The sequence below is a fragment of the Gallinula chloropus genome (assembly GCF_964237585.1).
Source record: "Gallinula chloropus genome assembly, chromosome: 2".
Lineage (NCBI taxonomy): Eukaryota > Metazoa > Chordata > Aves > Gruiformes > Rallidae > Gallinula > Gallinula chloropus.
This window is the reverse complement of record NC_140086.1, coordinates 148,462,413-148,606,591: the sequence shown is the minus strand read 5'-3', so window position 1 is coordinate 148,606,591 and position 144,179 is coordinate 148,462,413. Positions and strand designations below refer to the sequence as shown.

The window sequence follows — 144,179 nt, the reverse complement described above, 5'->3', positions numbered from 1 at the left end:
GTAGCTTAATAGTTTTAATCAAGGTTTTCTTACCTCTGGTTCTTTATGAGAGCAGTTATGCTAAAAAAAAACCCCACTTTTCCCCCCTCTCCTTTCTTCATGGAGCAATGCATACCCTGTGCTGAGTACCTTGGAGTAATGGCTCTTTGCATTCTGTCAACTTAATGTAGTAATCTAAATATCACTGAGCAGGTTGGGGTTTGAGCCAGTCTTAATGAGATAATATCTCATAAGGGATTGATCCCAGATACATTTAAGGGGCCTTGCAGCTAGTGTTTTGCAATGCAGTGCAGATTCTGCAGCCTGGTAAAAGAAACAGAAAATCAGTAAGACGTATGAAGAAATGCAGAATACAGACTCCTAGTCCCCAAGACATTTCATGCTCTGTGGACTGCAGACTCTTGTACCAGGCTTATGCAGTCATTTATTTTTTTTTTGTCTGCCAAGCATGGGTGACATCATTTGACAGGCAGTATAGTTACTTATCTGTTTTTGCAAAGTAATGCTTTTGCACATTTTTCTTCATTATAAGCTCCGAACAAGTGAGGTGCAACGTTCCACTTAAATAGCTTTTGCATGCAAACAGCAGCATCACAAAGCCAGGTTGTAACAGAGAATACAATAGGAAATAGAATTTTTAAAACAGTACTGCAGAAGCAGGGCAAAATATATTTCCTTAAGTGTTATTTATCCTTTTCAAATAGTTCACTTTGTGCCGTGACAGGAATGAAATGCATTCCATGGTGCAAAATTGTTTCCTGGGAATGAAAAAGTGATTGACACCTAAGTTTGAATTATTGTGAATATGTGGAAAAAATGGGATTTTACACATTGACAAAGCCAATAAGAGGTTTGAAATGCATGTTTATATTGGGAGAATTTTAGTACAGAACAGCCTGGCATTTTAAAGCAAAATGGTCTTCCTGCAACAGGCTCTAGGTGTGAACGAAGTACCATTCAGCATGAAGGAACTGAATTAACAGGTCAGTTATTGATGATGCTGAGCCAAGTGTCCATGGATTCAAAGTCTCTGTTTGCTTTGTCACTGGCAGTAGGTTATCAGCCACAACAGACAAACCAAATATTTCTGATAAACCTCCATTGGAAATGATGCATTTCTGATTACGAGGAGATTTCCGTTAGGTAAATGATAGGCCAAGAACTGAAACCCTTCTTCAGCTATACTTCCTTGCTTAGCCAGGCCAGTACTGCTTCAATCCAGTCGAGCTTTGACCGACAAAAGAACTGTTGTCAGCTCCCCAGTCCTGGCATCTCTGGGAGACCTGTGTGCATCCCTCCTGTCCAGAGCTTTTCACTCACTGATGTTTTTAACTGACACCTCTGCAGTGTGTGGGAAAATATAATAAAATAACTGAATAGCAGAGAGTGCTGCCTCTACTTTTCTCAAATACAAATTGTAAGTACTTTATGTGCAGGATGAAAGAAAGTCTGCTCTCCAACAGAAACATCCAAAAGAATCCAGGAGCTCGTATCGGCAGAGCATTGTTTGGCCAGGAGATTGGCCTTTCACATTCGCAGCTCTCAGACTGAATTATGTATTCCCATTGCCTGTGTTGTCTGGACACCATGAAACAAATCATTCTATTCTACCTCTCTCCAGCAAAAAAAAAAGGTATAAGCCTTCATAGTCTGTAAGAATTCCCACCCCCTCCCAACCCGCTTAGATTTTTACTGGGCCATTCCTGGTACACCTTTTTACTTTACCTTCCAATCACTACAATACTGTACAATTTTCAAGAATAAAGTAACCATTAGGAGGCATTAGCCAAGAAGTGAGAACCCTAATTACTTCTTCAAGTAAGCAATAAATGAAAGCGGCTGAGTTTCTGGAGGGTCGACACCTTTGCAGTCATTTTCAATAGACCTTTGCTACCCTTGTCTACTTTTATACCAGATGAAGTGGAACACTAAATGTAATGCACTTAGTAGCATTAGTCCTACTGTTTTGTTTTCTTTAAAGAAAAACTTACTTGATCTCCCTGCAGCCTCACTCTTGCCCTGTAAAGAAGCATTGCAAGTGTAGACTTGTTACTCTAAAATATCTTTTGCATGTGCAATAAAACCTAGTTGTCCATATGGCCTCCAAATGGTCTGTGCCCAACTAAGAAACAATGGGGTTCTGTTGTTTCTTAGATAAAAGAGTATAAAAAACAGTCTGACCCGTAGAGATAGGTCTGGTTTCTTTTACATTGAAGATTATCCAGGTTTTTTGCCTCAGTAGAATAGATGGATGCTGTTTCCTTCAGAGTGAATAATGTCCCCCCTACTTAAGTATGACTTGATTTGTTGTACCATGCTGTGTTATGCGTCCTTTTTGGAGACGATGGCAATATTCCCCAAGAAGAGGCACTGTTCTGTTCTCAACAGGTCATCCATGACCAGATGGACATTCAGAGCATGTGATGCTGCATCTCTAGCATGTAGCACGCTCTGCATCTTGGCTGCTTTCTTACATGTATATATACATATATATGTATACACAAAAATATATTTGGTATATGTACAGATCGATCTCTTACCTACCAATTGCTTGCCTTGGTAAATCAGACAATTAAAAGTGTCTATATTCATGTACAATATGGGTGATGTTTTCTCTTCTTTCTCATGTAAGTATGGTCTATCCCAATTACAGCAAGGCTTTTGGGAATATTATGGGATTAGAAGCTCCTGAAAACTGATAGTTAAGTACTTATCATCAGGAATAAATGAATCAGACCAATTTTCTTTCATTTTTACTTTCAGGCAGATGATTTTGTAGGACAAGGCTCTTTAATTGGATGTCTCAGCACTGTGAGATAAACAAGTATTTTGTTGCTCTGCATAAAGAGGATATATAACAGCAAATATGGTAGAGTGCAGTAATAGTGTCCGTTACACAGATATCTCTTTCCAGCTCACACTGATTCTCTGTATCAGCTAGGGTTTTTAACACAAATGAAAGCATATTAGCCTCAGAAGCGACCAGTCAGGAGTACATGTTCCCTAATTAGCACTTTGATGTAGTTTTTTTCCAGGTAACATACATAGCTTTAATCATAGCAAGCTATTGTCTGTGATGGTCAGCAAATCCCTGGGTCATCTTTTCATCTTACGGTCTGATGGCTCAAAGATAAATGCCTACAAGGACTTTCTTTTAATACCTGCTTACAAGCAGGTGCATTATGGGAGGCTCACCTTGATCCCTAAGATGCAGAAATTGCTTGGAACAAAGATCCAATAATAATGTAAAATCTTCTCCGAAATGTACCTATTTCTCTGATCTTTTTTGGGTTATCAGCAAGTTTACTGACAGAAAAAGTAAAAGTGGGATTTTATTTAGAAAGAGTGTTTGTAGACTGGGCCCCAACTTCTTCTGAATGTATATCAAAAGCAAGGATATTATAAATTCATCATACACTAATCATATATACCTACATGGGAATTTGCTCTTTTCTGGCTTTATCTGTCATAGGCAAAGTCATAGGCAAACCCGAATTATTCCATTTATTTTAGTATTATTATTAATCAAATGTAGTGCGTGGCTCCATGGTTCATGATCCATTCAGACAAACTCAGAAAATGCTGGAAGGGAACAAAATGAGGCTGAACTCTGGTAAGGACTGGGACTCTCCATGTGCTCCCTTTTGCATTGCATAGGACACTGCTGGGTTTCTGAGACCTTCCTGCAAGCCTGTGGCAAGGCCTGATTTCACTGGGTTGGTTGTGGTGAGGAATTATTATCAATATTTGGGAAGCAAACTCAATCATGGAGTATCAGGTGAAGGATTTGAATCCAAAAGGTTGCAATGCAAAGAAGAAATGCAGGGTGATAGTGCAAGGTTGAATATTGTTAGCATGAATATGTTCTGACAAATGTGGTCAATGGTTTGCTTTTCACAGTTCAGTTAGCCTTTATTTCAAGACTGAGAGGAAAACACTGGAAATTGCCAACCCACTCAGGCACTGTGGGCTCTGGAAATTCTTCTGGGACTAAAAAATCATGAAATCTGTGTAGCAGGGTCTTTCTGTTTAGACACAGCAAATGAGGGAACATGGATATATTTACCCTCCTTGCCCACCTTACCCTGGGCCAGCAAACCAAATGACATGGCATTAATGAAGCAGCAGCTTTGGAGGCAGTTGGCAAAAGACATCAAGTGTAGCCCAAGTGCAATGAATATCAGAGATGGCCCATAACTTCCAGTTCAGAGACAGCGATTACTCAGAGGGGACCATGAGACCAGAGAAATGCCAGAAAATGGATGGTGGAGCAAAAAAGGTCAGGTTTGGCTGGGCTGCGCTCAGGCACCAGCAGAAGAGGTCAGTCAGGGACATGGCTTCTCCCACAGCAGTGGGGGACCTGGCAAGGGGAACACTGCCAGCAGCCAAGGGAGAAAGGAGTGAGACAACTTAATGGCTGTGACAAATGAGCAGCACACACAGATCACACAGAGAGGAATAGAAGGAGGAATGCTGGGGGTGGCTGGGCCACTAAGTTCCCAAAGGGAACTGCTTCAGGCAGCTCCCCCAGCCCTGGCACTGCAGAGCACTGGGAAAGGGGAACCAATGATCAAGCTAATTAGCGGCTGATGGAAGGACAGAGACACAGGACGCTACTCTCCACGTGGGATCCAATCCAGCCCTTACTGTGGTCAGCACAAAGATTCTCTTTCATCTCTGTGGGCTCCCAGTAAGGGCCAAAGAGTGTTAGTACAACTCTGTGGGAGAGAAGCTGCTTGAGAATGTGACTGACTCCCTTCGTGGGTTAGAGGTGTACCCCATCATTGGTCCTGCTCAATAAATACATGTTGAATAGCTTATAAAAACTGCCTATGCTTCTTGTCCCAGCCATTGACCTAGGTCTGCCAGGTGATTCATTCCCAGAGCAGAGAAATCCAACCTGGCATTGCTAGAGCCTGCCCTCCACTGACACCCATGCCTCCTGCCCTCTGCAGTGCCCTCAGCTCCGTATCATTTCTCTTCACTTTCCCCCTTTAGGATTGCATGCACCGCAGCAAGGCCTCCTTTCAATCTTCTATCCTCAGCCATACAAACCTGGATTTCATCTCCAGTCCCTGGATAATCAAGATATTTCAACAGCTGTCAGTTTCTGGCAGAGGCCTATTCTACCATTTCTTTTTCAACAACATATTTTTCATAGCTGGTTAGAAATATGCAATATTTTGTCATAAAACCAGCCTCATTTGCAGGATTTCAATGATTTTTTTCCTGCTTTACAGTTACCTTTCTCTATCTTACAGTTTAGAGATGCTTTTTTCTGGTTTCTTGCTGATCTTCAGCACTTTTGCTTATTATGTTAGAGCTTTATCTGCCACTAACCCCATCCATATACTGCACTTCTGTAATGTATGTAATGTGTGGCTATTGAGTGGATATTCTCTTTTCTTGTTTTTTGTTCCTGAACTCGTTACCTTACATACTTTGACACGCATAATCTACTTATCTGCCCCCAGCTCCAAGACCATATATTCTGAATTTTTTTACCCTCCTTCTCTGTTTTGGCTGCCCCTTCACTTTATATCATCAGCAAATGTAATCCACTTACTACATCTTCTTTCTTCCAGGTTATTGATATATAAAGTGAAGAAAATTGATCCTCACACTAATCCTTGTGACTCTCCTTTAGTCACATTCTTACATGTTAAGCTGTTCACATACATGGTTACCTCTTAAAAAAATATTTGAGCTAGTTCATACCATATTGAAATCATATATCCCAAGAAGGCTGAGACTGCAAACACTGAGAAACAGAATAGGAAGAAGGGGGGTACCTGGAAGCCATCAGACTTTCCCCATGGGGCAGGAATTGAATGGGGGTCTCCAGCCCTCCCACAGCTGTCAGTGCCTCCTCAGCCAAGGGCAAAGTGCCCGTTGGGCACTGTGGCTGATGCAGGATATGGTCTGGGACCGCCAGCAGCCACTGACAGGCTTGCATCTCTGTGGTGAGTCCCAACATGAATAGCCCCATGAGCAATTCCCGCTTTCTGATGTTCTTGAACATGTTCTGAAACTCCTGGAGGTTTAAAGCTGTCTTCTCATCCCTGTTTCTGTGATGTGAGAGAGAAGTCTTTGTAGTTTCTAATGGAAAGCTGTCATAGGCAGGTTTTGAAAGGGAATTTCTTTTGCATCCCTTCACTCCCTAAAGTCAGACATATAATGCTAAGAACCTGACTTTTCCATGTGAAAATCTAGTTAAACAGAATGCACAGATTCCTGTTACCAGGTATTTTTATTACCCACCTGAAAAAAAATTCCATTAGTCGATTGTTAAGCACTAGCTTGCTTTTTTTTCAATTCCTGCTGAGTTTTCATAATTAAATCATAATTTCCCCAAGCCTGACCCTGACTAATATTTAATTTTTTTCCTACAGCTGTAGTTACACAAGCATTGTAGGTCTCTTGCTTCAGAGACTTTCCAATCACCTTTCCAAAGCAGAAAGTTAGCCTGTGTAGTGCATTGAGCTGGAACTTGGGAGACCTGGCACTAAACCTTAGCTCAGACATATCTTCCCTGTGTGAATTTGGGCAATGCACCTAACCCTCTATATATCCTAGTACCAGTTTCTGAGCAGAGATAATTATTTCCTATCAATCTTGTGCAGATAAGTGTGAGGCACTGAGATGCACGAAAAAATAATTAAATGGCTTCCATGACAATATGTGATTTCATTATCAAATGGTATTTGTTGAACATGTAACTCCTCAAAGGTGGTGGTCATCTAACTACAACAGGAATTAGATATCTGAAAAAATAATTCTGAGGAACCAGGCCCAAGTTTACATCACAGGACTGGCTTTAGCAGGAGGTCCAGCCTTTTTAAACAGAGCTGGCTGAGTAACAGACTCTGCTTTAGCTGCATTATAACTGAAAATGTCTTTGCAGAGATGTGTCTGTGGCCACGGCATCTGAGTTAGGCAGGAGGCTGCTGGTGGGCACTGCACTCTGTTGGGGTGCGGTTCCGACACTACCTTGGTGCTGAATCTTTTTCTCTCCCCACCAGCCTCTCAAGGAGCACAGAGCAAGTGCCTTTCCTTTTCAAGCTGAGGACCCACATTACCTCCCTGGCTGATTCTCTGAAAGCTGCCCAACAGTGTCATAACAAAAAGTCTCTTGCTGTAGAAAAATAAAAAGGGGAAAGAAGAAGAAAAGACCTCATGCCTGTTGTTGTATCACATTCGCTCATCCACTCACCCCACAGCTAGCATTCCTCTGGCAGGACACCCTGTCTCCAGCTCCTCACTGAAAAAACCCCAACAAACTGCAAAACAAACAAAAAACCAACACCCCCCCCCCCCAATAAATTCAAGATTCCTTCACTAGCGATATATAACATTGTTATGTCTATTTTACAGATGGGCTGGAAGAATTGGGGTAAGATTTTGACTTTTTCAGAGGAGACCTGAAAGTGGTCTGTGCCGAGAATCCTGGATACTGTGTCTCTTCTCCAACTCAAAATTTCAACACGTACAACCAGAAGTGAATTTGTCACGTGTGGGCAGAAGACACCATTCCTTCCTTATCAGCATTGGCTAGCACAGTATGTATTTCTGACCCTATAATGGGGGAGCAGCTGCAAACTCCTCATCCTCATCCCATATCTTGGTTGAATTCAACACTGCATATGCTACACTGTACACATGAAGTTTCCTTTGGTTTATTCCATTGTAATTTTTAATGCCACAATTGTAACTTGTGTATTCTGCAAACCTGCTCTGAAGAGATCAGGCTTTTTACTGATACATGTGAAGGTGTTGTTCATCAAACAAATGGGTTAGGAAATTATTTAAGTGCTTAAGAACAAAGAATTAGTGTGGCTACCATGACAGACATTCTGAATGGGAACAATTTACCACGGAGGGCTGTGACTTGGGGAGGGGGATAATGGTAAGTGTTAGGATCAATTTTGTTCACTTTCTGTACCAACGAAGAAATAAAGAGGCAGTAAGTGGACTCATTTGCTGTTCAGTTGTGAAGTGGCAGTCAGGACAAAAGAGGAGGGCAACAAAGTTCAGACTGAAATGATGAGGAACTGAAAGAGGAAAAGCAACTTGAAAAAATCTGAATAATGTAAGTTTTTTGGCTGGAAACAAAAATAAAAGCAAAGTAGATTTGCTATGCACTCAGAAGTCATAAATGATGAAATGGATGCATACAGTACACAACCATACACAGGTGCTGCCATTATGGATGTACATTATAAATCTGCAGGGCACTAAAGTGATTACTCTTTCCCACATGTCTCTGAATGCCATATTTTTCTAGCATGCTGGATCCCATCTGGCCTCAAAGTTCCGTCATTCTTCAGACATTTCAATTTCTTGATTACCTGTCAGGTTATGACCCTCAATTGTTTTTCTTTTTTAATATCTTATCCTCCTCACTTGGGAGATGACCATGTATTTCTGACATCTGCCACCCAACCCCCTCCTTGAGACCCATGACAAAGCACTAATTAATGTGTTTATTTCGAGTGTCCTCACCTCCTATCAAGAAAAGACCCAGGCTTTATGTCAGAGCAGCCATATTGATCTTAGTTCTTACATTTGTACTATTCCATAGTTTATCATAACTGTCTCCAGGTTTTTCATTGAGAAAGTTTGGCCTTTGAATCCAGAAGGATTGCTTTTCAAGGTCACAGCTGAAGGTGTTTTGCAGAAACTATTTCCATTGCACTGTAATGGAAAAGCTCATTTTCAGCTCCTCTGTCAACCAGGACCATATCCCATCCCATGATCTTCCTATAAGGTTCTGAATACATTCAATTTACATACATTCTAAAAGCAAAGGCATGATTGATTACTTTGAAAAGTAAATGCTTTCATGTTACTGGAAGAATCCAAGTGCAAATTTTAAATCTGGATCTGGATTTCCACCTTTCTTCCCACATTCTTCTCATTCTAATGGCTTAATAGCATGAAAAACATATGAGGAAAATCTTGTCCTATGTAAATACACAACAGGTTTTGAAATTTTGATCTGGACTTGCATACTAGTCCTTAGTCTGGATTGTACTCACTTGTTTTGTGGGGATTTTTTGTGACCACAACTACCTTGGTTCTTTGTGTAGACTGCAAAGATCAAGTTGGACTTCTGTTGCTTTCAGGGAAGGGATGGGAGCCTTTCAGTGGAGCTCAAACCAGCTAGAAGCTGAGTGAAGGTTTACCTAGGAAAGTCAATGGAAAAAGCAAAGGAAAGGTGGTAGGGCTCAGGTGTGTAGTAGTGAAGTCCTGTTTCACCACTAAACGAACCTTTCTCTCACTAAAAGACCCATTCTTCTTCTTCCCCTCCCTACCCCGGTCTAAATGGGTCTTAATTTCAACCTATCTTAATCTTAACAGATGGCATCGATAGTCAGTGCCTACATAGTATGTGGAGAACACGGTTCTTGCAGTGTGTGATGAGTACACAGCAATGGGATCGCTCCCTTTTAGAACCCAGTTGGGGAATGCTTAATGGTAAACCTTGAACAAGTTTAAGCATGACCTTAGTTCCAGACTGCTTATGGTGGCCTAGGTGGAAGGGACTGTGAGCACCTGCAAATCCTTTGTCTCTTAAGGAACTTTATTGGCAGAAATGCAAGCAAATAATGTATTTTGAGAATCACATTTTTGGACTTCGATGTGGAAGTTCCACTGAAATCACCCTTTTGATATTTAAGTAATTTGGGAGGATTTGGGATGAATAGTGGTCTTATTTGTACAGCTGAAGAGCCAGTGTTGCCTAATACTATAAAGATTATAATGTAAAAATATATAAGGAAAAAAGATCACTTTCACTCATGCTTGTTTCCACCACTTCCACTGCAGTGATATTTTTCTTGATTCTTATCCTTCACTTATGTCATTACTATATAAAATCATATATTATGTTATACTAAAATCATTCAAATCTGTTCATTATTAAGGGCTTTAAAGAAGCAGATGAAAATGGAAGAGAGATGTCAGCTTTTTAGGAAATTAAAGAATTTACTTCATTTGTAAATGACCATGGTGCTTATAGAAGTAACCTCTGCATTAAAGTATTAGCATTACAAGCAAGAGCAGGTTACAGTGTCCTGGAAGTGAACTTGAATTGCAGGAGGGTCATGCCTGAATGAGAGCTACTTTTGGCCAAAATCGTGCCCTCAGAGGATTACATGTTCCTCTCAAGAGGCCAATCCAGACAGAATAAATCCACACATTGAAATGATGGTGCAGTTTGTATTGTTCATGAGTCAGATGGTTTTGCAAAAGATGGAACCATTTACATTATTCAATCTACATTTTATTTGATAGTCTGATTGTCAGGCAGCAGTTACAAGAGAAACAGGGCTGATGAGCAGTTGCTTGATGAGCAGTAGGCTTCAGACTGCATGCTTTAAGTGGGGATAATTTGGAAATACTGATATTTCTTTTGGCTGAAGCCTATAATAATGAAGTGTACAGGATACTGCTTTAGTTATCTCATTATCTTACAACCCCAAGCAACCTTTTGACATATTATATTGATTAAAGCGAGAGAAAGTTGGGCATTTCAGCATAATTTATGCAAACTCAAACCAATAATTAGAACAGCTAATTAGCTATTGGTATCTGATTTTATAATAATCTAGGAACTAAGATAACAGAAACAATACACGCAAGTCTTGTTTGGTAATAAGGAGTTTGGTTTCTCTAGCCTAGCAGTGATCATTAATTTTGCTGTGTTTTGATTTAGTGTTTGTGTTAATATATTCCAGTATGTCTGAGGATATGAAAGTAACACCTGGTGTGCTCTGTGCAAATGTTTCTCTGCTTCAGGAGAAAAGCCAAAGGGGACATGCAGCTAAACCTAGAGCATCATTATAAACAGTCTGGTGGGGATAAATGCCCACACTTTCTAAGGCTAAAAAAAAGCAAATGGAAGTACGTGGCTCTGCTTCTGTATTTGTACTTATGTAAAGAGAGTGCAGGGGGTAGTACACAAAGAGCATCTATGCTGAGAAGTTTTTTTGGTGTCTATTTGTACAGTACAAGGGGTTCTACATGCAGGTTTTTGTTTGGACCTACATTCAGACTATGTTTGCAATTTGTTAGTGGAGGTAGTAAGCCCAATTAAAAGAAAAACCCTCTGTGCTCAGTTTTAATTTTGCTGATATCCCAAGACTGTCGAAAGCAGATATTCCACCTAGATTTGAGTGTGCCAGCACTAAGCTTCTCTGGGCTAGAATGAAAATAAAGACACTTCGCTGCCTTTTATTTCCTCAGCTTCAAAACAGTCTCATCTCTCCCTGTGAACAATGTTCATCTCCTTATGCAGAACTGAGATCTTGTAACTCACATAGTTAGCTTATTACATAAAAAAAAAGGCTCCAAGAATGACAGGCAGGGCCACTGACCCTGAGACACCAAACCACAACTTTGTTCATACCAAGTCAAGCTGTTGGATTGCTGGAGAAATGTGTCATAAACTCAGTCAACTTTAGCACAGACAGAAGTATCTACTTTTTAATTTCAGTACATAAATACATCAATGTCCTTTGAAGATAGCTTTTATTCTATTATGCCTTTTCAAGAAAGGTTGGTAGCTGAATCAGACCCTTTATCAGATGACATTTCCCACTGGTATAATACCTACAGATGAAAACAAAATTAATCCAGCTCTATCGTTCACTTTATTAAACTCATCTTTAAAATGGGAAACTGGAGCCTACCTTTATGTGACAGAAAGCCAGAAAGATTTGTTCAGACTTCCCATATATCTTACATCTAATACGTAAACGCATCTTCTTTCTTATGTCCACCCAACCCAAGTGCATGTGTTTCTTGTTCTTTTATACTTATATATGTTATTATGTACCCTTACAAGAACTTCTAGCATTATTAGCACATGGAAACTGGAGCTTATTATGTCTGGTGTATCTATACATTAACATAGCATCTCTGGCTCAACAAGATGTGGCAGAGCTTCAAAAGGAATTTTCTATCCTGTGAGGTGAATGCAGTGGTCAGTGGAGCTGAAGGGTTAGCTACATCAGCTAATTTACACACTGCCAAATGTTTTTGGAGCTGTACTGGAAGAAAATGAAAATCCTACTCTCTAACAAGCCTTCCTGTAGGCAGTATGAGAAAATGATTACATGCACCATAAGCCCATGAAATCTCAAACCTCAGCTTTGGGCTGTTCAGACCTGTGATTTTCACTCATGCCCACCTCTATATAAAACCTGAAAATTTAAAAAGAGTTTGGCCTATAGCAGGAATATCTTCTACTTCTTAAATGGCAGCTTTTCAAAATGGATTCTAGCATGGTTCTATTTTATGACTTGGTCCCATTTTATGATTTGGTCCCACAGCCCAGCCTATTTGAAAGAGGCCCCTTTCCCATTGCTTCCCTACTGCAGTGTGTGTGTGTATATATATGTGTGTATATACATAGGGAGGGTGTGTGTGTGCAAAGCTAGTCAAAAGAGAAAGAATGTGAGAATGGCTAAAAAAAAAAAAAGAGGACAAATGTCTCTTTTGGCCACTTAGCATCTCCAACAGTGGCCAATTGCCGATGGTGAACAGAGATGAAAATTTTTGACAAAGGGGAGTAGTGACACTTCCCTAATATATTTTTTCCACTCTCCATCAGTCTGTCAGTCAGAGTACTCCTGAACCAAAGATTACTTCCTTTTTCGTGGGCCTTGATGATGACTTACAAGCTCTTTCCTAAAACTTTTTAAGCCCAGAAACGTCTGCTATATACAAGAACCTAGGACTCTGTGTTCTGTAGCTTTACTATGTATTATAAGAAGGATCTGATCTCACAGTGCTCATGCATTATCAAGTCACTTTGCATATCCACTGAAAGTCAGACTCTTGGTCTCCTCAGATATGAGGAGTGCAAAGAGCCCCATTCATTCTCAAGACACCCTGGCTAGGGGACTGGGTTGGTGAAGAGCTCACAGCCATCACTGCTGCTGCAGAAGGCTTTTTGAGGAACACATCCCCAATAATTAAAAGAAGGGATCCTTATGGTGATACTCATCTGATTACCAGACAGGTTACAATGACAGACGGATATCTGTGCTCCAAATTCACGTGATGCAAAAGCAGAAAGGTCCGTTTGGTATCTCTCTTTCGCTGTACCTACCACCTAAGCAGGACTTCATAAGGTCCAGGTGGCAGGGCCAGACAAAAGCCTGTTTAAAGCCCCCTACCCACATCAGTCCGAGTTCAAGTAGCTCTGGTAGAGGCACCTGGAGGACAGTAATGGAGGGCCAGCTTCTCCTGCAGAGTGTCCTAATGTCAGCCAGCACCACAGGAATGAGCCTAGGGAGAGTATTGCAACTACAGAGGCAACTAACTCATTTCCACAAAACCACTTCTACCCACACAACTTCTGCAGAGGCTGGGATGGGAAATGCTGCATGGAACCCCCCAAGGAAATGCATCAGTGGCATTTAGAAAGATTGTGGTTCATTTCCATACCCACAACTTCCAAAGTTTAAATTTCAGCTGCTGGGTCAGTGCTGAAGTATTTCTACAGGCTCATCTCAGTTTTTGGGTTCCACAGATGATTTTCAAGATGTCCCATACAGCCTTATAAAATAACAGACCACACTTTGAATTGTCTATATCTGCATGCTGAAGATTTTACATTTTGGATTGCATTTGGTGCCCTGGAGCTAATGGGCAGGATGGGAGAAAATTTCTACTACAGACTCACTCCAGCTCTGTAGCTCCAGGCACCTTTGCAGCAAGGATCATCGCCTGGACACCTGGTGGAATGTCATCAAGCAGCCGGCAACCCACAAATTTGTAAGAACTGCAACATACCAACCTTACTCTGAGGAAGCACAGGTCCATCATTGCAACTATGAGTTATGTAGTCCATGTGTGCTCAGCTCTGTCATCAGCTGTGCAAGACCTGGCTGCTATGAAAGTATCTCTCTCTTTTTTCTTTTCTTTTATTTGAGTGGGGGAAATACTTCCCATGACTGCTTGTGGAGGAGGACTACAAAGACGGTATTCAGTGTGATTGGGTATGTTTTCATTCCACTAAAATGTGTGTGCACTTTTATATCTTGCAGTATTTGCTCAGCATAGGAAACCGCCAAACCACAAATTTAGCTTTATTTTTAAAAGTGCAACCATAGCCATAAAGCCAAACAAGGCAGAATTACAAGTAAACCAGCCAGTTTCTCTCATCTGCTAAGGACCTTTGCAGCAAGCTGTTTTACAGTACCTATTCTTCCTCATAACTGTATCCTTTTTCTCCAGGGGATCATTTTAAGCTTTAGAAACTGCAGAAGTCATCCTAAAGCCATTTTTCCTGAAGGGAGTACTTAAATGGAAAAGAACCCTCTTTTCTTGATTTAGAGTGTGTAAAATGCTACCCTGATCCTACCAGACTGAAAGCTGCAGCCCTCATTCTTTCCCAAAACTCTTGCATCTGCAGAGAGACACACTGAATGCAGAAAGGCAGTGCATGAACTTAGCTGCATGCCCATGTGTTTTACATTATAGCAAGGGGCCTAAGAAGCCATTTTCCTTGCACTTTCCAGAGAAACCTCCCTTTTATTAAAGAGCACTTAATCTGTTGGGATGAAAATGACAACCAACTGAAAATCCACCCAGAATCTTGAGACAATCCCAAATTGAGCATTTTCAGGCACTGAATCTTTTCAGTTACTTTAAAAGATTATTTGGGGGTTTTGCCTGTGTATAATGCCCTGCCCTGTCTCTTGGTTCCTTCCCATAAAAAAAATTCAGGATTGCCAACATACCACAAGTGAGCCTGTTCTTCAAATATTTCCTGCCTGGTGGGAAGTAGTAAATATGATGAGAGAGAAAAATTGTTCCTGGGAGATTTTCAACCTAATTTTGTAGACTTAAGGTATCTGATTGTCCTGGGAACTCTACGCTTGCAGCTCCCACTAATTTCAGTAGCAGGTGTCTAAATAGTTCTCATGCCCAGAGGTTCACGTATTTGTATGTGGATGTAGATAAGGTTTGGATAAGCATATAGCAATTCTCAGGTTAAACAAAGCAAAATTCCTTGCTTCTTGCTGTTCACCTATTGCTACTTATTGTTGGATATTAAACGTGCAGGTGATGAAGATGTGCCAATATGAACTGAGAGACAGAGGATCGTTTCCATTTCCAGAAGCATATTGTCCTCTGCATAGGATGTGGGGTGCAATTTGTAAACGCACCTCAGTGGGTGCACTGAAATATCCTTACCCAGATTCTTAAATTTTGGGAATAAAGAAAAAGGGAACAAAGGTTATTGACCTCATCATCTGTTTTCAGAGATTTGTTCTTTTAATCTAAACCATTTCTTTCCTTCCCTTGCCCCTTTTGGTCCCTGTAGGGAGGGGTGGGCCCGATCCCACGATAAACTTGCTGTGATTCAGAAGGAAGGAAGCCCATGAATCTCAGAAAGTCTATGAGTCATGCTTCCAAGGCCACCTCTTGCTACTATTGTAGCACTGTGATTTTAGAACAACTAGGATGAGTAAGACGGTGGCACAAGTTTTCTGTGAAAGTTCAGTTGCTGCGTTGCTGCTGACACACATGCACACTTTTGCTTTGTTTGCATCTGGTGACTTTGACTGAGCAAACAGTTGCAAAGTGACAAATCAGCCTTACAGCCTTAGCCCAGCTGCAAGAAGATGCACAGATGCACCATTTCCCCAGCGCTCTTGAGGTCAGGGAGATCTGTCCCCACAGCTGGCTGTGGTCTTGCTCATGGACACAGCCGGTGGATCGCATACCCAAGTTGGAGAAATGATATTTAGCTGCAGCCGCAGCACAACAGACGTTAAATCTGAGATGACTGTATTTAACTTCTGGAGTTTTCAGTGGCAGTCTGACGGAGTGGGGCAATGAGGTCTTTTTTTGCTTTCTCTCCAGCAGTGAAGAACACATGATGTTCACGTCCATCTCCTCTATGACTTGTTCGGTTACAGCCTTTGGCATGCCAGGACTAAAGGGCATGTCCTTAACGTTTCTGAGAGCAAAACATTACAGCTTCTTTCCTACCAAGGATTAAATTGCAGCTTCAAAATTTGATTCATAAACTGAGCATTACAGCCCTGCCTATATACACAGATTAATCCAAGGGGACCCTGGTCATGTTGTAGCCATTTATTTCTGACATGTTAAATGATCTGAGAAGGACTTTTTTTTAATTGAGTTGGTTCCTTTCTATTTAGTTAGTTGTTTTCCTTATGTCACTTAAAGAAAAACTTAAGGATGTTTATCATTAAAATGCCCTTTCTAACAATACTGGAGTTGGTAAAGGGAGGTAGTGTGAGAAGACAGTTTTGATAGATGCAAAAGCTAATATTTCTGTGTCTTTGTATTAAAAAAAAATTATAATCCCTTGCAACTTGCCTGAGAGGTGCATATATCTGGGCCACATATTGACTCTTTGTTTTGACTATTTTTTCTGGTTATTTTCTTTCTCTTTTAAGTTCTTAAAAATGTTGCTACATTTTAGTGGTATATTACTGCAGAGACAGATAGGTCAATCAGAATGATAAAATAGGATAATGCTTATGAGGTAAAATGCCTCAAAAAGAGACATTATTTTAATATTTGTGGTTTGGATTTGGATCTAGGATAGTGTTTTTCCAGATTCTTTTTTTATCTATTCATTGCCTGATTTGCCTTCCCACTTCATTAAGACATTCTTTAAATTGCATTAAGTAGCTAGAATCAGGCATTAAGGATCATCTAATAAAGATTTCTTATGAGTTGGGCAGTTCATGCTCTTGCCTGTAAGTCTCACATTGCCATTTTTTTCTGAACTCTATGAGATAATCGTGAGATATTACTTAGTTTAAAATAAATAGAAAATCATAACATGGGCCATGCTTCTGTGACTCTGAAAGACATGGAAGAGATTTTTGTGCTTTTCTGATATAAAAATGTTCTTCTGATTTATTAGATTTTCTTGCCCTTTAACTTCAGATGTCTCTTGAATGTCAAGCTTGATTTTTTCGTGTTTTAGTCATGTGCATTCATTTAGTGAGCTCAAATAATTTTCCTGCCTTTCTGGTTAAATTATGCCATTTTAAAAGGTGTTCTTTAGACAAATAGCAGTCCTGTTAACAAGAACCAAAATTTTACAGATAGACTAGTATGTTTTTTTCTTGGCAATTTTATTGCTGTGCTCTTGAATCCTTTTGAGTTGGATTTCTATAGCTTTTAAAGAGGAAGTGTATATACTGATATGAACTTGTTTTTTTGCAGTGTTCCTATGTTTAGCTGACAGACTACAATTTGAAATCAATTGTTCCTACAGCAGGTTTTGAGCTCTAGCGTTTTTACCCAGTAGCTAGATCTGTTGCAGATACTCTGTTCTACATTTCAGAGCAAAACATATCATAATTCCCCTCTGTGAAGGATCAGTGAGAGTGAGTGCTCTTTCAAATACCAAGCTTGTGGTTTAGATACAAGACGCAAAATGGCTAAGGGATACAAAATTAAGAGCAAGCTGGAAAAGAATGTTTTAATTAGCCTGAAATGTTATTCTGATTTCATTCTACTTTGCTGAAAATAAGTACTAGTGATGACTGTGCCGTTATGAACAACACCAAGAATTTAGTGATCTGGGTTCCCCTTTGAAGATGGATCTCTGGATAACGCATATCAGTTGAACCCCCCCCCCCCCGCCACAGACCTGAGCTTGCTGGCTGGACCACTGCACTCGTTCATTTATATTAACTCAAGATCAAATATCACGGTGGTATAAAATGTTGGACCGAGAAACACCAAGTAAATGGGGTAAAGGCTGAGGGCAGGGCAAGAACAGTTGGTGATTCTTTATACAGCAGGTAAAGGAAATATTTCTTTCTAAACTTTCTATTCTTTCAGTTATTTCTGTCTATAGAAGTTGTATTTCCTTGCCTCGTGCCCTTGTTCTACCCCATAAACTGGATTTTTCACAAGACAGTATCTTCCGCAGTGCATATGTGTTGCCTTTTTGAGCCAATATTGGCATCAGGTTCACATGGCTACAGCATGTTTCTGAAAGAAAAAAATCCCTGGCTTTGCAACCCGTGCAGTAATTTACTATTGTCATCAAGAACAACAGAAATATAAGTCTGTGTTTGAATTAAATTCCACAAACACTATGGTTCTTTGATATTTTTTTCTGTATTTTTCTGAGGGTTGTAATTTTCAAGTTAGATTTAATATCAGTATTTTCAATACATTTAGAAAATAATATATAACAGCCACTGATAAGGAGAACAGCAACGAATCCTGGCATTAGAACCACTGGCACTACATTCATGCTTTTGCTGTACAATGTGTTACACCTCTTAGAAACACTCAGTTCTGCCCAAGGACAGTGCAGCAAATAGAATTAAAATTCAAGCACTAGAGGCAGTCTCTTTCTTTCCTGAATAAATGAAGGAAAACAGAGAAGGAGGAAAAACACAGAAAACAAAGCAATGGATGCTTCTGCCAGGATTCATACCAAATATTGCCATGCTTTGTCAATTCAGGTTTAACTACTGGTTTCCTATTTGAAAATCGGAATGTGTATGAAAATATATGGCACAATATTCTAGTGCAGACTGGCAATTACTCTTGGCTTCACTGGGATTGCAGATCGTGAGTCAGGGTGGAAGTGGGCACAGACTGCACATCCTAGACACACACACGCATTGGGGGAACTTGTTATAAGTGGGAACTACGTACACACTACCTACACACTAAGGAAAACACAGGCTTGCTAGTTTTTAGCCTTTGCATCATATTTGCAAAATAAATGTGGTTTGCTTAAGAATTTTCTCAAAAAAAAAGAGGGGAGAAACTATTTGCCTGCAATAAATGCAAGGCACAAGGAAACCTATGTGAGTACATATGACCAAAGCAGAGCAAATAAATCAATAGGTACAGAATTCTGCAAGGAAAGCAGAGTCAGCTGAAAGGTGACGTTACACAAGGGCTAAATCATTTCTCTCCACCCATGTGTGGGGATGCCGGAGGTGTCATGAGTAGGGAGAACACCCAGGGCAACTGTGGAGGAGGAAGGTGGAAGCCATCCCCCCCACATCCCCGCTGTGGGGAAGCAGGGGAGGGGGAAAGCATCCTGAAGATGAAGGTGGAGTTGCTGGAGAGGGCTGGGAGAGGCAGGGCTAGTGCAGCTGCCCCTCAGGACCCCTGTGCCTTGACAGTGCCCTGCCGCAGGGGTGCCACAGCTTTGGCAGGGGGGCCCCATGCTCCCCTCCCTGAAAGCACCTCTGTCTCCTGCAAGGTGTGAACTGTCCTCAGCTGTCCCGAGGTAGTGGTGTTTTCCTTGAAAAACACATCTTTATTGCTTTACAAATTCATTATAAGAAGGAACTCGTGTTCAGACTCAAGGACACACTTATTATCGTCCTGTGGTTTTCAATTAATAAGTTCACAGCTAACAGTTTTTAAGTACAGTGAATCATGCAAATTTCCATATCACAGCAGCTAATTTATTTGTTTGTTGGGGAATAGCAGGCGCCACATGAATCTGTTTTGAAATGAATTCCAAGAAAGGCAGATGATTTCGGTCCGAGCTGTAGGAGGGGGGAGCAGGAGGGACTGGCGGGGTAATGTAATGAAGCCTCTGCGCAGTGCAGGGTGTCTAATGTGGGGTATGAATGTGAAATGAGCAGCAGCACAGATCTAATATCCAGGGGGCTGATCCTGAAGCCCAGACCTCACTGACTGGGGGATTTCTGGCCAGAACTAACATGACTCTATCTCTAGGTCGGAATGATAAAATCCAGGTGCTTTCTGTATACGATTGCCAATGACTTCATTCTGTCTTCCACATACAGTTCCAGCTTTTGTTCCCCAGGCAGTTTTCACTGCTGGTTGCAAACACAAGGATCATTAAGTTACAAGCTGGATTTATTTACCGTTTGCAGCTAGATCTGAGAATAGTTGTCGGTTATACCAGATTTTAATTTCAAGCCTGTTTGATGGGTATATAAGATGTGTTCTTACCTGTTCTTGCAACTTCACACAATTATGATTTGGACTCAGTTCTGCCCATAAGAGCCATAACAGAGCTCAGAGGAAGACTCAGGCAAGAAAGGCAAAGCAGAGTGCTGTGCCAGGGGTTTCCAGGACACTGGAATGTTGTCACTTGAGGCATCCTTGCTGCAGAGCTCAGGCATGGGCACAACACCCACAGATCATTCTGCACTAGGCTGTGCCCATCGCTAGATGTTTGCTGGATTCCAGTGACGCAAAGACGCTGCTCTGCACGGACAAGCTTGACTCACCATTCATAGAAATAATCTGCAGCTCTCATATTGAACTGCTGCTATGGTTTTGGCCTGGCTTTTGTGAGGATGAAATCTGGTAGCTATTTTACTGACTTTTTCTGAAGAAAGGCAAGGGGCTGTGCTCCAGATCCAAATCACTGATTTTTAGGCACCTGAGACTTGTAAGTGGGCTATCCTAAACTATATCATTGGTGAAGGTGTCAACTCAGATTTGGTGCACTGATTTCTGTTTTGGCTATAGAGATGGGGTAGGAAGAATGAGCTTCAATTGGTAAGATGGTTTGGTGACATGTTGAAAGCAAGCGGAGATGGTTCTGCACTAGCAACACCCTTCCCGTGGGTGGCGGGTCCCTGACTCACCTTTCTGAGTTCTCTTCTGAGCAATTTTTCTTTTCTTTTCTTTTTTAAATCATGGTGAGATACGGGCTAAACAAGTCTGCAACCTGTGCACTTTGGCTGCTGTATAAAACTGAACAGCTCTGCCTTATTATAGTCATCTGTGCAAATGATAACACCAAAATGCTTACACAATAAGATTATAGTTTAAACTCTAATTTCAATGTAAAAGTGATAGGAGGCCTAAGCAGGCTATCCAAGGGAGAGACTGAATGATGTTCTGGATGTTTGAAAGGAGATGAAAGAGTCACTGATACGGAGAAGTCCATTCGAGATAACCACAGCGGAAGAGGAAATGGTTCCTGCAACACAAGAGATTAAAGTGGGAGAGGGAAACACTTATGTAGCTGTGAGAAGGAATTTTGGCTGGTTGCGGCTGAAAAAGAAAAGATGCTGGGAAGAAACAACATCGTGAAAGTAGCAAGTGGGAAAGATGATAAAGATTTTTTAATAGGGAAATAGAACACTGGTCAGAAATAGGCAGGGACTTAACCAGAGTGTGACAGCACTGAAACATTTCCTGGTGTATCTCTTCACGTAGGATGGATATTCACATCAAGTGCTGTTATTTAATTAAATACATATTAAACCGAGTAACTCCTCAGACTGTCCTACACATTTTTTTCATGTTTTTCATTTTGTTTAACCATCAAGAATGGGAAGAAGGCATAGTTCCTGCAGTTCAAGGAACCTGACTTGAGTTTGATGGTTCCTTTTACAACCTGTAAAACTCATATGGTTAATAAAGAGCATTTCTGACCTTTCACATTAAGATCACTCTGACTGCTTTCCACATATTCAGCCCATCTGTCTTCCTCTGGATCTCTACTTCTCTTCAGTAGAGAAAAAACCTTCAACATAAATGGGTAGCAAGAAATTAAACTATTTAAGCTGCAGAAGACAAGAAAATACTTAAATAGTGTCTTTAGAAGTGGTTTACATTTTTCTTTTCGATGGAAAATTCAGATGTCCCAGTGTGTTTACTCAATGCAGATGAAAGCAGAGCATCATGGCACACAGAATCTTGAATATCCCAAAATCTTACAGCAAATTTTTTTTCACATTGAGACCAGCTACTGATTCACAAGCAGAGAGTTGTTGTAGCATCACGTGTGTGAGGAAAGTCTGTTCCTTTAAAGCAGAAAAGATGTCTCATCTACTTCTCAACTTAGACCATTTTTCTCCAACATAATTTCACATGTTTTTAATAAGAAGTAAATAGGTAGCAGGAAAAAGATATTTGTTGTGATTTAAGTGATCCCTGTGTAGTATATTGAGTTCAAATTCTGGCCACAAACACTTTTAATATGTAAGGAGTTCTGTTTGCAATCAAAACCTTCAGAAATCCTGTTTCTGGAAGAAAACAAATCCTACAGGTTACAGCTCTCAACCAGACCCACTGAAGTCAGCAGAGATATCTTCTTTGTCAAGGTGGACTTTGAATCTTGGTCTTATAATAAGCAAAAATTATACACTGAAGTGTTGTTCAAATACCAAGAAGCTCTCTTGGGGAAAGGGGAACATGAAAAAGGGGGTGAAACAACCAGAAGGGAAGAAGGGGTGGGGGGGAAAGGAGAAAAAAAAAAACAAAACAAAACAAACAAAAAAAAGACTGGAATTGATCTAGAGGATAAATAAAGAGAAAGGGTGTGCTTAATGCAGGGGAGAAGAAAATGACAGAAAAAGAGACAGAGTAAGAATGACAGAGAGAAATGGGGCAGGGGGGAGCAATAATAGGAAAAGGAAGGCTTAAGATAAGAGTGAAAGCTGGGAATGCTGAGAAGACCGATAGAAACAACGCTAAAAGGGAAAGAGGAGAAAGAATGGCATACAGCCTCGGTGGCACTGCGAGGGGAGAAGCCTGAAAGAAGCCCCCACAGGACAATAGGGGATGCGAGTCAGGGGGGCGAAGGGGGCAGCGCAAATTAAATGAGAACCAAATGTAACCGTAACAAAAGCTCTGAGATACAGGCAATGAAAGCATTTTAACAGGGAAATGTTTTGTTTGAGTGTACATGTGTGTTTTCACCTACTAGAAACGATTCTGTTCCCCCCCCACCCCCACCCAAAAAACCCCACAGCAACCCAAGTCAGCTCAGTCTCAAAAACAAAAGCCAAGACCACTCAATGTCATTCCGGACTTCAATTACTATTTGGGGTTTTTCTTCCTTCCCTTTCTCAATTTTCAAACAAGCACCTCTGGGGTTGCTGCCCCTCCTTCAAATCCATTTAAAAAATTCTCTCTTGCTGTGATGGCTGCAAAAGATGTGACAATTGGCAGGCTGCTGCTGTGCTGAAACTAGTGTTTGTCATGCTGACCAGTTTTCTAGCTGTTTCCTTGTAATTCCTAGATGGCTCTTTGTACCTACTTATTGTCTTTTCTCTTGGAAAAGAAGCACTTTAGGATGGGGCTGTGTCTGTGCTTGTGCAGCAGCCAGTGAAGAGGAATATTAGCAAAGATTCTCCCATGATTGCTGTAAGTCACTTCTGAAAATTTCTGCCTGTGTCTGAGGGATTCAAAATTGGCCTTTTTCTTGGTTGCAAGGAAGTATTTAGCTACAACACTGCATTCTTGTTTGCACAGGCTAGATCAGAGCTCACTGAAAAAGGCTTCATATTGAACAGAGGTTGCAGCAGCACCTACGAGGACTGATGGCTGTAGGTCCCATTATGTTGCTGCAGCAGGGCTGGCCAAGACTGTGTGCCACAGACTTGTTGTGCCAACACTTCAGGTTCCTTGCTCCCTTTCCCAAGACCCGCTGTGGCAGGTGAGTGTGCACAGTCCCTTGGGGTGTGTTTGTGTTGTCTTAGTCTCCCACAGAGCACAGCAAGAGCCAAGAGAACGTGGGGAAGAAAGCTAGGTTTGCTCTGGGCCTGGAGCTGCAGTAAATCCTGTTCCCTTTGTGCCCATGGTGCTGTGAAGGGTGCAGAGTACAGGAGGGCTTCCCTGGACACAGACCATCTCTGCCTGCAGAGGGGTGGATTTAACAGACTAATGTCCTCCCAGACCCAGGTGGCTGTTGCACAACATCAACCTTGACCATGAACAGCTCTGCCTTGACCGTCATTTTGCTACCCTCTAAGCTTCCCTGGTGCAGCAGATTCACCGAGACCATAAGACAGCAATGTGTCTGTACTGTGCAGTCATCTGATGGGAAAGGAGGTAGTTGGTCCAATTGGGGAATATGTCCCTGGAGGGATCTCCTCTGAGCCACAGCCTCAGCTGCAACTCAGTGCATCCTTCCTCTGCCTTTATTAGCCTGCCTGTGGTGTTCTCTTCTGCAAAACAGCACAGAAATACAGCAACACCCACCACTACCTCCTGCTCAGACAGGCAGTATGAGACCCCCTAGATGGGATATTTGAAGAAGTTCCTTAAATACTGACTGTCCCTGATATTTTTTTTTTCTTTTTCAAGAGAGCTACTGCAAGAAATAGAACAAGTCACTTGGCATGAGAAAGGGAACATGGGAGAGAAATAAAATGCAATTATTTACAGTGTAACTGAGTGGGATTTTTTACAAAGACGGCGATAGAAGCAACAGAAATGAGAAACAGTAGCTAAATTGACAGAAGGGCAGCTTCCTGGTTCTTGGTTAGATTTTTATTTCAATATTCTTTTCTACCATGGCCAGGGAAAAGAAACTCTTGGAACTACTTAGTGCCACATGTGGTGCAAAGTGGGGAGTTACTGTGAGTACTATACAGTGCTTCAGAGAGACAGTGCCCCTAAAGGTACAGCTCAGGTACCGTTCAATACACAGATTAAAATAGGGTCAGGTTGTGAAGTTTGGATCCAGAACTGCAGAGTTTCATGCTTCCCTAAACCTTTGCAGATACATTACTGGAAGGTTGCACGGATGAAGCTCTGCAAGGGGATCTGATTTTTGCAAAGGTCTAAGCTGTACTTCCATGCCAAGAAATCCACATTATTGAGTTTTTAAACAAATGATCATTAATGATGATCTTAATAGTCATTGACATTGTTCTTGTAGAAGAGCCAGGGAAACGTCAACCAGTGCAATTCTTGCTGCTAAGGGGTTAAACACTTTCTTAGCTATGGGCTGCTTGCTGACCTAGCTGAAAGAGAGAAAAGCTACAGGTCAGCGGGTGAGATTGCCCTTCCTTTAGAAGTAGTGCCCAGGAAGATTACAGTAAGCACGTAGAGACTAAACGAGAAATTAGACTAGGGAGGCTTAGTTTCAGTTCTTCTATGTGCAATGAAATCCAGAGAGCTGCATTGGCATAAGCTATTCCAGTAACAGGATACATTGCTAAGGCCCACCTGGCCCAGGGGCATGAGCCTTGCTGTACCTCCTACTGCTGACACTTGGACAGGGAACTGACAGAAGAAAAGGTGGGTTGGTCTGACCAGACAAGCGGAGTCACAGCTCAATGATTGCATGGGATAAAAGGGGATCTAGGAAAGAAGGAATTATTAATAATCTTTAGATTGTCTCTCTTGTTCTCCAGCAATGAGAGAAAAGGAGGAGGCGGTGGCAATGTTGAACATACATTCACAGAAATGGTGGTGTAGTTCTGTCAATACACAGGACAGGAGGATCTATGAAAAAAAAATATGGCAAATGCAGGACACGATCCTACTGTTGGCCTATTAATGTGGTTTGGAGCCTTGGAAAATACCACAGAGAAGGTCCTCAATCTGCTGTTTCTCTGGGTGGAGCAGCAACAGAACAAAGAAAATGCAGATGCTTGGCAATTGTCAACAGTAGAGATCAGAACTGATTGCAATTAGAGATATATAATTTACCAACAGCATATAAATCTCCAATTTAGCATTCTGAGTGTCCAGCAATGCTGGTCAGCCAACGGCACCCAAGTTTACAACTGACAGCCAGTGTTTTAACAATATTTTAATAACCTGGCTGTTGGAGCTTGCAAGTACCCAACACCCTGTGTCAGTTGGCTGGCACCTGTTCTCACAAAAGTAATAGAGGAATATTACATTTTGGAACAACAGTTGGCTCTTGACAACATGACCACGATTAGCACCACATTCAGCTACAGCCATACTTCAGCATTTGGAATTTAATAGTGAGAAATACCAACAGTGAATTCATCAACGTAGATATGGGTAGGAGGAAAAGTGAGTAGCTGTGCTTTGATTCAAAACTCAAGTTGCAGTTGGAGATGGGTAAGGCAAAGGCTGTCTATAAGAACTGTCTATAAGAAACTAAATGGTGAACCTGAAAGGAATTCTTTAAAGCTGTGCCAGACAAAATAGAATACATGGCACTAAGTAGAAATCTGGTGGGAAATCTTTCTGGAGAAAACCACCTGGAGGCAGATTGCTTTCAAATGTGGCCTGGAAAATCACTCTGAAATTAAGGGAGCCTGCCATAGCCATGGCATATTGTCTTTAATGCATTGAGACAAGGACCATCTCCCCTCCATGCTGACCTGTGCTGCAATGCAATTACCTCTCCAGCTGATTGTACAAGCCTCTTCCTCACAACTGGGAGCTATTTTCATAGACCTCATTGTTTTAGACAGTTTTAGAAATGATGGTCTATTTCTAATGCAAGAGAGCCCTAACAGTGGCTTCCCTGCTAATGGACTGTAATTACAGGATTGATCCCACATCCCTGGCAATATGAACCCTTCTGTGCTTTCTAAGGCAACAACAACAGCATAAATCAATGGTCTGCCACAACAAGCTTCAGAGGATTCAGGGTGAACAGACCTTGGTACATACACAGTACGGCTTGCTAAATGGGGACAACACACACCTGATTAGCATAGTATCAGTAACTTATCTCCATGGACATGTGAAGGATTGTCCTTGTACTGCACTTCATTTAACAGCTGGCAAGGAACTGATCATTTTCAAAATGGGTCTTTACACTTGAGAGTGGCTCTATCTCTGTTAGAGGCAACAGCAGGAGCTGCAGAAGACATAGAACAGATGTTGAACAACACTCTCCCCTTGGGGAAGAATGATCTCTTTCTTCCGTGAAGATATGGCACTGGCATGATATTGGAGAGGAGCAGGGAAACTATCACAGCATGGACACTGACTTTACAGTCTCTCATGGATAAAGTGACTGCAAAATCACGTTCGTAAAGAGAAACACTTGTCTGCGGATCAGTAAAGAGGATGCCCTTCAGCATATTCATGAAAATGGATAGCTACTTCATATTTTTGTAATTGAAAGTGAGACATCTGTTATGTCACATTACCAAAAGTAAACTTGCAAAGTATAACAGATCTGATTCTTCTCACCTTATATGTTTTGGCAGGAACTGTTAAACCTGTCGCACAAAAGCCTTTGTCTTAGCCATTTTTCAGCTGTGTCTATATCTGGCCATACACCCTATTGATGGGAGTTCTGACTCTGACATGCAGACTTGCCCTCCTGGCTTGATTTCATACATGCCTCATCACTACGAACTTGTCTGGCAATCTGGACTCTAGGCTGAAGCCAACTCCTGTCCCTGGACCTGCCCTGATCATGTTGCTGGGCTGCTGTGGGGCTGCTCTGATGAGACCTGTGCCCTGCCTGTTTTGCTGCTGTGCTCAGCTCCTGGTTCACCTTTCCATACAGAGCAGTCCATTGCTTTTGTCCATAGGATCAGTTGTTTGTGTTAAGTAGAGCACCTAGATCCTGTCTCATTTCATTGATACTAGTGGCATGACAGAGGCAGACATTGTGATACCCCATGCCAAGCTTATGCAGAATACAAATATGCGTCTTTGACAGTCAGCCCCCTTACTCACCAACTTAGGTGGACCCAGTAGCATCCACTGTACCAAGAGTCTTTGCCAGATTCAATTGTTCTGAATGTCCTAGAGGGTAATTTCAAATTTAACAACAGAAAAGTGTTTACTTCTTATAAATCAAGAATCTGTGTACTCTGTCACATCAATCAAACTGGCGAGTTAGAGCAATGGTTCAATTAAAGCCTGAAAGAAATAATCCAGTGATTTATCTGAACCTATTGCTGCAACCAGAAGATATTGCTGCTTATTAACAGTGAGAGTAGTTTCATCAGGTTTTTCTCTTTTTGGCATCCTATATGGTCCACATCCAACAATAAAACATTGCCTGAGGGGACAGGAAAACAACGCCCCTGCCATCATGAAGTGTACCCAGGAACTAAAAGGTTGGCTAAGATTTTTATGTGACTTTCCACAACATCATGTCCATTGGGTCCAGACAGAGCAAGAACAAACAGACAGAAAAGGAGCCAGCTGAAGAAAATGTGAGTCTGGGACTGAGTATTGGTGTTAGTGTCCAGCTGGCCTCATTATTAGCCAGATGGCAGGTTCAATATCAAGCCCTTGGAAGGGTCAACCCAGCAAATTACAAGATCTGCCAACTGGATTTGGGAAAAGAGAAGAAAGGAGGGAAAAAAGAAAAAAAGCCAGATCTATCATGTCCATCTGCTGGGCAGATGGACAACCAGAGGATTTCTCATAGTCTCATGTAAGTATGATCCAGGGCTGGAGTTAAGTGGTAATTCCTCAGAGTACAGATTATACCAAGAAGATATCTAAACATTGCACAATACAAAACAATAACTTGTTTTGTAAACATGTTCAAGGCAATCTTTTTCTAGTTTTATTAGATTACATATCTCTTTTCTTCTAGTACTTGTTTCCATACTCCCATTCTGATGTCTGATTGTCTTTGTGAGGGCATGTGAGGAATGGCAAAAGAAGAACTGTAGACATGTGGAAGATGGGTGCCATTTGTTACAAAACATTTGGCATAGTCTCACTGATCTTAGCCCCAACCCAGATCATCCTGGAAAGTTCTGAAATGGCCTCTCCAAGATGTGCCTTTCAATTAACTTGTTACCCATGATGTGCATAGGAAAAGCATAGTATGTGCCATTAAATGTAATGAAATCTTTTGATAGATATCCATTCCTCGAGTCTTCCTCTAAAAAGGATTCCTCTGAGTCAGTAGGTCTTTAGGATATAGGGCTGTTGTTTTCCATTTTGCAAAACAAGTCAGCAATATTTCAATGAAAAAGTCTCACAGACATTGCATGAAACTTCAAGTGATGGGGCAAATTGGAAATGTAACCTGGAGAAGATATCCCATTTCCAATTGTCATTCAAAATTTTCCTCTAAGCAGTAGATACCTCAAATACATGACTAGAGGAAAGGTAGCTAAAGTGCCAACAATACCTTCTAGGACCATAAAATCATTGCAAGCTTGCCATGAAAGACTGACTGATATTTGTGGCTAAGTGAGAATTATGGTTCAGCTATTACATGATGTTTCATGCTGATCTTATTGCACCTTTTGCAGAAATAACCTAGCACAGGTTTTCCTTGTTGATATGTACCAAGGTGTTTTGAGCAGAAACACTTAGTACGTTGAGCTTTGACTCTTTAGTTGACCCCTTTACAATCTAGACTGTCTCACATAAGATGTACTGCTACAGAAGCATGACAAAACAATAATATCCCATGTCATATTCAAACCCCAAGGTCCAATGTGGTAGTGAAGATTGCCTCCAAGGTTCAAAGGTACATCAAGACCCTGAATTTTTTTTTTTTAACAGTAACATTAAAGAAGAAGAGCACTGGATTACTTCATTCACAGACATGTCACGCACTTTGTTAATAGTTGCATAATGATATGGCAGTATTTGGGACATGACCTCACCTTAGTTTACTGGTATAGTTGTAGGCACAGAGTCCTGGGAAGAGTTAAAGGAATGAGGATGGGGGAGGTAAACCAGATTCACTTACCAGCTCCAGTAGATGTGCTGCTGAAGCCTACATAGATGAGTGGTTTAGATTTCCTGGGGCTAGAGACAGTTAATCCTGTGATAGATTATAATCATCCTAGATTTGGCACCAAGGAGTAGAAAGAATAAGTGAGACCTAGAATAATAACTGAAAATTTGTGCATGAATATAATGGAGAGCCCGTGACAAACCTTTTTCTCACCTCTGCTCTTCCTGAGCTTCAAGAAGGAAAGCTGATGAAGACAGACTCCGAATGAGATACCTGGTATTCACTTAAAACTGCTTTCTCATCTGCACTGCATGTGCACTGCTGATATGCACTTGTAAGACACTCAAGGGTCAAAAATCTAACAAGAAGGAGATGGAGGGAAAAGGCCAGCTCTTGAAGGAAGCACTGATGAAGTGACAAGTTTTAAAATAGTGAAGCAAATATATGATTTTTACAAGACTCCTGTAGGTGCCATGAACATCGTGTCACAGCTTCCCACATTTCTTTCAGATTAACCATGATTTCTTGACTTCTCTGAGAATTTTTGGATTTGTCAAGAAGTGAATTAAAATGGGGACAGTGGCTGGGATTTAGCATGTCATGTAGTCTGCAAAAGAGTTTCTCAGCGAGGACAAGACATGCATGGGTTGATGTGCTAGCATCACAGCAAGCCGAGGTAGGCACCAACCAAATTAGGAGAAGTAGAGAGATGAGGCTGAGCAGGGGAAAAGTTGCAGTCTTTTAGACAAAAGCAGCATTTCTAGTAAATTAATCACAAAGTATCCTCCCAGTGCTGGAGACAGCAAGAGCAGTGTTAAGTTGTCTCACCCAGAAGAAATTTTCCTCACCCATAGCTTCTTAGATGCAGTTGACTCAGTGCAATCCTTCAGGAGGCAATATTTATCTAGGCAATATCTTACTGTCAGTAGGCAAAGCAGTAACACAGCAGCACCCATGTAATTGAAGCCACAGCATGCTATTGCATGTAATGACACCAGCTCTATACAAGGTTACCAAATCTCTGGAAGCGAGACGCATATGAGCTGTTGCGGTCATTAACTTTCTTTGTCTTTATCCTTTTCATTATGATTGGGAGCTTGGTTCCAGGCTAGCAGTCTGTGGCAGCAGGCAGCAAAGACAAAGTTTTGCAAGACATGATCCCTGGAGAGAAAATGTGTGACAAAATTGTACTCACTGGGTAATGTCCTGTTTATAGCTTGTGGTTGGGAATGGCCTTATCTGTGTTCCTTTATACACTGAGAGAGTGATCAAAGCCTCATTTTCATTTCCTTTTGTACCTTACTGTTATCATCCAGATAATTTCAATGTCCTTAATCAACATTTGCAGGAGTAAACAATGCTACACTAATAACAGTGTTGTGCCATAAATATTTCCTAAGTCATGAAAATTTACCACAAGGAGGTTTAATGTTAGATTGTCCCATTTTTATAGATAGCAAAATGGAAGAAGAGACTAGTAAAGTGAGTGGTCTGTGATTATATTAGTCTGTGTCAGACTGCATATTCCCAGCTGCCCTGTATTTAAGCACCAGACAGTGCTTTGTCTCAGATTTTGCAGCTCTACACAAACATCTCACATGTGAATTAGTCCATAGATTTTAACATGAAGAAACCCTCCCACACACACACACAAAACCCCAACCAAACACCCACTCCCCCAAAAAACCCACCAGACCCAACAACGAAAACACCCAACTTAAAGAAAGATTTACTCTTATCCAATGAAGGACAATTGTTTCTTGTGGATGACAAGAGAAAGAGATACACAAGTTAACACTCATTACCTGTTCCACAAGGAAAAAGCAAAGATGATGAACAAGCTTGTTAACAGATATGACACCCCAAGCAACCATGAAGCACTTGCTGAAACAGTTGGGATTTTAGTGCCAAACATCTTGATCTTATCACTATCACATTACATGGCTAAATAATACAGAAGTGAATGTGATGTGTTCTCTCCAGCGACGATGTTATCCCATAAATGGAAAAGTGTGGAAGATGGAATGGGCTATATAAGCATAAAATATAGATGTGGGCTTTAATTTCCACTAAAATCAATGAGCCTGGCTTGTGCTTTGCACTTGCATAGCACATTCCATCTTCCCTATGTTATTGCCTCACCAATTAGAAAAATTAAAAAGCCAAGATAGGGCCAGCAGCTGCAACGTCTAACAAGCAACATGCAGATTCCAGAACTTGAATAAAAAAATGCACATTTTTCATAAAAGGGTAAATAATAGTTAATTTAAAGACCTAAGACAAGTCCATCATCTTTTTTGCTATTCTTCCAGTTTACCTCTTGTTCAAGGATGATGGCACTCCTGTCAAATCCTCACTTTGGGTATCCTAGATAGAATTTTGCTCTGAGTGAAGATCTCATCTTAAGAAGTTTGGTGAGAACTATTTTTGACCTCCTGTATTGTAAAGATTTGCCCTTCAAAATTACATTCCTGTTTTGCCTGAAGTGGTAAACACATAGCATTTTTTTCTTTGTTTTTTTGTGGGGTTTTTTTGAGTGCCACTATGACTCAACTTGCCTGTAATCACTAAACAATGGGAACATGGCAGTTTCTGGCAGAGCATATGTGACATTTTATCTCTATAACAGACACTCACAGAATCACAGAATCGTAGGGGTTGGAAGGAACCTCGAGAGATCATCAAGTCCAACCCCCCTGCCAAAGCAGGTTCCCTAGGACATATCACACAGGGAGGCATCCAGACAGGTCTTGATTGTCTCCAGAGAAGGAGACTCCACAACCTCCCTGGGCAGCCTGTCCCAGGGCTCTGTCACCCTCACTGTGTAGAAGTTCTTCTGCATGCTGGTGAGGAACTTCCTGTGCTCCAACTTGTGGCCATTGCCCCTTGTCCTGTCTCCACAGACAACTGAAAAGAGGCTGGACATTTCCTTCTGTCTCCCACACTTCAGATATTTATAAATATTAATCAGATCCCCTCCTAGCCTTCTTTTCTCAAGGCTGAACAGCCCCAGTTCACTCAACCTTTCCTCACAGGGGAGATGCTACAGGCCCTTAATCATCTTTGTGGCCCTCAGCTGAACCCTTTCCAGAAAATGGTCTGATTGCAAGGGGGAAAATACACCCAGTCAATTTAATATATAGACCTGACAAGAAAAACTAACATCAAACCAATATTTCATATGCAATGCAATGAAGTTTTACTAAATGTATGTACATGAACAGGGTATCTTGAGACACAGGAGACAGAAAACAGCTCTTCTTCCACAAAGCCACATGCCCTCACAGAACCACAGAATCCCAGAGCAGCAGGGGTTGGAAGGAACCTCTGGATATCATCCAGTCCAACATCCCCTGCCAGATCACGATCACCTACAGCAGGTTGCATGGGATCAGGTCCAGAAGGTTTTGAATATCTCCAGAGAAGGAGACCCCACAACCTCTCTGGGCAGCCTGTCCCAGTACTCTGTCACCCTGAGTGAAGAAGTTTCTCCTCCACTGCCCAACTGCAGGAAAGATATTTTGGACAGTACCAGTGCCTAACCCGTTCTTCTTGTGCAGCTCCAAGCAGCACAGGGGAGCCTGTAGCAGTGAGTAGAGGGATAGTCACAGGCCAGGTCTTGATCTTATGCTCAGTGGCTATTAACTGGTCAGTGTAGGCACAGCCCTATGTCCACACTGTTATGCAGATGTCAGTCCCAGCTATCATCAATCCTGCCTATCCAGGCTGTCCTGCTGAGCTGCTGGGGCTGCTCTTGCAAAGCCCGGGCAGGTTTGGTGACTAGTGGGGTTCATACTCATGTTCATGTGCTGGGTGTGTTGGATATGGGCAGGGCTGGACATGTCCAGTGCAATCCAACAGCTGGGAGTCTGAACTCAGCTCAGTCACTGTGTAGCCCCATGGAGGCCAGTTGATAACCCAGGTAAAGCCAATGATCAGGAAGGAAAGAGTGCAACCGGGATGCTTGTATCTAGTTATCATTTTGTTGTTCTGCTAGAACAGACATCCACCACCACATCCCACCTGGTGTCTGGGATCTAGAAATATGGACATAGTAGTTCTATGCTCACCTGAACTTCTCTTAGAAATCCTTCTATCATAAGTGTCTCCCCTAACTTCCAGAGATCCTTGAGAATATGTGGTTGTAATGGTAGTAATAGATGAGGTAACACTGGGCCCAAACCATGAAATAAGTATTTTTGATGTGAATGCTTCTGAAAAACATACAGGTGAAATTTGTGTGAAAATGAAAATTATCTCTGTATATCCTGATTCTGGTTAGAATTAGGACTTCGCCAGTTGGAATATGTTTAGATGCTGTTTTAAGCTGGTGACCCACAAGAATTGTCAAAAAGCCTGTTCTTACAAGAAAAAAAATCATGTAAATATGGCAGCTAACTCACAAGTGGAGACTTCACAGAGCAAAAGAACTTCTGATTCAAAGTTCTGTTAAGACAAAACTCTCCTTGGCCTCTATGAACTTTGAATAAACTTGAAGGCAGATCAGGGATATCACATTACTTCAAATACTTTATTTTCTCTATAAATCCAGCCAATAATGTCAATAAAGGAAAGAGACCTAATTATTATCTGGGAAATGACTGCCTGATGCACTGGGGTGAAATGCCACACATTCCTCCTATTCTTTCCTACTTTGATTCTTAGGAGACAAAATATTTGGTTTCATTTTTCTTTCAGTAGATAATATGCCAACATTAGCTGATAGGAGGCTGTCACATGCTCACTTTTTATAGGTAAATTGCTACAGGCTCAGTGCTTAATCTTGCTGATTGGCAAGTCTAAGAAATATATATCTGAAAAGGGGCCTGCAGTGTTAATCAGTGCACCAGCATCAAATTAAAAAATGTTCTCTGTCATGCAGATGACTGGCTGGCTAAAGCAAATAAGACAGAAGCCCAAGAAGCTTCTGTGCCTTTCTCTGTGAAGCAAGCAAATGCTTTCATGTCAAGTATTTCTATGCAACAAAATCCAAGCAGAACACCCAGGGAAACCAGACAAGGCAGATGTTTGGACTGACTTCTACTCACTACAACTTGATTGACACATTGGTTGATTTTGCTTAGTTGCTGAGGAGACCTGCATGTGATGTGGGACTTTTCCCAAGGATTTCAAGGCCACCTGTGACTTTAACCCTTCCTTCCTCCTACAAGTTAAATGGTACCATGGGGATTCCTGTTCTGGAATGCTGGTATGTCTGATCACTCTGCTTGAGTTCAGGGAAATGGTGTTAAATGGGTTAGAGATTGAGCTTGTACAGTAAATCACAAGCAAGAGGTTCTTGAATTATTTCATACAAAAATTTACAGATCAATTACCCATATTCCTCCTTGTGTTCATAATTGGTCAATTTGAGTTGCTAGTGCTGGCCCAGGAGCTTACAATATATTGACCAGTATGCAGGAGCTGGAATATTTTGAATGAGTTTGGTCTAAAGAGAATAAAACATTGCAGACATCCCTAAAAGATATATTGAGGGAAGTTGCAATTCAAGAATAACTGAATAGGAAATTGCCCAATCAATGTAGTTTGATGTTTACATATAATTTCACAATATGCTATTATGCTTAACCGCTTGATTGGCATATATTTATATTGTTGTGGTTTCCTAGCACTCAGGAAACGTGGACCCAAGGAAGGGGTGATTTCTTTGGGAAATGGAATAGTTGTCAGATACAAAGAATACTGATTGCTGCTAACCTGTTCTTATCCATTTCTGTTGTCCTTAACAAGACAGATGAAATGGCAAAGTCCAGTGCAGCTGACAGGTCAAAGATGAAGAACAACATTTTCTGAATCCAAAGAGGTTCAGCACCTCTGTGTTTATGTTTTTTTTGACCAAAGTGCTTCCAAAATCTGTTGCAAAAACTCAGCCCTAACCTGCTTCCCACATCACCACAAACCATGGGTAGAACATATGCTGACTCTGGTAGGTCTGCACTTGTATTTAGCTTTCTTTAGGCCTGCACAATTGTGTTGTCTCCTCACAAAGGGTTTACACTCCAAATAAGCAAACATTTCATATTGGTCCTTGCTTATCACCGTTAGTCCTGTCCTTATAAATAACATTAATAGTTCAATAGCTTTTGTACTTTTGCCACACTACCACTTAGTCAGTTTCCATCAATCACATGCTGAAATAAATCTCTGATAGAATCAAATTAAGTGCTCTGTGAACAGTTTACATCACTTCCCGAGCTTGGTCCCTGAACAAGGACTCTCCAATGCTTATTGAATATTTACTTCATGCTACCCACTGCACAATACACTCTATTGCTCTTATCCAGAATCCCCATCCTTAATGAGTCTTTTAGCATGTGGAAAGGAGAGGTTTATAAATAACTGTGCTATCAGAAAATGCCCTCAAGCACTTCCTTTTACAGTATTTACTAACAGCTTTTCTATGTTATTTTTTATTATTTATCTTGAGATCAAAATCAGACTTTATTTTGTCATGTTCAATATTCTACAGGAAAATATATATAGCAGATCTTGTCTCACCAACTGCCATTCTCAAATTGCTTGCAAGATGCAAAGCAAAGTGACATGTGGCCCAGAAAGTCATTATGTGCCATGATAGATCCAATTGTGTCTGTCCTTAATGGATCCTTATATAAATTCTGCCCTTCAGGTTACTTCCACGAGAAGCAACATTCAAGAGGCTAGTCCCCATCCTGGAAATGGCTTCATGGACACTTCTCTCAACAGGTGGTTCCTGTGCTTTATTCCTGAATTTGAAGTAAGCCTGACAGAACAACACTTTGCAGAACATTGTGATAATTTGGAAAAGAGAATAATATCTCTGAACATATTCAGAATAAATGGATCTGAATAGAGCATAAATAAGTTTACCTAGAGGTGTTGCACCACTCTCCTTCTGCCTTTGATTATGAGCAGGACTTGGTGTTAAGGATCTCATGCCACCAAAAACTAGGGAACTGTCCATCATTCCAGAATAAATCCAAATCTGATTTAGAACAAAGTCTTATATCCTGCAGTCCCTCTTCACCCTCTGTTATGAAACCTATAGAATAAAGGTATCTGCTCAGCAAGAGTTGCTGTCGTTGTTGATGAATTTTTATGTCCATATTTCTGAAGTAATTATCAAAGTAAAAATAAACCTGCTTAGGTTCAGAACAAACACTCATATTTTCTTCTATTTTAAACAACATTAAATAGTCTTAATTAGAGAACAGTCTATTCTTTCATTCTTCTAACAGCATATACCCTGCAGATTTGTGTGCATATCTGTATTGGATTTCTATGTCGAGGTTTTTGTAGCAAGGGGGCTGCAGGAGTGACTTCTGTGAGAAGACACCAGAAGCTGCCACCGTGTCCAACAGAGCCAGCTACAGCTGGCCAAAGCTGAGCCAATCAGTGACATTGGTATTGCCTCTGTGATCACATATTTCAGAAAGGAAAGAGGATAGGCCCTGAAGGAAGCTTACAGAGAGCCTACGCAGGGGCAGGCTCTTGGCATGAACTGTGGCCCATAGAGAGAGGAACCCATATAGAGCTGGTTTTCTATCAGGACCTGTGACCTCACAGGGGACCTGTACTGGAGCAGTTTGCTCCTGAAGGACTGTACCCTAAAGAAGGAGGGAGGAAGGAGGTAGAAGAGTTGGGAGTGAAGTTGACCCTGGGAAAAAGAAAGGGTGTGATAAGATGATTTCAGATTTGTTCATATTTTACATTAGCCTACTCTATTTAATTGGCATTAAATTAAATTAATCTCCCTAAGCAGAGTCTTTTTTGTCCATGATGGTCATTGGTGAGTGATCTTTCCTTGCCCTTATGTCAACACAATCTCAATCCATAACCTTCTGGTCAGAATTTTCTCCCACTATCCTGTTGAGGAGGAGGAGTGATAGAGCAGCTTGGTGGGCACCAAGCAGCCAGTCAAGGTCATTCTGCCACAAAATCTGAACACATCAACTCATTCAAGAGGGAAAAAGATATGCTTCTGTTTGTTTTATATATATAATTATATATACATTTTTCTTCCCTTTATTCCTTTTCCACACATTTCCATTAGATCAGAGATGGAAGAATGACTATAGATTCACAGAATCCTCATATGACATTGTTACGTAAAACTCCATTTTCAGAGGAATTGAATTTTTTTTCTTCTATTGCAAATAATTTTCATAATAGCAAGAGATAGGAAAATATAAATCGGGAATCTTCCTCTTCATTAATAAATTCGTTGTCTCTTGCAAAACTTCAAATTAAAATCTGTTGTGACTATAGTAAAATTGTGTATAAATGCAACTTTTATTCATTTTTCAATTTTGTGGAGCACTATTTCACTTTTAAAACATATTCCTTAGAAAGAGGAAACCCTGAAAGAATTTCCAGAAAGAATCTGGATGTAGAAGTTTTATTTTTGACACAAAATGAAGAGGTTTCATGGCTTTCCATTTAGAAAGCTTCCTCTGTATCTCACCCTTATTTTTCTCAGAAAATGTCTTAATGTTAGAAGAACTTAATTGTTCACTTTTACAACAATTTCCAGGGAAACTGGTTAATTTAAAAACAGATACATTTTGTGGGGAAACTTGTAGCTGTAAAAAATTTTACACAATTAAAGATTTTTAAGGTTTTGTACAAATAAGGATTTTTTAATGAAATTGTGTGCTTACTTGATATAATTCTGCACATTTCTAACTAAGAATTTGCCAAAATTAGTTTCTATATTAATTTGGCTTGATACAATGCCAAATTAATACAGTGCCATGTATGTGTGATTCAGGTGTGCCTCTTTAATGCATACCTCAATACATCACAGGCATGTCACTGCCTTCACATCACTGCTTTTTCACAGTTAGGCCCAGGAAATGTAAATGTGATGAATGGGATAGGATGGTGGCACAAACTTTTTAAGGAAGTTCAGAGGCTGTGATGAAGGTGGATCTAAGAGCTAACAAACTCCTGTCAAAACCATTTGAATCACTGAAGAACTTCTGCCATGCTATCCCTCTGTAACTGCACTAAAGCCCCTAAGATATCAATTCAAAATGATGGGAAGGTCCTTATTCTCCATCCTAACAGCTCTGAAGAAGTTATAGATTTTTTTTTTTTTTAAATAATAAGTCCAGTTGCAGAAGAACAACAAAACATCATGTTGTTCCTTCCAAAAGTGCTACCATGTAACATCAATAGCTTTGGTTTTATTTAATTTTGTGATTAAAGTTTTTATTGATTTCTCTGCAGCGTAGAATATATCAATATCTTTGGTTTCAAAGGAGCATTCCGTAGCACAGAAATAGAGAAGGACTCAGCATAGAAGCAGGAACTTTATTTTAAATTTATGAAACCTCCATAGTGAGTCCCCAGAGCATACTGACAGCAAAACCTTTCAATTGTGCTACTCAACCTCTGTTGTCAAACCAATGCCCTTTGGTGCCTCCCAGTTCACACATTTGTGTTTTTTAACTGGAAAAAAGCTTGGTTAGGAGTCAGTAGGAACTAATATTACATAGAAAGCTTTTAAGCCATCAAGAGAATTCCATTAAAATTTACTGTAAATCATCCCTTCTCTGCCATTGGCAGGCTATGGCACACTGGCTGGGAGAGGAGGAGAGAGGTCCTTCCATCATAGCCCATGACTACAGGTATGCTTCACACCTCTGAAGAATTAAATCCTTGACAGGTTCAACATGGATGATGAAAGCAAAGTTCTGGTTACTGGTAGACACACCTGTGACTTCTATCATGTGTAGAAAGAGATGTACCTGTTAGAGCTAGTCCAGAGGAGGGACACAAAAATGCTCAGAGGGCTAAAACACCTTTCCTGTGAAGAAAGGCTGAAAGAGTTGGGGGTTTTTAGCTTGGAGAAGAGATGGTTCCAGTGACAACTTATTGTGGCTTTTAATACTTAGAGGATCTCATAAGAGCAACAGAGGGAGACTTTTTTTTCTGGGACCTATAATGATAGGACAAGGGGTAATGATTTTAAAGTAAAAGAGAGTAGATTTAGGTTAGATATAAGGAAGAAATTCTTTACTATGAGGGTGGTGAGGTCCTGGCACAGGTTGCACAGAGAATCTGTGGCTGCCTCTTCCATGCCAGTGTTCAAGGCCAGGCTGGATGGGGTTTTGGGCAACTTGATACGGTAAAAGATGACCCACCCATGGCAGGGGGTCTGGAAGTAAATGATCTACAAATGTCCCTTCCAGCCAAAACATTCTGTGCTTCTATGATTCTATATGTCCATAAAACAGACTCAACTGGTTTGTGGTTACAGGACTTCAAAGCCACACATCCAACTTACACGTTGGTCCCTCGGGGTTGTTGTATAGTAGCACATTTCAACAACAAACATATTGGCAGCCTTATGTGGGGAAATCAGTACAGTGCACTCACCCCTGAGTGCATGTGCATAATTTCTGGTATATCATAAGGAGACCAGGCTGTTTAGCTTTGGTGAATTAGCAAATTACATAGGTAGGAAAGCCTTTCATGGAAAATGCAACCCAAATCCCCTAGAGTACCTCAAATCTCTCTTGAGTAAACAGAGAAAGAGTCAAAGAAGAAATTGAATTCACAAAAGGAATGTCCAGACAAAAACAAACCAGTTTACCTACAGGTACATACTAGTTTATTAATGTGTTTTTTTCAGACAGGAAAGAGGCCTAATAATTAGCCTGTTTCACAAGCCCCGTCTGATCAGCTCCCTTTTCCACTTTAGAAAGAGATTCCACACCTAAGTGGTTTATAAAGGGTTAATCAATTATTAATAACATCTGAATACATAGTAAATGGAAAGGACTATGCCACAGCTGGATGTAAGCATATTGGTATGAGCTATTCTTGTCAGTGATGAACCATGGATAAAAGCAACCAGTTGAGCAACTGGACTGCTCACACCCTTCTTAAACATCTACGAACGTGTCAGCAAACCACTGCATGCATTTTTCAATTAAATTCTTAGTAGAAAGTATAATCCTTTTTCATGTTATCCCTCCATTGCTCTTGAACATTAAAATGGCATCACAGCATAAGACAAGGTTGCAAAGGTGTGAGGGCAGAAACGATCGACACTGAGTGCTTGCAGGAGACCCTAAACAAGCATGCTGTGTCCTGCAATGGGAGAGCAGACGGGGTGAGATGGCTTCTCCTCAGTAAAAAAAACATGCTGAAAGAATTCAATAAACACAGATGAGCTTCATTTTTGCTACAAGGGTGGCCATTCCTCTTGACCCTATGAGCCACGTGCCCAAATCTCTGTGTGGCTGGGAGCCATGAAACACACACCTCAGGGACCCTAAAGGAAAGGGACCTCCAGGAGAGTTTCAGAGGCAGGAAACACTAACTGCTCCCCAGGGCTCTGCCATCACAGCTGAGGCCGGGGTGGTCTGCAGTGGCTGCTGTGCTCAGCTCCCTTGTGATCCCCCCTCAATGGCAACTTCAGCCTCCTTGCCTGTGTCACTGACACATCTTTGCCTAGCACAGCAGACTGGAGCTCCCATACTGTCTTGCTTGCACAGCCCCACTGTCCTGCTTTGCCCAGGTTTAACCTCAGCCACATTTCAGCTGCTTGCAAGACTGGAGCCACTGTTCTTCTGCAAGAACAAAAAGGGAAAATAAATTGGAGAAAGGGAAAAGTGTGCTTAACCATAGCTGTTATCTCATGCCATCAGTGGCAATTTGTCCCATCTCTCTATTTCTTATTGTGTGTAGGTTAGGTGACCTCTTGGGCAGGAAACCTATTTTCACAATGTGGTCATTGTGATTCCTAAACAAACGTATAAAAAAAATAACATAAATCCTTGTATCTAAATAAATCTAGCAAGGAGACACATTCACCTTACTGAACTGTGCCCCAATCCTCTAGTCTTGGCAAATCCATCAAACTCTTTGGGAGTTTTTCCTCAGATGTTATGAGGTACTATTCCTATTACAGCTTTTGAACTGGGTTTCTTCTACTCTCAGTTCATGTTCAAACCACCAACGACTAGTTAATATTATTATTAAGGTCTTAAAACAGCATGTTTTAGTGTACAGATGCATGCTCTCTTTTTAAGCATGGGCAGAATCTTTCCATCCTGCCAGGCTTAGTTTCAGATATCTGAACCCCACAAAAACCTCACCACTCTTCACTGGAACACCACAAAAACCCCTAACAACCAGACAGGGAAACATTTGTTCCTCCTTTCCACTTCCAGAATGTCTGATCATTCAGGGCCCACCATAAATATTTCCTGGATGACTTTGCTTTGTACATGAACCATGTTTTGACATTTTTTCCCCCTTTCCTTTTTTCCCTTTTTTACAAGCATCGTTACAATTTGTCAGCAGGCAACTTGGGCCAATCTCACAAATAGTTTAGTTAACAGCTTATGAAATGAAATGATGTAAGGGACCACTCCAAACAGGGTCAATTTAAACAGGCTGTCAAGTCTGTAACCTCAAGGGACTTGGATTGGGTTGAGGGGAGGCACCAAGCAGTGTGGGCTTGCAAAGATTGCTGCCAGGTGGGCTACAGATGTTCGGCTTCAGTCCACTTGCATGGCATTCACCTAGGGAGATGCTAATTCAGTCCTGTGCACGTAGAAAATTAGCATGTGTATACACATTCACCCTGCAAAGGCCCCTTTCTGGCTCTGCTTCTGAAGCGTTAAGTTTTATAGGTAAAATGGCTTCATAGGAAGCTGCAGCACTGCTTGTATCAGCCCTGACTTTGAATTCGTTTAGTCAGCTATCTCAGAAAAACAAAAACACAGCATCCCTTGCTATACGTGGAAGCTGTGTTTCACGGCACATGCAGCTGTGGTCACTGTCTCGCAGCTGTTAAATGAAGAAATACCATGTGAACATTTGGTCTGGTTTCAAAAGACCTAAAAACCCTGGCCAAGAAAAATGGTACATCACGGTGCTGCCTGGCCATTTGCCAAGACAAAGAAAGTTGTAGATTTCTAGGGACAAGAGGCCATGTGAAAGGAATTTTTCTCCTTTCAAAGGCACATCAAAATATACTGGAGGGTTTATTTATTTATTTATTTTGTATGTGCTCTTGGCAAAGGTTTGATTGATCATTAATGTAGTATCAGCATTAAACTCACATTACTTAAAGAACAACCCAAAAAACAAGGCAAGGGGGATATTTTAAAACTGTAAAGCAAAGGTGCAACGTAAGAAGTTAGAGGTGAAAATATTTCACACAAAGAATAAAAGGTGAATGGATAAGAGTCCCAAAAAAGCAATTAAAGATAAAAGTTTATAGGGAGGAAAGGATTATTCTGTGGTGAAAGCTCAAGAAAAAAAGGTATCAGAGCAAAATCCTTTTTTTTTTCTCTCAGCTTTAGACATTGGCATGGGCTTGTTCACAGGGCAAAGTGCTGTGCTGTGGAGCAGAGGTTCACAAGTTCTCCTTTCAAGACCTACCTCAAATCCCCCAACAAGGTAGATGCAGTGCCCTGATAATGGCCAATATTAATTCGGAGATGACAGTGCTACGCACAGGGCTTTCCTCACTACCTGAGATAATGCATTTGTCCCCCAGAGGAGCTGCAACTACAACCTCCTTCCACTACCTGCAAAAGAGGGATAATTCCAGTTCATCTCATTTGCATCAGGAACAATGACATGCATCTCAGGAAATTGTATTTAGAGTCAACTGAAAATTTTATTAGAAACTCAGCATAAACCTGTAAGATTTCTCATTGCTTTTCTTTGGCTGTTTCTCCAGAAGGATGCAGAGAGATGTTTAAAAAGCCAGGCAGAGGGATATAGGACACCCAAAAAGAGATCAGATCCTTTGGGAAGAATTATATTTTCTTCATTCTGAAGCGTCCTCTGTAGCTAGCTGTGCAAAACGTCTGGCGTGGGCCAGCTCCTGGGCTTCTTTATGTTCTGGAGATTGAGTGCCAAATTCTCCTGACAGGAAATGCATGAGACTGCAAAGAAAGTATTTTAACAATATGAGAGAAACTCCTAAATTTCGGTAACCATTTTAGTTTATTAGTTTGTTTGTTTGTTTGTTTAATGTTGATACTATATTAAAGGTCAATGGTACATTAGATGTTAGGGGTAATAAATATACTGGCAAACTGACAAATGTTGTGGAACCACCAATAATTAACAAAGTCCATATGTATAGTTTGGTCATAAAGGAGCAAAGTTGTTTTTTTCCTCCAATCTGTAAAGACAAATCCCTTTTCTGCTAAATCTACATGCAGGGTTCATGAGCCAAATCTTGCCGCCCTTTCTCAAGGGAAGCTCCCATTGAGCTCAGGGGGAGTTTCCTCTGGATAAGACTTTAGCCTATTATTTTGGCTTTTTTTTATTTTGCCCTTGAAAATTCATGTCAGTTTAAGACACCATAAAAGTCAGTCCTGGAGTCACCCCACACTGACCACACTTCTGTAAGCAGAGGACATGCTCCCAGGCCCTCTGGGTGGTTCTTGGAAATTATATTTCCATTTCCACTTTATTTTCTTGCTCACATTTGTATACAAAGTTAATGGAGGAAGTTAAACTTCCTGTATGTGTCAGTATGAAATAGCATCCGAGAACTCAGAGAAGTGGTTGCATTATGGACTTAATCCAAAACTCAAGAAAGTCAAGGGAAAAAGTCTTGTGACATCATCATCTTTAGGATTACAGTCCTTTTGCAATAGAGAACTTGAGAATGACATTCATGCTGCTCAAGGTACACTAGCCAGATAGCTTTTTCCAAGTGTGGCCCACGGATCTTTGGTAGAAGAAAGCTTAAAATCAAAGCCATCAGAACACATAGTTAACTGCATTGCATCTCGTATGAAATATGCTTAGGAATCACCATCAGGAGATTATGATGGTAGCAAAATCCTATATGGAGTGGAAGCCAAATGCTGATTAAAGAAAGTGACTTCATGAAGTGACTCCTCCCACAAATATACCGTACATTTGCATTCCCTTTGTGCTCCAGCAGTCCTCTGTGGCTGCATCGTTATCCCATTTTCAATGTCCATCTCAGATACTGAAGAATCAGCACCAGTTGACGGTCTCATTTACTGCCCAGGATTCCCCAGAGCACAAGGGAGCAGAGCTGATATTCCAACCTTAAGCTGCTGACCCTCCAGAGCCCTCCTACCCATGGCTCTGAACTTGTCTTGGAGATTGTTCCACATCTGAACTTACAAAAATAACTTGAGTAATCAAAATCAAAATGACCCCAACGATGTCTAGAAAAGAATTTTATAGTCTCATAGCCCCAGTCTTCAGAGATAGTTATGGATTTTTTATAAAATCCTTCAGGGTTATCATGTTCTATGAAGAATTTTAGAAAGGTGGGGTTTGGATTACATTCTTTGGTTATGTAAGGTACAAGCACTCACCAGGAGCTTTATCAGGGTCCAAATGCTAATTCCCCCTCTCCCCTTGCCCCTTGACTGTGAGCAGTTGCATCAGAAAGGCCACTTCGATGCCTGGGATCAGGGCCTGGGAGGGAAAATGAAGGGGTGAGCTTTGATTCCCACGTTGAGAACTTTCTTTGAAGGGTTGCCAGTCTAGGTTCTTTCCCCAGTAATAACACTAGTTTCCTAAAAAAATCTAAAGGTAATAAATTACAGGGAGTACAAGGTATTTTATGCTTTGTGGTGTGATGATCAAAAGATGTTATCATTACATTTCACATGTTTGCAGACAGTCGTTACTCCGTGTAAGTTACAGGCAGCTTTTGTTTTCCTTGAATGCTGAAACTTTATCTTCTTGTTAAAGGGTGGTCTGCGGGTGAGTGCGCAAGGGAAAGGAAAAGAGGCTCTTCGTCTTTCTGATTCCCCTTTCTGTCTTGTCCAGGATCCAGCCTCCGGATCTCCAATGGGAATGCTGACACTGAGAGCAACACTGGGAATCAGAAAGATCAGAGGCAAAAATGCCACGTGCCTTTCTGGTTAGTATTTACAGCAACCACTCGAGAAATTACGCTGGAGTATCCCAAGGGCTTAGGATGAGACATACCTCTAACTACCCGGAAAATAACAAGTACTTGGAAAACATTTGTGCAGTGGAGCTCTGGCTCCATTATGGGGCTACCAGGGCAGTTCTCCTCCAAATCTTACATCCTGATGCTTCAAAATCACCATAAAAGATGTCAGACCTTTTTCTTAATCTAAAATAATCGAAAATCTTTAATTTCAGGGTGGTTTGCTCTAAAGTTTATGTTGTTCTGTATTTCCAGGTTCCATCTGTTACCTGATTTTAAAATGTTGTGAGAAGCAATTCTGGCAGTACAGTTGAAATGGCAAAGAACAAAGTTAAGTCCCAATAAAAAAGCCAGCCACATCTTAGATTGATGTCTAATCTTAATTAGATATTTAGTTCCACTTTGCATCTCAGGAAATAATTCCTGCACTTTGTGCTTTAAATGCAAAAGCATTGGATAAACTGAATCTTATAACAACAACAACAAAAAAAAAAACAACCAAAACCCAAAAAAACCAACAAAAAAACCCCAAAAAAGTAAAAGAAAAAAGGATATATTTGTAATGCAACATCAAGCAATTGTTCTATTGGCACACCTTCATAATGGTTTCTTTATGCAAACGTTATAGCTTTTGCACCGTTTCCTGATTCTGTTGTTTCCAGTACATTTATTTCAATGAAAGCAGCTGTAAACCTTTTAAACAATTCTGAAGATTGGTCCTTATTCACGTGCTTTAGGATATGCAGTTATACAGAGAGCCTGCATGAACTGCTAGTGGGTAGCATAAATGGAGCATCCTACTCTTCAAGTTATGCCATTTGCAAGCCCTGCATAAATACATACTCTTTATGATACACTCCAATGCTGCTTTTTATTTCCTACAGAGATCTTTATTTATGTGATTAGATGAAGAACAAAGCAAGTGCACTGGGTAAATTGCTTTGAATAAATAAGAACTGACCAGATCCTTTATTCAGACCTTGAACTGAATAAAGGGAATTTACGTGTTTACATAAAAGAGTTCACCTTCTTCTATTTTCTGGCTTATTCCAGTCCTGTGAAGATTAATCTGTTGGTATACTGATCCAGTCACAATCCAGCAGTACTGCATCTTTTCAGGAGGCTCTATTGTGGCAGGATTTCTAGCCTAGTTTCTACCCCATATGTTCTAAATTTGCAGAGATTTCTTTGGACCTCCAAATCTCAAGATATGAACAGAGGTAATCTCAGCTTTGGGCAAAATTGGCTGCTGAATCTCAGACTATGGCTCGAGTCCCATCTCTAGGTTTGAGTCTTGTTTGTCATCAAACTAGAATGGTGATAATATCATACAAAGTATTCTTCAACTTCTATCTCAGCAATTTCGGTACCATAATATTTGTATAATAGCAACATTTACATTGCTTTCTTGTCTTCTCTACATCTTCAAAGCATGTGCAGGATTTATTATTATCGTTATTCTTCGTTGGTATTTTATCTGTCTCCCCATCTTTGTTTGTTTTGCTGAGAACGAGAAAGTGAAGCAGACGCAATAAGTTTTGGTTCTGACTTTGAAAGTTATGAGATCTGCAATCACACTCACCTTTTTCAGAAGAGAACATTGTAATCTTTGGCCATATGTTAAGAGGATTCTGTGACTTGCTGAACTTTAACAGAAATGTCAGCTTCCCTAATCAAAGCATGTGTCAGGGTTGCTCTTTCAAATGCTGGAGATACCATCTTAAACACTTCATTTATGGTGTCAGACTGCTGAAAAGGATTTGCTTAAGTTTGCTAAGGCCATTGAGAATCATATTCTTAATGTTGTATGGTTGGTATTGTCCTATTTGTCTTAGTAACCTTATCTCTTAGCAAAGTAGTGAGATGACAAAGATATTTTCTCTAAGGATCTTTAACCTCTTGTGTTGCATGTAAACTGTGCACAGAGAGCTTGCAATGAATTAAAAGATGTACAGACATTAGTCTAATACTGCTGAATTCTACCACTGAGATTGGGCTACTCCATGAATAGCTGCTAAAAAGATTTTAAAGGTATCAGGATGGAGGCTTTATAGCTTTTTTTCCCCTAAAAAATGAACACTGGAGTTATCCTAGGGTCTCTTTGCATGATGTAGTTTAGCTCTACTAGCCAGGCCCATCAGTGGGAGGCTAGCAGCAGACTAAGTCACACTTCCACATCCCATATGAAATGTCCTGAGCTGTGCTCAGAAGATAAACTGAAGAAGTTTTAATACATGGTATTTAAGGGCATGATGGGGTTTTCCCCTCAGTATTTTGAATTTTTATTGAAATCAGTATGTGTGAAGGCTGCTCAGATTCTTAACAATTTCCTTTTGAATTGGTGCGTTTGCATACTGAAGGCAGTTTTACATATAACTTCCCTTTAATTCGCATGGGAAAGATATTCACTAAACTATTTTATTTCTTTTTCTCATGAGAGAGAGAGCAAGCTGCTGCATCCATCTATACCTGTGCTTTTGTTAACTCTTTTCAAAATATTAGGTGAACTTAGATCTTGCACCTTTCATTCAGGAAGAAATCCAAATGAAATATGTGTGAATTTAGCCTGACCAAAGAATGCAAGATTAGATTTAAGATTTAAGATTTTAATGGAAATGCAACTCTGTCCTTTGAGGGAGATTTTTCCCACTCACTACTAAAATAGAACTACAGTTTGCTAAGCACTTTTAAACAGAAGCATCTTTATTCAAATCTTCACCTGTTACAGATTTATGCCAGTTTCATTAAAACTGACATTAAGAAAATGCAAAATATTTCAATACCTTATTTTCAAAACTGTTCTTCCTCTTACATGTTTGGATTTTGCTTTATAACATTTATAGAAACAAAATATAAATAAATCTTTGGAATAGTGATTATGGGTAACATTTTGAACAAACTGTAAGAATTGTTAATGGTTTGCAATGCACCGAGCCAAATCCAAAGGTCTATTTTTGAAATATCATTCTGGAAAGGTTTTTCATACTTGAGCCCATTCTGCTTGTAAGCTAACTGGGCTCCTGATGGAGTCAATGGCTTTGGCCTGTCTATGACAGACTGAAGATCTTCCAGGATGTTTCTACACAAGAATCACTGAAGTCCATATAAGCATGGAAGAGCCAGCTCCTGGAAGATAAACAGGCAGGATATTCACTCAGCACACAGCAACGCTGCCCAGCACAGCCAGTTCAAAGACTCCTCAGATACTCTGCAGAGATTGCAGCGTTGTCTTGCTAGGTATGGACCAGATTGGATGTGCTCCTGAGAACCCTGGTCTTCATCTCCAAAGGTGCCTTCCCACTGTAGACAATTCCATGTTTTCACAGTATATCATTATTCTTTTCTCCTGTTTTTTTGAATATTTAATCTGCTTTGCCTTCTTTCACAAAGCAGATTAATCCAATATCACCATGTAAATCTTCCAGCTACTCTTCCTAGGACAACTTCCCCTCATCTCCATCCTTCTCTGCCCTTGGCTTGTGGCAAGGAGCCTTGGCAGACCTAATTTTATTGCCTGCCCCTCTTGGCAGTGACACCCCCCTTCACCTCATCCTGATGATGAGCAGAGAGATCTGTTTCCCAGTCTGCAATGTTGCTGATGTGAATTACAGGGCTGGGATGAACTGGGGAGCATCTGGGGTGAACAAGGGAACAGCCGGGGTGAAAAGGGGAAGAGCTGGAGCTGTCTGAGCAACACCCACAAATAGGCTGTCCCTGCTCACTCAGTCTTTTTCCAGGCTGCATAATGAGGAATAAATTGGGACCTGGGTGAATGCTCAATAGGAGAAGGGTGTAAGAAACCATCCCTCTCTCAGTGGTGCTTTGGCATGGCCCTCATTTCTATTGCCGAATCCATTTAAAGTTTATCTTTGCCCTGTGGTACTATAAGCAAGGCTGGCAATTCCCTCAGTCCAGCAGCCTCACTTTGCTGCCCTTTTCTTGGAGGCGAGCATTTCCTGTTAAAAGGATTCCATTTAATACCCTGCAAATTATCTAGGGTGGTGCAGAGCGATTTATTTTGTAAGCTTTCCGCTGGGGAATGAAATTGCTTTTCCTCATCTTGGCACGTGGCAGCGGGCAGCGCAGCCCCCTCCCCGTGCTGTGTATGGGGGTTGCAGCAGCCACTGCAGTAGCAGGCCACAGCGGCCTCAGGCTCTGTTGGCACCCCAATGAGGGCTGTTTGCCTGCAGGCAAACCTGCTCCTGGCTCCTTCCAAGGTGCAAGAGGCAAACAACCCTCCTAGTTGTGAGACTGCACACAGACGCAGCTGTTTGAAGACACCAGGTTCTTGAAAGAAAGCAAGACTTCAGTTTGCCTAACCCTGTCTGAGGGTGAGAAAAGGTTAGACCTGCTCCTCTCACTTGGGGTTTGTACCCAGAAAGATACAGTCCCAGGCACAGGGTGAGTGATTAGGGGTCCTGGCACCGGACCTAGGTGTTTGCCCAGACCAAATAGAGCGAAGTCACACAGGGTGACAGTGGTCTTGTATGCTTCATCCAACCTGTTTTATAAACCAAAAAATATTAAATGTGGAGGAAAGGAATCCCCAAACTTCCTGTTTTTCTGAAAGCAAAGCTGCCTCCGACTCATCCCAAATTAGAAAGAGGATACAAAAGAGCCAACTCATTTGTTTGATATAGTTTAGCAAAGAAGTCCACTGTGAAATGCACAACTCAACATTTTCTTTCATGAATAAATACTTGACAGCAAACAAAGGAAAGGACTCCCTCTTTTCCCTCCCCTGCCTATTTGTTTCCCTACCAATATTTATGTGAATAACCAAAAGTGCCAGCCACAATTATACCCCATAGCATAGATCTAATTCAAACAGACATTAAGAACCTTCCAGCGGAATGCATTCCCACATTATTTAGCAGCATTTAGAAGAGGATTTGGTATGGATATGAATAACGAGAGCGGCTTATAATAGCTAAAATAAATTTGTCCGGATAGAAAACTTCATGCTTCATGGTTTAGTTCAATCTCTAATTTCTAGGGATTAGAGTGAATCTTTCATAAGGATAGATTATGCTACCACTCCATTCCCTGGAGTATCTTTCACTGTCTTCTGAAGATGTGCTCTTAGACACTGCCAGAGGGAAGGTGCTGCATTTGATGTGTTTCATTCCATAAGACAGTTCCCACTTCTTGATGATTTATATTCATAATAGGCCAGAAAGGTTAAGAATGGGAGAAATAAAGTAATATCATTCCTACTTTACCAATGGAAGACCAAGGCTTGGACACTTTTGTGGCCTTGTTCAAGGGCATTTAAAGTATTTGTTGCAAAGTCAGACCTCTTCGTTGTCCTATGCACAAGAACAACCCTATTCTTGACCAGTATTTTTCTTTTGATTGTAGGAGATCCTTGGTTTTAGGTTAGTTACAAAATGAAAATTGCAAAAAAGATGCCTCACCTTGAGAATCACAGAATTAATCAGAGTTTGGTTTTCAATAGGGATGTAGTAAAGTTGGCTCACTTTTTAGTGATATCACTCCCAGAATGCGAAACAGTCATCAAAAACACAAAAGTGATGAAATCTGAGATTCATGTAATGGGCACAAGAGTGCTGAGGGATAAAAATATGTTTGTGACTAATTCATAAGAGAAACTCCTCGTGGAAGATGTAGTTGATCATGATTTCCCTGTAGTATTGTGAAAATTACTATCTGCCTGGGTTATAGCTACCCTGCAAATGAAAAGAACTCAGATGAAATGTTAGCTTCAGTCTTGATTTTAAGAATGTGTAAATTTAGGGAGTCTGAGTAGCATAACTTTCATTGATCCTCAAACTTTCTCAATGTCTCTGATCTTCAGGCATAATCTGAATGTTATTCCACACTGTGTGGGACGAGTATCTGCCCTTGGATTCATCACAGCAGGACAATAAATTCCACACTACCCATTTTAGTAAGATGGGCTTGCTATCAAGCTGATTTTTTTTCAAATTAAAGTAAAATTTTAAAAAAGTATTCCCTGGTTACTGTGTCAGCTTTCTTGGACTATAAAATGTAGTTAACAAAAAAAGCCTGGGAAGTTATGTGACTAAAATCCTTTCATAATATGACACAACAGCGCAATCCAGGTTGTACCAGGTATCCAGAATGGGAAAAATTGTCCCATTTTAATACTCAAGAAGAAAGATGAGCCCAGAAGAAGAATTTCTGTTTCTTTCCTTTGAATCTGAAGAATATTTAAAAATGAAGTTGAAGTTGCCACAATATTATTTTAACACTTGACCTATATAATGAATGTATCATAAAAGGAGGATTAAATACTTCCAGATAGTTGATAAATTTCAGTTTATATATTTTTTTTAATTTGAGTTTGAAAACAGGAAAAAAATTCCTAACTGATATGTTCTCCCAATAGATTCCATAGCTCTCTTTACTCAAATCTGCCTGGTTCAAGCATGGGATGTGACTATTCAATATTACTATACTGCAAAAACAGATGGTGTTTGATAGAAGGAGAACTTATAAATAGAGGAGTTTTCTAGCCCCTCCAATGTGTGAGAACGGATCATCAGTGAGCTTCCACCTTGCAAAATCCACATTTGTCAGTGAAACAAAGGCAAGGAAGTACATGTCCCCTCCCTAAATATGCACTGTGCCAGCCTTGAGGTTTCAAAAACAAATTAAATTCCATCCCTTCTGGTTTTACTGCTGGTGTCGGTGAAGGCTGCTCTGCAGCTGCCATTAACACCAACTCGCAAGCTCAGGAGTGACTGAAGGGTCTGTCTGGTTTAGTTCTTCAGCTAATGTTTTACCAGGGTGAAGACCTCACAAGGATTTTCCAAATTATATACAAGATATCTATTCACAAAAAATGAAATCCCTGTAAAGGGATAGATGCACAGGTGCAATGGCTTTTACCTGCATATATCCTGAGCTGAGGGTCAAACACGTGGGGAAGTTACAAGCTTATCCCTTTTCTCTGCTTTAAACCTCACAGCAGGATGACTTGAAAATTTCAGGGGCAAAATAAACAAATCAGCCTGACAGAATGGGAGAAAAGCAGCTTAAGAGGAGCCTGTCAGCACAACCTGCTCCCTTTTCTAACCTGGCAGCAATTCCCTCTGGGTTCCTGCCGTTCTCCTATGCATTTCCCTTCCAACCCTCATTTCCCTATGGAGCTCCCTCAGCCCATCTGGTTTTGAACATCTGCTGGCACTGAACTCCTGCAATTCTCAATCTGTTTCCCCTTGGCTTCCTTCTTCCTTCCACTTCATCTTTCTTATTTTTGCCTTGGTGAGACTTCCCTCCTTCTTCTCTCTCCTCCTGCTGTTATCACCATTTTCATCTTTCTGCCTATTTGGGTGACACCAGATTGACTCTTACTGGTGAGGAGACCTGTGTGAGTGAGTCCCACCCCAAGGCCGCCACATCTGTCTGCTAACCTCATACCACCCAAGGGTCCTACTCTTCTCCTCCAGGCTCCTAGCATCCCTCTGCTTCCTTTTACTATTCTAGTGCTCATTTGACCTGAAATAAGCTGGCTGAACAACCTTGACAGTGGTGGGAAATTAACCCAGCTGAAAATGCTGACTGGATTTCTGCCCATTCAGTGAGTTAAACTGGCTGACCAAAGTAGGATGTTGCTGTAGGACACTTAATCTTCTTGCTCTCTATACCTGTAGCCCATAGTGGCAGGGTCACATCATAGAGAAACAATGAGGTGTACAGATGAAGGGGGAGGTAAAGGAATTAAAACACGGGATCCAGGGGAACCACTGATTCCAGCATGTGGGATATATTCCACAGGCTGAGAAATACTGTGATCTTGTGCACCTCAAGACAGGCCTTTGGCACGACAGCGCAGCTGTTCCTGGGCATTCCTAGAAACAAGTCTCAACCCAGGAGCAGTATAGTAACCCAGTCGTCTGTCTAGAGGAATGGATTTGGGTTCCTCCACATTCAGCTGAGTGTTCTTGATTTATAATTTTGTGCTTCATATCATCAAAAGGCCACATAAACATAAAGCTGAAGAAGCCGACTCGACTGCAGAGGTTGTCATGTGTCTACAAAGGAAACAGCATGAGATCAGCTCCTGTCTCCACTCTTCATCAAGAACCAGAATTTTAACTCCTTAGTTGCGAAAAATGCTATTAAATTCAGTGGGGTAAGTAACTTCTAAATAGGTAACATTATTATTTTCTCCCTATTTCCTCAGGTTTTAAATTGCTGAAATTACAGTAAGCTATCCTTGATTCATGGAGTGTAAATAAGAGGAATTCAGCTCTGTTAGATGTCTGACCTGCGTGTTTCCAATGCAACAGTCTGCCTTATATGTTGTGTATTACCTTGTTGTACCAACAGGAAAGTAGGCAACTTGTCAGCAACAACAACAAACATACACAGATGTATTGTTAGTGTAAGGTAGTTGTGCTTAATTCCCTTTCTTTTTCCTTGATTTTTTTGAGGAATCTTTTGTAGTCATTGTTTTCCATTCCTGAATGTCTACGGTTGATAAATTATTTCTGTTCACTTTAATCCATTTTTTATTATTCTGCCAGATATTTTTATTTTTCTGGTGTTGCTGAAAATAAATCTTTTCAAGAACTCAGCAGTATATTCAGAGGGGTGTTTTGAAGAGTATGGGTACTTCTTCTAGGACTTAATGAATTACAAAACAAGGAAATAATTGCTTGAAATTAGTTAATTGTCTTAACTTAAAATAGCATGTATTAATGAAAGCTGTTAACTAAATTGTCATGTATTGGTTTTGACATTCCTCACTTGAGATTTCATGTGTGTCTCTGTTTCTAAACTGAGTGCACTAATGCCCCATGTATCTGCAGCCCCATTTCCTATGGACACAATGCTTCTGCAGTCAGCTCTTGGGCTTGTACTCCTCTAAATTTGGAACCTACTGACTGATTTTGTCAGAGAAGTCTCAAAGACAGCAAAGTACCTGCAAGATTCAATAAAACAAGTTTCCACATATAGAAAAAAATCTAGGTGACTTGATTGAAGGAAAGGAAGATTATATATGCACGTGTGGTCCGACTTCAGAGAATCCAAGCAGAAGAGAGACCATACAAAACATATCTAAGATAGAAAAAAGCTTTAGTCAAATCTCCTTAAAAACCAAAGTCAATGAACCGGGAAACATAAATCGTAGTAAATCAGACTTCATTAATTCTAGGGCTCACCAACGTAATTGTTTTCTTGTGCCAGCTCAACACAGTCTCATTTTGTTTCCTTAGATGACCTTACATCTATAGCCAGTGTTATTTTTATTACGGTTTATTCTCAAAGCAGATCCTCCTCCAGCTGCACTTTTTCCCAGGCTCCTGCTGGTTTCACCTCTACTGCTTTTCCAAGTATTTATTTTGCTTACAATGAATCAAGCTCTATCTAGATTTTAAAAGACGGGTAAGTCAACTGAATCAGCACTGTGTCCATGAATAGGACCTATGGCTATATCTGTATTAGTAAATTAAGCATGCCCAGGAACATTTGCTGGCATTGAGGCAAGCTGATGCAGAACAGCCTGCACCCGTACTATTGAATTAACTTACTCTCCAGAACAGGGTGGCTGAATGCAAACTGCCTATGGAGAAGGACTCCTTCCACGCGCTGTGCCTGGGAATTGCTTGGCAGTGTGTTAGCTGGGGCGTTTGTGCCTTTGCCAAAAACATGCCAGGCATCATCCTAACAATTTCGTATAAATAATCAAGCTTCAGTGCCTGGGAATGTCCCCTGGCCCTACCTAATTAACTGTGTAACATGAAACTCCTACATCCGTATCTATGGGCAGTTTGTCCATGGCCATCTCTGCTTCAAGTGTGCCAATTTACTCCTCATGTGATTTGGGCATAAACGATAAGCTGTGAATATGAGCTGAACATCCCTAACCTGTTTAATTGAAAAAAGAATAAGCTCAGAGTTTCCACTTAAATGAGTTTAAAAATACATCTCATATAATCACCTCACCTGAAGGCTATATAAGGGACAAAATTTCTGGTAAGGAGGCTGTAGAAGCAAGGCAAACCAAGGAAGACATGAATAAAACTGATCCCACATAGTTCTGAAGTTCAAAGTTCTCATTTTTTTTCTCATAGATGTGTAAATTTCCTGGATATTTTCCTGTGTAGTGACTTTTAATATAAGGCCAACAGGTGCTAAATTCTTTCTGCAATGTATTACATATCCTAATGTATTATGTATCCTAATTTTGCTTTGGTCTCAATCATAAGTCTTATCATCTAAAGTTTGGATATATTGTTTTCTAAACTAAGCCATCTTCCCTTCTTCCCTTCTTCCCTTCTTCCCTTCTTCCCTTCCCTTCCCTTCCCTTCCCTTCCCTTCCCTTCCCTTCCCTTCCCTTCCCTTCCCTTCCCTTCCCTTCCCTTCCCTTCCCTTCCCTTCCCTTCCCTTCCCTTCCCTTCCCTTCCCTTCCCTTCCCTTCCCTTCCCTTCCCTTCCCTTCCCTTCCCTTCCCTTCCCTTCCCTTCCCTTCCCTTCCCTTCCCTTCCCTTCCCTTCCCTTCCCTTCCCTTCCCTTCCCCTTCTTCACCTCTTTCCCACAATACAAAATCCATAATTAATCCTTACACACCTTTCAAAAGCCACAGTCCAGAAAAACACCCAAACCACATGCTAATCTCAAGTAAAGAGGCTACTCATATGCTTGAAGTTATGCAAGTACTTAAAGTGCTCTTGTAGATCAAAGTCTGGATTTACTGATGTGTATCTGAAGATCAGAGGCTGATCCATTACCCCAGAACACCTAGGAAATAGGTTTTATGTTTGCTCCTTCTTCTCTGGTTGCATTCCTCTGAGACTTCGGTAATGAAGAGAACTATTTATTTTCTCACTACTAACGTTCTTGACTGGAAAGGAGAAATCCTATTTTTAGTAGTACATTATTCTGTCTCAAAAGGGAGAAGAAGAGGGAAGGATGGAAATTGTTTATGAATATAATATACTTGAGATTAAGGTGTAAGGCTGCTTTATCAAGGCTTGCTTTTTTTACAGTGGTTAAAGGGACCTGCTAGGGATCAAAGGCTCCTGGCACTGCAGTGTCTGTGCCTGGATCAGGGCTTCCACCCTTCCAGGCACCTTTTCTTCTCAGTAGCAAAAGCCATTCACTCCTGAAACTGATGGAGCAAAGCTCAGCTCAAGGAAAAGGTTGGGTTTTTTCTTATTATTATTAATTTGTTTCCACAACTTCTTGTTTAATTTATTAACATTTTAGAAGAAGTTTACATGGTTTAAATACTAAATCATCTTTAATTTTATTCTTCAAAACCTGACTTAATTAAAAAGCAAACTCAACTAAAAAGCAAAGAATTATTTCACAATCACTCAAGCCCATATCTGTCCTCTCTTCTCTGAGCAGCAGCTCATAGAAAGAAGTAGAACAGGATGATCTTTCACCTCAAAGCAAGAAAACCTGCTCACTTAGAATCTTGCCTCTTACCTGGACACTGTGGGAAATCCTCAATGAATAAACCAGGGGTCTACAATTTTCCATGAATCTTGGATCCAGATCAAACCCCCCTCATAAACCTTCTGACTTTGTTGTTGCAAATCCACTGGGTAACAAATGGGGATGTACCCCCCAATGCTTGATTGTAAAAGAATGTCCCTATCTTTTCCCCAGCTATTCAGGAGATGGCATTCATTTCAGACCAGGATACCTTCTCTAGATGGATGCTGTGGTTCACCGTCTTAAAACAGGCTTCATAGTACTAACCTGCAAGTGATCTATCAATCTTCTTATTAATCTTCCTCCTGGCCTTCTTCCTTCAGTGGCCACTTTTGTTATGTATGCAAAGGCTCTTGCCAGTCAACTGGGAACATGGTAAGGTCATTCATCCAAAGGAAAAAAAAAAATCAATCATTTTTATGATCCCTTCATCCTGGGCCTTTGCTCTTGGCAGGCAACAGTCTTCTCTGTCCTCTAGATCTGCTCTTGTGTTTAGCTTGTGACTTCTTAGCACAGCAATTGCCATTTATTGGACTGCTGTAATGCCCACAACTCTTGATGAGATCTGCGTTTGCATAGATGTTGTATTTGAGGACAGGACGGTCTTGCCTACACTGGGATCTAAGCATGGCCAGATAAGAGACATGGCCAGATAAGGACTTTGTCCTCTTATTAGCCACCCATGCTGTAGCTTTCTTGGTGAGGTTTTAGTTCGTGCTGGGCTGGTGGGCAGCATGGATGCTCTTGATCCTTGGAGGGGACCTTGCTAGCTTGTGGCAAAAGAACAGCTCAAATCCAGCTTGAAGGGCATGCTGAAATCCTCCCTTAAAGCTTCCAAGAACTTTTCTCAGTAAGTGGGGGAAAAGTCTTTATATCAAGATATTTGATGTATGATGAAACAACTCAGTCTATGAGGCAAAATGCTTAATGAAATGGAAGCCAAAATAGCCTCGAGGAAGAAAGCTCAAGGAGAATCAATTAGCACTTTCCAGTCTTCAAAACCGAACATGCACTACCATAGCTGTTCATCACAGTTGAATCTATTCTCACACAAGCAAATACATGGGTGGTGAAAGTAAATAACTGGATTACTGTAAGTGCCTCATAATCATCCTTAATTATCAAGAACAACCACCATTACTATCATTATTACTATTAGACCTGTTACACGTAACACTGGCATCAGAAGGATTTGAATCAGGCCTTAAAGTATCCTGTGCTAATATGGCACTGGCCTATAATTTCCATCTGTTTTCTGATGCTTTCTTTAGCTGTGCTTTGCCATAGCAAAAATATAGCTATTCCAGTAGAAGAAATTTCATTTCTCATTTTCAAACTCTGCTTTTCCTCGATCACTAACAGAATTTCATTGTGTCTTATTTTGGTTTTTCATTTCGATGGTGCTCGCAACAGTCTACACATACGACCCTGACAGATACAAACAGTTTCTATAAGAGCAAAGATCTCTCCCTAACATCATTATGCTAATGCTTTGTGAGCATAGCACCTATGGGAATTTCATGTTGTCAGGGTTTTTTCTGAAAGGCATGTGTTATGCCAGTGTGTAATATACACTGTCTCTGCTGCAACATTAAACCAAGGGAGAGAAGAAAATTTAATCTAACTTGCAGAGCAATTATTCAAAACTAAATAGAGCAGTCACGTTCAGTAGAGATAAGAAGAAACCAAAACTCTGGTGCAAACCAAATTCCTGACATTTATTTCACTCCCTACACTTATTTTTCATCACTACACATGTCCAATTGTAGCAAATCTGGTCAGGTTGTCCCTTCCTCTCTGCAGAATCTGGTTGACAGACTTTGCCAAAAGGCCATAAATGGCTTTCTGTTATGGACTGGGAACATCTTAATTGCATCTCCCAGGTCCAATTTTCCTTGCATGCAACTGCCCATACTCCCAGTCTTCCTGAAGGTGATCCAAGTTACAAGTCCACTACTCCTTCAGAAGGAACTCCATGGGTTAAAACTCTAGTTGACAATTACTATGCAAAATCTCTGATTACAATGTGAGTTGCTGCCTTCCTGCAAGTGCAGTCCAGCTCTTTCATAATGGGGATTCTATGTCACAGAGTATTTTACTGGGAATATAAGCACTTTAATAAGAAAAGAATTGATTTTGCAACTGGCATGAGATTCTAATGATTGAAAATAATGTATTGATTTTTTTTTTTAAATTAAAGCCATCTTTCTATTCATAATGGAAGGTCCTGCCCTTCTGGAGATTTATCACCACAGGCCTTGGGTGAAGCATGCAATTTTGCTCTTACACAGTGAACATAAGGGAAGGAACAGCATATTAAGATGAATTACTTTTTTATTTTATTTATTTAAACCAGGTTAATGTTTTAATTAGCTTTTATTCAGACAGAGAAGTGCGGGCAAAAAAGTCTTGGAAATTAGGCGGGAATAAGGAAAACACAGGAAGTAGAAGCCTAGACTCTATCCTGCGGTGCACTGGGTACAGCAGGACTTGAAAGTAGTCCTTCAAGTCCTTCAAGACTGATACTCCAGGCCTGCTTGCCCACAGCTGTGAATGCATGGTTGGAAAAGTAGAAACTCCAGGCATAAACCTGAAATAAGTTACACAGATGCTGTGACGTGGCTGTGTATTTGAAACCACAAGAAAGAAGGAGGCAGAGTACAGAAACGCAGGTGTCTTTTTGCAGTTACAAATGTATGCTTGATCCCTCTGAGGTAAATTTGCTGAGCTAGACTGGTTTTAGGGGTTTCTCTGGGGTAATGGGTTTACGTGCACAACACCAAAGGCTTCTGGGACAAGTTTCCTAATTGTGATGATGTTTTCTGACTCAGAATAGTCAACAAGGACATGGTGTCCCTTTCCACCCTCCATTCTTATTGTTGATATACAGCATTGCTTTTTTTTTTTTTCAAGCCAGCATTTTGTCATTATTATTATTCCATTTTTATTGCTTGTTTTATTAATTTACAAGACCCACTGCTTAGCAACAAGTGGCTTTAATTTTTAAAAAATATAAATTAAAAATTCCCCATAAATTCACATGTCATCCCCAACAAGTGTTGGTACTAAAACCATCACTAAGTTATCACTTAGCTGATGATTAAAGGAAGGGACAAAATAATAATATGCGTAAAGCAATGCAGCAGCAAAATGCACATGCAAAGTATGCACTGAAGGAGTCCCCCTCCTCCCTGCAAGTGGCATCACATTGAATCTAGGAGACAGAAAACCAGCAATGAGAAGAGGAAATCTGTCTTTCTGGCTAAGAATCAGTGGTTTCAAGTTTGTCCAGCCTGTCTGTGTTATAAGGATGCTTTCCTTTATTCTGCATGCTGGCACAACTTCCCAAAAATATTTTATGCCTGACAAGTTATATAATGTACACGGTGAGCACCCTATGCCACATGCTAAAAGCACCTAGTCTGAAACCTTCCTTCCTGAAAAGCATGAGGCAGATTTTCCCAGTGGTGTACTGTAGCTCCACTGAGGCAGGGAAGGAATAAAATCCAGCCCCTGGACAGCAAAGCTGGTGAAGCCTCAGGTACTCTGAGGTTGCTTCTATTCTGATGGTATTCACAGTCACGCCGCCAAAACCTCACAGAAATCTCTTTGTGTTTATGTCTCTACAACTTAAAGGTTTGATCACTAAAGCAAATGGAAAGTTTTATGTTGGTTTCAATGGGGTTTGGCTCTCACAGCACTTGTGCAAATCAGAGTTGTTCAACCTACACTCTGTAAGCCACGTGCAGGTTGCTAGGATAATTTATCCAGGTCATGGCCTGCCCAAAACCTCCCTCTTCCCCTGGGAAAATGTTCCCTCTCTGTCATGCGATGTGATTTGGAAAGCAGCAGCCAGGAGCAGGCAGGCTGGATTGCTACAGAGGAAGATGTGCTGGCCTGACTTCCCACATTTTCAAGGGTGTCTGGTTCCTACCTGTGTTCTTCTACCCTACAATGTGTGCAAAGTCAGTCACGTAAGCATGAGCTTATTAAAGCCATGCGTGTAGCAGCAAGCCCACAGGAGCCCCGTGAATAGCCTCTGCTCCACAGAGCAAGGTATGTTCCCTTCCCAGCTGGAAGAGTTGGGTCCCACATGACCACAGTCATAGTATCACGTACCCAAAGTATAGAGACAGTGTGCTGGGTTTGTCTGCGGTCAGAGGGAAAGAGGTGTGTAGCTTTTGCTACTCCTGCTGTAACCGACTTTCCATTCTTTCATAATGTAAAATTCTCCCTGGGTTGCAGCCCAAGCCTTTCAGGAGGCAAAACCACTTGCTGAATGTCATGAAGAAAGCAAGTTGCTATGCTAAAATGCTGGCAGGAGTTCAAACCCAGCAGAAAGTTTAGAGCAGTATGAAAACACAACACAGAAAAACCGTGTGAGCAGCACTTTTTGTCTGCTGCAAATAGCCAGTGTGCATTTGGGCATTTTTTTTCTATTATACAACAACATGTTTTTTTAAGAAAAGGAGAAGGAAAGCGAAAGAACATTTTCTTAAAGGGAGACCACCTGGTATGAACATAGCCCTGGTTGTTAGCTTTGGCAGTAATTAAGAGGGGGCAGTTATTCAGTGGCCCCGACTTGTTGGCAGGCTCTGCACAGTGCCTATTGCTGTGGTGTTCACAACCACTGACCAAGGCCACGCAGTAGGAAAATTAAGGGTTTGAATAGGTTTGTAAAAGACTGACCTGTTTTGCTGTCTGTGGAGTGACTCTTTCTAACAAAGATACACTGGGTCTGCTCAACCCTGCAAAGTGCAGTTTACAGATACCTCCAACAAATTAGCCTGCTTAAATTAATTAAAGCAATGTTAACATGCACAGACTGCTTCTGAGGCTTGGCTAACTAGCTCGAAGCGAGCTCCTCGGTTTTATGCGGCATAGACATACTTTCACAGGGCTGCGTGGGACTTTGTCACTGTCACACACTGAGCACTTCTTCTGTCTTCCAGTGCTAACACTTGCTGTCTTGTGCCAACACTAGCTAGTCCCTCTATAAAAACACTTGGTTGCACATTTTGTAGCTTCTGTAAGCCATGTTCTTGGCTTAGTCTCCAGAGGCGGCAATCTTCCCTGTCTCTCTCCTGACGTGTCAATCTCCTGTTGATTTTTACTTCTTCAGTTGCCTGCTATGCCTCCTTTTTGCTCCTTCATGCCAGGGAGTTAATAAAGATTCAGTTTCCTTCCTCTTTATGCTGTTTTCTTGCTCGATTATGGAACTTGTAGGCTCACAAGTTGTATTTTCTTCTGGACTCCCCCATCTCCTCTTCATACTGTTTTGACTACATCTATTTCTTACGCCTTTTCTTCCCCCATATCAGAGTTTCAGTTTGACCCTGGGTTCTCCTTCTTTTCCTGCTTTCTGACATAGTTTCCTTTATGTTTTCAGGTCAAACTATGCACAAACCAAGCTTTGAAGTTCTGTCCAGGGTAGCAGTTATCACAAAAGGGAGAATTTATTTGGCCTTAAGTTGCCGAGAGGTTTAGTTTCTTCAAATGAGCTTTCCCTTTTGAGCAGGCGTGTGCTACTGAACAGAGACATCAGCCAGTCCCAGGGGCTCTGCCAACATTGACAGCATCGCATGTAACTGACTCCTGAGTGCAGCAATTTCCCGGATGCTGAATAAGGATGTTCTGGGATATACAGCTATATGTTTTGCATGCATAGTAAATACAAATTCCTTTCTGCAGCTCATCTTCTTTTGCCATGGTTGGCAAAAAGAGCCTTGATTCTCTCATTTTATCTTCTCCTGTGTAGTCTCTCAGAGGCACATCTCAGTTTTAGTGATGCTTTAATGGAAACAAGATAACCAGCCCATGTAATGGGCAGTTTCCTGGCAGATTCCCTTTTCTTAAAAGTACTGAGTTTAATGAGTTGAAACTCACAAGTATAATTAGCAAAAGGCTTAAGATACTACTTGCTGAACTTAATTGAATTTAATTTACAGTTTGAACAATTACATTTACATGTTCAAGCAAATGTTTGCCTTTATTTTAAAGTCTTCATCTCTTATCTGCCAGGCCTTAGCGAGGCAATAGTTCCCTCATTAAACTTTGTGGTACTAGGACATCTGACTTGACTTGGCTTGGAAACTGAATCTGTGAAACGTGATCCCTGAACATATCATTAAAGGACTTAAGCTCTCCTAATGGAAAAAAAATGTTATCAGCTTTTAAAATGTATGTGCTTAAGCCTGAAAGGAATGTTGTGTGGTATTAGCACAGCAACCTGCAAGTTCACCAGAAAAAAGAAGGGCTTACAGTAATTAAGCTGTGGACCATGTTTCAAAGAAGTAGGAGATTTTGTTGTGGATTATTTTTTTGTCGTTGTTATTTTTTTAAATTATTTATTTCAAGCAAATCTCTAAGCGTATTGCATGGAAGGCTGTGTTGGTTTAAGATATGCTTGTTTTACTCAGTCACTATGGGACTCAATTGAGAGAGTTTGTGAATTACTACTATGTAAGACACAGACAGTTTGTTTTCATATGGCATCTCCTAGCATGCAGGTATTGCAGTTAGCTGAGAACACCGTGCTTTACGGATCTGAGTGTCTTGGGCAGAAATTCTCCTTTGCCAGTCAGAAATCATGAAACCTAAGGTAGAAATGAGCATGAGTAGACCGGGCACCTGACTGTCTGCTCTGTTAGTGTTTGGAGCCCATTAAGGTAAATCAAGGCCCCTTCTGTTCTCTTCTGGACCTGGAAAGAAAATTCAGTAACAGTTGGGGACTTACTCCAAAGCAACAAGAAGCCAACTATTCATCAGAATATGAAGTGTTGGAAAGCCATAGATGGCTATATCCTGCAGTAGCAGGTGTAGAAGCTGAAGTGAGACCAAGTAAAGGAAGATGGAAGAGGTGAGAAAAACCTCAGCCTGTAAGCAGCAGAATGGCTCTTGGTGAAGTCTGGTGGAGAAGGACACAACGAACAGATTCTCTGCTGTCCTGCCTGCACTCCTGTATCAATATTTTTGGAGACAAACTGCTTCTTGAGAAAATCAATTAAGGAGAACTGAGTGCAAAAGCAATATATTTATGCAGTTGCAGGCTGTGCAAGGGCAAACAGAAGACAGGGTTTATTCTCAGATATTCCAATTTGGTCCTGCTTTGGTGAACAGCAGAAAATTGTGATCTAAGTTGAACAGTAAAGACTGTGCTGAGTTCTGACTTCTTTTGCCAAAGCTGTAAATGGAGTGTTTCAGCTCCTTGCAGCAAATACACTACTGTACCTCAACTGGACATATTTCTTGCTGTCCCTAAGTCTTCAGAACTAGGAAGGTGTCTCTGTCCTGAGTGTCATGGGTAGAAATATCAATATGCAGATTTCAAATCTGATAGTGGTCAGAAACCTCAATCATGGATCACTAAACTTTAAAACCAGACACTCTGCAAGGTACCTAGTGTTTGTCTCCAGTAATTTTAGGGCAAGGTGAAAGTGAGGTATGATTGTTTGAAGGAATATATCTGAGGGTTTCCACACTGCAGCACACCTGGAGGCATGCCAGGCACCTTTTGACTACCCAGGGCAACAGGCATGGTGCCTGCAGCAGCAGCACAGGGCCACCTCCTGCAGTGGACTCTTATGAGTGTAGGGCACTAGAGTACATTGAAATATCATCCAGGTATGTCTGCAGAACCTGCAGCAACACTGAAGTGTTGCCTGGAGCAAGTCCACACTGATTTACACGGTTACAACTGAAAAATCCAGATCCAAACTAAAGGCAGTTTGGTTTGTGATGGGAGAAGGTGTTGCAATTCTTGTCAGTGTCTGTGGGATTTGCTTGGCTGTGTCAGTAGCTGACCAGGCCTGCAGATGTTCATACATCAAGTTGTCTCTTTTGATCATTACACCTGTCCGAAAACCGGCTGGGGAGAAGCCACCAGACTCTCGCTCCATGGTTCCACAAGGCTCATGTCATAAATGCAGTTGTCTTTTATTACACTAACCATTAGCATCAATATACACAAAAGCGCTCATTTTAACTTGACAGCTTTCCAAATGGATGTGCATGGAGAAAGGCCTAGTTCACTGTGGGGGAGCGATGACAACATTGCCCTTTTGGGAAACCATTTGGTTTCTGGACCTTTGTGCAGTTCTTGTGCAAGTGCTGGTCTCACTGTGTGGGAGCACCTCTGCCCTCTTTTGCAGTCAGGGTGTTGCATGGTGGCACTTGCTCTGGGCTTTGTGCAGCCCTCCTTAGGGCTGGATGGCTCTTCCCTGTGCACATGGCTCCCTCCTCATTTCAAACTCAGGAACATATTTACAAGTTTTTCAAGCTTCCCAGCCCTATCAAAATGGAGGGAAAGCACACTGGCACAGTGCACAACAGCACACGGAATGCCGAGGAGAGGTGTTTGGATGCAAGGATAGAACCCTCGCGCCTTCTTTTCTCTCACACCCACACACCTGCTCATGTGCATAGGACGAAGCTCTGATCCCATGCCTGTGGCTACCCTGCTTCCTCTTGAATCACACCACCTACAAAGTAAACAGGCTTTAAAACTTGGCATTAAGAAAAACAGAAGTAGATTTTCCTGCCTGTAAATTAATCTGCCAAGGCAAACCCATCCCTTATAACATGAAACTTTAACAAGCTCTTACATTTAGATGCCCTAATTTGAACAAGGAAAAGTTTGCAGAGAACTGAAACCTGACTTTTCACTCAGAGATAAGGTTATATACTTCTCTGCCTGCAAGCCCACGGGTATTTAAAAAAACCCACAAAACAAAACAGAATGTCTTTACATATTTAAATGAATTAAAATGAACCTGCTCTAGATGAAGCATTCAATTCAGTTCCTTAACTGAGTTTCTAAAGGGTGAGTTCCACTACAAAAGAAACTTATTAAAGAATAATGAAGACTGTCAAAAACCATATGCTTAAAAGCTAGTAAATAACAAAGGAAGGCTTTTAGTCATCTTGACTGGACAAGGTGAGGTCAGAAAGAAACAACAGCATATCCAGCACCATGGCAATGGGCTTTACATGCTGCTTGTCTTCAGCTATTGCTTATTTAGAAAGAAGTTTTTGCTTTTCTTTGGTCATTCATTCTCTTCCTATGACTGTCTTTACCCTGACCCTCTGATGCAGAAATTCTCTTCTATGCAATATTTTTAGTTGAAGTGCTTTACTTCTTTTTTCTTTCTTTTTCTAACTGAAGCTGTGTTTCCCTCACTTGGAAGCACAGACATCAGAATAATAGAATGACATATTCTAGGCCATCAGTGAAATGCTTTCTCAAACAGCTATATGTTGGATGAATTCTGGGGCTGTCGTTACTTTCTTGACATTCACTTATACTGATCAGTTAATAAGTTAGATCCTGTGTCATGTTAAACATTTTCTTCTTGTTTATTTCCTCTACATTAATAGCTCATATTGTAATTGTACACAGTGCCCTGAGCAAAACTTAATTTACTGGCACTGATTTGCAACTATAGAACATGTTCTGATGGGGATAACTGTTGAAAAAATATAACTTTAAAATTGTATGCAGGCATAAAGAACTGATAACTTTACATCTAGTTTTTGCTGTGTGGGAACGAAGTAGTTGTTAATTATTTTACTTTTGTTGTTGTTGCTCATCCCTTAGCATACTGTCTTTTCTTGTTTATAAGTAGGCAAATCATCAATGGTGATCAGGTGCTGTTTCATCTTAAATGGTGTTTGACAGCCTCAGGGTTAACAGAAATCTCATGGCAAAATGTTCATAAACTTATGGTGACGAGAGCAGAGGCTTGGAGTGCTGTGCTCAGTCATGTAAGAGTGCATCTGAAATTGAGCTCAGAAGCCAATAGTGTCTAAATGATCAGCACTGCATTTGTTACCCTTTTTAAGTGAAGTGAATGATTCTCCAATATGATCTTGATATGGAAACATGGGGTAATTAATGAAGGCATTGGTGCAACTTCACGGAACATGAACTTCTCCCTCCAAAATATTAATACTGAAAATCAAAGTATATTTTGTGATTTTTGATGCCCATAGCATTAAAAAGAAAAGTCTCAAGTTGTAGAACCAGGGTTTGATGATAAGAGGATGCTGGAGGGATTATAAGGGGAGGTTGTTAATAACAGGTAATGCTAATTCCTGTCCCTAGGAATAACATGGTGATGCGTTTAGCAGCTTGTAACATCCATTTCTACTTCTTTCTTTTTCTGATTCCTTTTCAGCAGCCGTGCAAATAATAAAATACTTTATGTTTCCCTTAGTATCTAACAGCTAAACCGGTAAGCAGAATGTATCATTCACAATGAAAAGCTATTCTAAAACTAGAAAGTTTTGTTTGAGTCTAATTCTGACATAGCTGAAGATTTTTGATATAAACCTCATGCATAACAAAAAAGAGCATATTTAACATAGGCCATCTGTAATTTCTGTGTCAGTAGTGGGCTACATAATTGTTTTGAAAATATACATCATTCATTATATATGAATAATTATATAACCGAAAAAGACGTCACATAAATCATTTTAACAAAAGGGACCAACCCAGTCTTGACCCTAGTGAGTGTGTGAGGTACTAATTTCCAAAATATAAAAAATATTTTAAAATAGCCATGTGCATTTATTAAACGTTGTATAAAGCTGATTTAGTGTTGCTTACTTAGGGTGACAGAAGTGTTTAACTTTGCTTTCCAGTTGTCTTACCCTAAAAGCTTGTGAGGCATCCTGCTGTGAAAAAAAATATTTAGAAACAGAAAGAAAAAGGAAAAAAGACTAAGGGCAGGAGAGGGGGGAAGGGAGAGAAAGAAAAAACAGGGAGGGAGGGAGTGACACGTACAGACAAAACTTGCTCCTCAGTACCTGCCAGAGTATTTCACTTGTACCATCATTGTCAAAAATAAATTTGTACTTAATTGTCTCCTCCTGCAAATTCAAGTTTGAAAACTAATTGTTAAGCATCACAGGTAACATTGACAAGCAAGTGCAGTGATCTGTACCATTTACTTAGTCAGTGTCATTTGAAAGTCAAACTGCACTTGTGAAGTAGGACGCCGGTTTGAAGGTCTCCTGAGTACAGTTTAATCTCCCTTTGTTGTTAGTCTGGTGGTAGTTACCTTGCCTGCTGTAATCTTATTTGTCTCAAATTTTTGTACTGAAAAGATAACATAAATTATTAAAATTTTGTTTGTTTTTCCCAAAGATAATTGCTGTTTCTAATAGGATTTACACACTTTATCACTGGGCAATATTGAGATCCGGAAATCCACCTTTAATCGGTTTTTGAGATCTCAATTGTTTCTCATTTCAAATCAGAAATATCAAATCAGAAATAACAATTCCAAAATGATTGTATTCTGAAAAAAAATTATTTTATCTTAATATTCTTTGATAGTATTCACTTATGCTTATGGTTCTATAGTATGGCATATCATCATTTCTTAGAACGTTATTTTAAAAATAAGGCAGACCTGTACTCACATTCATTACACTTAAACATCTTTTCCAGATAAGAATCTCCTGCTTATTCTATAATGAAATCCAGTTTCATTTACAGAATAAAGCAAATAGTTTACAAATTAGGGATTCCATTATATTTTCAATATCCTTTTACTGCGTTTTTTAATATTAACACTGCTACTCTAATTCATACATTGAATACCTTATCTGTTAGATCAGAGTGAGTGCTGTAATGAAAATTTGAATGTCAAATATTTCTATTACAACACACACGGGTGACACTGTGCTCCTGAAAAGTTGATGTATATCAATTAGAACCAATTGAGGGCTGTTTATAACTTTTTAAAACTTAAGTGAAATTTTATCTTTTGGTTTGCTTTCATATGATTTACCATAATTCTACACTGCCACTGCTAACATTTCATGCAAACTTGTGAACAAATAAAAATGAAGACAAGCAAAAATCATGTCAAATTCATGCTGACCTGCCAGGGAAGTCTGCATGTCAATAGGATGGTGGTTGCTGTCAATTCAGGCTTCAGCATTCACTTTGTTTACATGTCTGTCTAAGTGGCTGGACCACCTTGGCCTATTCAATGTACTGCACAAGTTAGGATGCCCATTTATGGAAAACTATGATCAGCATTAAAAAGAGTCAATAATGGGAAATTGCAGTTGGTAAAACTATGGTTCAGTGCACGTAGGCACTTATGTTTAGCTTAGAGATGAGCAGAAGACATCAAGTGAGGAATAACGGTCCTGAAATCTCAGTCCAAATTGGAATGAAACATTCTGTAATTCTGAATTTTTTAAGTGTTTTAGCACTTAGACTTACTGGCCAAGCATAGAAGGTAGGCATGCCAGCAGGCTGCAAAGAAGGCTATTCTTGCAGTATTTATGACTGCAACTAGAGAGGAAAACATTTTCATGTGAGATTCTCATCTGAGGGTTGCAAACTCAGAGACAAGCACCCTGACTCAATTAAAAATCTGAGCCTGATATGGATGCACGAATAATGGAAACCTCAGTAGCAGAAAGACATATTATCTATTACTTGGCAAAAAGAAGCTACTTTCTATGGGCTCTCTCAATATTCATTTGTTATTTCTTTCTTCGTTTACTGCACTGCTGTAGATCATTTCACTTGTTCTGTCTCACATTGTTCTTGGTTAGTGGCATTTGCCTGAAATTAGTTTCTAATTGGGATAAATGAACTGCATGTATTCATGGGGCCTGGGCAGTTGTTTTTGGCTTCCAGCAAAAAGCAGTGAACAAGCAGATTCTGGTGGCTGCTGACAGCTGTTTCACATAGGCTTGTGTTATCAGGGCAAACACATGTAAACGATATGAATAAATAACATGCAAATGTTTATAAATTGAGTGAATTTAACTTTATCAGATTATCCCCGAGCTAGTTTTAGACTGAATTTAGTGGCACTAAATCCTTAGCAAGTACCACAGAGTGATGCTTCCTATTAACACAATGGAAGTATGGCACCTTTTTTCTTTTTAACTTTCCACTTGATACTTACGAAGCAGGAATTTCTAGTTCAAGACAAAGCAAGGGCAACAATCAGTGTGCGCCAACCATCCTGGGTGCGTACTCATAGGAGCAGTTCACCATCCCATCTTGCCAACAAGCTCACCAAACCCAACACATACAGAGGGATGTTCTTATTTTCTGGCCAAAAACATTGCTGGTTCTGGCTTTCAAATGTTGGCATCTACAAAATACTGTACAAAGCAACATCTAAAGGGAACTGTAAATCATAGTGGGTGTTAAACAGTGGCTTGGTTTACCTGCATATTGGAGGTAGGATCTTTCACTCATTTTCTTTTTCTTTTTTTTTTTTTTAATTAAGAAATTCACTGCAAAAGAATGATTTATCCAGAGGAAGTGATCTCAGTCCCCCGTGTCCTAAACAGAAATCACTGCAAGAAGCAACCAAACATAGAAAACACTCAAAGTCTAAGCTAATGTTCCCGTGGCATCTACCCCCACTGAAGTATGGTGAACATTTACCTTTCTCTGGATCATGTCCACTCTGACAATTCTCCACAACTTTTCTGTAAAATTACTTAACTCCACTGCAATGGATTTCCAAATTTTACAATATTCTTTTTAGGTCTGACATTTACACTGTGACACCTTCAACTGATATCTAAGTTGGCAATGTCTAATGTTGTTGCATAGCAATAGTCTTGTTGAACTAGACAGTTTACTTAAAAATTTGCACTTTCTGCTTCTGCCGGAGTCTCCTTTTGTCTTTCTTTTGTTTATGTCAAATTGCTAATTGCCCTTTAATATGTTAAATTGTCACTTTATTGCTTCTGCTAAATACCTTTTTATCCATAATCCTATAGTGGGTAAATTCATCTGTACAGTTAATAGTATTGATTCAATTACTCTCTGAATGAATATTGCATATTGAATCCCAGACTTCTTTTTTTGTTTAATATACATGGGAACAAAGCACATGGGATTTTGATGTAAATCAAGAACTAAAATATTAGAGAAGTGTAAATATTTTTACCTCCAAAAGTCCTTGGAGATTCACTAAAGATGTAATGCTTGTAGCAGAATTGAGTTACAATGAGATTCAGATCTGAATCCAAAACATGCCTGAATTTAAATTCAAATCAACAAAACTTCCTTTAAGTCCTTAGTAAAAAAAAAAAAATGTGGTCACCTGACTATTTTTTTAATAAAGATTTTCGATTCTGGTAGTTGTTGACCATTACAGTAGCTGTTTACATCACATATTAAAAATGTGTTCCATCTCCAGCTATCTCCCAGCCTTTGGTCTTTTCTTATTGGGACTTTGTCTGCCGAATTTAAGAATTTGCTGTAAGAGAAGCTCTCCCTTTTAGACCAAAATCCCTCTTAACTTTTTACTTGATCAACAGAATAGACTGTTCTTTCTGGGTTTGAAACCAATCCAATGCAGTATCTGTTCACATAATGCCTTGCCTACGGACTGAAGCCTGGTTGGTCTCTGCCTCCTATGAAATTAGGGGGAATGCAGATATTAGCACGCTGTGTTCTTCACATACTTCTTCCTTCAACCTTTTGTTTTCCTGTTTGCTTTCTTTCTGCTTTTATAAAATTCTGATTACACCTGCTTTGAGAATAATGGTGTCATTGGTTGCTCCTTCTGAGAGGGCTTTTTCTTACCAGAAGTGCAGTTTGATTCTTAAATGACCTTGGGAGTTAATCACTTCTTCCCCACTGGGCCTTAGAGTTGGACCAGTGTAATTCTGGGAAAAAGATCTGGCAGATAAATTTTCTTTCTTTTCTCTGGCATATTGTCAAGGTACATTTACCTGTGATAAAAGCACCGAGAAACTTAAAAAACAGAGTCTGCTAGAGTAAAGCTTTTTTCTTGCAGTTCAGCGTCCTAAGGGTTTTGTACAGCTACATGTTCATTTATGTGCTTAGAGATTAAAAATATTTATAATCCTCACTCTTGAGGAAAATATTATAAATAAATTATCCCAGTCAGAATAACCTATATTTGACAATTTTTGCCAAGGACATCTTGAAGAAAACCAAGAAAATCAGGTCATGGGAGAAGACTGGTACACCCTCCAACATGCTATTAGATTAAAAATAGATAATTACTGTTTTCATGAAAAGAACTTTTTTGTTGGCCACACTGAGGCACAGATATGATTTCTGTGTGCTGCCATGGCGTACCAATGATGAGGAGGCAGGCATTGCATTCCTGTGGAGCACCTGTGAGTGAGTTCTGTACCCAAATCACATTGGCACAGCCCTTGTGCCTAAAGCCCTGAGCCTGCAGTGCAAGCACCAGTGGATCCTGTCTTCTGCTTCTACAGTCCTTATCAACAGTCTGGAGAAACAGGCTGAGCGTAGGTGCTATATTAGTCATATTGAAGTCAAAATGCCATTACGGAGACACCAGAACTTTGGGTTACATCGTCACAAATATCAGTGTGTATGACTCAAAGTAGAGATTTCACTCCAGCTAAAAAACACCGTGTAACAGAGGTAGCAGATGTTTAATGGCTGCACCACTGACAATGTGTTTAACTGTTATTAATATTTATAATTCAGTAATGATAACCGTGGCTCCAAAGTGCACTAAATGCACTATCGTTATTGCTTTAAGTTAAACCTTTGTCTCAGTTAATTGGCTATGTGTCCCACTCCTGTGTAGCCCATATGGCAAGACCAGGAAATAATAATATTGTTATACTGAAAAAAATGAATGACTGCTCTCAAGTGACTCTTTGGTCTCCAGACAATTATTGAACTGGCTTAAGCAGTGGTCATGCTAAACAACCATCACTCAGCCTTAAGGAAAGGAGTAATTAAACTACATTCAGTGAGATTTCTAGAAACAGCAGAAGCCATTGCCCAAGGCAGAGGGGTCATGTGGTGAGGTTTAATCAAAAGCTGCTACCTGTGGCCAGAGAGGCTGACTTGTTATAACTATAGGGATATAAGGCTGGCACAACAAGTTATGGATGGGTATCACAGCAGAAGCCATCAGAATGAGAGAAGTAGTCATGGACATTGCCAAAGAAAATACAGAAAGCATTGCTTTGTCGTGGAACCCACTAGAAAGAAAGGTGAGGGGTTCCTTAGCAGTAGCTAATGAGCTTCAGGAAAGACCCTGCAATGCACTGACATTTAAAATTAAGAAGATGATGCACCAAAGAATATAGCCAAGAAGTTTCCATTCCCTTTCTCCATGTAATAGAAAACAAGGTTACTGGCGTTTGACTAAGTGGTTGTGCCAGAAGGGGTAACAACCATGAAACTTTGATCTTCTACAGTCTTTTTATCTGACAACCTCAAACTGATAACCAGATCAGGACAGTAATACTCCATACTTAAGTACAAATATTTTTTTTTTAATGTTTGTAACTTTAGTTAGGCTCTATGCTTTTCTTTCATATGATTAGAGAAAATATTTTTCTCCCACACAAGATTGGATCTGACCATAGGGAAATGAAGTCCCAAACATTGAGGGATTGAAATAGCATGCTGTAGTTTTGTTTATATCTGTATTACATACACAACATCCAATTATACTTAGCATAGAGACACCTTTTCACTCACCTCCTGGGAATCTCAAGAAAGGAGACTGATTTTGCTGAAGTTACCCATGGCAGTTTCCCTTACTAAGATCTCCTCCTCTCCCCACCACCCCCCTTCACCCATCCAAAAAAATCTTTCTAGCTACAAACTGCTCCTAGCCATCTCTTGATGTCACAAAGCCTATTTTCATTCCTGTTAACTTTGTGGGCTAGACTTGGCATACATTAATTCACTGGAACCTTTTGGTTTTGAGGGTATCATTGCCCTTATTCTGCATAAAAATGAATTTTAGCTGCTACTAGCAGGAAAAAAAGCACAAGAAATAAAAACGGGTTGAAAAGGACAATGCTACAGCTCCTACAGAACTTGTATCTTGGCTGTTCCAAATATCAATGGCAGGATGCCCCAATTACTTTTTGCTTTAGTAAGCAGGTTAGATGGCACCTACTTCTTGCAGGTCTGGCTGGCTGATCCTCAGAAGGACTAAAAGGGTTTATAAGCCCAAGTCACTTCCTACCTTTGCCTATGCCCAAGAATCCATCTCCTTGATGAGGTGTATGTGCATGAGGAAGTTAGAGGCAATGATGCAGGGGGATGCACAAGAGGTGGAGGAGCAGTCCAGGTGCTGTGTCTGGACCAGCTAAAACATCCACTGGGCCAAGATATTAAGTACATTGACATTCTGGATCCAAATCATGGAGAATTGTTAGATAATTAACTAATCATCACTGGTTTTCCTTAATAACTAACTTTTCTCCTACAAAATGAATACTGGTAGCATTAATAATGCTGGTTCAAGTAATATCAGTTACTAACTCTTACTGTTCCAGAGTGTATTTATAAATAAGAACAACATAATGTCTAAAGACATAAAAAAGAAATTAACAACAACTCAGACATTTTAATATTTTAATAAAAAATAATCAAGACATTAAAAACCAAACACAAGAAGTTAAAATGAAAACAAGAATTTAGAAACAATATTAATGTAGCGTGTTAGCTGAAAAATCTTCTTGAAAAAGATTTTGAAAAGCTCCTGCAATATGGAACTGTTTTCTTCTGTGTCATCAAATCTCAATTTAAAACATGTTCCCTGTCCCTGCTCATTTCCTCCATTCCATTTTGGTATATAAGAAGTATGCCTTGTTATTGGTTAAAAAGTCACATACTGGTTCATACATTTGTACTTTAACAATATTTTTAGAATATTGTCCTTTGAGCAACCTGGGCTAGTGGATGGTGTCCCTGCCCATGGCAGGGGTTAGGACTAGATGAACTTTAATGTCCTTTTCACCCCAAACCACTCTGGGATTCTGTGATTCGATGAATATTGGTGGAAAGTAATAATGAATCACATCTACACTTTCATAAATGCACTCCTGCCAGATTGTTCAACATTTTTTACCCACGGAAGTCCTGATTCTTGAATATTATGCTAATAAAATGGAGAGTATAATTGCTGATATTTCTGACATATATTAATCATAGTTCCAGGATCTTCTGGAAGCTGCCAGGTATTCAGGGAAATGTTTGAGTCCTAAAAGATACATGAATTATGTATTTCTTGTATGAAATTTCAAGCGATCCAATATTTGTTATACCCTATTTGCTATTCATCATTTGCTATTCATTATACTTGTATTTATAAGTTTCAGTTACCCAATCAGGGAGCGCAGACAATAGTAAGTGATTTGGTTGACCAGTCAAACACTTCAAATAGTGTATAGATGACACTAACCATTTGAGAACAAAAAAATAGTCTGAAATCTGTTCACATAAAACTGTTCAGTGAATACTTACAAATAACAAATGTGTTTGTAAGAATCAGGATTGTTTCCAGAATGATTCATGAACTGCAAAACGGCCAAATTAGCAACAAACACTGTTTGCAATGGATAATTCAATCAGTCATAGATAAAAGAGAATTCAGCAGAATCTGTGATTCTCCTCTGAGGAAATGTTGAGTAGCGGTTTCTTTCTTTGCTCTACCATCAGAGCTGACTGGAAAGCATGCTCTTTTCCTGCAAAATTCAGTTTGGATGAGAAGCTAAGCAATGCTTTTAATCTTAACAGCATTTTGCAAACTGTTGTCCTCTCTTTCTTGAGTCCCCAGGTATTTTTTAGCTATATTGATTGGCAATAAATTGAGGCATGACTGCATTTATTAAACCTGAAAATCCATGCCTGCTTAAGTACCTAAATAATCAATCAATTTTGATACTTAACTTTAGAATGCTGGCTTAGCTGCTCTTGGGCAGCCCGAGAAAGATGGTGTCGGGACTGGATCTTTCCCTTATCAAGGTTAGTTTAGATTATCTGTTAGAGTTACAAAGAGACCACACAAGTCTGTGACTGTCCCTTGTCTGTTCAGACAGTTAGACTAGTGAAATAATTATGATCCAGTGGGATGACTAATGTCTGAGCTATATTTTATAGATACAAACTATTGTATAGATTTGGCAATTCTTTTAAAATAATATTCTAGCACAGGGAGTGGGATTGGCATTCACTAACTTTATTCATGTCAAGGACTACTATACTTGGTCATCTAGGTTCCTTCAGTGGAAAGAGGGATAATTTATCTAGACTGAATCACCTGGGATGGGAGAGATGACTGACAGTGGTAGGAGAGTGAATGATGAGCCTACAGCAGAAACACGAGGGCAAAGTCATAGGGTGATGTTAGAAACTACCAGTAATACATATGGCCTCCAGAGACCTCTCCAGAAAATTGTGGGTCTCTCCTAGGTCCTGTGCCATAGCTGCACTGGTGTGCCGAGTACTCTGAGTTGCATAAAAGTGCGGTAGATGTCTCGACACAGGGCAGTGAATTCTTCACTTTTACATTGCATAGGAAGCATTTACCAATATTATGGAATGATTACTTTTAAATACCTGCTCTTGCCTGTGTTTTGGTCAGATGTTCAATGCCACTTATATGTCGTGTTCTAGATTTCCCTCGGTTTTGTTTAAAACACACATCGCAGGAAATGTTAAAGATTGCATTTATTTGTTATACACTATAATAAATAGCCCAGGATAATATGGAAGAATCACATTTTCAGAGTACGAGAGGGTGAATTTTCTTCTTTTGCTTTGATGACATTCACACTGTTGCCTCTTTACGTGTGTGCACCACCTGGTTCACAAAGTCTGTGAACAGAGGCTGGCAGAAAAGTCACGGGAAAATGCATTTGCATCCTGCACAAGAGTTGTGAATCAAACACATGGTCCCACCCTGGCTCCCTGCCTGCATAGTCCTCTCTGAAGAGCAGGAAAACCAAGGATGTGAGGCTACCTGTCTCCGACCTGACCACAACTTTTGGGGCATGCAAGTTATGGGAGACACTCAGGTTACTTATTACTTCTCCTCTCTCACCCTTTTTTCTACATGGATTTTTTGTTTTTCTCACCAGCTCCCTGTGCCAAGCTACAATGCAACCAGCAGCAAAGCAGCTATGCAAAGTGGGGAAAAGTGTCACAGCAAAGTGACCGATCAGATATGTCTCAATTCATTCAGATGCTGTGTACAGTACCTACTTCCATTTTCTCATGAAATAGTGCTACATCATCACTTTTATATATTGCATCAAGCTGAATAAGCTGTATTAATTGTCCTGTTTCTTAAACCATGAGAATGGTTTCTTCTGCTACCTACAGTTTAGACATATAGGAATATAAGAAAAATCTGCTGTACATTCCTACATGTTCTCTTTGATGTGTAAAACCATGTTTGTTAAGTAACAAACCCATGAAAATAGAAGGCAACAGAATGAAGTACATCAGGACAATACTGAAAAATTGTTCATTTTAGCTTACAGCACTTGTCACAATGATATCTCATATTGAAATTCACATTTACATTTGTTTACTTATTATTTTAATCCTAGGAGGCTTTAATCTTCTGTCCTGGAAATGGGGATAAATTTGACGCAAATGAGTTCCTCACCTACTTTACTGTTTGTTTTTATTTTTTAATATATCTGTGGTCTACATCCTAGCTGTGCAGCTATCTTTTTCTCTTTCTCTTTTTTTTTTCTTAACCAGGAACATGTTGCTGTTTTACAAGCCTTAAAGGATTTTTTTTCCAGATTAATTAAAAAAGGCTTACCAGTCTTGTACTAGAGAAAAACAGATGGGATGACTCTGTAAGCAGAGTCATTCATTTACATCAGAGCTTGAAATGAGTTGGGCTACTCAAGTGCGTCAAGTTACATAAGTAAAGCACAGTTTGGACAGTAAAATAGACTATTACAGCTAATCAAATGTTAATACTGGGAGTCCAAGAATGACCTAGGTTACCGAATCTGCAAGATGCTTCTACCCACCTCGAGTTGAAAAGTGTCACAGAGGAAAGCCTGAATGCTCACTGGAGAAACTCTTTAAAATAGAAACATCATAACGTCTCTGAGTCACAGAGCTTTACAGAATGCAAAGAGGTCACAGTGTGGTCATCCCCTTGAGGAAATCTGAGTAATATAAAAATTTTCTGCCCTCTGACTTGACTGCATGGGTGGCTGAGCTATTTTACCACTCAGGAAGTCTTGAACAGCAAATATGCTGATCAGAGGACAGAAGCTGCAGTACTGTTTTCCTTCCCCATTCTGTTCCTTGCACGTTTATTTTGATATTGGGTGTTTTAAATTGCATGGAATGATTTGGCTGATTATTTTTCCCAAAATGTCCTGGAAAGAAAATCCTATAAGACTTGTAAAACAGAAAAGTTGGTGGGGTTTTTTGCTTTAAAAAAAAACCCAACTGTGTGAAGGAAGCAGAAGGTAAATTAATTTTTAGGGAAAGGAAAGAAAATAGAAAATAGGATAACTCAGCCATATGTAGGAAGACATGAGTGCTCTCACATGTACATTCTTTGTCAGTGTAAAAATAATACCCAAATATATGCAAACAGATCATGCAGACATCTGCATAGTCATACAGGGATAGTAGCACAGGCACATGTTTTTGCATTCCTTTTTCATCATATGAAATTACATATAATCTGGGACATCCTATATCATATCCATATTCTTATTCATTGATCTTATAAATTATAAATAATTCCCGCGGTTTATTTCTGCCAGAATATAATGTATCTGAGAATAATTTAGAAAGAGTCTTACTGGTTAATGGGAGGTAGTGGATTTCCGGAAAGCCACCATATTTGCTTTTGGAGTGCTTTTCCATCTCATTGCATTCCCAAACTTATCAACAAATTTATGGAAGTATGAAATCCTTTAAAGGGATGTTTAAGAATGAAATAAAAACTTAGAAGTGATAAATTCATCCAAAGCTCCTCAAACAAACACAGCTATAGATACACTCTAACACTTAATTATCTTCTGGCTCCTGTTCATATGTTTATACGTGGTAAAGGCAGAGGGTGGAAAAACTTGCTGACCTGGTTCCTTGGTTAAGTTTCTTCCCATCTACCTGTACACAGGTTATATCTTGCCATTAAGATAAGATTTTTGTGATAAAGTCTATCTATCTCTTGACTCTGTATTTGTAAGACAGCCAGCATGGTGAGTACTGTAAAACATGGCAAATGGGAAAATTTCTACTCACAAGGACACAGTTAGATGAATGCAAAAACAACTGTTCTGTCTTACGCCAACAGTCGACCTAGCTGAGCATCTTGTGTCCATCACATCCACAGGTAACAATCCAAGAGCAAGCATATGTAATGCCTTGCATATTGAGACTGAAACTATTTTCAGCTCAAGGATTTCCTCATCTTGATGAGATTTTCCTATTTAGTAATCTTGAGGTGATTACTGAAAGTATTTGTCCAACTGCCTATTGATATCGTGCCAATTTTATACAAAATGCCCTCTGGCCAGCTGTCCCACAGGTCCATCACCCACCACATGAAGAACCATCCTCTTTCATTTGTTCTGAACCTGGCCCTTATGCGTGCACATGATGGCCCCAATTCATTGCCATTTTTTTGGCAAAGAAAGTAAGCTCTCACTCTTTGTGTCACTCATAATTATACTGAGCTCTACCAAATCCTCCCTAAGTTTCTTTTCCAGGCTGAGGAGCTCCAGCTTCCAGTGTGCAGAAACAATTTCAGAAAAAATAGGGATTGTTGCCCCTCTCTGTACCTTTTTAAGTCCTAATACACCTCAGAGACCATTTTATAAGTAGGTCTGCGACTGCTTTTCCTTATGTGCATTGCTTTGCATATATCTACATATCATTTCATCTACCATTTTATTGCCCAGTCACCTAGTCTTTGTAATACTTCACAGTCTTGTCCTACAAATCTGAATTACTTTGTATCACCAGCATATTTTCTTGCCTTGCAGCCTACTTTCTTTTTCAGGTCATTTTTGACATTTGTCTCTGAGGTAGTGCCGATTTAGCCAGCTTGTACCCACTGCACACCCTCAGCATGGCTGGTACAGCTGTCCATGACCTAGACTGGTGTAACACAGTGACTTGGATTGGGAGAGTGACCTGAATTTTTTTTTTCTGGGTTATTTTTTAACAGAGAGGTAGGAAAAGCATAAGATGATATTGCTGTCAAACATGGAAGCTTATTCTTCCACTGCCCCAATGGTGAGGTGAATAAGCAAGCTTAGCCTTGAAATCATCAACTTTGACTGCACCACTCTCACACTCAAACCTTTGGGGTCACTCTGTGTAGTCCCCCAGCTGACAAATAAAACAAAGGATAAGAAAAGAAGAACAGGGATAAAACATAGCATATGTCTATCATGAGAACCATTTGAAAACAGTGAACAGATCTGTTCAGTAATAAAGAAAAATTTAGGTTCTGGGGAGGTTTTTGTTTTAATTTCTTTCCCTTTTTCAGAATCGTAAGTGAAAGCTGTAGAAAGTTATGAACTACTGAAAACAAAGGATTGGAATGAAAAACATTATACAAAATTAATTATAGTGATCACTGTTGCCATGATTGTGATTTACAATGCGTATCTCCCCTTGCAGTAAAAAAGACATAAAACAGGATATGAAATTAGTTGGAGAGCATTACTTTTTCTCTGCATGTTTTTCTGAGTACCAGATTTCTAAAAATTTCCTGACTCTGTCGCAATCACATTTCGGGTAGCTTTATGTCCCAGTGTGAAAGTGTGTGAACATATAAGGGTAGCTAGCCTTCTTTAAGGCAAGCAATGGGAGCAGAATAGGATGCTGAAAAGTGGGACATCCTTAAAGCAGTGGGACATCTGGCTGCCCTGTACGAGACGGAATCGAGCAGCTGCTGAACTGTCACAGGAACGCTCCACAGCGGCACACAGGAATTGTCGTTCCAGATCAAACTAATGGTACCAGTACCAGATGCTTCAGAGGAAGACGTAAAATTTCCATAATGGGCAATTATGCAACAACATGTTGGTGAGGGAAGTTGGTCCTTTAAGTCTCAGACATTTAGCATATGATTTACGTCCTGATGAATGTGGATTGATTTATGTCCTGGAGAACCCACAGTTATCCTTATAATTCATATAATGGCTAATCCTTTCTTTTGAAACAGTTACATTCTTTTTCTACATGTTATGGTAATTGTGTATTATTAGGAACCAAATATGAAGAAATGCTGCAACCAACTGAAACTCAAGGAAGAATGCAGAGGGAAAATGCAGTGATCTAAATTAGGCTACTGCCAAGAGGCAGGAATAATCTCAAAAAAATGAGACACACATGTTTTCTCTTTTAACCACATGACAGTATTAAGAATGGCAAAGCACAGGTTGGGTGCATCCAGGTGTGAGGCAGTACAGATGGGGGAGGCGAAAATGAACCCTACCAGTTGGCTGGGTGAGACCCCCCTTTCCTTCCCCACGTCAGAGCTGCTAACAGCCATGCCACCACAGAGAAGAAGCACCAATAAAGAGGTTCTTGAATGGAGTTTCCTTAGTCATAAAAATAAATATATCATTCTATGATTAAAATATAGCCCTAAATCCCATTCTTCTCGGACACAGATTGCATACTCTCATTATATGGCATGCAGTTCAGTATTACCTTTGGACAGCTTGCAGTCCAAATTTTGAGCTGCTTCTGAGAGCTGTTAAATGATAGAGTAAGCTAGTAGAGTTGTGTCATTGAGATGGCTTCTCTAAAGAGGGCATTAAATCCCCATTGGTCAGGGTTGCTACAGTAGAATGAGCATTTTTTTTCTCTCTCTCAGAGCATGAGCATGTACTCTAAACTATTTATGTTAAGAAAATGCATGCCAGGATCTGAATGTTTGCTAGGGGTATGACATGACAGGCACACATGCTACAGCTGTGTACATCCTGCTGCTGCCAGAGACTGTATTTCATTTTGAACTACTTAAAGGAGTAGTTTAAGTTTTATGGCAACCCACAAAGTGCACCAGCATATAAACACATCCTCACATGAGAGAGGGGGTTTGGTCCATGCTACCACTTTTGAGCCAGCACAAAACAGTAGATACAAATGGCAGATAACCATTTAAACATAAGCAGACTGAATAGTTAAGTCACTGAAGTGTTTCTTAGATTATAAAACTGTGAGGAGCCACTGTGTTAATCTAATCCGATCTTTCTGAAAGACATCCTGTTCTGAGTTACAGATTTCCAGAGACAGAGGTTTCCCCATAATCCTTGTTAAATTGTTCCAGAGGTTAATCATCTTCTTTATAAAACTAATGCCTTTAAATCTGAATTTTTCCAGCCTCAATGTCCATCTACTGCATATTGTTATGTCTTTGTCTCTTGAACTGAAGAATGCCTAATTATCAAATGTATTTTCTCCATGGAGATACTTATAAACTGTGATTATGTCATCTCTTAACCTTTCCTTTGATAAACTAAACAGATTGAACTCATTGAGTTTACAATCTCTGTTTTCTTGTCCTTTAACCATTCCTGTACTTCTCCCCCAGATTGTTTCTCTCCCCTCTCCAGTTTGCAGATGACTTCATAAGACAGCAAATCCCAGAACTGGACCCATTAATGCAGTCACAGCCATACAGATACAAAATATAAAGAAGATACAACAGTCCGACTCCTCCTCATTCTTCCAAGGATCACAAAAGCCATATTTGTTCAGTTATGATTCCCTGTTTACATTTTGAGACCTACCAGTTAGCCAGTTCTAATAAACTCAATGTGTGCTGTGTTGATTTTTAGTCATTACAGTTTCTTAAAGAAATGTTTTCTGTGCACTCAGATGAATGCCTGACATAAATCTATGTATATCGTATCAATGCTATTTACCTTTATTAACCCAGCTTGTAATCCCATCAGAGAAAGACATCTGGTTGGTTTGACAAGAACTATTTTCATAAACTCATGTTGATTGACATTTAATATATTATGCTCTTTTGGAAGTTGCAGTATCCCAGTTGATATAATTTCATAAGGAATTATTCCGTCAGCTGCTGAAAGACTCTGCTGTGTCCCCGTGGAAATTCCGTGGGTCATTTTGTATTAAGTTGATTCTAACTTATATTAAATATATCTCAGATTTTTGTCGTATGCTGTAATGAAACCATTGCTGCAAAGAGGCCACCTTACACAAGTAAAATGACTGGGGTAAGAGTGCAAACACTTCACTACAAATAAAACTAAACAGGTAATCATATCTGAGCCTTAGGCTTCTAGAAAATCAATCTTCCCATATAAGAAAAACTCATCGATCTACAACCTACATGAGTCTGTTTGTTTAAAAAATATGTTAAATGCATTATGATAACATAGGTCAGTATATAAAAGGATACATTAAGCTCAAAATTGATTTATCTAAAGCCTGTGTCCCAGTGATAATACTATATTAGTAGATAACAAAAAATTTCCATCATTTATTATAGAACACTTTACCCCCAAAACCTCATAAAGGCAACAGAAATAATAATCAGTATTCCAGACCTGAACTTCAATGGGCAGTCTTATAACCTGAAATGTAATCAAAGCCCAGAGTTCATGTTGAATAAGTTTGGAAATCATTAGTGGACTCTAGGACACAACAACTTGGACCATATAAATTCAAAATGAACTGATAGAAAGTTACTGCCTAAATTTTCCTGGTGTTTTGTAATCCTAAAATTAGGTTAGTATGAGCATTGCACTTTAGAACACTGTAACACATACTCTTTAAGTTATGCATCCAGGTTTACTGTACACCCAAAGCATTGAGATGGATATTTCTGTAAGAAGTTCTACCTAAAACAAAATGGTCTGATGACCTGGGGTTTCTTAAATTAGGTAGTAAGGCAATCAACATGAGTTCCACATCCCCCTTGATCCCCAGGGGCTGGGCACACATAGCTCACATTTCTGCACTGATTTATCTTCAAAAACTAGGTACAAAAATGTTTCTATAATGGTTCTTTTAAAACCCAGCTAGACAAGAAATGATATTATCCTTTACCCCTATTCTCATAAATTCCAGGGGCTGGGACGCTCATCTAGAATACGGGGTTCTGGGTTCAGATGCCTTCTCTGTCTAATTTAAGCACTGTTCTCCCGAATCCCTAAGGCACCACAGTCATTAAAAAGAGCTTTAGGGGGGGTGTGAAGGGGTTGTTCTTGTTCCTGCATACTGAAGTTGTTCTACTTTATTTGACCCATTTAAACAATTAAATGGAAAGAGAGAGTTGACTCTAAATCCCAGGGTTTAAATGGCTCAGGAATGTGTGATAGTAAAACATTATAATAAATGAGAGAGTTCTCTTGCCTAACCTCTATTACTTTCTACTGGTTTCTCTCTCCCTTAGTGAACGTTCAAGTTGGCCATATGAATAAGAAGTCTCAATAAAAGAGAATAAGGGTGTCTACACCTGCCCACTCAGGTTAGTAGTGGTAAAGATACATTCCAGGAGATGGGAGATGAAGACTCAAATCCACCTAGAAGAAGCTGAATGCCTGTCCTGTATTGTTGTTCTATTCATTGATGAAAAAAGCAATTGGCTGCATTCCTGTCTTCTGGCTTTATTATAGGCAAATCAGCTGCTAGGTTTGCTCTAGAAAGCACTGATTTTTGCAGGAGAATCCATGTGAGTTATGGCAAGATTTAGGCCAGAGACAGGTGGTGAACTGTTTTGCAGCTCTGACTAGAGAGGGAATTTAAGACAACCCGGGAGGATTAATCTCACCAAACCTGAGGTGACTAACATTTAGTGCATGTCTAGATTCACCCTGTAATGGATGTAAAGAAAGAGATTCTGAGAGAGAGGAAGTCACTCCAGCTATCATATAAACTACACTTTACACACATATTTGTTTTGGTCCAATGACTGTAGGAGGAGGATAAATGATCCATTCAGATTAGATGTCTCATTTTTAATGGCTCAATTAAGGCAAAATGAACCCTACTTTTGAAATCATAGATATACTACAGGTTTAAGGGACTAAAAGAGGCTACTGAAAGAGTTGTGCAGCTGATTTGTGGATCTGAGTACCTGAGATGAGCAATCACACCTAATACTCAGTCTGGTTATGGCCCAATCTCTTATAGTTGTATTAAAGAAAAGAAAAAAAAATACCCTGCTTATTTCTTTTCCAGAAATTCAAAATCATCTCTTTGGAATTCACCTTGCAAATCCAGCAGTATGTATGAAGTGTGGCTCCTGTTTTCTGTCACATATAGCTTCCCTGTCCTTTTCCCTGTGACTGCACCAGCATAATCCAAAGAAAACATTCTTTTCAGGGCTTAACTCCACTGATGGGATGTGCTTATTTGAGCCAGACCCAATGTACTTTACTAAGCTCCAATTCATTTATCAGCACAGTTGACCCAAAGCTGACCTGAAGGCATAAGATAAGGTCCAAGACTACCTGGCTAGAAGCAATCAAAATTTCTTTGTATTAAAGATAGCCACTTATTAACTGAATTTCTGTATCCTTGTTTTATCTCAGTGATCATCAGAAATGTATCTGCTCTGACTCCTGGCCACTGACTGGTAAATTGATTCCTTCTCCTGACTTGTGACAAGTGACAGTAGAGAATGACTGCACAGATGATGAGAGATATCTGGAATTTCCATTCTTCAGATCTCCTGAGTTCTGAAAGAACTCCTGATCATTTTTTTTTTCTGGGGGGGGCACACACACCAAAATAAAATTTCATTTTCTATTTAATTAATTGTTCTGGCAAAATACTCCCAAACAATGTCTATCCTTTAATTCAAGAGATCACTTTTTTGTTCCTTAATAATGACCTAGTGTGGTCAAGGCTGTCAAAAGAGTAAAACCTGGGGCAGAAAGGGCTCATGCAAATATTCTACCCTGTTGCTAAGATTAGTTTTGAGATTATTAAAAAAAACAACCCTGTGTTTTCTGCAGTGACACTTGTATCATGCTCTCAATAGTTCTAAGACTGCCTACTGAACATCATTCATGCATGGCCAGAGGCAGTGATAAAGAGAAATAAATAGGGTGGGATCAAATGCTAGGAAACCTGAAATATTCTTCCAACACTTTTGTGTTTCTAAGTGTTGTTGCCAAGGCCCATAATCACAGGCATTTGATTCTTGCATCTGGGTTAATGGTGTAACCAAGTATGACAGCCAAGCCAAAATTGGCATGTAGCATAGACTTGGTTGAAAATCACAGATACCCTGAATCAAATAGTTTCAAGAACTTTCTTCGCAAAATATCCAAGAGCCTAGCTTGACCCCTATCAACCTTCTAGTATGTTTATAGCTAAAAAATGAAAAATGCAGAGCTTGAAATGAAATGTACAGAGAACTTATTCATCTGTCATTTTATGATGCTGATAAAAACAGATATAGTACATAAGAAATGCTTCATCTTCTTTCTTCCAGCCTCTACTTCAATTTTTAAGGAAAGTAAGTCATGCTTTCCCATATACAGAAAAAAAAGGCGACTCATTTTCCAACTAAAACAAATATTTTTCTTAAACCAACTTTTATTTTCCCAAATATTTGACAGGAGCAGACTGTACAGTTCTGAAGAAGTTTAGTCAGCTGTGCAGATTGACTTTTGAAGTGTAAAATAAACCTTTACTTAACAGATGTCAAGAATATGACTTTGTGAGATAATGACAGGTTTTGTAATAGGTTGGTGGTGGTTCTTTCTAAGTGGAATGAATGAAGTTTTGGTGCCAACTCTTTAAAAAAATGACAACATGATTATTAACAATTGACTGGAATCAGGAAAGAAAAATCAACAACAAAACTGACTGTACTTCTTTTTGTGTGTGTTTGGAAGGTACAAATCTCTCCCTAAATTGCATGGAAGTACCATTACCTTTAATGGATGCACTCTTTCTTCATTTGTGAGCTGCAATGGAACTGAAATCCAGTGCCCAAGAAGACAAACTTAGAGCCAGTTTTGAAACATCAGCTGAAGCTGACCTCTTCCTTAGCCCATGTTCCTCTGCAGAATCTGAATGTCATTATCCTACACTAATTTGATGACAATTTCAAGAGATGACTCATCCTTTATCCAATCAAAAAGGTTCACTGCCTGACCAGTTCACACGACTTCTACTTTTGGGGAGAGAAAGGGGGATCCACTGCAAGAATCATGACTTCCACTGTCTTCCCAGGAAGCTCCTGCTGTCATTAGTCAACAGTTTAAGAATAACACTAACGCCCCTCTAAATATTTCACACAGAGCCAACCCCTTGCTGTTCAAAACACAGCAGTGAAGCCTTGGAAAAGTTGGTGCACCTGAGGTGAGTGGCACTCACTTTCCCTCCTGGCTGAACCCATTGGTATTTGTTAGATATTCCAGCAAACTTTCTCATGCTCTGAAAATAGCCCTGTGGACTGTCACAGTGCTGCCTGGTTGGCTGCAATTGTTCTGTACTGTCAGCCAGACTATAACATCCTGAGCTGGAAGCAGAACTGTGGGCTTATTGCAAGATTTGGAGAAAAGATGAGGGGCACACTTATCTCTGGTGGCCTCACACTGAGGTTGCTTGACAGCAATCAGTATCTGCTCTAGGAACACCTGAGACTGTGAGTTTTCACAGAGGCTGGGTCCCCATTAGAAGGGAGTGCTAACATGGACACATGTACTGACTCTTTTCTCACTTGCTGGCCTTGTGCCTGAGAACCAGACCTGCTTCTATATATACATCAAAAATGTCAAAGTCCCGTGGGAACAGCTATCCCTTGCCAGTGAAACCACGTGTTGCTCATCCCCCTGTCAGTGCTGTATTGCCAACTCCCAGCACTGCCAGCTGACACACTGCTGAGGCCAGAAGTGGAAAGGATGGCCAGCCATCCCCACCTGCCTATTGGGCTACCCAGGGACCAGCATTCATCACCTATCCTGCCTTCTCATCAGCGTCTTTCAGACTGGCCCCTTCTGCTGATCCTGCTCATCTCTATTTCTGCCTATTTTTATTTGGGATCATCTTCTTCCTGTCAGGTCCTCACCACTTTGTTGAAATGGCATATATTCTTTCCTCTAATCTTCTCATTGCAATTTTCTCTGCTGTTTCTCAGACTGCGCACAGGTACCATGAATCCTTTGCAGCCAGTTTTACAGCTCTCCTCCACATAGTACTTCACCTTTCCTTCCATTCTATCAATACACACTTGACAGTCCTCTCCACTCCGTTGCTCCTGATTTCCCAGACTGCTATTTCCCTGAATATCCCAAAGGGGTGTGAGGAGGGGAGGGCTGAAATAGAATAGCCCAAAACATTCTTACATAAATTTTGCCCTTCAGGTTACTGCCATGAAAAGCAACATTCAAGAAGGTTGTCACTATTCTAAAAATAGCTGCATGGACACTTCTCTCAACAGGTGGATCTTGTTCTTTGTCCCTGAATTCAAAGTAAGCCCGACAGAGCAGCTCATTTCAGAATATTGCCATTGCAAGTGCAAGGCTTGAGAGGCAAGATTATTGAAAAGTGACCATTGATATCCAGGCCAAGTGTTATCTCATAACATCTTCCATCCCTCTCGTAATTGCTGTATTTACTTTCCAACAGAAGCTAATGAAGAAAAAGAAAATACTTTTCTCTGCATAGGGAATTAATGCAGCAGGCCTGCAGTGGCTCTTCTGGAGCCCTCCTCATCTACAATGAAAATCCATGTAAGTCCCCTGTAAATACACACCCTCACCATTCCTGCTAAATGCATGCTATTTACACAATAGCCCATTACAACAGCCCATCTGTCAACCCTCTTTCATGGTCACAGGTGGAGGATGAAAAATTCTTTTGAACAGAGCACTGAGAGTCTTTGGAGAAAAGCTTGTTTGCTGCTGTATAGCCGGGCCTCTCACAGAGCCAAGATCTGCAACCTTCTGGGGCTCCCAGCCATGGCTGGCCTTTAGTCAAACAGTGCCCAGGGCAAGACAGAATTTCATGCCTTTCCAAAACACTAATTGATTGGGGATAAACATTAACCTAGAATTTCAGTTGTGCACTCAAATCTTAAGCATGCTGGGCAGTTGCCCAGATAACCCACCCCTCAGGCTAACCCTACTTCAAGGGTCTTTGCATAAGGTCATGGAAGTTTAGTACATTTTATGGTACAGACAGCTACAAAGCATCTAAACTTTTTTATTTTTAAGAGCTTCCCTTTAGTTCAGACAATGATTGTGAAAATATGGTGGACAGAAGCAAGGCATGTCCCAGGCTCACAAGATGGACTCCCTGGTTCAGAGATCAGAGCAATGAAACGGCACCTCAGCCCAGACCGCAAACTGAAGCCAAGCAATTATTTAGATCACACACACACTTACAGTGACAGATAATCCACCCGTTCCCTGAACTCTGAGAGACATCTTGCCCTTCCGAAAATGTCATCACAGGTTCTCAGCAGATCTGGCAAAGGGTATGTGCAGTTTGAATACCACTGGCTGGAGTCCAACACAGAGCATGTAAGTCCTGGGCTCTCACCCCATCACCAGTGTGGGAATAAAGTTTCTAAGAGGCGGCTAGAAATCAAAGAAAGAATGACAGAGATTTTTGTGACACTCTAAAACTATTTGCTGAGAGCTGTAAGGTTGCTAGCCTCCCTATTTTTTTTTCCAGAATGATTCAATTACTCAATTAAAAAAGAAACAACCCACACTGACACACAATTCAATCTGAAAAAAAGCCAACATGCGGCAGACTGTCGTTAAAGCCAGGTTGCCCCTTGCCTTGGCCATATGGAAGGTATTTATTGTATTATTTTTTCCATTACCTTTTTCATTTTTTTTCCTTCTCTTTCTGCTCATTTCAATGTTTGTTTAGAATTCTGCAACATCCTTGCTCATCCCCTCTTTCATTTTCTTTCTTTTCTTTTTTTTTTTCTATTTTTCTGTTGGAAATTATTCTTTCTGAGTTTTCTACCCCAGTTTCATCCTGGTAGGACATGAAACCAGTAACACTGAAGGTAAACTTTTGAACCCAGCATGTTTGAATCAGTTCAAAATTAGATAAAACCACACAGAGACCAAAGGTCCTCCTTAAATTGAAAGAAGAAATGGGAAGATAAGGCGTGGAGAAAGTGGTGCAGATAAATCTCTCATGCTCTGTAGCATCACCAGATGAAGATATGTCCACACCTTCCAGGACAATCCTACAAGATTTGCTGTTGCCCATACCCACTCTAAGCAAAAACACCCTGACACTGACATCCCAGCTTAGGTCCTGGAAGCAGAACTACATTTACATAGCACAGGACCCTTACAAAAGAACTCTGCTTCTCAGCATGGTTAATTATCAAAGACACAACATTATCCTAAAGCCAGATGAAAAGCTGGCTTGGGAATATCTATAATATGCTGCATGGCACAATAAAGATATGCCAAATCAAAGCTACTGTTCAGTGCAATCCTTCCTGTGAATGCTACTCCCACAAATGTCAGTCAGCGTCATATTTCTGACATGAAGTGCCCAATGACAGCAACTGTGAAGCGTTTGGGAGCATGCTGCCTTCCAACTTTTAAGTCTTTTATGTATTTAAGATGTATAGCTGTCAAAAATAGAAGTTTTTTATTATTCTTTGTCCTTTCAATCTTTTATTTTGCAACTAGGCATATTCTCTCCCATCTGCTTTCTCTCCTAGTGATAGTTGAGTTTTCTGCCTGTGGTGCATAAATGCAAAGTAATGGGTTGTGTGGGCAGGGATGGAGGGTCCATTAGACAACAGAAGTTATATGAAAGCTCTGAAATATTCACTTTCATCAACCTAATTGCCCCATCAGAGTCCCGACTGTCCTGCCAGTGGCACTTTTCAAACTCCAGGAGTGCTGAGATCTCAGCAGCTGGAGAGAAAAGTGTTTTTTCTAAAATCTGCCCCAGTAATATCTTATAGGGGACATAACAGCAGATCCATGTGCTTTTCCCAGCTGATTTTCCTCTGTAACTTTTCTCAGATGAATAGAGTTATAACTTGTAGAAAATACATCCTGGCTATTTCATGTGGTCTTGACTATGTATCAGTTCTAAGTATAGATATAATTTTGCCTGGGTGCTGCTCAGAGCAGGCTGGTGAGCAGTGGTACAGAATGCTGTAATTCTTTTATTCTGGGCCTGTAGTGTCTGCCTGTCTTATTTGTAGCTGATGGCTAAATTTCTATCTGATACAATTGCTGAAATAGCCTTGAAATGGGAACTGCCTGTAACTGATGTAGTGATGTCTACCAGCATTTGCAGAATCTAAATGACAAGCTCCAAACACTAGCCTCATCTGGAGTAGCGTGTCCAGTTCTGTTTATCCCTGTTCCAAAAAGACATGTTAAAATTGGTGCAGGCCAGGAAAATTACTCCCAGTCTGGCATGGAGAATAGATTTCATTTTAGAAGAGACTGAGAACTGTGAGGATAGAGATAGACTCAAGCTCTCCTTAAGTATAGCCAGATCATGGTGCTCCTATTCCATACCACAGCTGGGTCACTTCTGGCCAGTTCAGAGCATGGCAAGGGTAATTTTGGTTTGTCTGCTTCCAAACAGAGATGCATCTGGCATGTTTAGCCTAAGAAAGCAGAAGGTGTATTTACATCAGTGTTTTGATTCAGATCAGTTTTGAAGCAGATCTCCTGATCTGATTGCTTCACCTTGAAGAATGGTTTTGGAGGGTACCAAATGGACTTCTTTCAGAATAAATCAATCTGGAGTATGTGATAAAAGTTCGTCTGGTGAGGTCCAGTCACTAGCAGGAGTTCAATTCACAGGGTGAGAATCAACCAAGAAGAGTAGGTAAAATCCCCAAAGTCCTTGTCATATGGGCATGGACTCCTCAGGACCAAGTTTATTTCCAGAGATTTGGTCATACAAAACCATGTTTCTTGCTAAAGTGGATACCGCTAAATAATATGTCTACTTGTAAAAAGCAAAATAAGAGAGTCCATGCTGAGCATTGCTGCCCAGCTAGATTGTTTCAAGGACTCCTTGTTTAAAATTAGCTCAAGCATTTTCACACTGCTCTAAGTTAACAACAGTGACTGCAGGAAAGAAATTAAAAAGAACCATTAGAGTTATGAAGTTCTGGATCATCTTTTTAGCAAGACCAAAAAAGGATAAGGAGTTTTTAAAAGGTTATAACTTTATGGAAAGGATTACACAATCTGTCTGCCTGTGTTAAACAGGGGATGGAGAGGACTTCGTCATCTCAAGAGGTTTCTCCCACTTCTGCCTACTTAGGAGGTGTTACTTGCTAGATTATTTTTAATATGTGCTAGCAAAGAACTAAAAAATAGTATTACGAATATCAATGAAACAAGTAAGGATTTATTTCAAAGATAATTTAAACTTTTTCCCTTCCCTGTAGTAGTCACCAAGGAGCCCAGACAAGGTCTCTAGCACGCAGGGAAAACCTGGGTCAAAATGCCCTGAAGTCACACCTTACTAAGGGAAACAAACTTTGGGAAACCCAAGAAATGCATATTTGTTCTGATACCTAAACTGAATTTCAAGAGAACCCAGAAAAATATAGGACTGTATGTGAAATGTCTTTGGAATAAAGATAAACATTGCCACATGTAGATGGACCTTCTTTCGTAGACAATGGACTTCCTTTTTCAATCAAGAGAGAGGAATAAGAGAGTTTCTTACGACCCCCTAATGCTCTGTCTTTGATTACAAACAAAATTAGAGCAGCTTGAAGGTAGCTGTAAATTCTCTCGTCTGGTTCCCAAGGGTTCATGTACTCTGTGGCTTGTCAAAACATACACAGGTCTGACACTTCTGTATACACTGAAGCACACAGAGTCTGGCTGGTACCTATGTGCAGCAAGAATCAGTACTAGTGCCCAGGTCCTTCAGCCTTAACAGATCTTCACCTGTCTCAGGTACATACCCTGGGCTGTTGTCAAAGGGAAGGAGACTGATGCTGCCACAAGTGTCTGTCAGGGATCCACCCAGCAGGAACTTACCTCTTTCATTTCCCAGCACTAAAACGGCAGAAACTCAATTCTGGCCCTTTCAGTCTTCATCTTACAGTCTTTGTTAGATTATACTTGCAGAAAGAACCAAGCACAGAGACACCTATGAGCAGACAGTTTCCCAGCAGCAACAGAAAAATCTCTGAGGTATGCAGAAGACATGTGGTTTTGTGATTAGTGAGCAGGACAGAGAGGTCAGGAACTCCACTCTTCTCATCTCTCTCACTGGCTTCCTCTGTGTCCTTGGGAATGTCACTTAACCTTCTGTGCCTCAGAAATGGAGATCATGAAGCCTACCTACTCATTGTGATCTGATCATATATAAGAATTATTTAAGGAAAGTGTGGGTGTAAGCCTAATGTAAGTCATGTTCAAGGAACACACGTTCTTTGTTTCATTTATTCATTTCCCACTTGGCATTCAAAATATTTAGAGACTAATTGTTTTTAACACTGGTGTATGATTTTGCTGGAACTGAGGATACAATAGTTCATAAAAGTTGGACAAGTTTTAAATAAGCAAAGTGAAAACCCATGAACTTTAGAAATTTGATCACAATATAATATATTCTTTAAGGGGGGATTTATTTTTACTTACTGGCTGTGCTTGTGATGAATTTAAAATAGCATGACAACTTATTTTTTCAAGAAATGAGGAACTCCAGAAATATCAGTATGATGATTGTTACTTAATTCTGTGCTTTTTTTTTCAAAAAGTGTTGTTTTGAATTACTTTCTTAAAGTGAATGACACTAAAACCCATATCAGTAACAGTCTTAGAGAATTACATCAAGCACCATGTGTTGGGTCTGCCTGCTGTGTCTGCCCATCTCTTTTAGTGCCACAGCTGTTTAGTGCTTGTTCATACTCAGAATGTCTATAAAATTCCAACAAGAAGTGGTAAATCAAGTCTCATAATCAGAGTTGTCTTGAAAGTCTAACAGCAGCCACCAAACCCTCTGAATGCTCTGCTACCCAGCATTTATGCTACAGGTATGAATGTCAAAGGCCAACATTAGATCAAATAATGGATGATCAGATCATGTCCAAACAGGAGTGAATATGAAGAAAAGACCTGAGACTGCAACTAGGACTTACCTAGTTCCAGGATTAGCATTTTGGGACAGGCCTGTAAAACATTCTATGTAAATTTTAATTTCGTAGAGATGTAATCTGTACAAGCAACAGTATGAGGAGAATTTAAGCCAACACAAAGATATGCAAATATAACTGTCATTTCATATGCACTGTATGGCAGTATCAGTCAGAACTCATGCCAACAAAAGTGATGTTGCACCTACCACTGTAGGCTGCCTCTTTCTGCCTTTATGTCACCATTATTTAAAAGATGCATAGATGTGCTGGTTGCAGACATGGTTTAGTGGTGGAGCTGGCAGTGTTAGGTTAATGGTTGGACTTGATGATCTTAAAGGTGTTTTCCAACCTAAACACCTCTATTATTCTATGATTTCTCTGATCAAGTTCATATGAGAGTTCAAATGAATGGTTTTGACAACACTACAGAAAAACCAGTCGGGGGATAATTATGAGCAGCAGATGCAGAAAGATGCTGGGACCTTTCAGTGCTATCCCTGACTTCATATTGCTGTAAAAATGCAGTGTATGTCTGCAGCAGAAAATAAACCTGTTTTCATGAAGGTGTAGTTTGTGTGACTTGTATGTATGTGACTTGACTACAAGACTCATGTTTTTATCTGTTCCTGTGCAGTTTGTGACCATGGAAAAAATCAGCAATGAGCTTCCAACAATCTTGATGCCAACTTACAGTGTTCAATGTGATTTTCATAAGACCTTATTTTTTTCCTCAAAAGGAACTGAAAAAATACACACTTTCACATTTTTTAAATCAGAGGAAGTTTCAGTTGCATTGACCTAGTAGAAATCTCATATGAAAGACAAAGTCAATTTATCATTTCAGATGTTCTTGTGGAAATTCAGCTATTCTTTACGGCACCTGATTTTGATCTGAAAAATGTGCTCCTTCTGGTTTGAATTCCACCCAAAGCAAAACCACAGGGACCACCGAGTTCCAGACCTTGGATTAAAATCCCACTAAAAGGGCACAAGTGCCATTGCTGAAGGATTTCTTCTACAAGTCACGTTTGGTTACATCTCAGTAAAGTGCCAGATCAGATGCCTGCCAGTCACTGTGCAAGTTAGATTCAAAACAATACTCTGGTCATTCCGGGGGAAGGACAAGTAAGGATAAATAAGGAAGTGTGCAGACCAGACAGGGGTCACACACTGAGAGTGAAAACTCCACCCCACCAAAATGTACACAGGCAAACAAACCGCTTCGGTCTCCACAGCACTCCAAAGCAACACTTCTGTTCAGTGACCCAAGTGCTAGACCCAGCTGCACAGCCCAATCTACCAGCATCTCTTTTCAGAACAAGGGTGGGATAGATGAGCAGAGGAGGTGAATTTCTCAGCTGAGCCCAACACCACAACATCTGGTTGACCACCCACAATACCTGAAGCTCTATAGCTCCACCACTGGGGGCGAAAATCCTGCAGAACTCTGTCTTAGAGTCCTTGTCTCATGAATGTGTCTGCAATGGCCCTTAAGTATTGTCCAAAAGGAGGCAACCCAGCCAAGACAGAGGCAAGGATGTAATCATGGAGAAACAATGATTTTTCTGAAAAAGTGCAGACTCCCCTGCTTGCCATGAAGCTGTGTGTGGTGGGTTGACCCAGGCTAGAGGTCAGGTGCCCACCAAAGCCTCTCTATGACTCCCCATCTTCGGCTGGACAGAGAAGAGAAGATGTAACAAAAGGGTCGGGATAAGGACAGGGAGAGATCACTCACCAATTACCATCACAGGCAAAACAGATTCAATTTGGGAAAATTAATTAAATTTATTAAATATCAAATCAGAGTAAGACAATGAGAAATAAAATATTTAAAACACCTCCTCACACACCTCCCTTCTCCCCAGGTTTTACTTAAGTCCTCATTGCTCTCCCTCCTCCCCCACATTGCCACAAGGGAACGTGGAATGAGAGTTGAGGTCAGTTCATCACGTGTTGTCTCTGCCACTCCTTCCTCCTCAGGTGGAGGACTCCTCACATTCTTCCCCTGCTTCAGCATGGTGTCCTTCCATGAATTTCTCCAACATGAGTTCTTCCCACAGGCTAAAGTTCTTCACAAACTGAACTGCTCCAGAGTGGGTCCCTTCCATGTGGTGCAGACCTTCACGTACAGACTGCTCCAGTGAGGGTCCCCTAAGGGTCCACAAGTCCTGCTAGGAGCCTGCCCTAGTATGGGCTTCGCCTGGGGTCACAGCCTCCTTCAGACACCCATTTGCTCCAGCATGGGGTCCTCCATGAGCTGCAGGTGGATATCTGCTCCAACATCATCCTCCACTGATTGCAGGGGGACAGTCTGCCTCACCATGGTCTTCTCCACGGGCTGCAGGGGAATCTTTGCCCTGGTGCCTGGAGTACCTCCTGCCCCCCTTTCTGCACTGACCTAGGTATCTGCAGAGTTCTTCCTCTCACATGATCTCTTTCTGGCTGCAGTTTTTCTTGATGTTGCACAGATTTCTTCCCCTCTTCTGCCTCACTGTCCCACTTCCCCCCACTGCCACTGACGGGCTCAGCCTTAGCCGGTAGTGGGTCCATCTTGGAGCCAGCTGTCTTGGCTCTGTTGGACATGGGGGAAGCTTCTAACAGCTTCTCACAGAAGCCACCCCTGTAGCGCCCCCTCCTACCAAAACCTCGCCATGTAAACCTAATACATGGTGAAAGGGATGGTGTCACCTTGGGCACAGTCGCTGCTTAGAGTGCTCCCAGTGTCTCTTCCTTCATTTTACAGAGACACTTGGTAAAGTTGTTGTCCATGCCAACGCATTCTTCTTGTTTTTTAGCAACATTTGTGAAATCTCCTCAAAGGATATCAGTGTATTCAGTCAGGATTTATGAATGGGCTGTATAGCAGAAAACCTGCTGTTGAATATCCATGCTCAGTCACACTTTGATAACCAGTCACTTAGATGGTTAAAATATAACTTCTGTGAGATGGGTTTCCTCCCACTTGGGCAATTACTACAAAAAGAGTTTGCAGACAGGGCTGTCTCACAACAGAGCCCTTCTTCCTGCTTCTCCATCCTATGGCTTCATAAATCTCTGCTTGTGACATCATAATCTGTTGCTGTGGGAATCCTGCTGGTATCACAAACAGGGGATTACGACCTCAAAGTAGGAGCAAACAGGAAGAAGAGAGTGGTTCCGTGAGAAACAAAACATCCTCAGGGAAGATGAATAGATCATCCTCCCAGACCTTTCAAGATCAGGCTTACCCACGTCCTGGAAACCTGAGATCAGATTCCAGATTGCTGTGTCTTAGTAACCTCATCTGCAGCGTCAAGAACCCAGTGAAGACTCCTTTCACTTCCCCCCTCCTCCCTAAAAAAAACGTTAGTTAGGGATGCAAGGCAGATAGGATTTTAGGACAATTTCTTAGGCAAAACATAGAGAAAGATCTCTTTGTGATGGCAATGTGAACCACATTCCTACCAGAAAGGGTAAAGTAGCTATAATCAAATGTGCATATAAACTGAGTTTATACAAAGAAATTTCAGTTTAATCTCTATCACCTACTGATTTAATGGATTAATTTTCATATTTTCATACCTGAAGAACACGCCACAAGGTGTGGACACCTATGAGGAGGGTCCCTATGGGAACAGCTGCAGGACACTGTCTGGGCAGGGCATGTAGCTCTGCAGCTCAGGCACCCAGAGGTCACAGGCAGATGTCAGTGGTATCATTCTCCTTATGCTTGCTTCTGTAAGAGGGAGGGCAATGCCTCGAGATGCTCAGTGCACCCATGGTTGATTGAGACTCAAGTCACTGCAGCTCTGGAGCTGACATCAAGGCTCTCGAGTACTGCAGCTGGAAAAGGAGAAGGGTTTGCTGGTCTCCTTCATAATTTCCACACAGGACTCTTCCAACATTTATCCTTTACTACTAATCTATTCGAATAGAATTTGAAGTAAATGCAAGATCAGTAAAGGCATATGCAAATATAACTTTTTTCTTGTAGGTCATTGCCATAGAAACTATTGCTACAGGATCTAGAGAGACATGGACAGATCATCAGGGCACAGAAATGAGGGTCTCCGACTCTTGGGTCCAGTAGCATTAATATTTATGAAGGTTTACTCAATTTTTTAAAGACAAATTATTTATGTTCTTTTTCTTAATTTTCCTACCTGCTAAATGGGAATAAAAACACCAATTCATCTCACCAGGCTCCTAGGAGCATGCCTCATTTTGTGTGGACAGGCAACTAGAGAAGACATCACAAGTGCTTTCAGGAGTGACTATTGAATGAGGTTCCATCTCTGTTCCAGACTCAGGCCTAAGGAGTCTTGGCACACCTCCAGCCTAGGGACCTTCGCCTGTTTGTGTCTCAGGGCAATAATGTAGTGCCACCCATCAGACCGTTACTCTTCATCAAGTGTTGGATCTGACTAGAGCCAGTCTGCAATACTCTGTATTGTACCCTACAGCACGTGCAGTACCTCTGCACGTTTGGCAGCACATAGGGCAAAGAGGGAGGTCCCTGCGAGCGCTCTTGCAGCAATGCCACTCTCAGCTGTGCATGACCTTACCTGCTCTAGGTGCAGATTGTCTATTTAGTAAAATTAAGGATGTATTCCTTCAAAATAAACCACTCTAGCTGAGGGTGTAGTTTCCCAGTAAGCAATCTTAGCCCGCACTGTAGCCTAAAGCAGTCTTTCCCCCATGCTTTCTGCCTCATGTTCTTGATGCATCTCTTGTGCCGGTAGTAGCAATTGCATAGCCTCACAACACAGAAAATGAATCTCTCTTTTTTTCCTATGTGTTTTTCAGACAAATCAACTTGTTCATGTGGTTGCTGATATGACAGGTAGTGCTGCCCCCAGGGAAGGGAATGTGTGGTCAGAGGCATGGGGGAAGAGCTGAACTGCTGCTTTTGGCAGATGCCCACATTCAGACTGGGCTAAACTGCTGAGGAAATAGTTGTCTTATTTATGTATTTTGTCATCATCCTCTTGCCTTCTTTTACTATCAGCCTCATCCCTCTGGGTAGGTACTAAAGGACTCCACTTAAACTTTGCTTCATTAGAGTCGCTTCCCAAATTTTCCTGGTCAGGTGAACATACCTTGGAAGTCTATATTACATCTTGAGAGACTACTGGAGTGGAGGGTACTTGGGAAGGCTGAAATAGTTGTTGAAAGCTATTTGCTGTCTGGTTTCTAGGAGACAGCATGACTCATTGCATCTCTCCTTGTAGTCTGCACCTCTCAACCATTTATCAACTAACACACTTGATCAAGACTGATAAAAAATCTTTTAGAAAAATTATAGAGAGCTGCACTATAGAATGGGAACATTAAAGTGTGGAAATAAAATGATTGCTGAAGATAAGGTCTGTTCCTGAATGTAGGCTCACATTCATCCCAAGGGATTTATTGGTGGAACTCCCACAAGTGCAAGTAATAAATGCATGCATAAATCCCTTTGTATCTTGACAATTTTCCCCTAACCATGCTTTGACCAAACTTCACAGTCAGCAGTCTTTCAGAGGTGGGGGGACCACGTGTTTCTTTAAATTATTATTGCCACTATTTCATTCAGCACTATATTGATATATCAAAACTAGCAACGAGTCTTAATTTTAGTTGAAAAGTATCATTTACACACGCACCATTATAGGAACAATAAATAACAACAGTAGCAGCAATAGCAGTAATGGTTTAGAACACGATTTCAGAACCACAGAAAAGCAGGCGTGGATTTGGTGCAGTAATCATAAATAAGTAATAGCTGGCAATTAACACATTGCATTTCAAGTTCTGAAAGGAAAATGACACTAGCGTGAGAAGGCTGTTCTCTGCAGCTCATTTAGAATAAAGGTGTAAATGGCATATATGACATTTTGTAGCGGTGTATGCTCAGAGATTAGAAAGCAGGAAGGCAGGCAGAAACACCATACGTAGGTTACAAAGGAAAGTCAGCTACTACTATAGAATGTACAGATTTGGTCTTATATAAACAGTGTTCTGAGTGCCTTTTCTGACAAGCAAGAAAATATTGTCAAACATGTGATTCATAAAATGTTATCTTCACTTTGCAAGAAAAGTATTCTAAGCCCTGACAAAGCTCAAAAGCAGAAAATGAAATAAAACAGAACAACGCTGCCCATCCAGGAAAAAAAAAATCAATAAAAATGACCACTGACAATGAGAAAATTCCATTTAATGCAAATAAAGGGCTTCCATTTTGAGGTTGATGAGCTCGAAGGCTCTATTCATGTTGAATTTTAAAAGGCACAGCTGAAGGATGTGGGTGACATTTTCCACAGTGTGTACCTGCTTTAGAACCATAACACTTGGTTTTGTGATTTAGATGCCTAAGAGTGACATGTCCAGGATGGAGACGTTAAAAGCTGCAGATGCACACCAGAGAGTGCAGATTCACATCAACCAAATCTCCTCCTGACCTCAGGCAGAACCCAGGTAAGGGGTTTTGTATGAATGAAAAAGAATGAAGAACAAAACTCTGGCTGAGGTTACCGCTCTCCACAGCCCACTCCACCCCGATGGCACAGCCAGATGCTCTCCTTGGAAATCCGGGCTCGACACCGCGGTGTTGCTAAGCAAACTGAACTGGAGATGACTTCCTTTCGGCCACGGGCTCTGCCGTGCTGCGGACAGGCAGCCGGCTCCGAGGGGGAGCAGCCGGCTCAGGGAGGGAGCAGCCGGCTCGGAGGCTGTGCAGGGCAGCCTGGCAGCGAGCCGGGGACAGCGGCAGCCCCATGCCCGCCACGCTGGGACACGCCGCCTGTGACTCACGGTGAAGCTTGACTTTTTCTTTCCCAAATGTGTTTTTCTTTCACTAGAAAGTCTGGAGATTGAAATGCTTGGCCCAGCTCGAAACTTTACGGTTTTGTTTCGGTAGAATTTCTACACACATGCACACAAAGGGTACACGAAAGTACTTTTAAAACGTGTGCTAATTTAACCAGCAAAATGGCTACACCAATTAGCCACACAGCCTGCCTCCTAAATGCCTCTACCCCTTTACTGCTAAGTCTTAGGCTTACCATGGATATTTCCAACTTAAATTATTTTAAATTAATACATGACCCATTTTGCTGGCCGTAGCTTAAATGCCTGTGTGCCTCTATCAAGACTATTTATTGCTATGGCAGGAAATATACAGAAGATGGGGGGGGTGGGAGGGGAAGGCTGGCGGCCGGGTGATCTGTTCTCCACTAGCATGTGGGAGAAACAGGTTCTCTTCCAACCCTCTTGTTCCCCAGGCTGTCATGGGCACCGAGTGCTGCAGAGATAGCAGCAGCAGCTTCTCCAGCTGATTAACCAGAGACAGTGACAGACTTTAACAGGAGTGCTACCCAGCACTCCAGAGCCAGAAGAATAGTTGCCTCAAAATAGAAGCAGATGGGTCTGCGCAAAACGATGGGGCTTTGGAATTCAAAAAAGTGTGTTAGTGGGGAGGGGAAGAGGGAATTGTGTATCTCATTTTAAAAGGAATATGTACACGCTGTCTCTTACTATCTTTTCCAGCAGGAAGATAAGGAGGTCAGACTGTGCTAAAATATAATGAGCTGGGGTAAACTGTGATTTTAAAATACATTGAAATCTTTAATAGCAACCATAGAAGATATTTACAGAATTACCATGTTATAAACATTTATACAGTGATAATTATCCTGGTAATTAATCTAAATAGGAGTAAACATGGTTTTTCTTTCATATTTTGGACAAGTCAAGTGGACTGTGTGGAAAGCAGGGAAATGTTCTATTTTACAAATCAGGTCTGAGTTCAGAGCTGAATTTGAAATTCGTCATTGAGATTTCCTGAGTCTGAAAGGAATTTACTGGTCTAAGGATCAAACTCTGAACTCAAGAGGTCTGAGTCTCCAGCAGTTTTTACACCAGGGTAACTCCTCAGACCTCAGTGAAATTGCCCTAGATCAGTGCTCTGGTAACTGAAAACGGAATTATCCTCAAAGGACTCCTTCTCATTCGCTGTAGAAAAATGTAAGGATTGGACTTTCATTTATTGATCTGATCCCACTACGGCAAATCTGCACTCTGAGGGCATACTGCAGGGCTTTAGAGTTGCTCCCCCACTATATCACTGGTATAAGGTAGTGTCCTCCAAAAAGCTGAAAATTACACTTACCATAGGATTCAGCTCATCTTTGGTTACAGACCCCGAAAAGTTCACACTGGGCCCATTCTCCAACCCTGGGCTAATTTTTTCACATCCACACGACTAAATTCTCTCAGCCCCCAAAGCAGACTGACCGCATTTAATATGCTTATTGAGGATGTGTCAGACCCATGCTGAGCCCTGAACTGTGCATGGGCATTGTCTGGGAGAGTGCTGGGATGCCGCTGATGCTGCTTGCAATTTGACCATATGGATGGTCATGCACCAGTGCACAGGCCTGTGCGATAGCCTGGCTTGGTTTAGTAGTGCAAAAATAGCATCTAAGCCTGTCTGCTGCCTCTTAAATGCCCTTCTTAGGTAAATTGACATCTAGAGATGCCCATTTCTCCTCACTGAATTTAGAAGTCTGTGGCGACTAACTCAGACCTATCCTTTAACTTTCTCGTGCCTTAAGTGAAGTGTCTGCTACGTGGAGCGTTGGAGGGACACCATACACATGCATGAAGAGAGGGCATATTTCTTACTGTGTGTGCCTGGATTTACTATCTGATAAAGCTGAATCTTTGTGTAAAGACATAAAGAATGGAAATAAGGCAGTCTCTGCCACATGTAGATCAATGCAGAAGCAGCACTCACTGAGCCAGGCAGGATGCTGACACCATACTTTTCTCTTGTCCGCTCTGTAAGCAATATAAACAGTAATAGACATTGTATCATTTTAAATTGCCTTGTCCAATATAATGCTGATTTTAGACTCTGTTTGAGCCTCCTAGCTACCATGGAGCAGAGAATATTTACTCGCAACTTAGAAGATTTTACCTGGCGAGACAGAGCGAACAGCAGTCAATACCATTAAGGGTGAGCAAGACCCTTCTGCACTCCCAGCAATTCTTCAGGGCATCGTCCCCATGGAGCCCTGGAGGAATCTCAGAATCAAGTGGAAAAACAGAGTAATGGGCATGTCAGCACAGAGTGATTAATCATCAGTCCAGTTAGAGTTTGGGGGACACAGACACTTATCCTAATGTAAGGAGAGTAAGCCCCCATTTACTGCCCTTGTTACCTAATGCTTGACATGGCCTCAGTAGTCACTTAGACCTGGCAGAAACCCAGAGAGAGATGCTGATATTCAAAGCTGCAGTTGTTGATTCTTTGAGTGTCCCTTGATGCATCTGATTAAAGCAAATGATCGATATTAAACTTTGAGAAAAACTAGTGTGGGGATGTTACAGATGACAGCCCATGAATAAATAACTCTGATAATGGCATTTGTCTTACTATAAAGCTCATTCATAATTTAGCAAGAATAATGCCCATTAAAGAACACCTAGAATGATCACTGCCAAAATAAAGAGTTAATTGGTTTCTATCTTCTGGGAACTCTCAGTATGGAAAACTGGCTACAAACTCTATACAGCGATTATAAAAGTATATACTCTCCAGGTTACCTCCTCCTCATTTAGTCTTCCTTCAGCACTTTTTGGATGTCTGCTTTTGATATGTTCTCTAACTTGGAAAGGAAAAATGTTGAGAGAGGTCCTATCTCCTTTTCACAAAAATAAGGAAGAATGTGACCCAATCTTCACCGAAGTCATCAGAAACTGATTTGGGTCCCAAAGTAAATATCATGGGACCCTTAAAGTAAATATTGCTCCTTATTAAGCAAATCAGCATTGCTGTATCCTAAATTTAGAAGAAGAAATAACCCAGTTATGTTGGAGGAGTTATGTACTTTAATAAAATGTGGCTTGAATATTCATTCCGTACAGTTATGTAACGCCTATAAAATGTTTCCTGCCCCACCACCACAAAAACAGTTTGCAGATGTCTTTTAATCTAGAAATACTGTCTGTCTAAGGCAAGGGGAGAACGCCAATACCAGAGCCTTGCTCTAACAAAATACAAGTGGTTTGTATTTTCACATAAGGATTGTGCATATGCACTGGCACATCTGTTCACTACTCAGTCCCACAGCCTGGAATGGATAACACTGACTTTGGGGATTAATGCCAGCTTCACTTGAATAGCAAACACTTGTACTCTAGTAGCCTTGGCGGCACTAAACCAGGATATGCTTCTTTGGTCACCGTGTCAAAATGCAAAGTACCATCCGATCCTACCCACACTGGGTGATCACCTGTTTCTGTTCAATGTCTTCTATTTAACAAGTATAGCATTATGGTGATGGAGCCAGGGTGTTCCAGAAGCATCCTGGAGCAATACTCCATGTGGGAAATTATGGTGTCCCATAGTGTTTCACATCTCCCTCAACTATATTAAACACTACATAAAACAATCTGAATTCCAGACGTTCTCTCTAGATATTGAAGCATGATATGCCAATATTTATGAGATCAAAAACATGCCAAAGCTTTAAATCCATGAGTCTAAATAGAAATTTTGGGTTTCACGCAAGACTTGGCTCTCAGAACACTGCTCCCTTTACCTGAACTTCACAGCCTCGACCTGTATATGACCACAAATGTCACCACTGTCACTTCTTTTGCATCAAAATGCGGAAAAGTGGCATGGTACATAACAGTGCACTCCAGACCTTTGCTTCTTCTAGAGACTGAGATGTTCAGGTGCTGAGATCCAGTGACTGCTACTTATGAGCTCATCTGTAGCCTCTGCACCAGACCCTGGGGGTGGCTCTTCTGCCTCTCTTAACGTCTAGGTCAACATCAGAAAACAGGCATTGCTAATTAGCGCGTTTTTTTGCAATCAGGGCAGTAAGAGAAAGGGTTTCACAGGCCAGAAGAAGCCAGGGAGATGTGTGAAGGCAGTCCAGCTCCCCTCAGGTCCACTAGCAATGAGGTTTACCAAGATCTCAAACAGTGCCCAGGGTCTGTCCTGCTATCTCCTTGCACTCTCATCCATTACATTACATTTCCCCCTCTCCTTTCAGGCCATTCCAGTCTTATTTTGGAGGAGAGCAAAGACTAGGGGGCTGAGGTACCAGGGCAGACAGATGGAGCAAAAGAGGAGCCAGGGTGGAGGGTGAAAGCTGGTTTGGAAGGAAGAGTGTTCTTATGCTTCTGCTCCCCTGGACAGAGCTATCCCAGAACAGGAAAGCACCTGTGCACACACACAGACATGCACTATGCAGAGACACAGACATGTATCTATTTCGGGGAGAAATGATGCAGACCGGAGCCCCTTGGCCTGAGGTAATGTCATCTGGGCGGTTTGCTGGTGGGTTTTTCTTTTCACCAGGGGCAGATGGGGTTTTCCTGGAACAATATACATGTACTTCCACATGCTGAATTACACTTTTCTCCTGTGACTGCCCAGAGTGAATTGTGGAGGATTGAAGCACACTAATGCAGAGAGCTTGCACTGCATATACCATACGAGCCGTACCCAGGAGACTTTGGTCTCCAAGGATAGCAGCCCAACTTACTTAATGAACACTCTTACCATCTATTATTTCCTGTAAGAGAAAGTGGAGAGAGATGATTCACCAAGGAAATCTGCATAATTAGGGTCCTCCTTTCCCTACAGACAGGAACACCAAGGCAAAGCAGAACACTTCCCCCCAGCCTTTTAGCAATTGTTCTCAAGTAGCTGTTAACTCCTCCACCTCTGGGAAGGGAGAAGGCTGAGCTAATGCCAAAGAAACATCCACCAGGAGAACTGCGTCCCTCTTGCCACTGCTCCCCCAGTTTTCTAAGTCCACATATTTTCTGCTTAGGAAATGTTCAGTTGAATTTCATTTTCTGTTATGATTTGTGACTTTTATTATTATTTTTTAATAAATCATATACTATCCTCAAACCAAATTTTAATCTGGCAGCTCAGGAACAGTGTGGCCATCTGCTGAGGACTGGTATGGGCCAGGATCTGCCCATCGCCATGGGAATGGCACAAACTGACATTGAATTAGTCCTTGAGAACAACAATCTCAAATTCCTGCTTTGGCCAATTTCCTATTTTGATCTGCCTCTTTCCCAGCAGACATGGTGACCATTGAGTGTGGCTTGATAAGGTGGTTTTATACAGCCAGTGGTCACCAAGTGGAGAAGAGGGAGGGAAAGGGAATGTTGAACAGTTCAAAATGGTGAGAGATGTTAGAAATGTACTACCAAAATTCATGTACTTTGTATTACCTTGCCAGAAGGTCATGGCATACATTACTTAACACTAAAATAATTTTTAGGTCCTGTAGTATGAAGTAGAATTCACTACTACCGAAAACAGGATGTCCCACTCCACACTTTTCAGCTGTGGAATGTTACCTCTTATTTAGGGTAGTCACGGTATAGGTTTGGGCAGCCCTTCTCCCTTCCTTGTGCTGTTTTAACCCCCTGTTAAGCAGGAAACCTGTCCAAAAGAGAGTGGAGAAAAGGAAGGGAGAGGGTTAGACTTCTGTTGGCTCAGTGACTTAAAGCAACCGAGGGACACATCTGGAAAATGACAGAGCAATGTAAAGGAGAAAGCAGTGCCTTAGGGCTAGAAACAGGGGAGGGAAAGAGAGAGGTGATGGAGGACAGGGAGTTCAAGATTTCAATAGCCACAAACTCTTTTACAATCTCAATTGCTCTTAGGACAGGAGTTTCTTTTGTATCAAGCATTAAGGTAAGTAATAGTCCCCCACAGACAACTTCAAGTTAGGGCACCAACACAGTGGGTTTTATTTGAAAACTATTTCAACATGAGAATCGCCTAAAAGCAAAGGTTGTGAGAGAGACACAAAATGTGGGAGTTCGTTTTCCCTGAATTTACCTTCATTCAGAGGCTCTGAGCAGCTTAGTAGCATCAGGGCTGGAATGCCTTGCGTGAGGACTGCTGGCGTGCTCTACCTGCAAACCTTTTTCCAAGGTTTTTCCCAGTTGGGTATTTGCATGTATGTCATTAATTTATTCTGCTATTGTTTTTCTTATTCTGCAGACTGTTAGGAACATCTTGGAACTTGGACTGCTTGATATATTTAATATGGGGTTTTTTTTACTTTATAATGGGCTTTTTAAATAACTTATATGACATGTGAACAACATAAAAATCTTCCAAATAAAATCCTCTGTATAGTACACTTTATGTAGAATTAATTGATCAAGTTAGGAAATCAAACAGATTTTCTAAAAAATGTTCTTGTGACAACAGATGATCGTAATCCTAACTTTCTGGTAAAGCACATGGACTGTATACTTTCCAGTCTGCTTTTACTTTTTTAGTCTCTTTTGATTACTAACATATTGAACTGGGGTTTTTTTGTCCAATGTTCATCCACCTTTCTCTGATTAGTTGCTCAATGTATTATTGAAAGAATAGTTTCACGCAGTGCCACACTTAAGTCCAGCAAAAGTGAGAATTTCATAAATCATGTGAGAAAGCCTTTCCTTCTAAGGCTCTAACTTAATCAGTCTGGATAAGTTTTGTATACAGTTTTAAGTACTTCATTTTTTGCACTAAGACTTCAAAAGTTAGAAATCAGCCTCTCTGCATTCCACCCTTTAAAACGGGGATAATTACCCTCAGCTATACAGTAGCTGGAAACCTTAAATTAACATCTAAAACCTGTGCTGCATCTAAAGACAAATAGAAATGTTTTGTGTTGGGGTTTTTGTTGTTGGTTTTGGTGGAGTTTTTCCTTCCAGCACTGTAAATCCTATTACTGGTTTGTAGATCAATAGTAACTTTTCCTAAACAATAGTGTACTTTGTAAATCAGTGTCCTCTTTGGGGCAATAATAAACGGTCTGGTTATGTTAGCTGTTTTTGTGATGTGATTAGTTTATTATAAAGTATTCACCAGCCCACGTCTGTGGGGAGGTGTGGATTGCAAACAGGGATAACAAATGGCAGTCTGCCACTCACAGACACCACAGGCCTCACTGCTTTGCCCAAAAAGAAACTGCCTGAGATTTCTTATCTCTTCTAAAATTTCACACTAAATTGAAGACTTCAACAAGAACTTCCTGTCCCCCTTGTAAAAGCCCCTCACCTAAAAGCTGTTGGAAACTTGTGTCCTTCAAAGGTGAGATCTGGGTATCAGCTCTCCCCTTGTGTCACTTTGCAATACAAAGGAACCTCTGAGCTTTAATTGTCAGACAAAAGAGACTGTCTTAACCTACACAGTCCCTTTAATTAGGGTCTGCCTGTGTACACAGCGTGACCTTTAATGGCAGGCCATTAGCACCTTTAAACATTGCACCCTCATTCGTTTAGAGTCTGTGTGCAGAGAAGGTTTTCAGTATTAAAGGTCTCTTTATTCTAAAGGAAAGGATAATATGGCTCATTGTCTGGAAACAAATGTCTGCAGAGTTTTGTACATACTCATTTCATACTGAAGGCACCTTGCTGCTGAAGCACCTTCCTCAAGTGAAAGTTAAGCCCCTTAGTATTGACAAAATTAAACCAGTAAAGAGTAGTAAATAGCAGGAAAGGAGTGTAAACTGTAGAGGGATATATAGGGATATATATGATGTAGTGGCAAGGAAAATAATTCTGGGGGAAAACCAAAAAAGCCCCATCCTAGACTTTTCCACTGGACCAAACTGGATTTGTTCATTATGTTCACAGCAAGACCCCATGGACTACAGAGGTGAGGAGAGGGTCCTTGCTGTACAGGGAGAGGAATAAGTGCTGCAGGATAGTGTTGATGTATTGCTGCCAAGCAATTAACCTTGTCTTTAATATGTTGTTTTGCAAGGTGGAACAGTCTAGTTTAAACATTAAAATTATCAGCTTAGCTGTATAGACAAGCTGAAGTACAAAACCCAGTCAGAGGGTGAAAGGTTATCCTCAGTTCTCTGGCCAGGCCTCCTCTTTCTAGATTTCCATCGCCTGCAACTTTCCAGTGAGAAACCCCTACCTCTGGTCGTGGACAAACTCCAGTAAATATTAGCCTACATGTTTGTAGTGACCATGACTGTTACAGTGGTATTTTTTCATGCCTTTGACATGGAAGCTGTTTTATGGCCCATGTAAAGGAAAGTTATCTGAACCAAAATAATGGTGTGAATAAAATCCTCATTGCCATAGTAGCAAACTTACACCCAGTTGGATCAGGAATATATTTGCCACTTTAAAATGTAATATTTTAAGTTCTACTTATACATGGTCCCCCTCTGATTCACCTGATGATTTCCCTAATAATTTCCTTACCATTTTGTACCCTTTCAAGACAGGCCTACCTGGCCACCTTTTGGTCTCTACCACTGACATCCCAGAGACTAGCTGTCATTTCCCACCTTGTAGCCCGACACAGAATCACATTTTCCATTTACACAGACATTCCAGTGATGGAGACACCAGGATTCCACTTATGTCTTTACCCTTCTGATCACTTTGAGTCTCCTATCTGTCGTCTCAGGGTGCTGCATAGGGCCTTTAAAACTTAGAGCTTAGGATAAAAGCAAAGGCCCAGCAGACTTGAAAACAGGGAGTTTGACAGGCCTGTTGCACTCAAGGTAGATGCCTGAAGCCCTTGGACGAGAATTTTGAGGAGTTCAGGGGTGGGTAGGAGACCCTAATCATTATTCCAGTGCTAAAGGTCCCATAATCACCAGGAAGCTTATCACCACAAGTCATATTTTTCTGCAGATTCTGCACCTGACTTGGCTAAGATTGGGGAAAACAGTGTCTGGGGATCCTCAGGGACCAGGACTTCGCCAGCCAGGAGCCTTTTTAGCATCCTGGTCCTGCACAACCATTAGATGCTTCTTCCTGCCAACACAGTAACAGCTGGTGCCACTTATATTATTGTGGCTGGATGCGAGAAAATGTTCCTTTACCTTCCTTTAGCTTATTTCTTTTTCTCCTGGTCTCCTCCTTACATAGACACTTTCGGACAAATCTGCATAAAAAACCTCTTTTTCCTTCTCCCAGACTTGTTATCTGGCTTAGGCAGACACCCAAGTCCCTTCAGACTCCAAAGTTTTCAGCATGCATGCCAGGAACCAGCTATGCTTCATGCACTCCTTCTCTTCCTTACCTCCTCCTGACTTCCCCAGGCTGCTAAACTCCAAAACAGAGTTTTCAGTTATCCAAAGTCCAACTGTTTATCATAGCAATACCCAGCAAGGCTCCTGGAGGAGTCACAATGATGACAACCAGGTTTCTCATTTACCACCAGAGAGAGCAAACATAGGCCAGTGCCTGAGTGCATGTGTACCACTGACCCTTCCCCTGCCAAAGCCCAAATTAACTTTTAGGAGAGTAAAAACACAGTCACCAGTCACTGCAGATAAGCATTTGTAATCTGACAGTGCTGGGTCATGTTTGTTTGAGAGATAAGTTGGAGGCTGAGGCACAGGAAGTACTCTGGCCAAGCTGTAATGTTTGTGAAGATGCCTAGTCTGTCCCCAGTTCCTGATTTAACAACGTCTCTTTTTCAATGCTGCAAGAGGTCTGGTGGCACCAGCCTGACTAATGCAGAGCAAATCTTTGCAAAGATGCCCTTTTGCCACACTAACTCAGGGCATAGCATTTCTAATAGTAATTCTCTGTGGTCCTATGCTACAAGACACCTTTATAATGCTGGTACTGTATCCAGCCTGCTTACACATCACCCCTGTCAAGGATCCATCACATCCTAGAAACACTTTGTTTCCTCCTATGCAAGAGCATCATTCACAAAGCAGCGTGCATCCCACACTGAGAAATGTGGCCTCAAGGTGTCTGTCCAGAACACAAGCTGTTGTGGCAGAAAAAACTCCCATCCATCAAGTCCCTCAAGAAGAAGTATTTGTGAATATGACAATCTGGAAATGGTTGGGAGATCAAGAGCTTCACTCACAAGGCACTGCAAGAGGACAGGAAAATATCTGCTTGCTACACTTCTTACCTTCCAGGGTTGGCAACTCAAAGCATATTGGTGTTTATAGTCACTGAGCACCTTGTTAATCACCAGCCAAACAGGAACAGTGTCCAGCAAGATCTTTTAGACTCCCAACATCATACACTGTATTTTCCAGAAAGATGTAATGGGGTTTCACCAGTGGCAATGATAAGGCTTAGAGAAGAACCACGAGTCTCTGGATTTTCATTAGCTGATCTAATTCAGCTGACAAGATAAAGCATAGTAAGGTGGATAGAGAGGCCCAAGAGGATGCTCTGCACCCAGTTAGAGGGAAAAATCGCATGGTTAAAGGTAATATGTAATTGGTATGTCCTTACCATTGACTACAGTCTCTTAAGATCATTTCAGCCATATACAATGGTGTACTGCATCTCTGGTGAGACCTCAGGTTTTCTACAGCAGGCAGGGACAACAGCAACCCTGTCTGTCTCATCTCAAAACATGTTTGAAGAACTGCTTTTTTTAACATTCAAGGGCCTTGGCACTTCCATCAGGTGAAGAGGGTTTTCTTCTCCATGTGTCCACCACTGAAACATCCTAAGCCCAACTAGTTGGAACTAACACTATTCTGCAGTTGAGCTAAGTTGTACCCACCTCTCTCTGCTCTTGAACAGGCTTTTAAATCCTTCTTTTTGTGTTTGTGCTACACCTGTGTTTTAAAGCCCTGTCCAAGTATTCATTGCCTGGTTTTGTTCTAGACAAAAGTACTTTTCTTGTAATTCAGGTTTGTTGCTCATTACACCCAGCACCTACAGAAATCAATTGATGAATGGAGCTTCCATGCAGTGGCCTGTCCATGTGTGGCAGGCAGACCAAATATACTTGGATTGCTGGCAATCAACGGAGTTCACCTACAGCAGACACATGGGAAAGATCGATAATTAAAAATTATGATTAATGAGGGTGGTAGAATAACAAAAGGCATCCACAATCAGTAGAGATACATGCCAAGCTCTTTATAATTTATTGGCTATTTTTTGACAGGCACAGACATTACTTTTTTGCTTTTTTTTAAAAATTTTATTTTTAATGACTGCCCCCATTTTATACTAGGGAGCGTTGCAGCTTTCAGAGGGCTTGTGCTGCTTGGCAGATGTCACCAGCCAGTCTGTGAGGCTTTGACCTTAACGCTTTGCAAAAAAGAGCTCTTTAACCAAGAAGATCACCACCACTGTCAGAGACTCTAAGGAAGAATTCTCTGCTAAAAGTGTATGTTTATAGTGACTGCTACCCAGCTTACCCTTAGTAGTGGGTATCTGGTCAATATGTCTAGTTCATATAGAAGCCTGAGGCGAGAGGTTTGGCTGCAGATGTCTGCTCTGTGGTAACTAAGGTTAAATGAGATGTATCTGAACTTGTTTGTTTGCAGTAGTCTCTTCCAACAAATCCAACTTTATTTTCTCCATCCTGAACTCTCTGAGACCAGAGAGTATCAGTGCAAGCCATCTTCACTAAGTGTCTGTTTACATTCCCATCTTTGGGCAGATTGCTATCACCCTCCCAGAAAAGGTTGCAAATGTCTGGTAAACTGAGAGTTTCAGAAATCTCCATATTAGCACCTTAACCTTGGAGATTTCTGATTAGCAACCTCCAAATAACCCATAAAAACTGAGGAAAACAGACCATATTGCAGTGAAACAGATAAGGCATCATTCATGGGAATCTTTCCTTCAACTTGAACAGATTTTAAGCCACAATCAATGCTTTCAAATGGAATTGTAATTGGACAGCTGTCCATTTCCATGGTATTTGCTAGTCTGAGACATGGCTGGAAAGGACCTCAGATATTTGATTTAGTAAGTAACTACTGCTTTTGACTAATTTGGCTATTTGAACTCACCAGATGCAAATGTGGACATTTTGGAAAGCACCTGCTGCGTCCAGGGATATTTGTGAAAATGAGGTGCTGTCTCTCTTGAGGCTTTTCTTGGCAAACAAAACTCAGCAAACCAAAGCCAAATATTGCAAAACATCTCTTATTCTTTTACATGTCTGCTTTAAAAAAAAAATAAAATAAATGTCTGTGAAGCCATATAGGTCCTAATTAAGTTAAATCAACTGAAGGGTGCAGAAAGAGAAAAGAAGGGAAGAATATTTCAAACAAGCTATTTTTGGTTTTGTCTTCACAAATCTCTTTTTCTTTCTCGCTGTTTATATGGCTGGGCTCAGCCTCAGCTAAAACAGCTGATTCCAATAAAGACGAACTGGCAGCTTTCAGACCTGCTTTCCCCCTTGAATCTAAGAGAAAAACAGAAAAGAGTTTGCAAACTTTTCCAAGTGGACCTGGAGGGGCTCACTTTCTAGAGTTTGAATGTCTGGCAAAAGAGCTCATGCTAATTATAACATCTCAGTGCTCTCAGCTTCCCCAACCCTTTCCTGGCCTTTCCCCAGAGCAGGAAAAGGAATGTGCAAGACTCCTATTGCCAGTGAATAATAAACTCAGGAGCCTCCATTTCTTCCCTTTCTGCAGCTGAACCCACACCTGCCTTGGACAGGTCCATCCATAACAGCTGTGAAATGCATGTTTCATCCTTGTAGCTCAGAGCTGCTAAGATGTGAGACCACAGCAAATTGAAAGCCTGTATCCTGCTAAGACAATTTGTCAGTCTTCATTTGTAGCAAGCTGTGTGGCAATGCCATTGCTAGTTAAAGGGTCAGTATAACTTTCATTTCAGATTACCTGTTCTTTTTGAGGGCCTCTATGCCTTCCCACTTGTGGGATATAGAATTCCTTTTGCAACAAGCCACAGATCTGCCTTGAAGAGCTAAGCCTATAACAAGTGCTTGAGAATGCTTGCTAGGTTGACTTGATTACCTGCTCCTTATTAGGGTCTCTATCTTCCCAATGGCTGCATTGGTGCTGCAAAGAGCAGCTGGGAATCTGCTGTGTATTTTCAGACTAAACCATTCCTTTCCTTAGGCAGACGGATCATAAGAAAATAGCTAAATGGTTTTGGTTCCTTAAATGTTCTCCATAACAATGCACTGCAAAGGGCATGATTTTTAATCTAGCCAAACAGCACATGAGTTCATCGTATGGGGAGCATGAGGGACCCTGCTATATATACGTCTCTGGAAAGCTGGGTACAACAGGGATAACACGATTCTGGGAACAGATGAGCATCCCCCCAGGGACTCCGATTTGGTCTGGGACTGCAATGTCCTAAGGAAGAATTACACAGCTGGTCTCGCTTCCTTTTCCTAATGTATCTGTAGCACATCATCCAGTGCAATCCCTTGGATGTCACAATGCACCCGTATGCCAAGAGAATTCACAACTGCCCAGCTAGGGCTGCTTTTTACAGCCCTTTCTGTATAGCAGAGTAGCGGAAGCCTCAACCTGACCTAGAAATCTTATCTTGCAAAAGAGTCTATTGTTCAAGCATGAATTTTGCACTGCTTTAAATATTTTTTTAACTATTATTTTCATTTAAATATGCCTTCTGTCAAGACCTAGTAGTTTTTTCTCATGTTGTTTCTCCTCTGAACATTATTTTCAGTCCAATTATTTCTTGTTTCCTTCTCTTTTTTTTCTTGTTTTTGTATACACAATGGCTTACTTATATATTTAATGAAATCAGCAAAAGAAGCCATGGAAAAATAATATATAGCAAATCATGTTTCAGCTACCAACTCAGAAGAGAAATGTAGAAATCAAATAAAATGGTATTACCCTCTGAGCCTTGAAAATATCTATATATCTTTGTATGCATTCTTCACCGTTGTTGCTTTCCTACCTTCTGATATTTGTTTGTAATTTGTGTCCTGGACTCCTAATACATTATTCAAACAATTAGTATCTCCTAACTTCCCCTATCTTCTCTGATAGTCTTGCACCTCTTTTTATCTCAAAAACTAAGCAAATGAGCCTGATTTATTTTTATGTGCTGTTTGCTGAGCCTCAGCTAAGCTTCAGGTTTGAAATACTCAGACTTACTGGAACCATAAGTTTGAATACAAACAGGTTAATCTTTCCAACACACAAAACTGAAGTGCAACACTGTTGCTCAAGGAATAAATTCCTTCTGGAAATCACCCCCAAAATGACAGGCTTTGCATGGACACCTTAAAATCTGGTTTTCTTAGAGGCTTTCTCAGAGAAGATGAGTAAGTTCTGAAGGTAGAACCCCTCATTAACCATAATCTTCCACTAGCAGGGCCCTTTTTTATTAAAGCTCAGAAGATAAAGTGTGGGTCTGCACAGATTTCTGCTGCATCAGTACAGCAGAAAGAAAAAAGTAGTTTCTCAAGGGAGAAATTAAGCCAGTTAGTATATCGTAAATCCAAACCATCAGTCTAAACTCCACCCAAAAATCAATAAGCAATCAACATAGATCACAGGGTACCCAAAATATAATCATCTCAACATTCCTTCAGTGAACACCTGGAATCCTTTCCTCTGTACCAACTAAATTATTCCAAGAGATTTACGAAGCAGAGTTAACATAAATCATTGTAGCGTGGCTTTGCACCTATACATGAAGATTGCACCTTCCTGTCCATATACAAAGGTAAGAAAGCTTTCAGTTACTTGTAGTACAATGATGGAATAACTGAGAATCAAATCAGACCATTCACTGGTAAAACAAAAAACAAATGGCTAACAAACACCTGCAATCCAACAAAAAGATACATTCCTCATAATAATCCCAGGGTTTTTAATTTTATCTGGTTTGAGTATAGTGGCAGAATGCCAAACTGGCTACAGTGGGATCAGATCTAGACAATTGCTCTATAGGGAAATCATCAAAGAAGACAAAAGGCAAAATAACCAACTTTTATTGGGGGGGGGGGGGGGAAGTAATGAAACTTTTCATATAAGGAAAAAACGAAGTAACCAAGGATAAATGAATAGGATTAGATTTTGTACATAACGTCTTTGCCCGTGCACTACATTCTTGCTTCTACTACAGAGTAGCAGCAAACTCATCCCTGTACTCCTGGGTCCTAGGAAAGTTATTTTCATCATCTCTAGGGTCTGGCTGGCTTCTCTCAGCACCAGGCCACAAGCCTCTGGTACCCTATTCTTTTCATCCTGCAGTTTCTTGATCACATTGTGTGCAAATGTGCTCTTGGCCTGATGTGGAGGAACCATCCCCCCTTTCCCTAAGACCCGCATCACCCAGCCACTCTCTTCAGGGAAGATATGTAATTGTAAAGATACCAGTAAAGCAAATGCCATCCAATCCAAGCCTCAATTAACTTTCACATATCCATGTGGCAATACCAGCCAGAGCCAGGAACAAGGATTTAACCATGCCATCTGGAGCAGAGAAAAGATAAAGCTATTGTGTGTCTGTTCACTGAAGGCAGCCTAACCAGGTGTTCATACAAGTACCTTCAATAGCTTGTTATCAAGCTGAGCAAGAGAAACAGAGCAGGATAAACTCTTGTACAAAAGTAATTCTCGGAGGAGAGAAACCGGCTGTCTCACATGACTTACTAGGTCTTTCTCTGGGTAAAGAGTAAGAGCAGACCAGTGCACAACACTTAGGCTTACAAGTGTTTTAACAGTATCGTGTGAACAGCCAAACGACTACACATACCTGCTCTGACTTCATCCATCAGTAGAGGAAAAGTCATCTGCCAGCTAAACAAAGTCAGTCTTCACACTGAGCCCTGACAGAAAGTTTTATTTAATTTCTTCTATCTATGTATATTATATACATGAGTGTACACACAGATAAAAGGTGTAATTTTTGTTTCATTGCGACCTTGTCAATAATCTTCATAAAAAATGAAAGAGCTAACAAAAACCCAAGCTTGCCAACTCACCCACCCATATCTCATTAACACAAGTCATATCACTGCTGTTTTAAGCAAAGCTGCTGGCCTTGGCTCTTGAAGTTACTATGCCATTTACAAAGGACCTGATGCCTCCTGCTAGGATATAATAGCTGTGAAACCCATGTTTTCAGCCTCCAAGTCATGGCCCAAATGTCACCAATCTCTTCACCACTACACAGAGCATGACAAGGAGAAAAATGAAGTAGAAATACTGTAGCATAGGAAGCTCCACAGAGACGATTTCCATCTGAAAGCAGTCTGAATTTTCTCACAAGTATCTCATGTCAGTCATGGAGTAGAAACAAGCAGGATTTTCATCATAGATGTCTGTAACCTAAAGCAACTGGGGGATTTGGTAAATCCTATGGGCAAGAAATCTCTTCTTTGCTTCCAATGTTGTGGTGGTATTAAATTTTTTACTACATTTTTTCTGCATTCAGGTAGGTTTTGTTTGACATCTCTCCAGTGAGGGATCTGCCTACTTGTTGGGCTTCTGGAACTGCTCTGGGTGATCCTAATCAATGTGACCTACAAGGACAAAGTCATGGAGAGGGATCCCATGGAGCCAAGTCCAGGTCTAAATCCATAAATTATCGTCCCCAGGGTCCAAGCATGAGTTTCATCTGTCTTTTAGAACAAGCCATCAAAACAGGAGTTCATTGCAGACAGTAAAGGCATGATCAAAATTCTGATTGCCAGTCCAAAGGGAAAAATATGTCAATATCCAAACCTCCTCTCAGGTCAAACAACTCAAAGACTTCAGATTCTAAACAACAGCTAATTCACAGCATTGGCTGATGGAAAGCCCTACACTGTAGCAAAGCAATGAAACAGAAAGCTTCCCAACTCATACCCTGCTTCTCCTGTAGCTCCTGCTCTGCAGAGACTCAATGAGTCCCCAGCCACCTGTCAAGCAGTGCCTTACCTCCTGTATGCTTGGCATCCTGCTTTTTTCTTCCTACATGTCACTAAGATGACAGCAGATTTGGCCACCCAACGACTTCTGCTGTGAGTCATCCCTCTGAAAAATACTGCAGAAGATGCCCAGTTCTTCCCAACATTTTAAAGTGCCCTTCAATAGTGTTCACAGTTGATGGCATTTTTTTAACAGTCAAGATTTTTTTTGTTAGTTGTTAATTTTCAAAGAAGGTTAAAAACTCTGCTAATACATACACTGCTGTAAGTTCTATTGCTAAAGTATGTTTAAGTTATCATAAGGACCTGTGAGAGGGGAAAGTGTCTCAACTTCTAAATGTGAAAGCAAAAGTCTTCAGAACGGGAGCAGCAAAGAAGATCAAGGAATTTGGCAGTGTATATATTCTGGAAAAAAATTATTTTCACTTCTTTCAAGGGTGAATAAAAAAGAAATATTAAAGGGGAGGAAAAAAACCCACCTTTTACAAAAACTTTAGAGGTTATACCTCATCCTGATGTTTCAGTAATCAAATACTTTATCAAGCAAAAAGAAATTTTAATTTGCTATTTTAAAAGCTCCCCAGCTGGAAATAGGCTAATCTCTAAAGGAAGAAGTGCCAGATGCATAGGACGAGAACAGTAAAAGCTCTAATCCAGCAGTCTTCCTCTTATCTTCACTGGTAAGAGGAAATGAATGAGTCAGCAGATCAGAGAGGGAGAAATGGAGTGTGTCGCTCCAATAGTTCTCAAACACATGAACCCAAGAAAGTGTCTGAGTTATCAGGCAAACTTTTAACATTAATAAAGAATTTCACTGGAAGTCAATGGAAGGTTTTCAACTTTGACAGCGTAATAAGACAGTTTCTTTGTACCAGTCATTATTTGGATCTGGGTTTAGTAATAACACCTAGTTCTCACAAAACATTTTTCATCATTTAATCAGAAACTGCTTTACCAAGGAGTTCAGTGCTTTTACTGCTGATAAATTGAAGTTAAAAGAACCCCCAAAACCCAAACTTAAAAAAGTGAATCTTATTTGATGAGACATTCCAAGACCTACAGGACAATGTCAGATCATCCAGACTGAAACATAAAACACAAATGAGGATCCATATTTGCCTTTTATTGATTAGATCACACTTCTTGAAAGAATAAGCATGCTAACTAAGATTGTAACCTGTTTCTTAAATGTCAGTGAATTATCCTAATACTAGAAGATTCATTGAGTATTGAAAAAATGTATGGAAAAAAAAACAAGGAGAGAAATTACCAAAGCCTGTTTAAAATAAAATTCCAAATGTTTCAGAGATTTTTTTGGTAAATATTCCATACATTAAAGGGTCAATTCTTTTTCTTTTAATCATCTGTCTGACTGTAAAGCTGCGAATTTCACAAATTCTCACAGTATTTCAAATATTAATTGCTTTCACACAATCTGCAATGTTCTCAAAATACAAGCCTCTTTCAAAGTACTTTAGTGTTTCCACTTGTGGTCTTAGATATATGGGTTAATTTAAAAAATTTGTTCCACTTTGGATTAAAGATTTTAAATCATGTCAAACCTGCTAGGAGAGTTGAATTTCTAAAATTCCTTCTACTCATTTATCTTTGCATGGATAGAAACTACATAGTATATTTCTCATGACCTGTATATCATAGGTACCTAGAATGAACCCAAACAGGGGTTCTTACCATTTTTACATTTCTCCACAATAAATAACTTGTTAGACTTTTACTAGTTGGCCAACTATTGCAATCTAAACTTCACAGGAGGTTCTTTCCACCCTTAGTTTCATATTATAAATGGCACACTCTACAAGAAAAAAATACAGAAGATAAAAAATGAATAGTCCAAATTTAAAAGGTTATTTCATGACACGTGTTGATTTTTCAGCACCTTGTGAGAAGCTGAAATTAGATACCAATAGTTTTCATTTTGCTGTGGACTGGTTAGAGAAGTGTACCCTTTGTGTTTAGAGCTTGGGAAGTGTCTTTTCTGAGGAGCTCTGACATTTCAGATTATTATGGTTATTATTTGTATTGTTTTTAGGGGTGAAAACTTCAAAAGGTTGAACGGTCTTGTTCTACAGAAAAGTTAAGATTACCTGAGAGTATCCCAGTGTTTTTCGGGTTCATCTACTACCTCGTCTCTTTTGTATCTCTCTCAAGAGAGGGTGTTCTCATCCCACAAAGATTCTCTGTTCTGCCTTTGAGCACTAATCTATGTCCTTTTGTCATATTTTTTACTTTGTCTTTGACAAAGCACACATGAGAGGAGACCTTCTAGATTCTTTACTGAGAGGGTGATCGGGCACCGGAACAGGCTCCCCAGGGAAGTAGTCACAGCATGAAGCTTGCCTGAGTTCAAGAAGTGTCTGCATGATGCACTCAGTCCCATGATCTGACTTGGCTGGCCCTGTGTGGAGCCGGTTGTTGGACTTGATGATCCTTACAGATCCCTTCCAACTCAGGATATTCTATGATTCTATGAGACATCTCATACACTGCTGTTACACAACTAGGCCTCAGAGATGTACAGTGACTTTTTCCTGCTCTGCAAAGGTCTACCAGGCAAAATCCACCAGCTTTTCTAGGAGGTTTTTTTTCAAGTGAGTGTAGGGGAGTCTGTTACTTGCAAAAACAAGAGCATTTATATCTCAGCTTGTTTCAACCTTTTGTCCACGATCTGGCAGTGATCACAGTAGTATGCATTGTGATTGCATTGACATTGTGCTCTCTGAGCGTGGATTCCTGTCTAGTTTCACTGGAATCACACTGAGCAGATACATTTCCTTTTCATAATGAAAATATATAGGCTGACCGCCTCCATGTTGCTCACTGGGTGGTAAGGGTGGCTGTCACAGAGAGAGGATGCTGCCTCCCTGCATCCCTGCTCCGCTCTGTGCTGCCTTTGGTTGACTTTCACTCTCACTGGCAAAGTCAAATGTGGAAAGTGTGGACCCATTAAGAGATTATTCCCAAATTCTTAGACTGAGTCATCAATAAGCACGCCTGGAGAACCATTCTAAAGCAGCAGTTCCTGGACACGCCATCTCCAGTAGCTAATTCTCATTCAAATGAAACAATATGAATGAGACTCTCGGCTGCTTTATTAGGAGTAGAATCATTCAGGCATGGCGTTCAGCTTTGGTCCAAAATGAGCTTTCTCTAACCGAATGGCTCACTTTAGCAGGGTAAACAGTGACCACCTGCTATTCTTTCAGCTGCAACCAAAGCGCAAGAAGCACTTTTTTATTTTAACTAGCTTACAGCCTGAATTGCATATCCCCATGGATATTAATCAGCAAATTTAGAGCTGCAGTGCTATCAAAAAGGTAACATTTTAAATTTATTGTCATGAAGTACAGGGTCAAAGTGAATATTAATCTTTAAGGGGATGAAAATATGTCATTTCCTTGTGGGAATTAAAAAGTAGACGTAATCTATAACTGACTTACAAAGTAGACAATAAGGCAGTCGGCTTTACCCAGGAATAAAATATTTGGCACTTTGGAGGAGTATTTTCTATGAATTATTCGAAACACAGATAGAACTATGCCTCGGCTGTGAAATTATTTCCTGGCATTCATCAAAGCTCTTTTTCACTAATTAACTAAATATCTTCAATCAGTGATTTCTGTGTTTATTTATTAAACAGGCCACAATACATTATAAGACATGTTGCCAATTTGTCCTTCATTTTAAAGAAATAATATTTAGAAACCAAATCCAGACTTAGAATGCATACCTCTGAATTTCAGGGTGCCATCCAGGTAAATTACATCCCTCAGTATTTATATCTTACTCTTCTGCAATCTGTGGTGGGATTCCCGCTCTGAATTCAATATATTTTCTCTTAGATGAACTCTCCATTTACAAAACATGACATTTCTTACAGAAGATAACATTTCAGTGACAGTTATTTGATTGGTCAGTGTTTTTTGATCGTTTGGTTTTCTTAAGGTGAAATAGGTAGAAAAGTTTAAGAGTATCTCTATTTCCCATAAAGACATAGAATATCAGTACTTATATGTATTAGGGAAACTCTTTTTAATTTTAATTGAATTATGCAAATATAAAACTGGAGTGGTAGTGTCAGTTACTTTTCCTCATTTTAATTATGATTTTGGGTGGAATGATTAGTTTTGTATTTGCTAACAAGATTAAATGTTTATGAGTTGTTATGTATGAAGTTCAAAAGTTCAGAAAGGTCCACAAAAATATGCACTCCTGCAAAGAAATCAGTGTCTTTTTCAACCAATAATAGCCACTTTTGGGGTGAAGACAAAGCTACTGCTCAACAAGGCACAATGCTGCTACACAGCAGAATAAGAAAACTGAGTGGGGGCAACTGTCCCTCCTGTGCACAAACCCCTACTTTTATACCCCTTTTGTGCTGCTTATTTGCCTTCATCTAAATAAGGTTCAGGTTCAGATGTTCACAGCTCACCACTGCTGTGGGACTTAGGCTGGAGAATTTGATTTTTTTTCTCAGGGTAATTACTAATGTTTAATTAACGACATTTTTTCTGACTTTGTTTTGTATTAGTGGTTGAGAAAATAAATGTAGGTGTTAAGGAGCTGTGGCCTTCTGGGAGAGCAGTCAGGGGCTGCAGGGTCTCCCTGGGGCAGGCAGAGAATGTGCTGGCAACTGAGGCCCATCCCACCAGCCTAGCCAGGGAGCAGGACAGTCTCCCTGGGGATGGGGATGTGGGGTGGCCCCAGGGTGGACGGCCAGGCAGGGCACAGCTGTGGCAGGGCTTGAGATGGCATCCCATGGCTGTGGGAGGGAGGATGCCTTTGGTCTGAACTGAGGTATAGCCAAGAGAGAAGACAGTAGGACCCATGAGTGCCCTCAGGACCTTGATGATATGGAAGTTTGCTTCTTACAGAAAACAAAGGGATTTAACATTATAATTGTGTTGCCCATTAACTGTAGAACATACATTTCTAGGTGGAGCATCAACAGGAGGAATATTATATGAGGGGGGAAAGTCTTAACTACCCAAGAGCCAGTGCTCTGCTGTGTGCTGTGCTTACCGTGTAAGACAGCAAGGAGTGTTTCCATGCATCCCATTCCAGACATGGGAGAGACAGAGTGGAGACACTCTAATGTGCTGACCAGCTTCAACCAGAATTTGTTAAAACATTTTGGAAAGCAGATAAAGAACCTTAGTGCACATTATAAAGCAAGGGCATACCCCACTGTCCAATGGGCATGTTTCCATCATTATGTGGTATTATTAATTAATGATCAGCTTCTGCTCTGCAATACCTTATTTCTTTAAATAAGCAGGATGTGTTTCCAGCTTTCAAATAGGTGACCTGGAATATTCTTGATAGCTTTACTCCTTTGTAGCAATTTATGTAAATTGGCCAATTTAAAGAGAAAAACTTTTTTCCACAAGTCTTGTTTTGCTCAATTTTCTATTTACATTTCATGATCCTTGAGTAATAAGTTGATGTATTCAGAGAACTACCCACAATGATTATATCACATAAAAATATGTGTGTAATCCATTACTGTGTACCTACTGCTTACCTTTTGTGCACACTTCCCTGCTTTCACTGGCATTGAATTTTATGTTGAGATGCTACATTATTCTCTAGTTGTTTGTGACTGTAAGAACCTTTTGTGGCTCTTCAGAGTCAACTTCAGAACAGACTATGTCAAAAATGTCTATATGATGTAGAGACCTAACAGTGACTGACAACACATTTGTCCTCATTTCCACATCCCGATTATGCTGAACTTACATATGTCCCAGAACTGATCTTAAGAAGATTTTGCAAATTTTGGATACTTAACCCTTCTCCATTTCTCCATTGTATAAACATGTCATTTGTTTCTAACCTTCTTTGATCACCCATTAATCCATAAGAAAAATTCCTCTGTTATCCCACGAGTGCTTAGTTTCTTTAAAAGAGATGTCAAATGCTCTTTGAAAATCTGTACACATTCTGTCCTTTGGATCAGTCATATCCACATCTGCATTTATTCTTTTCTCCACTGTAATAAACTCATGGCTTTCATCAAAAGCCTATTCCCAAATATGTCATATTCCTCACTGCATTACTGAATGTATTCATTATCAAGTTTATTCATTTCGACTGTTTTGTGGAAATCAGATTTACTGATTCATATTTCCCAGGATCACGAGAAGAGCTTTCCTTCAAAGTCTGATGCCATGTTTCCCATCTGCTTTCCTCTGACAATAAGACAGATGTAAACAATAATCACAAGTGTCAATTAGCAGTTCAACAATTTTCTATTTACCATTTCTTAGAATTCTGGAGATAATGCCACTATGTTCTAGTGATTTTTTATTCTTAAGTGTATTAACTTATGTTAGAACTCTCATTGATGCATCAGTCTGAAACATTTCCTTAGTCATATTCCCTTTAATGAATGAAATCGATACAGGAATGCTTCAGTTGGCCTTTTTGCAATCATTATATATTACACAGATTCCTATTATTTCTTAACCATATCTTGCAACTAGACTAGTTTTCTTATTCTGATTGGTTTGAATAAGAAGTAGCTTCAGTATGAGTAAAGATGAGATTCTCCAAAACTTTTGGGCATTTTTCATTATTTTGGTTTTAACTTCTCAAGGAATCCAGTCCTTCTGGTCTTCTTTCCCTGACCTCATTTCCAGTTTCAGGTTTTGAGACATGTTCCAGAATTTACCCATACACTTGCATTTCCTTTTTCCTCTACTCCAGCATTCTCCATTATTTTTAAGTTGTTTTCCTTTTAAAAAATTCCCTGTAGTTGTCTTTTTTAAAACTTCTATGTTATTTAGAAATTGAGGAGGTGGGGTAGAACTCTTCCTCACATGTGGAATTTGAACACATACAATTTCTCCAAGAGAAAAGAGATACTTTTTTTTTTTTTTTACCAGAGAACACACCAGCAACAGGTTTCTTCCTTACTTTTTCAGGTATGAATGGAATACCTTTAAGAAAGGCTTTAATACATTTATGAAAATAAATTAGCTGCAGGTGGCCTTAAAATCTCCCTAACAAAACTCTTAGGGGACAAGCCATGTCTAGCATCACTTAAGCTTTAAGAGGATGGGGCTTTCAGAGAGTGGGACCTTACTCATTCCTAATTTTCACATTCACCTAAGCCTACTTAAATAATCAGTATTTTATAGCTTTCTTTATAATTTATAGCCATATAGTTCATATGTGACAAAACTGTAGAATTAATATAACTAACAGATATAATGGATTCTCTGATTAATAGTTTCCCTATATCTCTGGCAATATTTAGCAGGCAGCAAATAATATGTTGCTTTTTAATTAGTACCTACTGAGAAAGAATTTTTTCCATTTCAGATTATTATGGTTATTATTTATATCATTTTTAAGGGTGAAAACTTCAAAAGGTTGAACAATCTTGTTTTGCAGAAACCGTGAGATTACCTGAGAGTATTCCAGTGTTTTTCGGGTTCATCTATTACCTCATCTCTCATGTCTCTCTCTCAAGGGAGGGTGTTCTCATCCCACAAAGATTCTCTGTTCTGCCTTTGAGCACTAATCTATGTCCTTTTGTCATATTTTTTACTTTGTCTTTGACCTTGCAACCAGCTGTGTCTATTTGTGGAATTCTAAATTCAATAATATTTAATATTTTGGCAGGCTCATGTAGGTTCTTCCAGTCCCTTCCTACCCTCTTTTGAGGCTTTTATGTTGCCCTTAACTACACTACAAACCCCACTGAGCTTCTTATTTTTGTCCGACCAAAATGTCTGTGTGACAGTAACAGATGTTGCAAAGTCTGAATAATATCACTGAACCTGTATATTTTTTTGCCCTAAATCACTTAGTGCATATGACATTGGACATCAGCAGCCAGACAGGAGCTGATTCCCATTTTGACTAAGGCCCTTCAACAGCGGGTTCGAATATCAAGAGACATGTCTGCGGCAGAGGGTAAGTTGATTCTGGGAGGTAGAGTAGGAACATTATTCTTACCAGGGCAGTTATAGGAGCTGAAGGTTAAAATTTCTATTTCATCTTACGATTGTGATTTTTCCAAACTAATTTACCCCTCCCTAATTAATACTAAGAAAGTAATGAGCAACATTAGAGTGCCACCACTTAAGATAATACTAGTATCCCCTCAATGCATGTCTATAAAAATTCACTCCGGGCCAGAGTTGCTTAGCCTTTTGTACTGCAAAATACAACATTTGCAACTCTGCCAGCCTAAGGGTTGAGAATAATTTGCATAAAGATTTAAATACATTTACATACACTTGTCCTGTAAATAGGCCGTAAAACCCAGTACTCGTTATTAAGACTTAACTGAAAATAGTTGGTGAAGATTGTATTTAATGATAAAATAAATAAGACAAGACAGAGAGGAAGTTATGTTACCTACCAACTATACTCAATGTTCTTCCACTGAATATCTTATTTACAAATTAATTCTGAGGCTAATCTGAAGATAATTCCATAAGGAACATCCACTATTGCATTCCAGACCAAAAAATTTATGTCTTAAAATGAACTAAAATGTGCCTGATATGTTACTAAAGATTGATGGATTTTCAATACTATCCACCAATTCTATACTAAGTTCTTCAAGATACACTTCCTCCCAAGAAAATGCAACAAAGAAAGAAAGAAACAAACCAAAAAAGTGAAGGCATGAAATACAGAAATAAGTTGCCTTTCTAATTTTATTATCATTATTATTCCTTTCCTTTTTCCTCCTCTTAACTTCTTAGTCTTTTATTTGAAACAGCTCTTCCAAAGATGTTGCAATTTCAGTATGAGAACTTATTGACATTCCTGAATAGCCACAGTAGTGAGATGAGAAAACAACATCTCAGAAAAGCAAAGCTCGTTATAACAGCCTGTAGTGAGAGCTGACAGGACCATGCCCTAAGAGCTGTGTGTGAATGGCTTTTCTGAACACAACGTTTTCAGCCCTGCTGCAAAAGACCGCTTTCCAGAAAGATGCCCACAAAACGGGTTTGGACTGGACCTTAGTCTGCAAACAACAGGTCCAAAGGTTGTGGTTGATGAGATAGAAATGTAATAAGATGGATAATGTAGTACAGTGCTCCCATAACCCACTGCTTCACACATTCAGTGATCCCTTAACAGAGGTGTATATATTGATGTCCTAAGGGAATCCTGGAGTTGCTTTGAAGAAGCTTGGTTATGCTTGATGATCAGTGAATGGTGCTAGCTATAGCACCATTATAGGTATTACTGTCAGGTAAATCTGTTTCTGCAAGATTTGAGGTGAATCACTCAGGCTGTTCCCCAAAAATACAGGTCATCTGCTTTCACTGTGGGACAGTTTTTTATTAGCCCTTTCCACATATTTCCTTATGGGATAAGGCAATCAAAAATGCACCATGTGTTCAGGTTTCATGTTCTTCATAACCCTTCGGTTTGCTTTATATCCATTTTTAAGATACAGATATATATTTACTTCCATGTAGGTAGATATATCTGTAGAGTGTCAGCCCAATATATCTGTACAGTGTTGTCAAGATGCTCATAATAATAGGACTGTTTTATCTGTGTCAGCCTATGAATTTAGTCATGGCCTTTATTGTCTTTAACTGATAAATGGCCTCTTCCATAAAAATTGCTTTCATTATATGAAATAACCAAGGCTTAACCCATAAAATGGACATTGTCATACAGAGGAGAGCTATATCACTCCTAGAATGCCACAAAGTTCATTATTTTGTTGGTGGATTTCACTTTTAGAAAGCAACAAGCTTAGTGAATTTGTTGGCAGGAATAATTATTTTATTTTTTTTTTATATTTATGTTGCAACTGAGGTACCATGATCTGGAAATGCTGGAGCCAGTCAGTTTTATTTAACATTCCTTACAGAATCACAGAGTGGTAGGAGTTGAAAGGGACCTCATCTAGTCCAATGTACCTTCTAGATCACATAGAACACATTGCACAAAACTGTGTCCAGGCAGATTTTGAATATCTCCAGGAAGGAGACTCCACAGGCTCTCTGGGCAGCCTGCTACAGTACTCTGCCACCCTCACATTTTTTCTCATGTTCAGACAGAACTTCCTGTGTTTCAGTTTGTGCCCGTTGCCCCTTGTCCTGTCACGGGGAACCACTGTGAAGAGTCTGGCCCTTCATCTAGACATCCACCCTTTAGATATTTATAAGCATTTGTCAGATGCCCTCTCAGTCCTCTCATCTCCAGGCTAAACAGCCTCAGCTCTCTCAACCTTTCCTTATACAAGGGACGCTCCAGTCCCCATATCCCCTTTGTAGCCCTCCACTGGACTCTCTCCAGTAGTTCCCTGTTGTTCTTGAACCAGGGAGCCCAGAACTGGAGATAGCACTCCAGATGTGGCCTCCCCAGGGCTGAGTAGAGAGGGAGAAGAACCTCCCTTGACCTGCTGGCCATGGTTTTCTTCATGCACCCCAGGACAATATTGATCTTCTGTGCCACAGTGCAAACTGCTGGTCCATGAACAGCTTGTTGTCCACCACGACTCCCAGGTCCTTCTCTGAAGCACTGCTTCCCCCCAACCCAAGCTGGTGCCTGGGGTTATTCCTCCCTATATGCAGGACCCTCCATTTGCCCTTGTTGAACTTCATTTGGTTCATTTTCTCTCAATTCTCTAGGATATCAAGGTCTCACTGAATGGCAGCACAACCTTCTGTGTGATGCACACTCCTCCCATCTTTGTACCATCAGCAAACCTGACTCTGTCCCCTCATCCCTGGATATCATTAGGCATCCAGTTCCCTGCTCCAGCTGATGTGGCTGCTTATGTGCGTGTGTCAGTCTTGTATGTCTGCACAACTTACCCTGTTCTGAAGAGTGAGATGGGGTCTGGTATTGAATATGCATCAGGGACACATGGATCTGAGCCCATGGCAACCTTCACAGGAGTCCTGCAGAGCAGACAGAGAGGCTGTCAGGCTGACACAGCCGAGTGCCTTGCATATTATAATCTGTTTCTTCCAGTCTCCAGCTGCCTTTGTTACTGACGGTGTTTGCCACCGGGGTATAGATTTGTGACCAACTCCCTCTACCCCACCCCACCTTAGTCTTCAAATCTGCACTTGTGGAGTCAGTTTACTAAAGCTGTACTCAGTAACACCATCGCACCTCACACTTTCACCATTCCTTTGTGTCTGTAATAGTGTAACCGAGGTCAATAACATTTTTTTAATGACTTGCAGCAAATGTGGTAAGTACTTAAACAATAGACTCCATCAGTTCCAGAGAAGCTGTTTTATTCTACTAAGTCAATTATCAGTGGTTTCAAAAGTCCCTAAATAAGTAGTTGTCTGACAGATCATAATGGCTCCTTCTGTTACTCTATGCCAACTCATATACTGCTGCAGAATAATTTGTCTTACTCTTTTGTTTAGGATTTGAAAAACAACCATGTTGAAAGGAAACAGAAGAAAAATTATAAGAATAATGGAATAAGAAAACAAAAGCAGTTCTGGGAAAAATAAACTTCCTACTCTAAATATTGCTGTAATTTTTTAGCAGTGTATTTTGCCATACGAGCCATGGATTTACCGAAGCTCTCTGTTCTCTGGCAATCACATCAGCGTGCCACAGTTGCATTGGCTGAAATCATCTGCCCCTTATCCCCATCGGGTTGGGATTCACTGCCAGCCCCTTTCACAACTGATGCTGAGCCTTGGGGAAACCACCTGGTTTCCTGCACTGTAAGGGAAAAAAACTCACTTCTTGGATCGCTTTTATGTCAAAAGCATCGAGACTGGAGGTAACGCTGCCAGAACGAAACAACAACCACGACAAAAAGTTGCAGTTTTATTAATGGGCTCCCTTCAGGTGTGCTGTATCCTTTCATTTTCTGTAATTGCTTTAGGGACCAAGCTCTGCTGAGTGTTCACAGAGGTCAGACTTAAGGTCAGATGTGCAAATAGCTGTAGTGCTTGATTGTCCAAGGCTAGTTTGTAGGCTGTCCAGTCAACGAAAGAAAGCAATGCTCAAGATCAATTGTGACTATCCAAACCAGACATCATACTCATCAGGAAAACCCTGTATGATCACGTGCCAGACATTCCTTCGATAACATCTGCAAAGCTACAGGATCCCCATGGATGTCATGGACTATGGACAGGCAGACAGCCTCTGAGATAGCAGCGACCAGAGTTGTCAGCAGCTTCAGGGATCAGGGCCAAGGGAAGGAAACACTGAGCAGTGCTGAAGTTGCTGCAATGTGCTCTTTGTAGCCTATGGCAGCAATAAACTGAATAAACAAAAGTGTCTGAAATGTTTTCATGTGCTGCCCCAGATATAGGAAATTTCACTGATAACATGACACTTATGTGGATAGTCAAGGCCAGACTTTAAAGCTGGAAGGAGACACTGATTTCTACCTGTAGCAAGAAGAGATAGAACAGTGGAATTTGCTTCCCTTTCTTCCAAAGTGTCTGGCTCTGATGCACAAGAGAAACTCAGTCGTTTATTGAAGTGTCGCACGTACCCTGTTTTATCTGAATAAATATCAGCCAGCATTATTTCAGTCCTGCCTGCATCCAGCTTGAGCCAACACATCTACAGTCAGTAACTGCAGGTAGTGTGAAAACCTGTGGTAGGACTGCCGGTACAAAATGAGACGGCCAGTTGGGTGAGGATCACTGTGCTTCCCAGTACTGACTGTATCGACTTCTACTACCTGCCCTTTAGTCTTCAAGCACCTGCAAACTCCATAAACTTAGAGGTGGTATAGTAACTACTATAACGGAAATTGTAAAATAAACTGCAATGGACATGTGGACACCCCTTTCCAAGCAGAAAACCATTTTCGGAGGAAAAACAAAAGAAAAAAAAATCAGTGCAAAATATAACCACAGATCCTCAAATAGTAATTTAACCTGGCTTTACCTATGCTTTTTGCTGAACAGAGAAGAGCAGCCAAAAATTTGGCCCAGTGTCTTTGTTTAGCTCATACTTTATATGCAGTTCACTATTTGCCTTCATATGATAAAAACATTTTCATAAGAGGCTTTCCAACTCTGTGCATGATTTATATTCCTACTATCCCATGTTTCCATACACAAATCCAAATATTTCTAGCAATTCCTGGGTCAAGTTTTGGAGAAGTTCTTGAAAAAACATGCACTTAGGGGGTTGCTGTCTTTGTCCTCGGAAATTTTCCCTCTTTCTGTGCGTATTGTGATAGGGGAAAACTAGAGGAAATAATCTGTCTCCTTCATTAGAATTCAAAAACAAAGTATCTTTGATGCTTTGCTCATTATTTTTATAAATAGCCATAAAATAGTGCATTCTTTATCCATAATTTAGCAGATCACTATGTTTATTTCCCTGCGCTTTTTTTTTCCCTGCAAACTGCAGATAAGGAGTCACTCATATGTAGCATAAAGCTCTTTTTAAGAAAAATTCGTCATGGTGAGTAATAGTTGGAATCTTTCAAACTTTTGGCTATTCAGCTACTAGATGATTGAGATGCAGAATCAGAAATTCATAAGAAATATCAAAAAACTTTTGTCAAACTGAGAAAACTAAAGGAATATGAAGTAGTGTTATCTCAGGTTCAACGAGATGAGAAACAGTGGCATCCACCAAAGGAAAGGTTTTAAAAGGTTTAGTCAACAGTACACAGTGAGCGTTGCTTTTCCATAAGGCGAAATTATCTGCAATAGTTTGGGAACACTGCCTTAGCTTACCTTTCAGGGCAAAAAAGAGGGAATATTATATTTTATTACTGTTGTTGTTTTAAATACATTTGACCACAGGCCATTGAAGCAGATGATAATGGGGTTTTTTAGCATGAACATGTTCTCCATGCATAATAAGTAATGAACAAAAATGCATAAAGAAGGAACGGTCCAGTGATAAGAGACTATTTGTGGGTTTTCTTACTGTAATGGGAGATGGACTTTTATTACTTCTCTGAACTTGTATTAAGGAAGCCTATTTTTATCTACTTGGCTGTTGCTGTCTGAGTAACCTCTGTGTGAGATGTGCTAATGATCTCCACATAGATGTCAAAACATCACTCTCTGGAAGAATAAGTCTAATTTATCCTGAGAATATCTGAGACACCTCTTCCCTAAATTTTTTTGAGTGGACTTCCCAACCACACGGAGTTGTATATAGTCTGTAAGAACTGTTGTTCATTGGTAACTAAACAGATTAACACCTTAACATCTCCTATTTTTTGACAAGACTCAAAACATAGCTTTAATCCTAAAATGAAAAACACTTCCTAGGAGAACATTTGAGCCACTACAAGGAGACCAGAAGACTTTCTACATTTTCTAAAAGCTTTTTCTTCCAGTAGTTGGGATGTCTTTCATGGAAAGGTGCTGAAATCCTCAGAGTAAAGTCTCATTAACCTAATTTTGTGTCAGAGGAAATTACAGAAACAAAAAACCCCAAACCAAAACAACAAAACAAAACAAAGCAAAATCCCAAATAAACAAAAAAAAATGGAAGAAAATGGAGATTTATACATTCTGTGCCTGACAGGAAGTGCCCCCAAGGTATGATCCTAAATAGATCCACTGGATTTCCCTGTCTGGAAGCTCTTTGTACCTCTCTGTAGCAGCTTCTTTCTGCATTGTGTTCAGTGTTTCTCAGTCCACCTCACTTAATCTTCTGCTCTCTGCTTCTCCTACTGGTTCCTCAGTAATATCACTATTTCTAAATCTGCTTTCAGTGTTTTACCTCTTCATCACATTCTTCCCCCCAACGACTCTCTTCCTTTTTTTAAATGCACTTGTGTGACTTTTTTTCCAGGACTTTCACCCATCAAAATCTACCCTACTATTTGCATAACCCTTTCTTCTTTAGCCTACAGCCGTCTTCCATCTTCTCATTAGGTCCACTATTTTAAGAGCATGAACCCTCTTCACTCTGTATCATCGTTTACCTCCCGTGCTTGTCTCTCCCTCCTTGTGCTGCTCTGCATACATTCACTGGGCAGCTGCAGAAAAGATGAAATGGCCATTCACTTCCTTGCCTAAGGGCAGAATTTATTAGATGCTGAACCTCTGAAGGCTTGATTCTCTCAAGATAGTTCAAGATGCAGGGCCAGATTCTCAAGGAATGGGTTTTATGGGCCAGACTACACAAAAGCCGTGTTCAGGCAGGCAGTGTGGTAGGAAGGCAGAAGCATCGCCTATCACCTCCTGCAGCTGGATGCTGGCAGTGAGAAGCAGAGGGATTGCACTCTCTTGCTTCCCATCTCAACTAGCCCCATGGCAAAGAGGGTACAGGTTTCTCTGCTTTAACTGTTAAAACTATTTATGAAGCTGTCTTTATGACACTGAATGTCTCCAGAAAGTAACACTAAAGCTTCAGCCTTTCTTTCTAAGACTGTGCAACTTTCTGCGTTCCCTTGGCAGACAATGCTGTAAATACCCGTGACTGACCCAGTCAAAGCACAATATTTCTGTATATAAACCAATGTTTTAAAGTTCCCGTGGCTGAAAGTCTGTTATCTGAGGTCTATTATCTGTACAGACACATCGTCTGCTTGCAAATATACTGGGCAGGATGGAGAAAAATATGACCCCAAACTAATGTTCAAATTTAGATTAATATTTCCCCAAGCACTATTTCCATTAGTGCTAATACAGGAATGCATAGATCATAAATTGTCCTTTCAGGCTGTGACAATTCTAAATTTAGTGCCACTGTTAATTAAGCAAGAGAAAATTAAGCAATGCAACAGATTTGGGGAGCAGGCATTGGAAGGGTAGAGCTGTATCGTCAATTTGAGGACTTTGGGTGGTAATAATTTAGTACACAAAACAATCATGAAGATAGACCTGAATATTTCAGTGCTTTTAATAATTTGTAGCATTTAAGGACAGCAGATTATTTTTTAATTATTTAGATTCCACATGAGTAGAGAATAATCTTGATTTACCCTTCTCCCGGCCTGTTCTGTGTTGACAGAAAGAGTTCGTTTGTTACTCTGACATACATGCTAATTACTATACCCATATGTACATACCTCACATTTTATTGACTACTGTATGAGAGAGATTTCGGCAGGGTTAATAAATGTCAAAAATCTTACATAAACATTTTCTTCTCTTTTCTTTTGTATAATAGAGAAGACTTTAATAAACCCAAAATCAGTATAAGGTCACAATGTGTTTGGCTTTAGAACTGAAGTTAGGGTAAGTAATTACAAAGGGTCCACTGTGCTCCTTATTTAGTCGCATATAACACAGAACTGAATGGGATGATTAATAATCATGTTCTACACTGAAAGAATGCAATTTATAATAGTTTATGTAAATACAGCAGCAGTATTAGTTGTTCATTTACCATTGCCGTGTTAGCACGTATGGGAATTTTAGTATTTTTAGAAAGCAACAAAGCCAAGATCCTCACAGGAGTTCTGTGCCTAAATACCTTTGAGAACGTGGGCCCAAGGTACTAAAATAGCTTAGCATTATTGAATGTTTAGTTAAAATTAGACAGAATACTGGCATGTGTAGCAATGTTTTCTAAAAAGTCTGGGTTAAACTGAGCTATGTTGGCAGTGGAGGAAGATGGGAGAGAATTAAAAGCTTTTACAAGATCACTGAACTAAAAAAGAGCAAAATAAATAAAAATTAATCATTGACATAACATAAATTGCGTTTTAAGAATGAAAATAACTCCGAATCCAGTACAGGATGTTCTTTTAAATAATTAATTAATGCCTTTTTTTTTTTTTTTTAATCCGCACATCTATAAGAAACCTGGGAAAAAATTATTTCTCTCACCTTTCTTTTTAGTCCATGGTGCACTTCCTTAACAGGAGCGAATTGGTACTTACCTGCAGCTATTCATCAGCAATGAAATCAACATTAATGTTGCTCTATCATGTTTCTAATACTAAGCTAGACAATGAATTTAGAGTGCACCAGATAAATCTCTCTCATCTTCTGCATGGATGCTCTTATTACACATGGGTCCACCGAGGCTAGAAAGATTTTGGCTCTTAAGTATCTCAGTGAATCCAGCAGCTGGTGAGCACTGCATGCAAGGTAGCTATTACCTCTTGAGAGATGAGTAAAACTTGCTTTACCACATCCTCATGAAGACCTGGTGCTAAATAGAAAGTATTCCATAATTTTCACTTTGGTTAGACAGCATGGTTAGTCTTATACGAAGATGATCAGGTCCTGGGTTGTGCTATGCTTTAAATTTGTTATGCTTTTTTACTGCATTCATAGAGGTTCATGGTCAGGAAAAATAGCAGGTTAAATTTCATTTATCTTTGAGACCATATTAAACTGTTAAACACGGTGTATAAATGGTGTGCTAAACAGGGTTGCTTTCTTGAATGAAAAGCTCTTGGTAACTAATTGACCAGGTAATTAATGGAAAGCGCTCATATTCCATACTGCAAAGACTTGACAGTGCACTGCCACAGCCAGTGGGAGTTCTGCCACTGACTTCAGTGGGTGTGCAAAGCGAGGCTGTTTTGTTCCTCATTCATTTTGGTTAATAAGATTTGTGCTGCAGGCCCTTTTCACCAAAATGCTGGCAGGCTTCTTATAGCATTACTGGAAACTAGACCCTACACAAATTACTAAGGCCTTTTGTATTTTAATGTCTTTTTTGTAATGATATTCAGTCCTTCGGGGCAGCTGCCTAAGAGAGACATTTGTCAACTTCACTTTGTTTTTAGGACAGATGAGCCAGAGCCAAAACCATAGACCTGAATAACTTGAAACTCCAGAGGAGTTTGGATCCAGATTTGAGCCCTGCGATTTGAGGCCCCTGCTAATTAGTGAGCCCAAATTTCAGCCTTTCACGGTGTGCCACGCATTAACCACAAACCAGGCTTGTGTTTACAAAGGGGCTCAATGTTTGCTGACGGCATCCTCAGTGCAGCAACCCGGCAGTAATAATACCAAACCCAGCTGAGCAGAGGCAGAGAGAAAGGTTCCCTAGCACAGCATCTTGTCTCTGATACTGTCCTATAGCTGATGCCTGCAAAAGAGGACAGAAACAGGGCAAGCTCATAGTGATACTTTCCCAACTCACCCACCTTATCTTCAGCAGCACACTGGGGAGGAGTCTTTGTGTTGGCAGAGAGAATTTTCTTTGTTAGCACCAGCCACTCCTTTCTGAATTAGCTATTGCTGTTCCTGATCCTCTTGCTCCTGAGGCAAAGAGTTAGCAGGGGGAGCTTGCGAAATCCCAGTGCTGCTATATATGCATGTCAGAGAGCAGAGAAGGGCACTTCTGAAATACGAGTCATGGGGAAGAACATAGAGCAGCAGAGGAATGAATAGCTGCAGAAAGTCCGCGCTTGGAAAGACTTGGATCACAGGCTCTAGGATACCCAGGATAGCTTTTTGCAAAAGTGTAACTAGACCCAGTTAGAAAATGGATGGAGCTAACTCAGTATGCCATTCTTCCTTAGATAAAGCCATAATTTATAAATTAAATTCTGTGGGTTTAGGATAAATTACATGCACACAGACCAAAAAGTAGTGATAGTAAGGGCAAAGTGTTTGAAATGTTGTCTGTGAAATGCATGTGCAAAACTAATTAACTTATAGATGGCGTTTGTCCATATCCCCCATGTGATGCACTGAGAATCTCTCTGGTATTGTAGAATGCAAATGCTTTGAAAAGAAATTGCCCAAGGGATCGAATGTCTTTCCTTTACATTGTTTTTAAAAGGAAGAGTTTCCCGCACTGTGTTTATTTGCTGCTAAGATACTGTTACACTAGCACCATCGCAGACTCTTTCTCACTGCAGTATCCCATAAATTAGATTGTTGCAGGGAGTATTAAGAATGTGCATACACTGCCTGACTAGAGCAATTTTATCTGAATAATGTTTCGTGACCTTTTTTGCAACAAGGTCCTGACTAGAAAAGCATAGATTTACCAGGCATCCTGGCTGTTAAGAAAGATTGTCATTACCGTTCTATTTTATCAGTATTAGTAGAGAGAGTTCCTGCCCTGACATCTCCTCTCCAAACACAAATGAAAAGTTGGGAAGCTGTATGACTCAAGTAATGAAGTACATTAAATCCAGGTACCTGTTTCAAATCCAACAATTGTGGTAATGATGGAAGAGCCATCACCATCAAGATGACTTTCCAACAGGCTCAATGAGATAGTTTTGTGGCCTCAGTCCAATTCTTAATGGACAAGAGTCCACATTACAAAAAGCAACACACAACTGGCAGTAATTGATACTCTTTTGGCACTCAACAGAGAAGCGAAGTATTGAATGAGCATGAAGAATGGACTAACCTTTCACCTCCCCCCTATTCCAGGTCAGGGATGAGACATCTGATAGAGCCACATAGGAAGCTTGGGCTGCTGCTTTCTGTGCCGCCCCGTGCTGCATCTGAACAAAGGACTTCTTTCTTAACAAGCACCAGCCTGACACTTTTTGTGAACTCTAAATTTATGTGAAAAATTTGGAGGCTTTGGAAGTTAGTGTTTAACCTCAGGATTCCGCCTAAAGAGTACAAGCTACCGCTCCGCATAAAGCCGTGTCTTTCCGATTGCCAGCTGCATTAAAAACTATTACACTAATTCCCTGTTCTACATATGCATTTATAATGTGCATGTACATGCGTAGCAGGAATAAATGTATTAGTTATTCATGTATGTGTATACATAATAAGAGAAGTAACGCCTTTAGCTAAGATTGGCTAATGCTTATTTATAAGAAACTACTTCTAATTACTTAGACAGTTTGCCAAAAATTTAGCTGTTACAGCTTAAATTTTCCATGGTGGGTGTCTGTCTCTAATGGAATTGGTTTCAGAAAGTTTTCACTGAAATGGCTCAGATAAAATTCTAAGAACATGGTTAGTCAAAATACATCTTTTTAGTCATGTTAAGAACTCTTGCAACCATCATGTTGAGAGACTCTAGCATGTCTGGGCTTTGGAGCTAAAGTTCAAGACTCTGTAAGGAAATGGCTTTGATGTCAAGACTTATCTTCTGTCACTCCTGTGGAAATCTGATCCAGCTGTAATCTCCTAAAAAAATCCTAAATTATCACACATTCGTTTTCTGTTAAAATGTAAATTCCCTAAATAGTCTGCTTGCAACAAGCGTGCTGTCTTCTCATATGACATCTTGGTCACAGTGTACATTTGCTTCCTCTGTGCAGAATACCCACATATATAGACATATATACACATATTTATACTCCAATGTCATTCATAGTCATCACATAAATCATAGAATCATAGAATGGTTAATGTTGGAAGGGACCTTAGAAATCATCAAGTTCCAACCCCCCCGCCATGGGCAGGGACACCTCTCACTAGACCAGGCTGCGCAAGGCCCCATCCAACCCAGCCTTGAACATCTCCGCAGAGGGGACATCCACCATCTCCCTGGGCAACCTGTTCTAGTGCCTCCCCACCCTCGCAGTGAAGATTTTTTTCCTAATCTAAATCTACCCCCTTGTAATTTACAGCCATTCCCCCTCATCCTATCACTATATGCCTTTTTAAAAAGGCCCTTCCCAGCCTTCTTGTAGGCCCCTTCAGGCACTAGAAGGCCACTATGAGATCTCCCTGGAGCCCCCAAGCTGAAAAACCCCAACTCTCTCATCCTGTCTTCACAGGAGAGATACTGCAGCCCTCCTATCATCTTTATGGACCTCCTTTGGACCTGTTCCAACAGTTCCACATCCTTCTTATGTTGGGGGCTCCAGAACTGGACACAATATTCCAGGTTGGGGTTTCACAAGAGCAGAGTAGATGGGGAGAATCACCTCACTTGACCTGCCGACTATGCTCCTTTTGAAGCAGCCCAGGATATTGTTGGCTTTCTGGGCTGCAAGCCTACATTGTCAGCTCATGTTGAGCTTCTCATCCACCAGCACCCCTAAGTCCTTCTCTGCAGGGCTGCTCTCTAGCACATCATCTCCCAGCCTGTATCGATGATGAGATTGCCCCGATCCAGTTGCAGGACTTTGCACTTGTTCTTGTTGAACCTCATGAGGTTCACATGGGCCCACTTCTCCAGCTTCTCCAGGTCATTCTGGAAGACATCTTGTCAGCTGCACCACTCAGCTTGATGTCATCTGCAAACTTGCTGAGGGTGCACTCAACATCATTGTTAATGTCACTGATTAAGATATTATATAATACAAGTCCCAGTACGGAGCCCTGAGGGACACCACTTGTCACAGATCTCTATCTGGACATTGAGCCATTGACATCTACTCTCTGGATGTAACCATCCAACCAATTCCTTATCCAAACAGGTATCATAGACCCATCTATCAGTAGTATTAGAGTTCAGCTCTTCTTAAAGACAATGTAGATGATTCTAGTTACAATAACGAGGACAGAAGTACTTGCAACAAAGATCAGGAAGCACCTGCACCATGGATCAGTGTGCTTAAGTCTATTCTCAAGACTTAAGAGAAGAGTTAACATCTCACAGTGAGCCCATAAGCTATTAAATGCCTAGTGTCTTAAATAGGACATGGCCAGAGACAACTGGGGCCTGCCCTGATTAGTCTGTGCGACTGCAACAGTCAACTGTTTTGACCTGAACTTTGCTAACCCCTCTGAGTAGATTGGATATTGCTCACAGGGCACTTAACAAACGAGTTTAAGGAACCCTATAGTAAAAAAAATGAGCAGTAAACATGCAGAAGGGTCATTAACTTCTGAAGGATTTAAAAGCGAGGAAGTGCTTGAATTAACATTGTCCTTTCTAGGATCCCAGTGCAAGGGAGTGAGATAAAAATCCACACTTTTGTAAGCACTGAAAATGAGAACTAGAAACCAAAGTACTTCAATGGGGTCTCACCCCCTGCTCATGATATAAAAACACAGGAGAAAGTGTAATGATTTTCTTGGTGATAGAGGTTTGAGTAGTGTGTATTAAAAATGAAATCTTAGAGCCCTCACAAAGGGAAGTTAGTCAGTTAAAAAAACCCATCAATATCTCATTCCTGTTCTGTGAGCTCGCTGAATCCAGTACATTAAATATTACGAGGGCCAAATGGAAAAAAATAAGTTTAACAAGTGCAATCAAAGCTCTGTTTAAATGCTTTCTCAGGGGAAGGACAAATTGAGGTTATGTAGAGTACCCGAAACCTAGTATTTCCTCACATTTATATCTTTGTCTCTGTTAAAAGGGTTGGACAAGGTGACCTTCAGGGTCCCCTTCCAACCACAGCCTTTCTGTAGCCCTAATATTATCTTAATAGAGTTTTTGGTATGATAGAGATATGTGTTTAATCTCTAGATGCCTCCCTAAAAGAGCCCAAAAAGGGCCATCTAGAGACACTATATATAAATCCTAATGTTTTCTTCCCTTTCTGTGCCATATTTTTAATTTCTTTTGTTATGCAAGCTAGCCCTGAGGTTGCAAGCACTTTCCCACTTTGCCAGCCAAATGAATATGATGAAAGGACACCTGTAGGCATATACAGAAGCCAAGAACATGCTGTACATCTATTATTTATTTAGTTCTGCTCTTTAGATTTTGCTTATAAAGAAAACAAAACCAAAACAACAGGTAGAAACGGGAAAAAAAGTTCATCTGCTATATAGTTGCAGTATGAAAAACCATAGAAAAGAACTAATTTTGTTACCTTGGCAAATAAAATAAGAATGTTCTCCACTCAGCAGTCTGTACAAAATAAATCCCACAGGAATTATGCAAGCGCATTCTCATTATGATAGTTATGATTTAGATTGCATTACAAAAGTAAAAACAATCATTCAAATAGGCTTGGGTGCAGTGATTTGGAGAGAAGCTGCCACTCTGCCAAATAGAAAAAGAGAGTGAAGGGGTGGGGACAAGGGAAGAAATAAATCCTGCCAAAGTGAACTCATGCGAAGGTGAAGCCAAAATGCCCAGAGGTACAGATTAAATGCTCTTATGAATGTCCTAAATGTGTGTAAGAAAACTGCCCAAATAAGGTTTAGAACTGAAAGCTCAGGCTTCTGCTGGAAACACCCAGAAACGCACAGAATAGATATTGTTTGAAGAGAAGGATCCTGGTGTGATTGTCTTGAACGAGCATTGAAAATCACGCATCTTCTGACCACAGCACTTTTTAAAGCAACAGAAAGGTTTCCAGGCTTTTTCAGTAACTGAAAATCAGCCTTTTAGTAACTCCACAACATGAGAAGTAGAGAATTTGCTTCCTTTTAGTTCCAATTGTTCGTCATTTGGTTTTTTTCTTTAGTTTGATGTCTGTAACATCCATTTTAAAAAATGGAATCATTCAGATAATTCTTTATTGGCCCCTGACTTTAATGAAAAATTCACAGGAGAAAAAAGTTCTTATCTTAAACATAGCTGCCGACTTCCGATATCTCATTTTTCTCTTACAATAATCCCAGTGTTCAAAGAAGGTATTGTATTTATCATCTTTGTATGGAGCTGAATTTCACTTCACTTTTCTTTATGGTCTTATCACATCGTTTACAAACACTTTATCTCTGTAACTGAAAATAAATGAAATCCTGGGCTTTCGATGAAATGCCATGATGAAACGGATGGTCCAAAAATCTATATTTAGATGACTGACTCCTGTTTGTAGAAGACATGATAAATGTTTCATGCATATAAACTGAAGGATGATGGATTTAATGATCATAGTCTAACGGGGAAATGTTATTTTGGAATAATTAAGTGTTCTGTCATTTGCAAGTCTAAATAGTCCATTGTTAGATTGTGCTTTTTCTGTCAACAAACCATTCCGTTTTGTGAGGGTTATTTATCATTAAAACAATTGATGCAATGGAAACACACCACCAGTATGTATTGTTAACAACACATTTTGTGAGACCTTGATTTGGATCCATATTTCAGGGATAGCTAATTGATATATGTTTTTGTCTTATGGAAGAAATGTATGACAAGAACCATTGAAAGGTTGGAGGTAGCTCTCTCATTTGAAGCATTATGTGTGAATCGCATTTGTTGTTACCCTATAAATATTTTCAAGGTTACAAATATCTTGGTTTTAAGTCTTATACATGCAAGCAGTTTACACCAGGGTGTACTGTCCAGTTTCCAGCTGTTGCTCCAAAAGGGTGCAAATATCTGCAGAACACGATTTCTATCTGCTAGCTCTTATAGCCGGACACCTCAGATGGTATCTCAGGTGGACGTTTCTGTTTAGACAGATTAATCTTGTCATGAAGAGTACCTCAGTGCGAAGTACAGTAGGCCTATGCTATTTTATAGTTTTTATTATCTGCATCAACAACTGCAATCAAGATAGTTAAAGTAGTCTCATTTCCCTTGTTCTGAAAATACACTTTTTACTGACTCTCTGCAGAACTGAATGCATGTGCCCTTTTTCTCGACTTCCAATAGCAAAGCTAATAATAAGAAATATGTGCTGGAAACCAACGTGAAAAGGGGAATTATTTTGACCCAAAAAACCCCCGGTGGTTGTACATTTGTTTGTGTGAGAATAGTGTCTGATACTCAATACCTGAACGATCGCCACAGCATGGGAAAGTATAAACAAAAATTAATTTGTATTTTAATCACAAACACTATTTTTTGGAGATGCATGGTATTTACAAACACTAGACCACTTGATATATCTTCTTGTCTCCTGATTGTAATAGCTAGCTGCTTATTACTACTCAATCCCACTTTTTAAAGGATTTCCCATCTTTTCTTCTTATTATAGATTAAGGACTGAAACATATGAAGATGAGGTGATTTGCCCAGTGATTTTATCACTGATAAAATTTAACAAAGGGCCTCGATCTCATGACTCCTTGTTCTGTGCTCTGGTCAGTGGTGGCTCTGTGAAATGTCCTGTCATGCCAGTTTTTATACTTTGCCAGATATGGAAGCCTTTTATCACAGCTCTGAGAAGGAAGAACTTTTTACTGGTCAGATAATTACTTTTGTCATAAGTCTCTACTTTCTGTGTTCATATATGCACAAGACTTGTGAGACATACTAGTCAAGTAGAAATCTCAGTTTGCACAAGTGTGGAAGCTGTGAAACAGATATATCCAACCATCAATGATTTGCCCTGGGCCACAGACAGAAGAGAAATACTGAAACTATTCCCAGAGGTCTATAGCTGGGATCAATAGTTCAGATCTTGACAAAAACGACTGATATGTTGTGGCATACATATTTAAGTCTCAAAACCCTTCAGAGATTCTTCTAGCACTTTTCCCCATGAGAGAGTCTTCTGCGTCACTGCTTTCCGGGTCATTTTCTTAATCCTGGGTGTAGACAGTAAAGAATGTCTTCAGCAGACCCTTGAGAAAATGAAAAGAGGAGGGAAGGAGAAAGCACGTCAACTCCAAGGGAACTTTGAATAGAAGAGTATTGAAGGGGTTGGGTTTTTTCTTTTTTAAGAATAAAACTTTCAGGTTTTGTACTAAAGGACTTTTTCCTAGTCCTAAAATATATTAAACCCTGATATTAATCATGTCTTGATTTAATAAATGGATGGAATTTATCAAGCCTAGGTTACATTTTGTTTCTTTAAAAGTATTTTGTTATTATTTTTTTAAATTGTTCCACAAATGTGTGTAATGTTAGCAATTATTTCTATGCATTGTACTGATGAGCAAATACCCTGGAGCTTCAACACTGCTTTCAGTACATAGTTTTGTTACAATATAATTCTCCATTTATCTCTTTTTACCATAATATCCATTCCTCATTAATATCAATTCTTTATTTATGGGAATAATCTATTCAATTCTATGCTACATAGCCTAATTACCTAACAAAGATAAACTTTGTTCCTTTTGAAGCAGAATTCCCTGAGAGCCTGGATTTCAACTTCGTAAAGCCAGGACAGTCCTTTAGAAATCAGACATGCTTTGGCAGGGCATCACCCTGAACTCAGAGCCATTACCTTGAAATTAAAGCCAGTAAGGGATGCTTCTCTAATTGTCAACAAGCACAGTCCCTTAATGACAACAGTGTAGGATAAAGAACCAACTGAACAATGTCTGATCTGCCCCCTCAGCCCACCCTGATTGCTTCCTGGATACTCAGGCACCTAGGCAGAAGCTGATTGCTGCCATTGCTCGACTCCTTGATTATCCCAGAATCCAGGCCTTTGTGCCCATCCTCTGGCTGATGGAAGGGGAAAATTATTTCCAGTCTCTCAAGCAAAAATTAGTGAACTGTTGCTATTATTTTGCTTGTCACTAGTACTCCACACCAATCACAACTTAGTTAAAGTATGCAAGGCCCAGAACGGCCCTGATGACCTTGATCTGGACAGATACGAGCCCGTAAACATTGAGGCAAACAAACAACCTTTGAGTTCCATTAGTCACACAAATTAAGAGGCTGAAATGCTCAAGCACTTGCAGATATTTTTCTGGTAGTCTTGTCTAAATATGGCATAAGGAGTAGGTCTAAAGGAATGGTTTCAGTATTAAGACTGTTTATTCATTCCTAAACCGTTAAAGGCTTATCAGCAAACCCATTAAAATTATTTTTTATGGTACACAGTGAATACTTTGAATATACTGAGTCAAGGTTTCAGTTAAATATGTTCATATGGTGTCAAGCTTAGCAATTTATTGAAGAATCTTTACTTAATTTGATATAATTGATGTTAAAGCCTTTTTTCCTTTGCCTAAATATGCTGTTTGTGTATTCCTTTTAAATGAGGATAAGAAAGAGCGGATTTGTAGATGTTTTTAATTGATTCCAAAGGGAATACCTACCACAGAATCTGCTGACAAGTTCTGTGGGGCTCAACACTCCAATCATTCAGTGTCTCTATTTTTTAGTGACATGATGCTGAAATAGTTAAAAAACTGAATTTAAATTATAAGCACAGATAATAAATGTCTGTTCTCTTCTAATATATTATTGATAACCACTAAACCTCTAGTTAGGTCAGGGACCCCTACATTACCTTAGAGACCCAAATTGCATAAGAAGCCAATAGGAATAGAGCTACTAACTAGCAAACTCTTTGAAATCTTTAGGCTGACACTGAATTTCTTTGATTTTTAGTTACAGGATGGAGATATCAGCACAA

General features: G+C 40.3%; 1 long non-coding RNA gene across 1 annotated transcript; it reads right to left on the bottom strand.

The window, feature by feature from the left end:
- Positions 1-43,138: 43,138 nt before the first annotated feature.
- On the bottom strand, positions 43,139-135,286 carry LOC311205833. The gene is made up of 3 exons (XR_014618178.1): positions 135,225-135,286; positions 128,023-128,109; positions 43,139-43,278 (listed from the first exon to the last, which is right to left on the bottom strand). It is a non-coding gene; the product is annotated as an uncharacterized lncRNA (long non-coding RNA).
- Between the last annotated feature and the right edge of the window lie 8,893 nt (positions 135,287-144,179).